The sequence below is a fragment of the Gigantopelta aegis genome, chromosome 9 (assembly GCF_016097555.1).
Source record: "Gigantopelta aegis isolate Gae_Host chromosome 9, Gae_host_genome, whole genome shotgun sequence".
Lineage (NCBI taxonomy): Eukaryota > Metazoa > Mollusca > Gastropoda > Neomphalida > Peltospiridae > Gigantopelta > Gigantopelta aegis.
This window is the reverse complement of record NC_054707.1, coordinates 28,560,021-28,704,199: the sequence shown is the minus strand read 5'-3', so window position 1 is coordinate 28,704,199 and position 144,179 is coordinate 28,560,021. Positions and strand designations below refer to the sequence as shown.

Genomic DNA, 144,179 nt, shown 5'->3' with positions numbered 1-144,179 from the left:
GACAGTGTGTCTGGGGACCGTCTAAATAGACACCTGCCAATCAGGAACCACAGGTACAGGCTACCGAAAGAAAAGACCAATTAACCAAGAAAACACTGATTATTATTTCAGTACGTGGGTTAATTTATGTACAAAACATAATACAGTTATTTCAACACTTTGACAATGGTGGTTTATTTTGTATTGAAAAATAATATATACTTGTTGTCGACTTACTGAGATGAATATTATTACAGAACATTGCGATGCATCCGCAAAAATCAGGTATGTTTTGTTTCTTCAGTTTGAAGACTAATTCCCGACGTTACACGTTAGTTATTACGTAACCACCAGCTCGCCAGAGGGCGTATTCACTGGGATGGTACAAAATGGCCGCGCCTGTTATATATAATAGTCGTCACATTTAACCATTTTATTAATTAACAATGCAATTATACTTGTTGATATTAAGCAATGTTTATTATATATCGTTGACTATGCATACCAGGCCAAATGCCTTAATTGTCCCTTTCTTTAAATTTTAAAACAATGTCTTCTCTTTTCATGTGCATCGTTATATGATTTTGTTAAAGTTTTAGCAAATATCCACCTATGTCTTTTCTTGTGATTTTTTTCTTTTACAGTGTGCAGATTTTGTACTCAGTGTCCCTCTGTGTGTGTGTGTTAATTAATCTCTTCTTGGACTTGCTTTCACATATGATTACCTTCATTACCACTGTTTTTTAATGTATTTATTATGCTCAGAAAATTTAGATTTTTTTTTAAAGAGAAACGTTCTGCAGGGCAGAAGAACAGAAAACGTGATCAAATACCAGGACTCCTGTGGAATTCATGAAGGTAGACAGCGTAAGTGTATAAGATGAGGGTATCAAGGAGGACAATTGCTCCTCCCCCACCTAGTGCTGTTATCCAAAATGCTGTTACAAAAATGCAGGGCATAAAATTTGAATTTTTTAGACAACCAATAAGTTGTTCATGTGGGTTCAGTAGTTAGATGCAAATGAAAAGGTTAATAGGCAAATATATTCAAACAAGAATCTAAGACGAGTGATTTTCATAGCTTTACTCCTATCATAAATACGAAAATATACTTTTTGTGTTCTAGGACTAACTTCAAAGCTACCAGGCAAAAAAAAAAATTAGGTTTGTTTGTCCTAACCTGACTGACACACAAAAATCGACTTGTATCAAAATCTTTGTTAACCTCTTTTGGGAAAAAATTTCTGCTTTTAAAAAAACATATTAAACCAATTTCAAGTATAATATTGATCTGTACATGATATTTGTCAAACATTTTAAAACCTCGATATAATTTAACAAAAACTTATTAGCGTCAGTTTGGATTCATTGGAAATTAGATATTCTGTAAAATGCTATTCATTGTAACAAGACAACGATTTTCCCGTGACAATGGCATGAGATCTCACGTACCGCGGTGCATGTTTGTAATACATAGTAACTGCACAGGTACCTTCGCGAGAGCTAGATGAGGCATGCATTGACAGTCACAAAGTTAATAGCGGTCATTCTGTCCAACACTAGGTACAGTCACTAGAATGCCATCACGTTTTCTATTAATAGACTCAAAGGAAGCTATACAAGAGTCGAATCCTGTAGGGTTGCATTTTATAACGAATGTAGACGGTTTGAATATTACCATCAAGCACACATGACATACAACTAGGTCAACGATTTCCCACAGCACGCAATTTTTCAAAACATTGATGATATTAGCCAACACAAGTTTGTTTGGATTTTCTGATGACTGATTACAGCTTTTGCAAGAACGATCTGTTTATGTTGATATTCAATTGGTTTTGCATAATCAAACAGACGAGCGGCAAAATCATACATGCAAAATTTTATTTACTGCTATTTATTTTTCTTCCACCCGCTAAACGAAAAATTTGAAATAATTAAGTCATAGGAAATCCCAAATGTTTTTATGCGTGTAGTATTTTACATTTAAAACATGTTTAAGATAAGCTATTGTTTAAAAAATAAAGAAAAAGTAGGATATGTGTATTTTGTCCCTTTAATTTCCAAACAGCACATGATTTTGTGCACATAGTGAAATGATCAAAGGGAACATACAACTATGTTACTAAACTTTTTTGAGTCTTCTAAATACAGCGCAGAAATTGTATTGACTGCGATGCTGATTTCAAACAGATACATTGTATTTTTCTCACACCGGCAATGTTGGCTTATACTCTTCCAACAGTAGTGATAAATTTCTTAAAACATTTTCTGACGAACGATTACAGCTTTTGTATGAACAATACACTGTTTATGTTGATATTGATTTTGCATAACCGACAGACGAATGACAAAATCATTTGGGCAAAATTTTATGCCCTGACAGATCTGTTGGTTCAATGCTGGTTGTTCTAGACAGGACACTAGATGCCAGTTGTGAAGAAGGGGAGAACCAGGACAAGTCCCATCAAGTGTGAACAATCCTATGGCCCACCACACCTCAGGCAAGCAACATACTTTAAAGTCCACTCATCATACAGTATCTTTTTATATCAGGAATACACCATTCAGGCCTGAAGTGAAGATCCTGCTTTTGTAGCTTTCAACTTAAGACCAGTTCCTGAAAATCCTGTTGCACCCTAAAGAGAGAAAAACAACATATTTATGCTCAGGTAGCCATATACAGTGAAAGCCCTCTAAACCCGATACCCATGAGACCAAGCAGTGTTCGAAATAAACACTTGTCCGTTTGTCCCGACAAGTGGAAATCTATTCAGACAAGCAAAATGTGCCAGTGGATAAGTAGAAATGTTCACTGCAATTTTATTTTTAGCAATCATCATCCTGGTACTTTAATAAAACAAACCATTTATTTGGACAAGTGAAAATATTGGTGGGCAAGTAATTTCTAGATGTATTTGTCCGGTGGACTAGTGAAAAATTATTCTTATTTCTATCACTGCCAAGTAAAATTATGCATAAGCCAAGGGCTATGTCTTTTATAGAGATTGTTCTGTACTAGGACTAAAAAATATTTGGTTTGGAGAGAATTTCTGTTCAGCTTTGAAGTTTCTCTCTCTGTGTGTGTATATATGGAGGAACTAAGCCACAAATTTTTCTTTTAAGTTAATTACTACCCTTTGTTTTGGTTGAATTAGTTAATACCCCCTTTAGGCCAAACTGATTACCATATGAAAGGAAGGGTAAACTCAAATACAAGAACACATACCGCCAGTTTAAAAAATAAAAAACAATTTTAGAATTCATTTTTAATCAAGAATTTTGCTACTAACAGTCGGACGGGAAGTGACGTCAGCTCCAACTGCAGTAAGAAAACGTGATACGAAACCTATAACCCGACCTTTTTTGAAGGAAATAAAATAAACAAATAGAAAAACAAAATAGTAATAATAATACAAAATTAATAATAATTATTGAAAAAAAAGAATAAATGAAAAATAAAAATGATAATGAAGATAAATAAATAAATACATAAATAATCCAAAGCGTTGTTGTCGGCCGATAGGTTTATCAAAAGTTAACTTTCACTTATGTATTGAGTTGGTTTTGTCATAACATAGCACCGTATTTTTGAAAGATCGTAAGTACTAACTATCTATATGGCCAGTATATCCCACTCGCTTGTGAAATGGTAATTATTTGCATAAATATACTTTTCAATATTTCTATTATATTTTATTATACTTATAGCTGAACATTTAGGATTTCGTTTGGCATATTTACAAATATATATATATATATTTGTTTTTTTATCTAAGACAATGAGTAAGATACTCTATAAAGAATTCCCAAGTAAAATGTCGATTATATTAAGATTTAAAATCAAACCATGTTTTGAATTGTTGCCAAAACATTTGAAAATGAGAGCAATGACACAGCTTCTTCACTGCAAAAAGTACATAAATCATCACTTTGTATACCACATTTCAGAAGGTAAGTATTTTGATTTGAACCTATCTTTAAGCCAAACCAAATAGCTACACTTTTATCTGTATTAAGCTTAAGTCCAAAGTCCAGAACAGGGCAAAACATTAAAGCATTTTCAATAGTTCTGATAACGTTCTTTCTGATCCATCGAAAGTTTGTATCGTCTGCGTACTGAAATATGGTGTACATTTGATTATTTATGCCTATGCCTTTAATATGTTCATTTCGTTTTACCACAAGAGACAATAATTCAACACATCTAACGAACAAAGAAGGAGAAATAGGGTCACCCTGTCTATACCCCATTCACATTTGAAGAAATCAGAAAAATAACCAAAATTAATATTTGCACCTATGACCTGACCTGATAAAAAGAAGCCACTAAACAATGATGGATTATGACAGTGAGCACGAAATGGTTAGCGAAGTTTTTTGAAGAGGCTGAACACAGGCAGGATTGTTTTACGACCGTTTCAGTTTGAACCAATCAAACCAATGTACACCGCTGCCAAAATATAGGCCTATTTCGTAGCAATGAAGTCCGTAGCAATCATAGTCACATTAAACAACTATTAATGATAATAAATAAATAAATAAAAATAATAAAATAAATTAATAGTAATAATAACAACATAATGATAATAATAATAAACCACAGACTTATAAGAACAGTCTGATAAAAAATAAATAATGGTTGTAATTTCCTCCCAAAACTTTGCATGTCCCGCCATCCTTTCGGATGTAAAATAAATTATTTTGACGAAGTCAGTCTTGCCATTGGATCGAAATGGTCATAGCTTACATACTATATGAAATTAAAAGGGTTTGTCACTATTAATATTGATTAATTAAATATGACACACAATAACGAGAAATAAATAAATAACGAGAAATCATAAACACAAAAGAAGAAAATACAAGATGGCAGCGATTTCACTAAAAATCGTAAATGGAAGAGTAATAAACACGATTCAAACAAATAATAATGTAAAGACATATTTATTAATTTGCTTTAGCCGTGTTATCTGGTGTTGTCGCAGAAAACGGTGGAACATGTTTGTTTGTTGACACCGCGGTGATGCCAAACCGGACTAACGGTTGGCACCAACTTGTAAGGCTGAGTGACAGCGATCTGCAGTAACAAGGCTCATGTGCTTTGAACAGCATTCCTGATGTGACGCCTTTTTCACCATGTGACTACATGCGCCCATTATATACAATAGCCCATACATTTTATTTTTTTGTATTAATTAAATATACCAATGTACTTGTTGATATTAAGCAATAATGTACATTAAATATTTTGTTGAATATGTCTACCAGGCCAAATGTCTTGCTTGACCTTTCTTTTAAGATGATTTGAATGTGGAAAGTATGAGCTACTCATTTAAGAACGGACTGCAATTAGTTTTTGTTCAAGTATGATTTAAAAATATAAAATTGTTTTTTGTTTTAATTCTATTGAAAGATTCTAGCCATTTGATTGGCTATTGGTATGTCCAGAACTAGGTGTGTTGGGAGTACCACAGGTCAGAGGTCAAGTTATTTATGAAAAGAACATTTTAAAATGAATGAAACCTCCATTACCCTTTGTAGCTGTATGATGTCTTTCTCCAGTAACTTTTTTCCATTTGTTGGATCTATCATGTCCTTCCTGATTATTTTGTCTACACATTCCATTGTGACAACATTACCTCTGAAAAACAAATAGATATAAAACATTACAACTACACTCTATTTGTGTTTTCTTAACTATTAAGGGTAGTGGGGAAAGATAGCAATGAGTGGAAAGCAGTAAACCACTTTTTTTTTTTTTTTTTTATTGCACACAGCATGGAAAAATCTGTATTTAGATGTCAACAATAACTACATGGCTATAATTATATATCTTTAAACTTGCCTGGGTTTTTTTTGTATGTACAGTGAAACCCCACCTAATGACCCCACCCCAGTATTAAAGACTGGAATATTTCCTTATTATTTTACATGTAAAACTACCCTGGTATTAAGACCACCTCGCTATTGCAGATTACAACCAGTAAAGTGAGACCCACTGGTCGTTTTTCGTGCATTTCAACCCCATCCAAAGTGACCATATTATTATAGCAAATTTTCAGCATTTTTCATTTACACAAGTATTAAAAAGTCACACATCTAATGGTTTCTTTGTTCTTGCTGATTGTTAACAATTGTTTGTTTTGTTTAACGACACTACTGGAGCACATTGATTAATGCATCATCGGCTATCGGATGTCAAACATTTGGTAATTCTGACTCAAGAGTCAGAGGAAATCTGCCAGATTTTTTTTTAATGCAACATGGGATCTTTTATATGCACTTTCCCACAGACAGGAAAGCACATACCATGGCTTTTGTCCAGTTGTGGTGCACTGGTTGGAACGATAAAAAACCTTAATCAGTTGAATGGATCCACTGAGGTGGTTCGATCCTGTGACGCAAGCACCTCAAGTGAGCACTCAACTGACGTGAGCTAAATCCCACCCTCAATTGTGAACAAATGACAGGTAGCATAGTCAAAGAGTAATCATGTTAGTTTAATCTGTGGAGCATAAAAAAAGGATACCGGAACTTTTAGTTTCTGGAAAACATTGTAACCTAGTTAATATTAATGAGTGATGTAACGTGCTGATTGGTTGTTTTCATACTGCAGTCAGTCAAGTGACCCACAAGCCTGCACACATTCTGATTACAGTTACATGCTAATTAAACACATTTATAAAAAATCACACTGACTATACAAATTATGTAACTTATTAAAGGGACATTCCTGAGTTTGCTGCAATTTTAAAAATGTTATCGACTAACAGAGACTTCTTGACGAAAGTAATTAAATATCAAATATATTTTTCTGCATAAAATATTAGTGGCCGTATATTAAATGTGTTTCTGATCGTTCTAATATTTGTAAAAGGTTAAATTTCATTTTATTTCCTAAAAAAGATTTTTTCTTATGTACGAAATTATTTTAAGACAAAATCCAATTTTGGCTTCTTACAAATATTAAGACGACCAGAAACACATTAAATATACAGACACTGATATTCTAAACAAGAAAATATATTTAATATGTAAGTTTAATCGTAGAAATATTTTATTAGTCGGAAACATCTGACAATGCAGCAAACTCGGGAATGTCCCTTTAAGAAGAGCATCACTGCAATTACTTTTAATGCCCAGCCCAAAACGAAATTGCCTCGACACGTATATATATTATTTAGTTGAAGATACATATTCAGTCATCCCAACGAGACAGGGTGGAGCTAATTGTTAACTCAAATATCGCTCCATCAAGGTGACCATCTAATTCAGTAGGTAACAAAACAAGTGTTATTTGGAGAGACAATATTGACAAAGCGAGTTTGTGTATTTTGAGCGAGTTGTGTCAAATTGCTGAAAACCAAACATAAATGTTGTAGTCATACTGTCACTATTTCGATATAATTTTATACACAACATCGTTATTAGAAATGTCAAATTCAACAATAGACAGGTTTATCCTATAATTCGCCTAATATGCAGTATTTATAAATTCATATCGACATTAGCTCTTAATTATATTTTAGTTCTCACTGTAAATAATTCAAATAAATGATATTTGCAATATATTTCTTATGTTATAATTGTATATAAATTATAATCAACTTAAAATGATAGTAACCCACTAATAAGACCACCCCGCTAATAAGACCATATTTATTAAGTCTCATTGGTGGTCTTAATAGCAGGGTTTCACTGTATATACACACAGGTACACACACATTTTTTGCATACTATACATACACAAAACCAATTTTAAGTAATCCAGCACCCACTCTTGCAAAATATGTTTATTGTAAATGTAATAATTGTAAATTTTGAAAAAAAAGAAAAAAATTGAGGCAAAATTTAATACTTTAGAGAAATCAAACATTTAATAGAAATAAACATGCAATATAAAATAACTCACGATGTTCGCAATATAGCACAAGGTACAGAGTTACCCAACACATCATTTGTAATTGCACATACATATCTGGCCTAAAAATAGAAGCCAAACAAATCGATCATAATATACATTTGAATTATAACATACTGCTCTGTGGCAACCATTTATAAATGTCAATTTGAAATGAAACATGTTAAACTTACAACAGTATGAGACAATTTGCACACTTGTGGTGTGTACACACAAATCACAACCATTTACAAACTTTACAGTTGGTTTGTGGTCATTTTATTTGGTGCACAGGAGCCTGTTTTCACGAGTATCCAGAGTGTGACAAATCCGCTAGCCCGACGTCCGTGGATAGTGGTTTTTAAGTGATAAACCCCCTCCTTATCACTCGATCGTGTTTTAGTTTTTTTCTTCTTTTTCTCTCTGCTGAAATTTCGTTTAATAAATTTGATTGCGATGTTTGTCATCGAATATTATATCAACAACGCAATCAGTATATAATAATAATCCACTTGAACTAGGTCTGCAAACTGCAGTAACGTGCTATCTCTACATCACCACAGTTACAGCATGCATTGTTTACTTTTCCCTTTCAAGTTTCTGGCACAGGAAATAAATCTAATGACATGCATGTTTTGATTGGTTGGACACGTCACGTGGTAGTTAATCTCGCACATATGTTTTAGGCTAAGAACTTGGAAATCACCAATCGCGACGACAGGTTAATCTCAATCAAGTAAACCCCAGTCATGCTTTGAATTTCAGTGTTTGTTTTATTTACCTACTGTTTTCTAATTTAACACTTCGCTGACATGTGCTTATCGGCAATCAGGAAAATAATTTACTTTAATGGTAACCGCACATGCAATGACTCTGCTTGGCCTATTATGTGTAGTGGTCTGGATAATGTGTCACAGCTGCCGATACAAGATGATACCTTTTTTGTTCATCAATTAACAAAGGATTAGATGTCGCCATTACATTCTTTTGATATCGGTCTGACACGGGATAATGCCCTGTATTTGAGCAATTGGCATCACCGTAGGGCCCTAAATGTATCACCCACTACCGAATACACTGAACCATCTATTACCGTGTGTCACACTGTCGTACCCTCATTTCAATTTAATTATTTTGATAGTGGGTTTAGATATCAACCATGAGTTTGCTCAATTATTTTTCCCCGGGGGGAGGGCAAAAGCGAAAACGGAACAATGACAATGGATCACACTTGACAAAAAACTGAAAGTTACAACATGATTTAAGTGTTTGTTTTATTTTACTGTTATACTCGTAAATGTGTAATGTTACAAAAATTATAAAAAAAATCCAGTTATAATTGATCAGGAATTTGGGCTAGTGCTTTATCTTGGTGGGCTAGTGGTATATCATACTCTGGTATCTCTGACATCTTCTTGAGATAAATATCAAATAGGTTAAATTATCAATATCGCAAACCTTAAGATGACGACAATGCATTCCTTAATACAGTTTTTGAATCTTTTAATCAACATTATTATTATTATAACAGCAAATGCTCCACATATAGCTAAGCAAATATCTCTAATATGTTAAATTTGCTATGGAGGATAATATAGTTCAAAAATAGCACTTACTGTTTTGGAGATGAGAGCCGTTTTATTATCTCCATCTTTTATTGGTGTAAACTTGACATCTGTGAAATCTTTCAATTTCAGTGGCTTTCCACTCATGGGGCACCTCACTTTTTCATCCTAATCCAAAAATTAGAAAACATAAAAGTTACCTTTTTATCAATAAGCTGGTAACTAATGACACATTCCCACTTCTCTTCAGAGATGAAGCTACACTTTACCGCTTGTGTTGTCAATCTCCCCCTCCCCCACCCTGGGGCTATGATCCAGACACTTGGAGAACTCGCCGAGTTCATTGTGTCCTATACTGGAGACTGGGCATATGTCACCTTGGTGTACGGTGCCCAACCACAACCGGCGGTCGAGTGGAAGAAGAGGCAATGGAGGAAGAGAGTACACCAGGAGAAGCACGGGGGGAGAGGGGGGACCAAAACCACCTACCCAAGGTTCACATAATGTCCGATACATTTTAAGCCTGATTAAAAAAAAATCAAGACAACTTTAACTTTTGGCCGAACCATTCATAATGCAAAAAAATTACTTTAACTTTATGGCTTTAACTCTCCCACGAGAAACTGCAAAATCCTCTGCCTCTGTCTCATTTACCTCAAACAACAAGAAGTCGTCTTACGTGCTACTTAAGTGCGCAAGTCATAAGCGAGAATCCCACCTTCCCCTCCCACCCACCACTTTCTTGCCATGGACGCAAGAACATGCGCCCACGACAGACGTGTACTACAACAGCAAACCAAAAAAGGTCTGGAAAAAAGTTAATTTCTCCTAAGTTCAAGGGCCATAACATGTCAAAAATTGGTAAATCATCATTAGAGTCCAACTTGATCTGTAATAGTACATTGTAAAGCCATACACAAAATTTAAGCTCAATATCTTGAGGCATTGGAGTAAAAAGTCTGGAAAACATATTTCTGTACCTCCTAAGTTCAAGGGCTATAACTCTGTCAAAAATCTATACTTGATCTGTAATAGCATATTGTAGCGTTCCTGGTTTTTCTGGCAATCTATTTTTTCATATTTCCTTGGTTATTATTTTTATTTAGTTCTTTTTCTGATTATTCTTCTTACTAATTATATTAATCACCAATACTAACCTTACTTATATGGGAATGTCAGGAACGTTACTGTAGTAAATGGAATAAGTGTGGTATGAGACCATATTTATTTTTACATTTCTATGGAAAGTTACTCGTGTCTTTCCGAGTTTTTACTGGTTTCGTCGGAATGCTCCTATTGTCTGACCAATCATATTTTAGAATTATGATTGACTGACCAATTAAAAAGGGTTCTGGAAATCTTGTGGAGTATGATTTTCCTTCAAGCCTACACTTGTAGTTTTAGCTTTGGCAGGTGGGTTTGATGGTTTTCACGTCTGTATTTTTTGTTACTTGTGCTTGCTTCCAAATGATTAAAACTTAATTAAATTTTAATATAGGGGTAAAGGTTTAAATATAGGGAATTAAACATTTATATTTGGTTAACTGTTGACAGGGTTGGGGAAGGTTCTTTCACAAATAGTGTCGCCTGCTTATTTCGGATGGGATGTGAAGTGTCTGCTTAGGTTATCGTGGTATTGGACAGACTTACCGAATTAGCAAACCGGAATTAATGAAAGGGTGCCGTTAGTCTATAATAGGGAGTAGGATCGTGGGTTTGTCACAAATTGTGTGAGGGAACATTTACCGAATTAGCAAACCGGAGCTAATGAAAAGGGTGTCGTTAGTCTATAATAGGAAGTTTTTTAGCCTCTGATTAGAAGTGAAGACCTAGCAGATAGGCCTAATCCAGCCTAATTAATATTGGTGTATGCTTTTGGTTGACGGATGTCTTAATTGAAAAGGACTAGGGATTAAGGTAGACAGAGGTAATATTGGAATTTAATTATTAAATTTTCTATTAATTATTATAAATGTTGAATTTCCTATATTAACTACCAGGAATAAATATATAACCTGTCATGTTGTTATTTAGTTTGTTCACATTTAGCATACAGTTGTGGTATACCCCTGTACCAAGGTTACCTATTTCAATTAGTCAGAATTTTCAGTTTGCAAGACTACAAGCGAAAGGGGTAGCTGGACCCAGGTAAAATTTGAAAATCCCTTCTGTCAAGTGAGTGGGATCTGTTTCATTTGGATGAAATTCGTTACAATATGATAAAGCTATACACAAAATTTCATTTCAATATCACAAGGCATTATGAAAAAAACCCACCCAGAAAACTGTAAGTGGGACAGATGGACGGACGGACGGACAGACAGACAGATGAAATCTATATAGTTCCCTCCTGTTGAACCGGTAGGAGACTGAACAAAATACTGATTAGCTAATAAAGTCAGTCTATTATAAACATAATTACAGGTTTGCTGATCCGAGATGGTCCAGCATCTGGAGTCAATGATGGAATCCAAAAACTTGGCAGTGCTTTAGCTTTTCCATGTTTCATATTGCTAATGCTGTTTTCTTCCTCCGTTTTCTCTCCTATACATTTTCTATTTTCAATCGGTTTGCTTTCTTGTTTAATAAATGCATTCAGTTTGCTTTCATCTTCTGCTTTTTTAAGTTGTAGAGATTCATCCTGAAAATAAATAAATCAAGATGAAAAAAAATATGGATGAATTACCGTAAGAGTAATATTCAATAATCTAAGGTAAAGATATGTATATGTAAAACTGAAACTGCGGAAAAGGGTTTTGGGAGCCTACACTGGCACATACTGTAACAGTGGTGGTCCTCCTATAGATGGAAATGGAACCCTGTATTGTGGTCAAGACCAGTTTTCCTACAGGTATGGCTGTATACCCTCATAACTTCTTTCCATGTCTATCTTGTGCAAAAAGACTGAATATGCTAATTGCAGATTCATAATCATCATAAATGTTACAGCTTCTATTACACTAAAAGGTTTTAAACTTTATACTGTCTATGTTTATTACATATTGTTGTCAATCGTCTAGGGGAATAAATACTTCTTTTGAAGGTGATGTCCCGTCAAGAATATGACTTTCCCATTCATAATAATATAACTGTGTAAGTATTTTATTTTATTTTATAATACAGTCAAACTTCGATCACTCCACCTTTGATCTATCGAAAACTTTGATCTCTCAATCTGAAGCGACAGTCCCGGCCAGATTGTTATACAAATTAGTAATAAAGACCTTCGAAAACTCAATAAACTTGATCTCTCAACCTAATTCTTTGGTCCCACCATAAAGATTTAATGAAGTATGTACCTCTAAAACTCGACGCGTGTGGATTGAGTGCATGTCCGAGTTGTGGGAGGCTGCCCAATAGATATTTTGTTATTTTCATGCATGTCAGAGTTGTGAATTACTGCATTCAGTACAACCTTGTTTATTTCCCCGTTTTAAATGTTAAAAACAGTTTGATGGATAGATATACCACAACTTCTTTTGTTTTATTCAGTTACAAACTGACAACTGTGTTAAAGAACAACTCTTATCAAGACAATAAACATATTAAACTTTATTAACTGTCACAGATTTGACATATATACAGGCAAACTTTGTCTTTCGTGTTAAATTTTTAAAGGTTCAAACAGTCATTAACACAAAGTAAAATAAAAGTGCATTATGATACCGGTATAAACGGTATACTGTCATTTTTTATTTTACCTACACGTGAAAACAAACCTAAATCCCAGCATATTTTATATCTAAAGTATAGTTATTTTTATTTTAAGCAATTTCCTATGTTTCCCTTTGCAATTTGTTTCAGTTGTATAACAAATCACTATAGAATGCTTAAATGTAGCTTTTCAGTTCCTTATGGATATGGACCTACAATGAAGAAATTAATCCATTATACTATTTGAACTCTACATTTATGTTTTTCCTATATTGTTCCCCAAAATATTCTACAAACCTAAAATTCACGTCTTATGTAAAAGATATCTGTTTTGGGAAATGTAAGAACATTTAAAAGACGATCATGATGATTAAATATATACATATACATGTATAATACATGAGAGGCCGTTAGATACCATTTATCTCACAACAAGTTGTTTTAAAATATATCTAACAAGCGAAAGTGAGTTTAATACATTTTTAAACAATGAGTTGTGAGATAAACGGTATCTAACGGACACGAATGTATTATTCAATTTCTTACATATCTAAGAAAAACAGGTTTTAAGCACATTTTAACATCTTTTTCGATTGAGTTATTTACAACCGTTGCACTTGTAGCTGACTTACACATCACAGACACATGAATGTCAGGTTAACTATACGTCATCGTGTAGTTTTTCATTGGTTGTATGGCACTGGTGACCTAGGAGCAGCCAGTTGTATGTCTTGAAATTGTTAATACATATACATGTGATAACAACCATGTGTAACCAATAATAAAGCATGGTGTTTGTTCTCACCAATGGGTGAGTAAGAAATATTTTTAAAACATATGCATAGTTTCTAATTTGTCCGATCCTCTCCAAGTTCCTATACATTCTTACAGATGATCCTCTCCAAGTTCCTATACATTCTAACAGATGATCCTCTCCAAGTTCCTATACATTCTAACAGATTGTATAATCGAAAGTTGATCGATTAGTGCTAACTGATTACAACCGATGATCGATGATGAAATTTCAACCGATTTCCAACAATAATATATACATACATGCAACTTGTTCTTCTGTTTTTCAAATTCTTTTAATTTTCTTGCAATACTTTTCTTTTGATGTAGAATATATTCTAGAATAGCTTCTTTGTCAAACAGGTATCCATCTGGACTGGAAAAAAAACCACATAACAAAATATTAATATTTTTTAATTTCTCTGGTCCCAAAGCCTTCTTAATTTTTCATGTCTAAAGATAAGACTACTGCTGTGCCATTCATTCCCTCTTGTTATTAATGTCCTTCAGTAAATCATGTTAGTTCAGGCCATAGGATTTCAAATTTCATGGGAAACACTTTTTCGGTCACGGAAACCCATTGGAAACTGTTTCTAAAATATAATTATATATTATATATATTACTTTTGTTGAATAGTCGTACTCTATATAATAATGAAGGGAAGCAAAATTCCGGTTCCATGGTTTTACACACATGCTACCAACACAGTACCGGAAACAATGGTTTCTGTGACCTGTAGTTGCCTGTTTAGGCACAATGATGACCATCTTGCATGTAGCCATGGATTTGTGGGCGGGACGTAGCCCAGTGGTAAAGCGTTCGCTTGATGTGCGGTCGGTCTAGGATCAATCCCCATCGGTGGACCCATTGGGCTATTTCTCGTTCCAGCCAGTGCTCCATAACTGGTGTAACAAAGGCCGTGGTATGTACTATCCTGTCTGTGGGATGGTGCATATAAAAGATCCCTTGCTGCTAATCAAAAAGAGTAGCCTATGAAGTGGCGACAGTGGGTTTCCTCTCTCAATATATGTGTGGCCCTTAACCATATGTCTGACGCCATATAAATGTAAATAAAATGTGTTGAGTGCGTTGTTAAATAAAACATTTCCTTCCTTCCATGGATCTGTGCACATTTTCTCCCCACTCAGGAATAATCCATGATAAATTTTAAAGAGGGGTGTTCTGAATTGATTTGGCAAAAGGTTGCACACCAACATCAATTTATGCATGCATTTCAATTCAATTTCTGTCAGAATTTAGTTTCCCACACATGCGCAGTTACAGCATCTCGCCACTTCCGGTGTGTGTTATAATCCGATACTTGGTGAAAAATGTCCGGCAACAGGTTTAAAATTTTAGCGAAAAATCAACAAAAAGTGTTTTCTGTTTAATAGTTTTTCCAGTGGATCTTAATTTTTAAATTTAAGGATGTTTTCGTAAAATTTAAGCACTTAGTCACAAAATTCAAGGACCTTTTAAGCATAAATTTAATATTTACGAAATTCAAGGACTTTTAAAGGACTACCCTAAAATTCAAGGACTTTTCAAGGTCTGTGCGAACCATGAGACTAATTGTCCAATAATCTAGCAACATGCCAGTGACGTGTGACAATCAGGGACTTTGGCCAACCTGTCAAAAGCCAACACGATTCATCGCGCGTTAATGGGTTTTAGTACGCTAATCCTGAGGTCAACCAGTTTTTTTTATTTTTTTTTATTTTTATTACCCCAGAAACCATTTGGTAATGTCAGGGTTGGGGGCCCTGAAGTCATTACTTACAGTATGAGTCTATAATATAACTACATATAGGCCTATTCTCAATTTGTCTTCATTGTTTATTTTGTTTTCCCAATTTCATCTGCTATGGGAACCTGGTGAAAAATCCTGGACAAATCCCTGCATGTACATATATAAATATGCATGTATACAGGTTATTCTCAACAAGGGATGCAAAATGATGTGACGTGAATAACCTCTATTAAAAATAACCAATATACAATACCTTTACATTACAGGTTTCATATGGGCAGATAAAAAAATAAGAGAGAATGTTCAAGTCAAGAAAGAGAGAAAAAAAAAAGAGTAAAGAAGACAGATTTCCAAACTATAACCATTAACCATTTGTTTCGAAGAAAATTTGCCAAGATCTCCAAATTTCTTCAAATTCACTGAACTGACATTTTTTTTATACAATATATATTTTTCAATTTGCAGTTTATCTTTTATTATATTTTGAAGTGCCTCAACATTTAGTCCGGACTTCTGAATTTTCATTCTATAAATGTAATATTTTACATTAATAATTAGCCAATTAATAAATCTGTATTTTTGATTTGTAAGTCCAAACAAAACTATATTTTTGTCCAATGAGATGTGTTCATCTTTAGCTTGTAACCAATATTCAACAGCTTTCCAGACTTCAGCAATTTTTGTACAATTATAAAACAAATGTTCCAATGTTGGAGATAACAAAAATGACAAATATCAGAATCTATATATTTTATTTTATGCAAAAAAGTATTTGTTGCTGTAGTTCTGTGTAAGATTTTATACTGGAACCACATTAAAGATGGGTCTTTTAAAACTGAAAACGGTAAACTGTAATAGTATCCCCATATTTGTGGAGAAAAGGTACAACCCAATTTACAATATTTTATTTGTGATGTAGGTATTACTTTATTCCTGTTCAATAATTGGTATTGTTTTACATCCCTATGCATCTTTTAGAAAAATTCTTAGATTGAAAGGGAAAATTGGATTGTTCAAAGGTACAAATATTTGGTTATCAGTTTTAATATTGCCAATAAATGTTCTGATTGCTCTTATTAAAGTGGCATATTCTAAAAAATTTGATTTTATATTGTATCTTGCTTTACAAACTTCATAATCCATAAACTGTCCTTTCTCATTAATAAATCTTGTATAAAAATTATGCCTTTTTCAATATAGTGTTTATACAATATAGGTTTATCATCTTTAATGATAAGACTATTATACCAAATATTTGTACTCATTAATTCATCATCAGTCTGTTTTTGTTGTATCTTTAACCAACTTTGTAATACATTTTTCCAAAACAGATTTTTAATTAGTTTTTGTTTTTTCTGAAGGAAATAATCACCGTAATTTAAAAAAAATTCTGTCTTTAGTCCTGTTATTGCCTGGAATAGAGTTTTCCATTTTGAATTTGAGGTAAAAAGTCTTCTTATCCAAGAGGCTTTTAACACAATCATAAAATTTGAAAAATGTAACATTGAAGTGAAGTGAAAGACTTTACGTGCACATTCAGAGCAAGCTGTTGTAGCGCACGCCTATACTGGGCACAGGAACCGGCCTTGGCCGGATCCCTCTGTCCAGGACAGGAAAGAGGTGGGGGAGGGTTAGAGAGGGACGCCTGCACTGGCAAGTGCAAGGGAGCACCAGCAGTCCAAATGTTGGTGACAGGCGGGGTGTAATTGGTGCTATGGAATTTTGAAAGTCTCGTAGGATTATATCAAAAGAGAAAGAGGTGCGCGTTTACATGAAGGAAATTTGGCGCAATTTTGATGGTTATTCTAATTGAAATAGTGAGAAGAGCCAATAGGTTTTGCTTTTAGTATTCCGAGAGTAGCTCTTTATTATGACCTTCTTGGTGCTGTAGGGTGTCTCCCTAGGTTGCCCGTAGGGCCCTTAAAAAGGGCCTAATCTCTTCTGATCGTGGCATGACAACCCAGGGGAGACTCGAGCAATTGTGTAGGTCGGACGAGGTAGAGGCGGTGATGGAGAGCTTGATGGTGGATGCTGTTGCCATGGCGGTGAAGTGAGTTCGTCCGTTTTGCCCCAGGTCCTGCCAGCGCCAAGGAAAGTTTTATTTTGGGTTTGGGTGAAGGGGCTGGTATTCTTTTGTCCAGTCCCTTCTGGGTGCAGTGCATTGGTGTACTCGAAGCCAGTTTCTTTTGTCCAACTCCAATAAGGTATTGGAGTACGTGCTGGGCCATTATTTTGGTTTTATGTATGGACGGGTGCATTGTTATCATTAGTCAATGCACCCTATGGTATGTTGAGAGTGCATGCCGTGTTTGTGTTAACCTATATTTTATGTTATGGTTGTTCCTACTGTATTGAGTCCTTATTCTATGTTTCCAACGGCTGATCAAAGCCACCCATATCCCCCCCCTCCTTGAATTGCATAGTGAATGCAAGGGGGTGGGGGGTTATTAGTTACTCTAGCTATCTAATTTGAAGGGGATTTCCCTTATAGTATGAGTGTAGTTTTAAAAAGCCTAGTGCTTTGCATATAATAATTTTTAGGTAGTAGGTACGATTCATCCATAACAGACACACGAGTATCGGTAGGTATGCCTCCCAGTCCCCCCTGGGGAATTATAGGTATCTAGTTACTTAGATAAACTGGTTAGCTAATCTTACTTGTATCTTCAGGGCTAGAAATGAAAACAAAAATCTACATGCACCAATATTTGTGTTTTGTATTAAGCAAGTTATCAACTTTTTTAACTCGATAATATCTGTTGGTATAATATAAATTAGCCTACGGAATTCGACAAGAAGTTGCGATTGAAATAATCACTGGCTGACTTCGAGTCAACTACGCGAGTAACGCACCTGCACGTTCACAATCATCTGATCAAGTGTCCATATCTGAGGTAGAAAATGTTCAAGGCAGTTACGGTACTTTGTATTGATCACAGATCTGGCGGAGTTCAATTTGTCAGTGACGACAACAACTGTGTTATGCGCGTGGATACCCCAAAGTCGGTCTCGACCACGTTCCCTAATACCGTTCACGGATATAACCAAAATACTGCCGGCAATTTTCACAAATATATTTCACTGAAATGACCGAAAGGGCGCCATTGTTATAAGTAGGATTATGGGATACAAAATGGATGCGCCCATAAGATAAAAGTTATCGTTTTCATGTGGCAACCAGATTACGAAATGCATATGCAAAATTCAACAACTTGAGTCTGAATCTGCTAGACAACAGGATACTAGTATACACAATACACAGTACTTGAAAAATATTAGCATGCACCGCGTGCACCCAGTTTTAAAAGTTACATGCACACGCAAAAATTAGCATGCACCGGTGCATGTACTAACACTGTATTTTGAGCCCTGATCTTGTTTTCCTTTAATGGCTATCGTCTGTTCTGTTGTAGTAACTATCACTCACCTTAGTCTGCGGTGGAAGGAATTGTATCTACTACCATACATACATACATATAAGTGCATAATAACATTTGAATATATTTTAATGAACAGTACTCAGTTTATGTACAGTTCCTGGTCGTTGATTGGTTAATCCGCTCATTTGATATTTCTGTAAAAGAGGTGGTATAATTGGCGAGTTCTATTCTGGTTAAGTGCTTTGGTGACCATGATTGGTTTTTTGGTTGAGGATATCAATTGCTATTTGGAACTTATTTACAGCATGCACATAAGAAAGAAAAAAACACACCAAAAAAACTCACACCAATATATAGCACAACAATCTGCCAACAGTTGAGTACGTGGGAGCCTAGGTTAACCTATTATAATTTTAGTACTATCGGTTACCTATCCTGCCACCAGAACCACCCTCCGAATCGGAGTGCTAATCAGGTCGAGTGCAACAGGGTGGCAACTTCTCTTCTGAGGGTGGGTGGTGGCAGTATGTTTATTTTGGTTAGTTGAGCGGCTAGTTTTTCCTTATTTATTTTCCCTATTTTAATTTATATATCCCGTTGTCTGGTGCTCAACCACTGGTTTGGATGCTAATCGTGGTCGAGTGCAACATGGTGGCAATTCCGTTCCCAGTGGCTGAAGGGGTGACAGTTGGTTTATAACTTTGGTTTGGTAGACTGTACGATCTGGTAGAGCGCGTGAAAGATTTTGTTTTTAATTTTTTTATCTGGTTGTAGTAGTTTATTAGGTATTATGGTGGCAGGGTTGCTAATGTTAAGTATTTTTAGTAGGTGCATTCTATGATTATTATGCAGTGGGCAGTCCAAGAGATAGTGTTTCATATCTTCTGGCGTGCTGCACTGACAATTAGGTGAACTTTTATTTACAATAGACAGACAGTTGTTAAGTGCCATTGAGTTTCCTATCCATAGTTTAATTATTGTTTTATCAATTTGAGTTTTTATGTTTAGGTCTAATAGAGTTAATAATGGGTTTAATATTATAGTGCCAGAAGTTTTTTGTTTGGTCCCAGCTTTCCTGCCATAAATTATTGTAATTTTAATGCCTCCATTTTTATAGTCTTGTACTAATAGACCGTACACTATAACCCCCCCCCCCCCCGGGATTTTTCAAGATGAGTATATCTTTGAAGCCTATCCATAGACATATTCAAATCAGCTTGTCTGCAGGCAATCTGTTGGTGGGTGTGCCTGTAGGGCGTGTTTGAGTGTAGGCACCCTATTTATTTTCAACAGGGCACATTTCTGATCAAGATGAATGTTCCACATAATTTTCAATAATTCTGGACTATATCACTGCTTTTACTTTAAAGCTGGGTTACTGGTGAATGTATTCCACCCAAAAATAATACATTTTTGGCATCTGACTAAGCATAGTGAGTCAATGAATTTGAAATGTCCTGAGTACTACAAACATAGTATATGAAAAAACTGCATGGCAATGTTCAAGTTAACATCCAGACATATTTTGAACAGGTTTAAGACCAAATTATGAATGCTATTCATGCTAAATTACATGTTCATAACAACAAACCACAAAGCAATGCAATATACGTGGTATGGATATAGTACCGGGGGTATACTCACCAGCAAAAGTTACACAGTTCCCGATATACGTAATTCTCTATGTACATACCGTACCTAAAACATTCTGATCCTTTTATTATTGTATTGTATTTAATATCTGAAGGCAGTATTACTTAAATATGGTGCAGTACATGCTGTCTAAACCATTTACATGGATATTTTGAATATTTTTATATTACACACAAGTCTTAAAACATAAAAAGTGAATTTACATACCATTCTAGGCAAGTCTGCATTACATATACACTTTATCTGTCTCACAACAGTTTATCTTACAATAGCTAGGTTTTTTGTTGCTTTTTGTAATATTTTAGAATTGCAGTTCTATTTATATTATGCTTAACTTATGTTTTGGTGTATATAATTGATATCTACATAGAATACTGTCATCAGGCAAATATCTAGCACTATAAAAATCTAACTTTCATTCCCAATTCTCAATCATTTTATGTGACCCAAATAGGATATATGCAGTGTTCTCGCTGGGTGAAAATTAAAGGAGGGCGGCCGGTTGGCACCACACCCTTCAAAAAAAAAAAAAAAATACCCACCAAAAAACGAAAAGCAAAAAAAAAAAAAAAAAAAGGGGGGGGGGGGGGGGGGGGGGGGGGGGGGGGGGGGTTTGGTTATCATATTGCTGTGTGTTGGTAGACTTTGAGAAAAGACATACTCCTTATTTTGTCTACAAAAAAAGTGCAAAGGGGTTTATAAAAAAAACTTGTCTTTTAATTGAACCGAAAATGATTCACGGGCAGTTCCGGTTTTGCTGGACCGATCAAAGTTTTAATATTATTATTTTAATAAAGATTTCAAGATATACGAAAAACAATAAAGATGTTTGTAAAGTGATCTCCTAATGTCAGATACATTTTTGTTATTTCAATCTTCATCGAATGAATCTGTGATAAAATATTATCGCCAGCTGATAAAAAGTAGTTTCTTTTTTGTAAAGGCGGTGTATATATTATTTGGCACTCAAGATAAATGATTTTAATGATAAACACTACCACTTCCGTTGTTTTTATAAGCGTTCATATCCCCTCAAAATTAAAAGTTTACAATATTTTATAAAGAACTGCTGAATAAACAGAATAACAGAAAGTAAAAATCATCAGTTTCAACCAATTATATCTGCAACTGAGGACAAAATATCAAACGATAGATAGTGGAAACAAAAGACTGAATGACCGTTCTGATCACGTGACAAATTTGGCGCCAAATAAGAGGGGTTTTTTTCAATCGGAGATTGCCGAATCCGTAAAAAATAAAATGTTTTCATTGCTTACATAAAATATAACTTTTATTGTGTCTATCAAACATAGAAATGGATACAGATATTGGACAAAATAGAGGCTGTTAAAAATACTGTTAAATTACGTTACGGTAACTGTCGTAAATGTTTCGTCAATTGCTTTTTCGTACACAACGCGGCACGCGGCTTGTTTCCTTTGATGTCCAGTGTGCAGACTGATCGTTTTTTGTGTGGAAAAAAGTGTGCATTTGGAAATAGCAGAGATAGGTGCTGGAAAATAAAGAGAGGCGCTCAAAAATAAAGGAAGGCGCTCAAAAATAAAGGTGGGCGGGGAACGTGAAAGGAGGGCGGCAAAATGCAATAGCGGGGCGGGGCGCCCCGCTTAAATGGAGCAGCGAGAACACTGATATGTGAAGTTTACAATTTTCTATTTCTACATCCTTCCTTTTATTCTATTAAGTAAATGTTAATAACAATTACAAAACAATATAATATGAGGTATGAATAATTATATACTTCTCAAAATAAGTTACTAGTAAGCAATGCCAGAAATGTATTAATTTCTATGTATACACATACTTAGGATTGCCTGAAGCTTTTATTAAAAAAAAACAAATTGACCTGGCTTCATTATTCAAATATGGTTAAGTATATGGAGTTTATATACTATGTTCACAAATTTATGAAGATGTCCCTCTGTTGTTAGTACCAACCAATTATAAGTACCTTTCCTCGGCATGTGTGTTAAAACATTTACAATTCATCTATCTCACAGAAGCTTGTACTATTTTTAAAAACATATTTGTATTTAAATTGTGTTTAATTTATGCTTAGGTTTATATAATTGCCATCAGATATAGTCATCAGGCATACCTAGTACTTGACTTTCTTTCCTATTTCAGTCTTATCATCTGACTCAAATATAATGTCTATTATGTTCACAATATCTGTAATTTCTTATTTTGTCCTCTGGGCCTTTGCTCTTGTTCCTCCCTCAGTATGTCAACAGCTCTTGTTATCAGATCACAAACCATCCAATTCAGCTTCAGTATTTCTTTGGACATTTGTCAGCCATTTCTATGTGGTTGAGGAATACCCTGGACTTTGTGATATGATTAATACCATATGAGACCATGGCAATTTGCTCTCTTCCAATTTGCTCTATTGGTACAGCATATTTTCAGGGAATATCTACTGGATGGAAGGTTTGCAACTAATCCACAGTAGCATAATAACAGCATTCATGGTTTGGCACTAAATTTCTCATGTGAAAGGGGTTCTTCCAAGCCACACTTGATCTAAGGAATCCCTACAAAGGTCTTAAGAGACTGGAAGACCATTTAAATGAAAAAAAGAAAACTCTGCCCTCAGCTTCTTGGGAAGAGGGTTTTATTTGTGAGACAAAGTACATGTTTCAAACGCAAACCATGTCTGAGGGTGTTGTAAAGTGCACAAGAAGATGCAGAAACAAAGATTATACTTCAATGTCTGTACATTGCTGCCAGTTCACCATCCCAGATACGGACATTTGTACACACTCAATTTGGCAACAAGGGGCATCTTATAGATGTGCACAGCATCATTAAGGATGCAGGGAAGACACCAACTAGCAATTCCAGCTGTGCTTGCCATTACTGGCTATGATACCAACAGTGCTTTTATGCAGAATGGAAATCTGGAGGTTTCGAATATTCTCAAGCAATGCCAAGACTTCCTTGAAATGTTGTTAGCTCATGGAAGTTCAGCAAAAATTGATGTTCATATATTTAAGAAGTAGATCATTTCATATACCTTCTCTATGGGAGTGCAGGTGTGAATAACATACAAAAAGATCATGACTTGAGAAATATCTGGAAATGTTTGTTGCCAAACCAAGGATGATAATATTGAACTACAGTAGAGTATAAATCAGCCTTCTCCACTCTACTCTACATGTATGTATTCACTGAGAATGCACATAAAGAGAACAAATTGCCAAGTTGTCATTTGGTATCAGTCATGTCATATGGCTGAGATTTTTTTTTAGAAGGCACACTAGAGATGAAATAGTGCTATGATACCATGAGAGCTGATGGGCATACTGATGGAGGAACCAGAGTAGAGTCTGGAAAAGGAGAATACCAGAAATTGTGAACATGACAGACATATTTTAATTGCATGAGAACATTTGATGTAGAAACTAATTACAGTCAAACTTCGTTAACTCGAAGTTGAAGGGGACGACGAAATAGTTCAAGTTTCAGGGAGTTTCAGGGAGTGTTCGAAATTCGTACAGCAGACCTCAAAGTGAAACTGCATTGCAGTATTATCATTTCGTTGATATCGGATGTTAGCACATTTCTTCTGTGTATATGATAAAACTAAGTAAATATTAACAGAAACGAGATAAATCCGATCAATTTGACGTACATCTCTATGTACTTTTATTGTATTAATTGACAATAAAGTAAAAAACAAAGAAAAGAAAACTGAAAGCACGTACTTACATATAACCGGAAGTAAGCGATAAATTAAAGTTGATATATTTTTCAAATGTCAAAACAAGGCGGAACGTAACGTTGTAATAAATTAAAATACTGAATGTCGATTAGCACTAAGTACGTTTGTTTACCAAATAAAAAATATACAATATAAATAGCAAAATTATTGTAAATCACAAAAATCATTTAAAAAACCCTCACTAACATAGCGAGACATAACATAACAAATCAAAACGCTGTATGCCAAATAGCACTAGGTTGTGTACTTTTTTGCACTCGTTTAAGAGAAAAAACAAACAGCGTTAATTGTTATTACAACAGTTCTTTGAAGATTACAAGACTATCCGTACTTTGTGTAATGAGGCCCGCTGCCGTGTACAAACACCGACAACCCAATGCAGGCATGTAGGATCATTTCGTTCCGCATAGTCGGCGATCTATTATTCTGTAATTACCGCGTGTATCATCAATAGCCGAGACCAGTCAGACACTCACACTTGGCTTGGGTGACAATTCATTTTTCTTTAAAGTATTACCGGTACAGTTAAAAGGCCCAGTCACTCCACAAACTTCGAGTTTTGGAAGTGCAATATCCCTTATTTTTTTATGGTGGGACCACAAAATTACTTTGAGAGATAGAGTTTTTCGAATGTTCGAAGTTTGAGTGTTCGAAGTCTGTTATTACTAGTTTGTATAGCAGTTCGGCCGGGACCGCCGTTTCACTTCGAGAGATCGACGTTTACGAAAGATCGAAGTTTGAGTTATCGAAGGTCGACTGTATATACACTTGAGCATAAGTTAAGCACAATGTAAATATAAAGGCAAATCTAAAAATATTACAAACACAGACTAGTATAAGATGAACTTCTGTGAGATAGATGACTTGTACATGTAATGCAAAAGAAATTAGGGTTAAGTACACAAAACTGATGCTTTAAATGTTTAACAATGGTGTTTAGTAAAGAGGGACATATTCATAATATTGATCCACATACATGTATACTCAACAAAATTAATTAAGGGCTAGTAAACTTTCTTATATTATAATATAATTCTTTGTTACTGTCATATTATTTTAGCATGTTTTGGTCACATATATGGCTTCTATACATTGTTTCAGTAAACTTTTACTGGTTATACACGCAAAAAACACTGGGTATTTCACATACTTATGAAAAATATTGAAATGAGCATTAGGCAAGTATTTGTTACACATTTGTTCAGAATGTTTTTTGTCATTGTGTTCCCTCAAAATTGTTATTTAAGTCATTAAATTTAAGAACATGCCACAATGCTGACAACTTTCAACGGAAGAAGTTGTATTTTCCCCCATATTTAAAGGAAAATGCTAAAATATTTATTGGATCTTAATTAATTTTGTTGAGTATAGTATAGGCAGATATACTGAACCATATTTGAATAATGCTGCCTCAATATATTAAATACAGTGCAATTTTTAATAGTAAAAGGTTCAAGCAGCCCAAAATATGTGTGAATATAGAAAATAATGCATTTCAGGCATTGCTTAACTTTTGCCGATGAGTATATCATTATTCATACCACATATTGCATTGTTATTTTGTTTGTTACTATTAACATCTAGTATAGGATGAATATCATTCATTTTGGCCTTATATCTGTTAAAAAAATGTATATGGATGATAAATTTATCACTACCGGGTATATTTAATTTTTCAATATAGTGTTTTTGGAACACAAAATGTGCAACAGTACTCCCATTCAAATGGCGATATTTTTTTAATCTACCAACATTTTTGCTGCAGACAAGCAGATATTAAATTCATATATAATGAGGTATCTAAAAATACTTGTCTCCAAAAATCCCTGGGGGGGGGGGGGGTTCGGTATCTGGCCCATGGACTGTAATACATTGTATTTATTTGTTTTGTTATTACTTCAGGTGGATTTGGTAAGGAAATAAGTAAATGAATTATTTGTGGTACTATTAAAGTTTTAACAACAACAATTCGACTCAAAACAGTCAACTTCCTTGATGACCATTTGAAGTACTTTTTGTTCGAAATTATTTATACTAATTTGTTCAATATTAACAGAAAATTGTACACCTAATAGATTAAAATTTTCCTCACCCCAAGTTAGTTTCCATTTTGAATGATGAAATATCTCTTTGGAAAACTTTCTACTACCAATCCAAATAATTTTAGTTTTTGAATAGTTAATTTTAAGGCCAGAAACATTAGCATACTGGTCTAATATTCTTAGAGTTGTGTCCAAAGATTTGGGAGATCCATCTAACATGAAGGTTGTATCATCTGCATACTATGTATTCTTCACCTTCTATGTTAATACCTTTAATTTCTTTAGAATTCCTTATTAATATTGCTAGTATCTCAGCACACATTATAAAAATATAGAGGGAGAGAGGATCGCCTTGTCTACAGCCTCGTTTTAATTTAAAGCTTTCAGACAAGAAACCATTTTGCATTACTCTAGATTCTGAATTTTTATAAAAAATTTGTATCCATTGTTTTATTGATATTTTAAAATTAAAAAGTTCCAAAGTTTGTTCAATAAATTTCCATGACAAAGAATCAATAGCTTTTTCAAAGTCAACTAAAAGCAACAAGCCAGGGATTTTATGTAATTCAGTATATTGCATAATATCATAGATTAGTCTAATATTTTCGCCTATGTATCTGCCTTTAATGAACCCTGTTTGGTCTTTTGCAATAAGTTTGTCCAACACCTTTTTAATCCTATTGCAATGCATCCAGAAGCAATTTTGTAAATACAATTTAATAATGTTATTGGCCTCCAAATTTTTAACAAAAGTCTTGATTTTTCTGGTTTTGGTATGCAAGTAATTATTCCCAGTTTTTGTGTGGCTGACATTTCTTTAATATCGTAACTGTAATTAATTGATCTAACAATAAAATGGACCAAATCTAACCAAAACATTTTTTAAAACTCAGCAGAAAATCCATCAGAGCCAGGGCTCTTTTCACTTTTCATCTCTTTTAAAAAGGCCAAAGCTTCCGAGTACATAATCTTTCGTTTTTGTTTAAAATTTTCTTTTAAAGTTGACTGGAATATAATTTTTTATAATTTTTTTTAGTTTCTTCTAAGATTTGTTTTTGATCAGTTATTATAGTACCATCATCAAGTTCTATTCTAGAGATAAGTTTACTGTGAAAATGTCTTGATTCCATGCTACAAAAATATTTAGTGGGCTTCTCTCCTCCTTCAATCATTTAGCTCTAGACCTAATAAACTGTCCTTTTAACTTTTTTTTCATAATTTCTATCAATTCATTTCTTTTTTCATCTAGTAATTTGAAATCAATCATATTTTCATCTTGTTCTAAAAAAAATATTTCATCACAAATACTTACTTCTTTAATGTCTTCAGTTTTCTTTTTAAATGAAGAATAAGATATAGTTTTCCCTCTTATTTCCATTAAAAGAACTTCTAGAAAAAGTTGATCATTAATTGTAAACTGAACATTTTCATCTGAAATTGTTTTGATATTTTCTAAGTTATAAACAGATACTGCATATTGACTCTTAACATCTAAAATGGTGTCTTTAATTGTTTCAATATATTTTTTATCTTTAAGTAACGAGTTGTTAAATTTCCAAAGTCCTTTACCCGTTTCCATATTAGATAAGTTTAATTGTAAAATGACTCCACAATGTTCAGACCTGTAACTACTCTCTATCCATACCTTTGCTACAAATGTCATTAGATTTTCGGATATAAGATAAAAGTCCAATCTAGCTTGTTTCACTGGGTTCTTTTTTGTCCAAGTATACTTTTTTAGGTCAGGGTAAAGTTCACGAAATGGATCCTTAAAACTAAATTTGTAAAAAATTTCTAAAACTCTTTCTCTAGCTTTAGGGTTATTAATATATATATAATTTCTTGTATCTAGATTTTGGTTAAGCACCAAATTAAAGTCACCACAAAGAATAAATTTTTCATTTTCAAATTCTTCAAGTAATTTCAAAATGCTCTCATAAAAATTTGGGCTATCCTCATTTGGACCATATATATTGACAAGTGTGATTCTCTCCCCTTCCATAGTTATATCAAGTACTATGTAATTTCCGTAAATATCTGTTTTCATTTTATGTAATTTGTATTCAAAATTGTTATTAAACATAATAGCTACACCCCACGAATTTCCTGAAAATGAACTAAATATACATTTAAATCCCCACTGAGTTTGTATATAAGGTTCTAACTCTGCTGTGAAATGTGTGTCTTGTAAACAATATATACTACATTTCTTTTGTTTTAAATAATTCAAAACATCCCTTCTTTTTTCGGGAACTCCCAATCCCTGGCAGTTAACAGTCATAATTTGTATGCAAGCCATCCTGCGACATATTCGAAAGATGCAAATATAAAGTTACTATCAAAGAAAGCTGTTCTTATTTGGTAAAAAAAAGTGTTTGCATATATTAAATCAAAACAAGTTATATTTAATGTCATTTGCATTGCAGTCAGAATAGTCTGTCTGTAAAAGAAAAGTAGAGAGAAAAGTAAAAAAAAGAAGTTTTTTCTCTTAAGACCCATTGGTGCATTAGCTCCGTTAAAACAAACTAAATATCAATGATGGGATAAGTTGAAACAACTGGGCATATAACTCAAATACTTGTGTACAGTAGTACGTGTATTTCATACATTACAAATATGTTTGTTCTAATATTTTTCAAATACTGCATTATGTAAAACTTAAAATATTTGTCTTTCATATGCATTTCAGCCGATGAACAACATTACTTTTTGTGTTCATTCGTAGGAGAAGAATAAAAAAAAAAGAGGCAAATGTTTCCTTTCACTATCTAGTCATATGTTATGTTAATTAAGACAAATATTCAACAGTATTTTCTTTGCCTATCATCACGGTCTATGTTAACCATATAATAATACTGAATTTTCACAATAACACCACATGATTAAATCATTCAGTTCTCACTTTTGGGGGACTTCTGCTGACAGGGTCTGTCTTATGTCTGCCAACTCATTCATTGTTTCTGTCAATTCTGACTTTTTTTACAGGCATGTTGGTTTGTTAATGTAAATATCAACACACAATTAATTGTCCTATATCACATATCACATACTTCGTTTCTGTCCGTCTTGCACAATCAATCCAAACAAACATCTAAATTAGACCATTACCATGTGTGCAGCACGTGCTGACCCTTGACCTGTATCAATCGTATGTGAACAAAATATATATCTTTCTCTCACCTTAATTAATATTTCTCACATGAAAATATCAGCGTAGATGGTGCAGAATATGTTTAACTTACACTCCCTAGAATGTTACGGTTTAAAACCCATCAGTACCAAGACGTTTGGAGTTTTTTGGCCGGAAAAAATTCTACATGTGCGCCCATGATACTTTCCAAGAGAACCGTCTGAGAGTTAAAGCTGTTACTAAAATAATAAATAATATACTTAAAATATCTAGGAGTGAGTAAAGTTCAGCTAATAAAACTGCAGAACAAATTACTTGTCAAAGATTATGTACAGTAGTACATGAATTTCATACATTACAAGTATGTTTGTTCTAACATTTCTCAAATATTGCATTATGTAAAACTTAAAGTATTTGTCTTTTATATGCATTTCGTATTTGTCTTTCATATGCAGTTCAGCCGATGAACAACATTACTTTTTGTGTTCATTCGTAGGAAAAACCCCCACAAAAAAAACGCTCAAATGTTTCCTTTCACTATCTAGTCATATGTTATGTTAAGACAATATTCAATAGTATTTTCTTTGCCTATCATCAATGTCCATGTTAACTGTATAGTAATATTGAATTTTCACGATAACACCACAGACACTGTCACACATACCGTATAACCGGAAATTTTCGAGGATTTTTATTTTCGTGGGTTTCGAGGGTAAGTAGTCAGCATCAAAAATATAAATCCTTGAAAAAATCAACAAATTCTAACTAAAATATTTATTGTGAAAACCATAACACACTGACAATTTACCGGAACATTTTATTTCCTGTCATGCGCAGTCCACCGGATACGACAAGAGAATAGTATAGTCAAAACAACAAGTTAGAATTTGTAAAAAGTTATTGCGTGAATCTCACTGTTTGTAGAATATAATAAAATATTTTTAAATTTCGTATATTGTTTTTGTCAATGTCCGCCTGCACTGCATCAGAGATTCTGGGGTGGATGAATGCAGATTTCAACATTTCCTGGCGTATTTTTAATTCTGCCATAACTTTCAGAATCCACCTTGCATGAATTGGTTTTATCGCCGAAGTACGCATTTCGATCTTGATGTCCATTACAACTTTGCTGTGTTTCATAGCCAGGGAAACCCGCTTTGAATACCATGTGGTAAAATTAGACTTCATGGCATCCTTAAGTGCTTTGTTCACACATACGTCGTAATTGGCTTTACACAAAATCAAAGACTGTGATCAGTTGTCTGTCGAATAGCATACAGGGTATCACAGTGGCCAGTTAGCTACAGGTGACTGTTCTATTGTTTAACTTTACACGTCAGTAGTATCAAACAGCTGGCAGCCAAAGTGAAACTTTAATCAACAATAGCCAGTATTCTCGCAACTAGACTTGCTAAAACTCGAAAATAAAATCACTTTCAATTTAGATTTGGCAAACAACGAAACTAAGAAACCTTGAAATGTTTTTATACCCCAAACCACGAAAGATTAAGACCACGAAAATTTCCGGTTATACGGTAGTCAGGAAAAATGAAACGATCAGGTAATGTTAGAATATCGGCTAAAATATAATACCACATTTGAAAATATTAACAAATCCACGCTTTGTCGCAAAAGATATAGTCCACCACAAATTCCACAACATTGTCCCACTGTAACAGTAGTCAGTTTTCAGAAATTCCGAGCACAGCCTCCACTCTATCCAAGGGAGAGAGAGAACTGAAACCGTTTTCCGTTTTTTGTCTCACCGTTTTTTTTTTTTGTACTGTTCAAGTTCGCTGTAATACTTTGCTGGCATACCACTTTGTGAATTGTTCTTTTGTTATGATTTTTTAATCACCGTTCACAGATAAGAAAGATACAGTTGTAATGGTACATGTATGGTAATGTTTAGCCAGATGTAGGTAATTATACTCGTCGTTACATAAATTATTGCAAAAATATTGACCTCACCAAAAACACTAGGGACTAAACAGGTTAACTGATGTGTACACAGACATGTTAGTGAGTTGATCTAATTGAAGACAACTGTAACTCGGATTTAACTGAAAAGTACACAGACATGTTGTTAGAAAAGTAACATTTCAAACAGAGACAACTCGCATTAATTTCATGTCGCATTTTAGTCTGCCCACCATCACTTGCATTAATTTAGGGACAAGTTATTTTCAGGATCTACAGTATTTAAATACAGAGGTCAACCTGCTTGCAATAAATCAAAGAATCATTTGAAAAGGCAGTTCAGTTATTTTATATTATTCTTTTAATCAAGACTTATTTCCTGAACCAGACTCATAAATTGTATGTTTGAAACCAATTAAAGTAAAGGTGTGCTAATTTATTAAAATTCAGAAAACAAAATGAGGCTGTCCAGGTGTGCTTAGGAATATACACATGCAGAAATGAAAGGAATCGCACTTGTTGTTAAATGAACTCTCCAAAATAAAAGTTTGTTTTCGTTTAACTAGAGCACACTGATTTATTAATCATTGGCTATTGGATGTCAGACATTTGGTAATTTTGACATATAGTCTTAGAGAGGAAACTTGCTACATTTGTCTATGTTTATATGCACCATCCCACAGACAAGGTAACACATACCACGACCGTTGATACTTTGCATTGGCTGGAACAAGAAATAGCTCAATGACTGCGCATCAAACAAGTGCTTTACCACTGGACTACGTCCTGCCCCTTCTTTCAAGTAAAGTACAATGAATCACCACTCGCTTATTTAAAAGCTTCAACTCTATATACTCTTATTAAGTTTACTTTCAAAGAAGTTTTAGTTTGGCATAGGGTCTAACATCTTGTTGTGTGCAATGATTTCTTAAATGAATAAGATTCACTTGGAAAAACATTTCATAATTGTTAAAGGTAAACATCTACAGTGACAGTCTTATAACTGGACAAAATATTTTGGTGAACCACAACTAATAAAATTGTCGTTATATCGATTTATTAATCATTGGCTATTGGGTGTCAATAGTAGCAAGTGATCATTTATAATGCACCATCCTACAGACAGGATAACACATACCAAAGCATGGCTGGAATTTGTTTTGAGATATTTTATTGGATCAAAAGGACTGCACAACAGGCAGAGCCTATATAAGTGCTCTTCTAACCAAGATGGACATCAGACAATATTCATAATCATATATATCTAAAGCATAATAACAATGTCTAATGGCATAAAATATTTAACATAATTAATATTTTTTAATATACGAGTAGTAAAAGGTAGAGAGTAAATAGAATAGAAATGGGATAGTCGAGAAAAAATATGATAGTAATGATCCTATTGCTGGAGCTAACCGTATATGGGGCAGTAAGATCAGAATATTAAGTTAGTTCAACTCGAATCTCTTACTTTCAGCTATATATTTATGTACTGTGTTAAAAATTAAACTGTTTTCTTCAATTGGTAGGTTTATTGACCCGGATAGTAGTAGATCAATGTCTAAGATATCAAGGTAATTCCGTAACGATGCAAATAAATCATATCTCTGTCTGATGAACAGAGGGCAGACATAAAAATAAGGAAAATTATCTTCACAGTTATCTCCACATGCACAGCTTGGGCTATGAGAAAGACAGAGCCCTCAAAAGTACCCGGTCTCCGGCGGCAAATCGCCGCCTGAAACAGCTTTTGCCGCCACCTACTTTTCGTTGATGGTAAAAAAAAAAGTGCTTTCTCTTCTTTAATAAAGTCTCCTACAAAAGGGATCCAAACAAGGTGCCAGAATAGTTGTTTATTTGTCTTGAAACGCGATTAGTTCACATCGAAATTTTATTTTTCAAATGTTTCTTGGGGAGGGCTCCCATACCCCCCGCTTTGCCCCTGCTATCATCACTGTTGTAGCCTGCTACTTCTTAAACTATTGAGGGCGCTGGAAAGATGGCTTAAAAATAAATGATAGTTTAAGTTGCTAGCATAGTTACGAAGCTGACAATGGATAATGTTACATTTACGATTTCCATAAAGATAGAGAGTAGATGAAGGATTGGGATTTCCCTTTTTTATTATTTTTTTTATTGGTACGCAGACATGGTTCATTATGAGTTAAACTGTCAAGATCATTCCATAACTCCAAAATATTAGGAATAAAGCTGTTTTTATATGAATTAGTATGGCATGTTGGTGGAGTGAATGGACATTGATTTCTGAGTGTAAAACGATTAGTGGGATTGGCAAGATTTCATCCAGTAGATATTGAGGTGTTTCGCCTTTAAGTGTTTTATGCATTAGAATTAATTTACTATTTTTGCGACGTTTATATAAAGGTTCCCATCCCAAGTTCATAATATAGTTTGTCTGGAGATGTTCCTTTCCTAAGTCCTGTAATTATACGGGCAGCTTCAAGTTGCACTGACTCAAATGTATTGGATTCTTCAGCTGTACAATTATCCCAAATTATATTACCATATTCTAAGATTGGTCTTATAAATGCAACATACAATTTAGTTAGGGAATATCTATTTAATTTATATTTTAACATACGTAGAATGTTAAGTCGTTTACAAGCTTTAGTATATATGTCATTAATATGATCTGTCCATCTACCACTGGAGTTTAAAGTAAGCCATAGATGTTTGTGGGAGGTTACATTATCAAGAGGAATTCCATTAAGATATTTCTTAGGAATATCAATATGTAGTTTTCTTGTGAATAACATTGATTTGGTTTTAGTTATACTAAATTCAACTCCCCAACTAGTTGACCACTTATGTATAGATTCTAAGTCTTCATTTAGCGTTTCGGCTGTAGAAGTGTGGTCATTGACAATGCAATAAAGAGAGGTGTCATCAGCAAATAATTTTATTTTATTAGATACATTGTCTACTAGATCATTTATGAATATTAAGAAAAGATATGGCCCAAGTATAGATCCCTGTGCGAGTAGCATGCACCTAATGTCTAAAATCACCTCTTTACAACGACATTACATAATCATAGATGCCATAGTATGTTGGCAGTACACACAGCCATTTGGCATCCTTGATCTTGTTGCGAGCCAACAGTCACATGATGTCTGAGTTACTGATGTCGGCTAACTCCATAAACATGTATAGTTTTTGAACATAAGCCTTTCGTTATTCCATTAAAGGATTAACTTCGAACAATCAAGTCTACTAGTTTTGTGACATTTTGTAAACGAAGTAGGTACCAATTGATTAGATTGACTGTGAATGCACTTTGATTAATAGAAATATACTTAGTATTTAATGATGGTCTGTGATCCATCCCCGTCGGTGGAACCATTGGGCTATTTCTCATTCCAGCCAGTCTGGTTTGGAAACGCTATTAGACCCAATTTTTATTAATAACATTGATCTTATTAGGAATAGTATGGTGCTGCCAAACTTTTGTAATGATCATTGTCCATCAATTATTGAAATACACTTCAGTTCACTTCGTGAAAAGTCCTACACAAAAACAACATTAGATTATGAAAATGCTAACTATGATTTAATTATAACCCATTTATTACAAATTGACTGGGACCAGAAACTTGATAAAATAAATGATATTAATGTATGTAGCGAAATTATCAATAACATACTAAATCACACAATCAATAAATATATTCCACAGAAGATTATTCGTGTACGTCCCAATGATAAACTCTGGGTAAATAAAGATATCAGGCAAGCCATTAGAAAACGCAACCGATGTCCTAAAAAAGCTAAACTTAAAAATAGTCCTGAGCAATGGAAAAAATTCAGAGAACATCGTAACACGGTAGTTAATATGATTAGAGAGACGAAACAAAACTATATTACAAAATACACTGATAGACAAAACAACCCCCATTAACCAATGGTGGAAACTGGCAAAATCCATTAACAAATTCGGAAATAAAAACAAAGTATCAAGCCAATTATTGATGGTAATCACGTTCACCTTCATCCAAGAGATAAAGCAAATGCACTAAATGATTATTTTGCCTCCATATCAAGAATCGAAAATGAACCAAATCTACCCAATATCTATCTACTGTCCCCATATAAATGATCTAATATTGTAGTCTCAGAACAAGATGTTCTCGATCAGATTAAAACCCTCAATGTCGACAAACCGCCGGGACCAGACAATATGTCACCTAAGTTAATAAAATCCATTTGTCAGTCCCTTGTAACACCACTAACCAAATTTGTTAACAAATCTCTCTCACTAGGTTGTGTGCCATGGGACTGGAAGTGTGCCAATGTTACAGCCATATATAAAGGTAAAGGTGATATTAAAAGTCCCTCAAATTATAGACCATTTTCTGTAACAAATTGCTTTGGCAAAATCTTAGAAAAAATTATATTTAAAAACCTTCATAATTATATCAATGATCATAATATTCTTACTAATAATCAATCAGGCTTCAGATCAAAAGATTCTACAACTAATCAGCTACTAATTATTTATGATACTATAATGAAAAACCTATATAATGGCAAGGACATAAGATTTGTATTCTGTGATATTACTAAAGCCTTTGATAGGGTATGGCATAAAGGTTTAATTTTTAAACTAATGAAATATGGTATCTGTAATAATCTTCTTAATTGGTTCAGCAGTTATTTGTCCGAAAGGAAACGAAGAATAAAACTTGATGGTTACTTCTCAAATTGGAGGAATATATATATACAGATATATAGGGTGGACAACTCTTAATACTAAGTTAGTAACTTAGTAATGTACAGTAACTAAGTACTTTATACACAAAAACAACTTCTCAGCTTTTCATGTAATCAATTATATATCACTATGGTAACAGACAAAATGTAATTGCTTGACACAGGTGGACAGGCCTCTCAGCCACTTGTACATGTTAAAATATAGGAATTTGCATACCAAAATATAGGAGTTTTATAGGAATTTTGAGGTCAAATATAGGAAATGTATAGGAAAAAGGAAAGTAAAAGTGCTTTGGAAATTACAAACATATACCATTTTTGGGTGCAATTAAAACAAATATTGGTTTGGAAATAAATAAAACTAATACATACCATAATAAAATTTTTTTTAAAGGAAAATGTTTACTCACGTAACAACAGGGTCTTTGCATGGCTGCAATGTCAAACAGCAGCAGTCAAACTCCTAAAACATATAACAAACATACATGTACAAACTACATGAGCTAGGCAGCCACACGTCAGCAGTCAATCTCCTAAAACATAACAAACATACAGTACAAACAACATTAGCCAGGCAGCCACACGTCAGCAGTCAATCTCCTAAAACATAACAACAAACATACAGTACAAACAACATTAGCCAGGCAGCCACATCTCAGCAGTCAATCTCCTAAAACATAACAAACATACAGTACAAACAACATTAGCCAGGCAGCCACATCTCATTAGTCAATCTCCTAAAACATAACAAACATACAGTACAAATAACATTAGCCAGGCACCACATCTCAGCAGTCAATCTGCTAAAACATAACAAACATACAGTACAAACAACATTAGCCAGGCAGCCACATCTCAGCAGTCAATCTCCTAAAACATAACAAACATACAGTACAAACAACATTAGCCAGGCAGCCACATCTCATTAGTCAATCTCCTAAAACATAACAAACATACAGTACAAATAACATTAGCCAGGCACCACATCTCAGCAGTCAATCTGCTAAAACATAACAAACATACAGTACAAACAACATTAGCCAGGCAGCCACATCTCAGCAGTCAATCTCCTAAAACATAACAACAAACATACAGTACAAACAACATTAGCCAGGCAGCCACATCTCAGCAGTCAATCTCCTAAAACATAACAAACATACAGTACAAACAACATTAGCCAGGCAGCCACATCTCATTAGTCAATCTCCTAAAACATAACAAACATACAGTACAAATAACATTAGCCAGGCACCACATCTCAGCAGTCAATCTGCTAAAACATAACAAACATACAGTACAAACAACATTAGCCAGGCAGCCACATCTCAGCAGTCAATCTCCTAAAACATAACAAACATACAGTACAAACAACATTAGCCAGGCAGCCACATCTCAGCAGTCAATCTCCTAAAACATAACAAACATACAGTACAAACAACATTAGCCAGGCAGCCACATCTCAGCAGTCTATCTTCTAAAACATAACAAACATACAGTACAAACAACATTAGCCAGGCAGCCACATCTCAGCAGTCAATCTCCTAAACCCTTTAGGAGATTGACTGCTGAGGTATGGTCTTTAGTAAAGGCCCTGCTACACGATACGAGTGACTCGGATTGCACCTCCAACAAACAAATCGTAAAGTGTGGCATGTCATACAATTGAATTAGCCAGAGTCACTCGTACAAGTCAAAATTTAAAACCTGTTCTATTTTCATACAATTGAATCAGGAGTTTGGTGACGTTGACCAATCAGATCATAATAGCACAGATAACCTCGACCTTCTGAGTGTAATGGCAGAAAATTCTGTTCGCTTGTTGTCGGCACAGACCTTGTATATGGGGCACAACTCTTAGTGGGATGATAGATAGATAGATATTCTTTATTTCCTCCATAAAATGAAGATTATTAAATAGTTTACAAATACAAATACAATAACTAATAGACAGGATATAATACAGCATCAAAATAAATAAATGTAAAAATACAAAAACGGTTACTAATCAATACTAAATAACTTTGTATAACTTTACTATTAGTGTTATAGAAGAATGTTCCACTTTCGTAGTGTATAGCTAACCAGTAGCATTACACTTTCCCACATATCGTAATCTAGCGACAATTGGCAATCTACAGGCAAACCGTCAACTAAAAATGACAAAAACAAATCTTCATCTTCCCATAACTTCACAAATAATTCAACATTAAGCAAGTCACATATCTTGTTAAACAGAACATCTCTTTCTTTAAGTTTATTTTAACAAGACATAAACACATGTTTAACTATATCATGAGCTACTGTGCAAATGTCAGTGTTTTTCTTATTTTAATAGTCAATTCGAAATTTGAAAATAAAGCAGATGTTTTTCAACGATGTCACGGTGAAGTACCATGTGGCAATATGTCCGATTCAATCGGTCCGACTGACTTGTGTGAGCGACTCGTACGAGTGACTTGCAGTGTCCTACACTCAGTTTTATAACTTACTCTTCTTTGGCTACTGGACAAAAAAACTTTACTCGCCAAGCTTAAAATGTTACTAGCCACACTACTCTTTTTGTATCATTTATGCATTTGATGTAACCTTCATAACATTATACATGACTTATGCTACTGGATTAAATAAATAATTTAAAACAATGAAATTGTTTAGTTTTCACTCAATCATGAATTTGAAATGAGGACCATTTCAGAATTGATCGCATGAGGGAGGTGGGAGGGACTGTAATTATAATTTTATGTCTCATATGACTGCTATTTTTTTTCCTACGTATCCTACAGTTTAAATAAAATATTTTGTGGGTGGTGGGTATACCAAAAAAAAAAACCCTGTCTCCCATCATTTGATTTATGCCAGCAACATGCTTACTAATTTTTCTACAATAGGTATAGTGCATTGTGTCAGTATTATCGCCATGCTGAAGCTACGGAAACTGCGAGAGCCAAGTTTCATTAAATTTTCTATGTTTTTTGGCTGGCTCCGTTTCGGTTTCGGTTTCAGCTGCAGATTTCTCAGATTGGCCTTCATTTGACTTTTCAGTATTTGTTTCACCTGTCTCATCTTCTTGATTTGCGTTTGAAGTTTTAGAATTTCGTTTTCCTAAAGAATTGTAATATTTTAAAATTTTGCCGCTTTGAAAGTTTTCGCCATGCTTCTACATGCTGGGAGGAAACAATGTATATATCTACACAGCAAAACCCCCAAAAACACAGTTAACTGGGGCTGCATTCAATTTGAACGAGTGTAGCAACATGCGTAATGAGTTAGCAGATCAAACGGAACACTTGTGTCCATTCAATAATTACATAGTGGAACTTTGGCAGGGTTTTTTTATAACCCTGCTCCACATAACATTTTGTAACATTAAGACCACCATCCCTTCTAAAATTATGTAACACCCGTCACCCCCTCCACTTTTCACTGCCACAGTTATGCAATTTAACCAACATTATTCAGTTTGCTTTTTTTTTCTTTTGGATTTATTTTAAATAAATAATTGATTAAAACATCATCTAATAGAAAATATGACCATGTATGGCTGCCCATATTTAGTTTATGCTTTAAAAAGAAATTGCATTGTTTTAAAGATGTTTCCAGTAAGTAAATCTTGACAAGCAACCCCTCCCAGTATTTCTGCCAAAAAGAAATTTTTTGGTATGGCGCTATAGAATTGAATGCAACCAGAGTCAACAGGGGCTATGGGGGGCCTCCTCCACAAAGAAAATGGGTTACATTTAGGGTTAGGCTTAAGAAAATCATACAATAATGATAAGAGTCATTTAATTTTGTCAAAATGTTAACTTAAAAAGATAAAAATGTGGGTATGGCGCCATACTCATTTTACCCTCTGGCAGAAACTCTGCAGGCTCCCCCCATAACGCATCTCATGGTGCATCAAAGAGCGTTACATAACTGTTGAAATGCTCATTGTTTACTAATCAGTCTCCATTTTGCATGTTTGATTACAATATGTATAGTATGAACAGTGAGTGAGCAAACTTTACTTGATTTTGTACTCGTGTTCTTTAATCGAATGCAACCACCAGTAAAGTACCATAGTGAATTGGTTATATATGTACAATACAGTATTTGGAACTTCTTACATACATGGTCCAGAAATCGATATCAATTGAGATATTCCAAATGGTTGTCTGCATTAAAATAACACACCAATCGAAATATCTTTATTGTTTTTGCCCAATCACTAAAATCAGTGATGAGTTCCGAACGATACTGAAAATTAATACGGAATTCACAAAGATCAATCGGAAAACTTTGTACATAACGAATTGTTCCGACCGCACAATGATGTCAACAAATTTCATTGGTTTTTGCTGTTAAGACTCTGAATGCACATGTCAAATAATTTAATACTTGGCATTTTTGGAGTCAGTCGCCAGATGGCGACGATAATAAATTCAATCAGTCGCCACGCCAACATTTTGGTCACAACGTAGAACTCTGACTTGGTCCAATTCTATCGTATCATATAGCAGGCCCTTGGGTCATACAATTGAACCTCTTCTGCAGATCCGTTCCAACCAGTACCCTACAACTGGTATATCATTATCACTATTATCAGAGGCTGTGGTATGTGTCTGGATCAAACTGTCCTAACAATGTTCGTTGTAATGACATTCAAGACAAGTTGATTCATACAAATGTGTAGTTGGGTATATCAAACCATCTTAATCATATTCATTGTAGGCCTAATAATGACACTGAAGTTATAATTGTGGGTATCACTATCACATTATTTGAATAGTACATAAAAAAAACAAAAACTTTCTGCATCAGAATATATCATAAAGTAGGCTAGTTTCATAATTATATTTCAACAGCAATGCCCCATGAAATGTTTGAATAAGTCAGACTACACTAATGAACCAAACTGAACATAAAATTAGAAGAAACTTTTGGGACTGGCGACAGACAGACTTCCTGGTGACAACAGGACTATAAGTCTGAGCATGGCTTTGGGATTGCAGAAGAAGAAACGAAAAAGGAATATTGGATTATTGGTAAATTTTTGTAACATGTCACTACATTTATCAATTACTTCATAAATTAATAATGCTTGGTTTTCACTCGCCGTAGCATTTTGATCTGTGATTTTTCACTTGCCTGTGTTTCAAGCTGTGCAATTTTTCAAAAATGAAAGCCTGAGACCACACAGACTGCTCTAAAATACCATCAAAGAAATACTTGTTAAGGAAAATAATATTTATTTTAATCGCATACAAAATTATTTTATGTAGTTATGCATTTTAAAAGAGGAAACTTTAGAAATTTAAAAGTTATGTCCCTTCCACCAGGTTAAAATAATATATAAATTCGTACCTGGACATAATATATTTGAAAATTATACACAGAGAGTTGGAAATGTAGAAAATATGTACATGACGTACCTTAATGGAATCTTTTCCAAGTCTGACAGACTTTGAGCCATATCCAGACTGAGTGGTGTCCTTCTTTCTCTCATGGTATGTGTAAACAGTGCCTGCTGTACAGTTTCTCGCATGTCGGGTCATGATGATTTAAATAAACTGAAACAAAACCACATATTTCTTCAATGTTGAGTTCTATAATTATCCTATAATACATGTAACCAGTGTATCCAGTATAATAAAAGTATGCAACATTTTTCATATTACATAACTTTGCAAATCAGGACACAGGACTACTATGCAGTCAATCACAAAAGAACATGCATTTTAAAGAGCACCAGTAATGAAAAACGCAGGTGTGTGAAAAAAACGTTGGGCATTGCAAAATCTTATCTTGAATCGCCAGCCTGGTAACCAAAATTTTGCACATATATATTACAGCATATTTTTTCGGAATGTTCAAAATGTAAAACATCGTAAAAGTGAAATTTTGAAAATAATTCAACTGACTGGTTCTCCGGTATATATAATATATCAATATTTGTCTTCTGGAGCTAACCAGTCTATTAAATGAATGAATGTTTAACGACACCCCAGCACGAAAAATACATCGGTTATTGGGTGTCAAACTATGGTAATGCAAACAAATAAAGTGATGATCAACATCAATATAAAAATTCAAGACTTAAACAAAAACAGTGTAAAGAACTGTGCAAAAACACAAATATCACAGAATTTTACGGATACTGAATTTCACTCAAAACTTCAATTTTGTGCTGTATTGGCCATTCTCAAAGAGAATGTTACACCTCTGCACCACGGTGAGGTTACAGCACACGCAGGGGAACCAGTCTATTAAAATACAAAACAATTGGACTAGTAATGCTGATTTTGTTTACCAGCATGCAGTTGGGAGTGCTCGATGCAAATGTCCTTTCCCACACTTTTTATGATGGAAAACCCTGAAATCAGGTTTATGTTATTAGAGCCATTGCATTACGTTAAAAGCTACCATGTACCATCGGCGTCCCAAACTGTGTTCATCTAACGACAAAACCACAAATACAATATTTATGGAAATACTATTCTACATTTTTCAGCTACGATACGTGAAACAAAATAGATTGCAATCAATTAACGTAAAACAGCAACAATGTTGACATAAAACAAATCCATTCTAGGTAAACAGGAAAGAGTGTGATGTTTCTTACTGCTTTCAGGCGCATGCGTTTGCAAAAAGTATTGTACAGCCCATATTCGGTTCGTCATTTTCCATTTTTAAGGCCACTATATGGAAAAAATATCTGTTTCTTAACTATACACAATTGACTAACACTTTGTTTAATATTTTTTTAAAGGAAAAATTCAATTTCTCAAGCGTTCTGGTCCGGTCTGCGTTTTACCAATATACATCGCTAACACTTGTTGTCAATACTGATAGGCATTACATTTATACCAGTGAATAGTTTGTAAAATATCATTTTTTAAATGAATTGATTCATAATTAACATAATTTATATACTCAAAATTATTTACAATTATTATGAATGAATTATGAATACTATTCACTACAATAGAGGCACAATAATGTAGCATATCTTTTGCAGATCGAATGTAATAATTGAAAACAAATTCTAACAACAGGGCTCTTAAAAATCATAAAAATTAAATGCTTTGGCCTTGTTGATCTGGCACGTGTGAGGTCATGTGACATGCACCGAATGTTAATTCATCTTTCTCCATTTTAAGTCAATTTCTACGAGTCATGTGGACCCGATATCGGTAATTTTAAGGAATAAACAAAAACGACTTACTGTCACTTAGTAAAATTATAGTTGAGTATTGTAAAATCGAGAGTATTGTAAGTTCGAGACTTGGCGATTTTCGTAAAAATCACCAGCACGCTCGCACTTCAACCGTTGTTTTTTTCTAATAAACCATCAGACGAGCAACCAAGACGTTACAAACAACTTTTCTGTGAAATAATACGATTCAAACAGGTATAACTAGAACAAAATGTTTGTTTACCTACTTTTTAACTGTTTTCACTGATTCCTGTTTTCACCCCGGAAACGAAACGCAGGCATTATAAAAAATACGGAAGTAGACAAAAATAGTTTGGGTTGGATGGCAAAAATGACAGCTTTCGGTCACGTGACACATTGGGACTCTGTAAGGCCATGATAAAGCAATTAAATGGGTAATAAAAGAGTTAGTCAAATTAAATGGGTAATAAAAGAGTTAGTCAAATAAACAGCAAATAAAGATTACTTGAGAGTGGGTTCTAATGCCAGAAATTACCTGTATTAACAGCCGCCAAACGATATAGTATTCCCCAAACTACACTCAGAGACAGGGTAGATGGCAGAATTCATATTGACTGTACTGTTATGGGCAGAACACCAATACTAACATTAGATGAAGAGGCAAAACTGGTACAGCATTTGCAGGATGTTGCGAAATATGGCTATGGTTATACCAGACAAGAAGTAGTAGACATTGCTTCAGACTATGCAGCTATTCTTCAAAAGAGGCCTCAAAACAAACCGCTTACATTAAACTGGTTTAATGGTTTTATAAAAAGGTGGCAAGAAATGTGTGTAGTAAAGCCAAGGGCTTTGGAATTTCAGAGAGCCAAAACCGCGTCTGTGTTTAAAATTGAGGCCTATTTTGATCAACTAGAAAAAGTCCTCACAAAATACAATCTGAATGATAAACCCCATTTGATTTTTAATGTAGATGAGAAAGGCATTTCCCAAAACCATACCCCTCCTTACATTGTTGGGGGAAGGGACTATTACCCACAGTGTGTCACCACTGGTAAATCCAAGATGACAACAATCATAGGATGTGGTAGTGCCAGTGGCATGGCCATTCCACCATACTTTGTATTTGCGGGTGTACGACTCATACCTGATCTGATGAAGAATGCTAGCTCATGTGTTTCTGGAGACATGTCACAAACCAGCTGGTCAAACGCACAGATATTTAGAAAATATCTACAGCAACATTTTATTAAATATATTCCTTGCAGAGAGCCTGGGCAACATCCGCTATTACTACTCAAAGGACATACAAGTTATGTGTCCATTGATCTTGTTAAATGGGCAAAAGAAAATGATATCATCATGTTCATTCTTCCTGCACACACATCTCACATACTGCAACCAATGGACGTGGCATGTTATGGTCCACTGCAAAAAATCTACAATAACGAATGCCATAAACTGATGAGAGAAACACCAGCAATGGTAACTCGATATGATATCTGTAGCTTGGCTTGTAAATCATATTCAAATGCACTGTCTGCAGAAAATCTTCAGTCGGCATTCCGGAAGACGGAAGTATACCCACTTGGTGAGTGATAATGTCATAGTCTGTTGCATCCTCATAGGTTTCTTCTTCAGACCAATATGCAATTTTGTAACAATGAATGTTTCCCATCCTTTTCTTCAGCTTTTCAACCTTTCCTGAATATACAGTCTTTGCACTCGTGTCCTCATCATACCAGGTGTGACAGATAGCACGACCTACAACAGTCCCTCTAAGATTCTCCACAAGAGCCGAATGAACGTCATCTGAAATATTTGGGAACACTGTCCTCACTTTACTGATATCAATGTCTTTTAACTGTTTTTCTAAATCCTTCCTTTCTTTTTCAGTTTTCTGCTGCCGTTTATTTTCTGCTCTCCTGGACATTTCCTTTTTCATCTCACTGTCCTTTTTTCTGTTCACCTTCCTCTTTTTCCTAGCTCTCCCAATTGCCCAGGTCACTATGCTTTCCCTTTTTTCTTGATACATGTCATCAAGCCATGGAACAACCTTGTTTTTCCGTGATCTCATTCGTGCTGCCAGAAAGTCAACATTGGCATTTTTTGCCCCTTCCTTGCCCGTGCTAAACATACCCATTATTTCTTCAGCATCAATGTTACGTGCCCTAGCTGAAAGTGTCTCTCTGCGCAACTCTTCTGTGATGTCAATTGTAAAATAGCGTTTATACTGGCGTTCCAGCACTGCTATGTTTGCGAACAAACAAGAAGAAATCATCTCTACAAACATGTTCTGTTCTCATCAGCTCTTTCAAGGTTTGATCTTTTGCACTAAGGTCCCTTTCAAAGAAATCAGTGGTTCGTCCAGAATATTCCTCGGATTAGCAGCCGTATCCCTCAGTGCAGACAGAACACCTTTCACTACTTTAATTCCATCAACATGGCTAAGGTTACTCTGTGCAGATGTGTAGAAAGGGCCTGTGAGCAATTTTCCTAACAGCCCAAGGACATGCATTTCTACGATCCCAGTCTTGCTTTCAAAGTCCTTTCTGATACTTGACACCAGGCCACCACATGACACAATCCCAGTCGTAAAGAAATTACAGGGGACAATATTTCGAAATCTGAGGTAACCGGAAGTCGGTTCACGTGGTTTTTACCTAGGTAACCACCCAATTGTTCGGTTACGTGAATTATATTTGCGTAACCCATGGGTTATCTGATCGGTTACCTCAAAATTACGTTGAAATTATATTTTAAATACATAGTTTTTAGCTGAAACAAAGTTAAAACAAATACAAAAGAAAACATTTTACAATAAAAAAGAAAATGTCTTTAATGCTTGCTAAAGTTTACAATATTATAAAAGAACTGAATATTAGCCCCAGTACTGAAACAAAATACAGGGGCGTAGCCAGAAATTTTCTTAGAATTACGCACGCCAAAGGCATGCCCGAGCGGGGGGATTCGGGGGGCCTCCCTCTGTGAAAATTTTGAAACTCAGGACGCCTGTAGATGCATTTTTAAATATCTTTTTTCGAATCAATTTTAAGAGGATATTTTATAGAACAATTACAGACAGCCTCGACCTATTCCCGGATTTTGTTTATGCATTACGCACATGCATACTGAGCGCTACGCCTTTGAAATAGATAAATACTCATTTGTAGGGATTCCTTTTTGCGATTTGCAGTGGCTTTGCTACTTTCACTTCATCGATGGTACTTATATACTACAGTGACGTTCCAAATGTGGGTTTTTTAAAAGCTCATTATGCAATGTTAGTATTGTTAAATTTTTGTGACACTTTTGGATCCCTGTTTACGTTAAAACTGTTTTTAACATACATAAAATTATAGCCAATCCAATAGTATGTCTACAAGCGGTCCGAGCACACTTCTTTAAAACTGTTTTAAAACTGTAGACTGGTCGCAAGTTACAGCTGTTGCTATATAACGTTGCTTACTGGTTTGCTGCGCATCAAGTATCTAAAAATCAGTCTAAAACATTTGTCGGAATACCAGTAGTATGTCTGCATGAATAAACTTCCTGTAATCGTGAAGTTTGCAAGTTTTAATTTCTGAACGTTTACAAATCATCGCGTAACCGACACACGAACAGAACGGCGGTTCGCGTGAAATATTGTGCCCTGAATTAAGGAACGTTTTGTAATGGTGAATGAATTTGCCAGATATGAAACAAAATGTGTAACCGGGTTTCCCCTGTATCGCTGAATATATATTCCCATCCTTGTAACGGAGTTTGTTAACTTGAACTACTAGATTTCCAGCAACGCAATCTTTTCCAAAGAGGTCACCCTTGGCGGTTTCCAAGGACTTCAAAGCGGTTCTACATGAACTTGCTATTGTATCAAGGGGTGGAGGTGACAGTTTAGTTCATTCAATGTCTTTCCTCAAGACTCATTCACTTTCCTTATTGTTGCGTGATTGACTGTCACCCTGTCATTCAGCGCTTTAGAAATATTTGAAATTATGTTCGAACGACAAAACTGATAATCCTCCTGGTGGAAATCAGAGTAGGTATCAGCAAGATAATCCACAGATGAGGTAATATGATTATGGTAATTCATGAGCGGTGCCCCCGGGTAACTCATCCACGGCAAGGACACCACAGTCGGTTTCTGTTGTCAGATGAATACTGTTTATGTGCACACCTTCTTGGGTGGTGGCATCGAACCCAAGGGTAAGATGTTTGGCCTTCATGGCCAATTCAGCACTTTTTAAGTCCGCAATACTTGCAAGTTCCCTTACGTTCGAACGACAAAACTGATAATCCTCCTGGTGGAAATCAGAGTAGGTATCAGCAAGATAATCCACAGATGAGGTAATATGATTATGGTAATTCATGAGCGGTGCCCCCGGGTAACTCATCCACGGCAAGGACACCACAGTCGGTTTCTGTTGTCAGATGAATACTGTTTATGTGCACACCTTCTTGGGTGGTGGCATCGAACCCAAGGGTAAGATGTTTGGCCTTCATGGCCAATTCAGCACTTTTTAAGTCCGCAATACTTGCAAGTTCCCTTACGTTCGAACGACAAAACTGATAATCCTCCTGGTGGAAATCAGAGTAGGTATCAGCAAGATAATCCACAGATGAGGTAATATGATTATGGTAATTCATGAGCGGTGCCCCCGGGTAACTCATCCACGGCAAGGACACCACAGTCGGTTTCTGTTGTCAGATGAATACTGTTTATGTGCACACCTTCTTGGGTGGTGGCATCGAACCCAAGGGTAAGATGTTTGGTCTTCATGGCCAATTCAGCACTTTTTAAGTCCGCAATACTTGCAAGTTCCCTTGCCATTTGCTCGAATGCCAGACAACTCGGACCCGTGGACAACTCGGCCCAGACAACTCGGCCCACGTCGAGACAGCTCGGCCCATAGTTCTGAGACAACTCGGCCCACCTCAAGACAACTCGGCCCGGAGTCCAGAGACCACTCGGCACATGCACAATATTGTATATTGTTGAACAAGTGTTGTTTTTTAAATTAAAGTATTCTCACAGAAATAAAAGAGTGTGTTTTTTGTTAGTTTTGAACATAAACGTCCCGAAACGAAGTGTCATGTCGGATTGATAAATTGCTGATCCATTTATCTTTGAAGATAGTTTCCGCTGTTCGAATAATTTGTTTTTGTTCTATAATCAGTGACCTAAACATTGGAGATGATCCCAGAAAAAACATGCAAAAGTTATTTATCGTTGTAACAACACTCGCGGATATAGCCTCCTGACTTCCTGCTTTTAAGAAGTAATTCCAATTGGTGAGCATGATGCCATTTTCAAATAATGTATATAACCGTCCGAATTATTGGACTTATCACTTTCTAATATCACTTTCCAACAAAATGCCGACATATCCGTGTTCCTTTTGTTCCAATGAAGTTCGACCCAGACAACATGCATTACGCTGCGACGTTTGTTCACGATGGCAATACCGCACCTGTAATACTGTCGTAATTTTACTGCTTTGGCATATGAATACTGTATTGATTGAGAAATACTAGGATAAATTGTTCAATTCTGCTACTTGAAAATCTGATTTCGACATATAGCCGCTTTCCGCAAGTATCAATGAACCCGTATCAATAACTCGGGGCCGAGTTGTCTCGGACAGCTCTGCCCCGAGGCCGAGTTGTCTGGGCCGAGTTGTCCATGGGTCCGAGTTGTCTGGTCCCCATTTGCTCTACTGTAGTCCTGTTATTCAAACAGTGGAAACTATCTTCAAAGATAAATGGATCAGAAATTTATCAATCCGACATGACACTTCGTTTCGGGACGTTTAGGTTAAGGGGGGACTAATTCAATACTAACAAAAACACATTCTTTTATTTCGATGAGAATACTTTAATTTAAAAAACAACACTTGTCCAACAATAGACAAAATTGTCCCTGTGCGGAGTTGTCTCTGGACTCCGGGCCGAGTTGTCTCGCGGTGGGCCGAGTTGTCTGGGCCGAGTTGTCCTCCGGACCGAGTTGTCTGGCATTCGAATTTACAATACTCAATTTTAATGGTTGTAGAGGTTTGTAAAGTTTTGTATTTAGATACTTACTTTTCTGAATTTTATTGTTTATGAAAATGTTCCTGAACTGTGAAGAAAAACCTCATAAATGAATGACATGCCGATGACAACAAATCGGATGTTGATTGCGCGAACTGTTCACGAGAAAACAAAATGAACGGAATTTGAAGCATAACGCAGTTAGGGACGTTGACGATATATGGGTTTTTCAATTATTTATCTATCATTATGATTATATGTATGAAGCCTATAAACTATGATTGAATGGAAGTGGGGGTGAAAAGTTTCGCCATAAGACAAGTTCTGTGAATGTCAATGTTTTGTGCATGATTATAAATGATAACTTACAACTTACTGTCTACAGAAATCAATCGCAACAACTTCCTTCTATATTGTGACGCATGCGCGGACTTGGCAACAAAAATATGGTCTCACTACACAGATGTCATGAAACCTATGTTAAATTGCCCAACTTTAAATGAACATTGCCAATAGAACCATTGCTATTTTCACTCCAAAATTGAGAACATTTCCGTGTCAGTGTTTTGCTATATAACCGCATCTGACTGTAGTACCGGTCCTAACAAGTGGTTCATTAAGTTATTAACCGATTCACTCCGACTGTTATTACGCTATACACCCATACACAAAAGGTCAATGCACAATATTACAAAATACCATGGGCAAAAAACAACCAAAATACTTACCATTAAATATACATGTTTTAATTCATCACCTTTTCCTAGAAGTGAATATGTGAACCATAACATGTGTCACAATTAGGAACTATAGTGGACCGTGAAGTGAACACCTGCCCCAAGTTCAGCCAGTCGTTGTTCGCTAACGTTTGCGAACTATTTCGACTGGTTCCCAAAGTGATCATTCGGTTTACTGTTTAGCGTAAAAAATAGTTTAGCAAACGTTAGCGACAAGTGGTTGACTGAATTTACCCCTGCCCTACGTTTCGCACAATGCTTTGGAATTGGGCCCGTGCTTATAAAACTTAAAGTCTAGACTTTAATAAAGTCCAGACTTTAACGTAATGCTATTTGAATGGCGTTGCCATGACGTTAAAGTCTGGACTTTATTAAAGTCGAGACATTAAGATTTATAAGCACGGGGTCTGGTATGTATATGAATTCAACGATATATAATGCACATTGTTGTTTAATATCAACAAGTATATTATTATATTTAATTACACCCCCCCCCCCCCCCCCCCCGCCTGATACCTACCTGGTCGGGCTGCTGGTGCTCCCTTGCACCTGCCAGTGCAAGCGGTCCTCCCCCCCCCCCCCCCCCCCCCCCTCCCCCCCCCCCCCCCCCCACCAACCCCAGGCAGGCAAAATGTATGCAGAACAGATGTACTAGTACTAGGCGACTCCAATGTACGATTCATTTACCCCAATAACCTTGTTCCAGAAAAACGGCAAAGAAACATGTCATTCTAAGTGTTGTATTCCACCAAAACATCACAAAGCAATAAAAAAACTGGATTGACAAGAACATCATTGATATCTGCAAAGACAGCAATATAACATACAACAGCCTGCTGAACATTTGTCACTCTGAAAATTCCACACCAATGACCAGAAACACCTTTAGAAACATGACTGGCTTTAGTAAAGTGGTCAGAAAGCTACTGTAAGAATATCCTATATCCACTTTTTGGAATGAACTACCTCTACCATCAGAATATACCAACCCAAAGACCAGGCAACTAGAGTGCACATGTACATCAAAACTGGAACACCAGCACCTATGATACATTCTACCAGAAACCAAACATCTCTACAGGAAACAGATACATGCCCTTAAGATATATACATGAAACACTGGTTTAGAGTACATTGACAAACGAACTAAAGCCACTAAATACCGCCTACTTATAAACTACCCTATAATTGAACTGCCACTACAGGTAATCTACTTTCTTACACACACGTTGGTGAGAACATCGTGTGTAATGTTTGATAACACACGGTTGTTAACACATCTACGTATGTTAGCAATTTCAAGATTGGACCGGCCTCGGTGGCGTCGTGGTTAGGTCATCGGTCTACAGGCTGGTAGGTACTGGGTTCGGATCCCAGTCGAGGCATGGGATTTCTAATCCAGATACCAACTCCAAACCCTGGGTGAGTGCTCCGCAAGGCTCAATAGGTAGGTGTAACCACTTGCACCGACCAGTAATCCATAACTGGTTCAACAAAGGCCATGGTTTGTGCTATCCTGCCTGTGGGAAGCGCAAATAAAAGATCCCTTGCTGCTAATCGGAAAGAGTAGCCCATGAAGTGGCGACAGCGGGTTTCCTCTCAAAATCTGTGTGGTCCTTAACCATATAACCGTAAATAAAATGTGTTGAGTGCGTCGTTAAATAAAAACTTTTTTTTCTTTTTTTTCTTTCAATTTCAAGACATACAACTGGCTGCTCCTAGGTGATTAACAGGTCACCAATGTCATACGTCCAAAAAAAATACCCCAAAAACCCCACCCAACGCGATGGAAATCGATTACACTGTGACGTATAGTTAATGCCTCAGTCACAAATGCATCGTACATGGGTGAGATGCCCGTACGATGTGTGTTTTTGATGATATCCTACGAATATCATACGCACATTTTGAGTTTTTGGCCGATTTGGGGGCATCGTAGGGTCATCGAAAACTTTTAATGCGATTTTTGAAATCAGAAACCCACTGCAGACATATCGTAGGGGCACCTTGCGGCATTGAGGTGACCTTGCGGCGGCCTTGAGGTGACCTTGCGGTATTTTGACCCATCGAACGGAGGCCACACGATGCCCTTACGATGTCGGTGGCCGTAAGGTCAACAAATGCCTTGGTCACATATGATGCTGCCGCCGCACGATTCTGCAGTCTGCGGTTTATAGATGGGATTTTTACAAATCGTAGGCTTTGCGGGCTGCGGAAGCAGTGTTCACAAATGTTACGGGGTCCGCACGACAATCGTAAAAGTCATGAAATCAAAATATGATAAACAAGTGTTCAGTAGTCAGGCCAGGTCAGGTCATAGGGCTTTACGTGCACGTTCAGAGCAAGCTGTTGTAGCGCACGCCTGTCCTGGGCACAAGAGCAGGAAAGGTGGGGTGGGAGGAGGAGGGACCGGCTGCACTGGCAGGTGCAAGGAAGTACCAGCAGTCCAACCGTAGTCGGTAACAGGCGGAAGGGGAGGGGGGATAATGGTGCTATGGAATTTTGAAGTAGCAAAGTAAATGCCGAATGGAAAAGGTGTGCAATTTTGATTTAAGGAAGTTTGGCGCAATTTTGAACGGTTGGTCGAAAAGAAAAATCGAGAGCTAACATAAGTTTTGATTTTAGTGAGTCGAGAGTAGCTCGTTAATTAGACCTATATGATGCTGGGGTGTCTCCCTAGGTTGCTCATAGGGCCCTTAGAAAGGGCCTGTCGCTTCTGGTCGTGGCATGACAACCCAGAGGAGACTTGTGTAATTTTGTAATACACCGGTAGGTAAGGCGCCGTTGTTGTTGTCCCGGGGGTTTGCTGGTCCTGTCGTCTTGAATGCGTCCTCCTCTTCAGTGTCACCAAGTGCCCAAATAGTCCACCAGCAGCAAGTATTTGGGATTGGGGTAGGGGAGGCCGGTATTCTTTTGTCCAGCTTCCCACGGGGCAACTTTCAAGGTAACGCCCCATCACTGTATATGGTACATAGTATAACTACACCACACTCGTTTACAGTCACACAGCTCTGAAACTAAACAAAGAAAGTTTATGAAATTCTACAGATACATCTTTTGGTGCATGTTCTATGGAAATGTGAAGATTCTAGGGTGGGTCAAGACACTATATATACTTGACGCCCCGTTATAGGTTCAGCTCAATATTCAGATTAGACCCGCAATTCTGAAACTATACATAGAATATTTATTATATGATAAACAAGTGTTCAGTAGTGCACATCCAACCCATAAATAACAAACACAGGGTGGCTCAGGGTCAACTTCCCACGTATCGCCCCATTCATACATAAGGTACACAGTGTAAAATCAATCAACCCAAAATTCTGAAACTAAACATAGAATGTTTATCACAGAATGTTTAGCATACTGTGTTTACACGCATGTATCAAGCATACACTACATACGCTAATTATACACTATAAACATACACTACACACTTACAATCTAATTAAAATTAGCTCCACTATTACATGTGGATCTAAAGACAGCCAGTTGGAGCTCATGTCCACCAATCAAAACCTTACTTGCAGAATCCTGCCAGTGATTTAAAAATAATTTGAAAACATTCCGAATTATCCTGAGGGTATACGACATGTTTCGTGTGAATTACGAATGCCTTAAAACATGTTTTATTTTATAAAATAAATAATTTGTAATGTAAAATTGAAGACTGATAACCCACCCCGTACGTATTGGTATGGTTCGCTGTACTGCGGCCACTAAAACAGACTCGCCCGATATTTTTAGAATTTGTATGCTCCCAAATAACGTTATAAAAGGCGAAGTGTGATTGGTCAATATTTAAATTATTATTTACAGACGAAATGTTACCTGGACATTGGGGACTACGCAGTGTTGTTAGTTTTAAATCACTGGCAGGATTCTGCAAGTAAGGTTTTGATTGGTGGACATGAGCTCCAACTGGCTGTCTTTAGATCCACATGTAATAGTGGAGCTAATTTTAATTAGATTGTACACACTTACAAGTATATATCACGTACAAGTATACACTAAGTATATGTAGTAAACATGAATAGTTTTTTTTTTAAATGTTTTTTAACGACACCACTAGATCACATTGATTAATTAATCATCGGCTATTGGATATCAAACATTTGATACTTCTGACTCGTAGTCATCAGGGGAAACTCGCTACATTTGTCTTAATGCAGCTAAGGATCTTTTATATGCACTTTCCCACAGGAAAGCACATACCACGGCCTTTGACCAGTTATGGTGCACTGGTTGGAACGAGAAAAAACACAATCAGCTGAATGGATCCATCAAGGTTGTTCGATCCTGTGACGCAAGCACCTCAATCGAGTACTACACCGACTGAGTTAAATCCCGGCCGTAAACATGTACAGAAAGAAAGAAATGTTTTATTTAACGACGCACTCAACACATTTTATTTACGGTTATATGGCGTCAAACATATGGTTAAGGACCACACAGATTTTGAGGGGAAACGAGCTGTCGCCACTTCATGGGCTACTCTTTCCGATTAGCAGCAAGGGATCTTTTATTTGCGCTTCCCACAGGCAGGATAGCACAAACCAAGGCTTTTGTTGGTTTGGGGTCGGTATCTGGATTAAAAATCCCATGCCTCGACTGGGATCCGAACCCAGTACCTACCAGCCTGTTGACCGATGGCCTAACCACGACGCCACCGAGGCCGGTCCTAAACATGTATAGAGTATGTTCTACGTACATCAAGTAAACACTACGCAAATACGAGACACACCACGTGTATAAGATATACATGAAATACACATAGTACAAATCACGCACATGTATAAAGGTTATACCACATGTATTACGTGTTCACTAAGTAGGTAGATGAAGGATACCCTATGTACATAACATGTACTGTACTTATGTCAAGTATACACTATGTACATCAAGTATTCACTACTAAACCAAGTATATACACTACGTACGCAATGTATACCTGGAGTGCGTAGTGTTTACTTCAGAAATAGTGTTAAATTAAAGGGACAGACCCGTTTTTTTAAACACTAAGGCATATATTTCACTTAGACCCTAGTTTCAATCCGTAAAAATGGACACTAAGTTTAGTTAATTTACAAACCGGTAACAAATTTGGATACAACAGAGTGAAACAAGAGTCTGTGACACTGAAATACCCTTTAAAATAGACTAAAACGCGACTCCATAACCTTTATTTCTCAGACGCACAGCGTTTTTTAAAATATGAAAAATGCATGTATTAGAAACACCAGGATGACCAGAAACACTTCGGTTGTACGGAAATGGATAATCTAAACAATAAAATGTAAGTAATGTTTGATTTCAGTGATCATAAACGGCTCTTATAGCGAAAAATATGACTTAGTGTTTAAAAACTAGAGTCTGTCTCTTTAATGTGATTAATGTATATATCGAGTACGTATTACATATGGCAGGTAGCTAATGTTCAACTCTTGTTTAGCGTATACTGTATATTGATAGTCTATAATGTACGTTAGTATTTTGTACTTGATATACGTAGTGTATATATGACGTGTTTAGTGTGCATTTGATATATGAAGTGTATAATATTATTTCAATACATGATACCGGCCTCGGTGGCGTCGTGGCAGGCCATCGGTCTACAGGCTGGTAGGTACTGGGTTCGGATCCCAGTCGAGGCATGGGATTTTTAATCCAGATACCGACTCCAAACCGCGAGTGAGTGCTCCGCAAGGCTCAATGGGTAGGTGTAAACTACTTGCACTGACCAGTGATCCATAACTGGTTCAACAAAGGCCATGGTTTGTGCTATCCTGCCTGTGGGAAGCGCAAATAAAAGATCCCTTGCTGCTAATCGGAAGAGTAGCCCATGTAGTGGCGACAGCGGGTTTCCTCTCAAAATCTGTGTGGTCCTTAACCATATGTCTGACGCCATATAACCGTAAATAAAATGTGTTGAGTGCGTCGTTAAATAAAACATTTCTTTCTTTCTTTTTTTCTTTCAATACATGATGTGCAGTTGATATATGAGTTCTATCCGGAAAGTATCCAGCCATTGTGAATATCTTGAGAACTGGTATCGCGGATTTCATGTAACGTGGCAGGCACTGAAGGGGGGTTGTACTGCACATGCATGGTCAGCCACACTCGTGGGACTATTCGTTTGGCTGGTAGACTTCGCCGAGTGAAAGTGGGTGCTGTGTGACCGCCGCATTCACAATGGCCGAGCGAATAGATCAGCGAATCTGCATCAAGTTTTACTAACAACTTGGACATTCGTCCGCGGAAACTATTCTCTACTCTCTCGCTTTATGTCAGTATGTGTCTGTGTCTTTCAGTGTCTGTAACACTCTCTCTCTCTCTCTCTCTCTCTCTCTCTCTCTCTCTCTCTCTCTCTCTCTCTCTCTCTCTCTCTCTCTCTCTCGGTCATAGATTGATTCTCGACGTAAACCATTGGGCTATTTCTCCTTCGAACCAGTCTTCATCATATAGTGTAACAAATTCCGTGGTATATATTAACCTGTCTGTGGGAGGGGCGGGACGTAGCCCAGTGGTATGATAAACATTCCATGTTTAGGTTCAGAATTGTGGGTCTAATCTGAATATTGAGCTGATCTCCGAATTTCGACCTTTAACATGGCGTCACGTCCAGATAGAGTCTTGAGCCACCCTAGACTCTTCACATTACCAAATAACATGCACTATAGGATGGATCTGTAGAATTTGATAAACTTTTTATGTTCAGTTTCAGAACTGCGTGACTGTAAACGAGTGTGGTGTAGTTGTACTGTGTACCATATACAGTGATGGGGCGTTACCTTGAAAGTTGCCCATGATCCACCCCGTGTTTGTTATATATGGGTTTAATATGCACTGCTGAACACCTGTTTAACATTTTGTTTTACACTGTGTACCGTATATAGTGATGGGGCATTATTTGGGAACTTGCCCCTGAGCCACCCCGTGTTTGTTATTTATTTGTTGGATGTGCACTACTGAACACTTGTTTATCATATGATAAACAATCTATGTTTAATTTCAGAATTGTGGGTAGCTTGATTTTACACTGTGTAATATATATATATATATATATATATATATATATATATATATATATATATATACTACTCAAAAGAATTTAAGGGTCAGACGATATTTTCGACATTATTTTCTGAATGTCAATTATATTAGCTAGACCATAATGTCACGCATGGTATTGTTCCATTTTGACGAAAGTGGGTCTAAGCAACCCATAAATGAATTAAAATCCACTGTCATTGACACTGTCGACTAGTTCTAATGGCGAAAACATGCTTACATTTGCACGTAAATTAGGACGAAAGCGAAAGGTCTGCTAAGTGCCCATAACCTGCTTTTTCACAAAGCGCTTCATTTGCACGCTTTGCATGTGTATTCCATGTTCCCAATGCTGAATTTCCGTATAATTGGAGCTTGCGTTCGTGTACGGTGCACACTCCAAATTCGACAATGGTACGACGTCAACTGACTATCGAAGATCGAGGAAGGGCTATTGCTTGGCTTCAGGATGGCAATACGCAAAGAAATGTTGCTCTGAGACTTGGTGTCAGTCAGAGTGTCGTTGGCCGACTGTGGCAACGGTACCAAGCAACGAATTCTGTTCGAAATCTTCCACGTTCGGGAAGACCCCGAAGCACTACAAATAGAGAGGACCGCTACATCACCAATATGGCTCTACGTCAGCGCACAACCACTGCACGCCGATTACGTGACAATCTGCGGACTGCGACTGGAACTCGAGTGTCTGATCAAACCATACGCAATCGTCTGAGAGCCAATAATCTACGCTGCCGTCGCCAGGCTGTTTGACCACCACTCCTACCACGTCACAGAACGGCCAGACGTCACTGGTGCACACTTTATCTGCGGTGGCAACGTGTTCAGTGGGGTCGAGTGATGTTCACTGATGAGTCCAGGTTTAGTCTCCAGTTCAACGACGGTCGGGTTCGTGTCTACAGACGTCCTGGGGAGCGCTTCGCTGACGTTAACGTTAGACAACGTCACCGGTTCGGTGGTGGCAGCGTCATGGTGTGGGGCGGCATCTCTATCCACCACAGGACCCCCCCTCTATGGGGTGGATGGCAATCTGAATGGAATCCGCTATCTGAATGAGATTATCCGGCCGTTGGTTCTCCCAGGCCTTCAGCGGATTGGCGGCGGGGCAGTTCTGCAGGATGACAATGCCAGACCCCACCGCGACACGGTGGTAACGGACTTTCTCAGACAACAAGGTATCGCCAGGATGGATTGGCCAGCATATTCGCCTGACTTGGCCCCAACAGAGCACGCCTGGAACGAATTAGGCAGGAGAGTTCGGGATAACCATGCCCCTCCGGCCAACCTTCATGATCTGGGTCAACTTCTTATGGCAGAGTGGCAGGCCATTCCCCAAGAGTTCTTCAGACGTCTGATCAACAGCATGAGGCAACGATGTGTCGAGTGTATTCGCGCTAGGGGTGGATTCACACACTATTAAACGAATGTTCTAATGTGTAAAATCCATGTTTGACAACCTTCAACTTTGACAGCATGTCATGTGACTTTCTTGTATACAGTGACGTTTATTTGTGGGTTTTTGTAAATATGGAACAATAAATAAAAAATTTGGTGTAGTTTATATCATCAATCTAATTCACTCTGAAACTATTTGATTATAAATTTTTGACCCTTAAATTCTTTTGAGTAGTATATATATATATATATATATATATATATATATATATTGATGAGGCGTACCTAGATCCACCCTGCTTTTACTATGCATTGGTGGGATGGACACTACTGAACAAATCTTTATCAAATGATAAAACATTTATGTTTACTTTCTTTTTCATTACCTTTACAGTGTCAGTAAATTGTTTGCGTGGATTACCACTTAGCTTTGTTTCTGAGCCATCCCATATTATAGTTTACTACTAAGTCACTCTAAATTGGTTCGTTTTCATAGACAAACACTTGTATTTGAATTGAAATTTTTAAAGAATGTTAATTGCATCTTGCAGAAAAATATTCTAAATGTTGAATGTTGTTCTGTCAGAGCAATATTCAGTATTGAATGTTGAATGTTGAATATCGAACCAAGTTCCGCTTCCCTAACCACACTAATGGAAAGGCAGCCTTAATGTCTGTTCATCTAATGGGGAAAGGACCAATCTAATTAAAATTAGCTCCACTATTACATGTGGATCTAAAGACAGCCAGTTGGAGCTCATGTCCACCAATCAAAACCTTACTTGCAGAATCCTGCCAGTGATTTAAAAATAATTTGAAAACATTCCGAATTATCCTGAATAAAATAAAGCATGTTTTAAGGCATTCGTAATTCACACGAAACATGTTTATTATTATTTACAGACGAAATGTTACCTGGACATTGGGGACTACGCAGTGTTGTTAGTTTTAAATCACTGGCAGGATTCTGCAAGTAAGGTTTTGATTGGTGGACATGAGCTCCAACTGGCTGTCTTTAGATCCACATGTAATAGTGGAGCTAATTTTAATTAGATTCGGAAAGGACATGACTATAATATTACTCTAAGAAATTAAGTTTGCAGAAGTTATGCACGATGTCATGTTTGACAAACTTTAGTTGGTGACCATCTTGGATTTCGTTAACTAAGCAACATCTAAAACGTTTTTGACACCACCGCTGTGTCGGGCGTACCAGAAAAACCAATAATAGACATCAAAAACATCCTTTTACACATTTTTTTTCAAAAGTTATAAACGTTTTCCTATTTGATGGACTTTGGATGGTGGCCATCTTGGATTTCGTAAATAAGAAACATCTCAAATGTTTTTTTGACACCGCCACAGTGTCGGGCGTACCGGAAAACCCAATAATAAACATCAAAAACATCCTTCTACTATATTTCTTTCGAAAGTTATAAACATTTTCATATCCTAAAAGGCAAAATTTATTGTGACACACAAAAGACAAAGATAATTGATGATAAGTTTTTACTGCCGTGTATGAAACGCTATAACATGGAAAGAGAAATGTCCGAAAGTATGGAAACGAGCAATAGGTCATGAAAAGGGCGCACCTACCATATGCAAATGAGCCACACCACTAGAGGGGGTCCAGAGCGAAGTTCACACAGCCAGTAGCGAGTGTGTCCACCTTGAGCATTGAGACAGGCCTGGCACCGTCGTCTCATTGAAGCTACTAAACGTTGGAGAAAATTCCAGACCTGTTTCGCAGATGCGTGGTTCGGATCCATGTGTCTTGGCGAGGGGTTGTCACGGGTGGTCAGCCGCTACGGGGACGGTCCCTGACCTGGTTGTTTTGTTGATATTGTTGCCATAAGTGCCATATGGTGTTTCTGTGGACGTTGAATTGACATGCAACGTCACGCTGCGAGGTCCCAGATTCAAGTATCCCTATGACTCGCCATCTGTCATTTTCACCGAGGCATGGCATGACGAAATTGTATCAAACAGTTCACTAATGGTGTTTTTCTGATTTCTGGACTTCTGAAGGCTGCACAGAGTGGCAATGATTTGCGACTGAATGTCTGGCCTTTTATGGTGAACACTGGACAGGATTTCTCCCGAATATTCCATGTTTCTTGCACAAAGCATGCAATCCCTGCAACAACTGCTTGGTTGCATTTCTTCGAGCTGTTTCATGCACATTTTCTCTGGTTTACATCCATAAATCCATTCACAAATTTATTACTCCAAACAATCCATGTCACAATAACGTTTGCCTTTTATTATATTTGACGGACTTGGGTGGTGGCCATCTTGGATTTCCTTAACTAAGCAACATTTAAAATGTTTTTTGACACCACCACTGTGTCGGACATACCAGAAAACCCAATAATATACACCAAAATTATATTTCTACTACATTGCTGTCAAGAGTCACATGGGATAACCACATGCGTATCGGCACTTGGTTTAGTAATGAATCATGGAGGGGCCTTCTTTAAAATAAACGAATGTGTCAAATATGCGGGCATGGCACAATACTCATCTTTCCTGCACCGCCTGAAGAAGGACTGCCACTCTCCTAGGCATGGCTTGACAGAATGAAGCTTGTTCGCGACCGCACCGTCCCAATCATATTGCCAAGTCAAAAATATATATTGGTGTATATATGATATTTAAAATCACTGTACATGATACCAACACTGTCACGTGGCAAATTCAAAGCAGACTTGGCAGCAAAATCTGCCTTTTCATTGCCCTTAATGCCAACATGGCTGGGTACCCATCAAAATATAACATCTTTATTGGCAACGGATAAAACGAACATGTCTGAGCCTAATAAGTGAATGCAGAAAACAACCCTTGATGTCTATATTTGTGGCACCAATGGTCATGATGAAATGAACAAAAAAAATACGCGAAAATACCCCATTTTGTATCGAATACACCCAGCAATATCATTTGTGTAGGTGGTTAATTTTGCTAAACCTGAAATGCACGTGCAATTGTTGATGCATATGCGTAATTTTTACTCAAAAGACTGGTAACTGGTATGCATTTATAACCATGTCTCACTATAGACCCCATATTTACAGCTATGTCAAGTTGAAAACAATATCTGTACTACAGATATGGATACTGTTCTGGTGTTGTTACACTTTCTCTATCCTCTGTCCCCACGCACACATTGCATGTTACAGGTAGTATTTGGCATCCCACTGAATACATGTATTCGTGTTGAAAGTACCCTAAAAGATAACTTTTACGAGTGTAAACCTAAACGTTTAGTGAAATTACATTATGTAATGTAAAAACAAAATGCTATGTGAGACTCCATCCATCAAGGTATCCCAGCATTGCTCCCATTTTTAAATGTATATTCCATCCTCCTCCATTTCAATTATTTTTGCCATGTCGATACTGATATTTTATCCACTAAAATATTGCTGTTGAGGAAATGTGTGTGTGTGTGTGTGTGTGTGTGTAAGGTTATAAAACGGGTAGTTAACAGAAACGTGCAAGAAAACTCTGTTCATAGGATACTCACGTCCAAACACTTTCGTTGCAATAAGAACGTTCAAAGTAAATATTTGAGGTTGTGAGTTGAAACTGTATATGAATTGTTGCCATTCTAAAATGTATTATCTTTCAACTCTCTCCAGTTTCTATCATCCTACTTGTCTTGATAAATGTTTTGTATGGGTTTTATTGTAGTCGAACCATTAACAATTCCATATAAATTCAGCTGTTGTTAAATATTGTTAAGTGTTCATAAACCATGCAAGCTCATACTTTATTAGTGAAAATCCGGCCTCGGTGGCGTCGTGGTTAGGCCATCGGTCTACAGGCTGGTAGGTACTGAGTTCGGATCCCAGTCGAGGCATGGGATTTTTAATCCAGATACCGACTTCAAACCCTGAGTGAGTGCTCCGCAAGGCTCAATGGGTAGGTGTAAACCACTTGCACTGACCAGTGATCCATAACTGGTTCAACTAAGGCCATGGTTTGTGCTATCCTGCCTGTGGGAAGCGCAAATAAAAGATCCCTTGCTGCCTATCATAAAAGAGTAGCCTATGTGGCGACAGCGGGTTTCCTCTAAAAAACAGTGTCAGAATGACCATGTTTGACATCCAATAGCCGATAAGATAAAAAATCAATGTGCTCTAGTGGCGTCGTTAAATAAAACAAACCATTTTTCACTAATAAAAAAAAGAACTAAAGTTTATCAACAAAGTTGAAACCTCTATTTTTGGGCCATCTGCTAAGAGAAAAAGTGAGTTTTACCACCAAACTGATCATCAGCTACTAGACCCTTAACTACAAGTCTGCTGCAATCACTATTCCTTAAAACAAGTACATGCTTGTTTATTTGGTTTAACGACACCACTAGAGCACATTGATTTATTAATCATCGGCTATTGGATGTCAAACATTTGGTAATTTTGACATATAGTCTTAGAGGAAAGATGATACATTTTTCCATTAGTAGCAAGGGATCTTAAGTACCATCCTACAGACAGGATAGCACATACTACAGCCTTTGATATAACAGTCGTGGTATACTGGCTGGAACGAGAAATAGCACCGATGGGAATCGATCCCAAACCAACCATGTACTAGTATCAAGCGAGTGCTTTACCACTGGGCTACATCCTGTCCCTACAAGTACCTGCATGCCTGAAGGAATTACATCTGGAGGGGGGAGGGCACAATCTCTAAGAACGGGTTGCACAAGCCAGGTCAGGTCATAGGGCTTAACGTGCACATTCAGAGCAAGCTGTTGTAGCACCCGATTATCATGGGTGCAGGTGTCGATTTACAACAGCTCCTTTATCCAGGACAGGATGCACAAGCCAGAATTTTGTCTTTATTTATACAGAGTAGGACATAGGAACATATCCCCCCCCCTTCCCTCTCTCTCTCTCTCCCCCCCCCCCCCTCCCCCCCCCCCCCCCCCCCCCCCCCCCCCCTTCCTGTCATGGATGAAGGAGCTACAACAGCTTGTTCTGAATGTGCACGTAAAACCCTATGACCTGACCTGACCAGGAACATACATTTTTATCCTCAAGTGATTTTACTGGGGGGTGGCGTACAGGAATCAAGTACTTCAAGGTATGATCTGAAACTGGCAAATTACTGCTGATAACAAGTGGACTCAACTTTGGTGCTCTATGTTTCAGTATAGATCTAATATTTACAGCTGTGTTGAGTTGGTAACCAGTATCTGTACTACAGTTATAGATGCTGTTCTGAACTTGTAACATTTTCTCTACCTTCGGTCCATGCCTATCATACTGTGTATTTAAATAACTTGATCTCTTACAATAACAACAAAGTCTGTAACTGGTTAAATGCTGTTATTTCAACTCCAACATTGATAGTTACACACATATAAATGTAATACTCTCTTAGGTATATCTGACCTAAAGGCCTGATTCCACCTAACTGCGTCATGCTGCACTGTCACAATGCGTGAAATATGTTGGTAAATTGCTTTGTTTGCTGTAATGGTTAAAAATGTTTGTTTTGTTGAACGACACCACTAGAGCACATTGATTTATTAATCATTGGCTATTGGATGTCAAACATTTGGTAATTTCAGAGTCTTGGAGAAAAAACCTGCTACATTTTTCAATTAGTAGCAAGGGATCTTTTATATGCACCATCTCACAGATAGAATAGCACATACCATGGCCTTTGATATACCAGTTGTGGTGCACTGGCTAGAACGAGAAATAGTCCAACGACAGGGATCGATCCTAGATCGACCGCGCATCAAGCAAGCGCTTTACCACTGGGCTACATCCTGTCTCTTGCTGTAATGGAGTTACCATGAAAAGGTTTGCACCTTAGGATTGTGTTTTAAACAAATACACTGTCAATGCAGGAGGAAATGCCCCTGATGTAAAAGGAGCATGTCATACTTTTTGGTTTTAAACAATGGATTCCAATATTTTAGATCAGGTCATCAAGTGAATGCTATCTGCCAGAGTGTACCGCCACATGGAAACTCTTGATCAAAAGGCTGAATGTATGAAAATGTGGCATAAAACGCTTACATGGAATGAAGCCTTAAGTCTTCCATTGAGTGCTATATTCCAAAACAGAACAACAAGTACTAAAATACATTCTATTACAATAACAAAGTACACATTTGCTTAGAACTATAGATATATGTGAAATGGTGTTCACTCTTAAAGGTTCTTTACAATTAAACAAAATGGATATTTCTTTAAAACGACAAGTATATGTGACCGGCCTCGGTGGTGTAGTGGTTAAGCCATTGGACATAAGGCTGGTACATGTAGGTACGGAGTTCAACTTCCTGTACAGACTCAATAGGTAGGTTTAAGGCCACTACACTAAGTTCTCTCTCACTAACCATTAACCCTCAGTCCTCAACAGACAGTCCAGACAGCTGAGGTGTGTGCCCAAGACAGTGTGCATGAACCTTAATTGGATATAAGTACGGAAATTACTAGAAATGAATGAATAAATGAGTATATGTCAACTAGATTTCAATCCTAAAAGGTTATTCTACAATTACTAAAGATTCTACCATAGTTTGACACTCAATAGCCGATGTATTTTTCAAGCTGTGGTGTCATTAAACATTTATTCATTCCTAAAGATTCTCCCATTTAATAACAAATCAAACATTTAGTAAATAACTAATAATAATACTCTAAATGATAATATTTTAGCATTCTTAAAACTTAGCGAAATCCAAATAAATGACATATTAGTGACATAAAACTTAACCAAGCCTTAAGTTGTAGAGACGACTGAATATTATACTTTTTATCAATTTTGTAGTTATGCAGCTTACAGACAACTCAAATTTAATAGAAAATTGCAGCAATGTGAATGCTAACTACCTACATGTATTGTTATTATATGGTATAACCAATAGCACATGTAATCATTATTGTGTATTAAATTAATCACCAACAAAACAATTGCACAAATTTTCAGATACAGTCTAGTGTATGTACATAACTTTATATGTAGCGTCATGAAATATTAGTGTCTTGTATGGTTTCGCTAAATTCGCAAAAAGTTTATGTTCACTAGCATTTTCTGATTTTTAGTAATGCAACAAAGGGAAGTCATAGTGACAATAATTATACAACTTAGCTTTTCTTGCTCACAGTGACAATGTCAAATGAAGAATCAACTTAGCTTTTCTTGCTCACAGTGACAATGTCAAATGAAGAATCAACATTAAGTTTGTCCCTTTGTTGCTTGAGGTAATCATTGAACTGGGAACGACAATCTGACTTATGATAATTACACTGTCAATTATTGTAATCTTGATATTAAAATATTAAAACAATAACATGTTATGGAAACAATTTCCATATACTGACATTACTAAAGATAAATATTGTCTATATACAAACAAAATGGTTGTTGTGAGATTTGTGAGTAATAACAAAAGTATACATGTAATTCTGAGCAATCATATTTTGTCAGCTTTGGTCCAATTCCGGAAATATATATACATGTAATGCATTAAAATCTTGAGGCAAGATATATGAAAAATAAACATGGCATGTTGTACTATATATCACAATTGATACCGGGTTGCATACCACCATTAATTTTTGCATGCATGTCAATGCAATTTCTATGTCAGAAAATATTTGGTGAAAAATATTAAGACTAACGGTATATCATAAATTACAGGGTTTTTTTTTCACAAAGTCAAAACTATTGCTTTTGCTGACTTAAAACTTGACACTGAAAAGCACCACACCATCATTTCATTAATATTGGTAACATAGTCCGGTTCAGAAAATGAATCGGTAAATAAGTAAGATAAAAAGCTGAAAAATCTTTTCTAATCTTGCTTTGATGATATCAAACAGGTTGAGTAATATTTAAATAATCCATTAGTTTGAATGAAGTTATTTTAATTATACATACATACTGTGCATTTGGCACAAATGTATGCTCAGGCTCATGGGTGGATGACTCCAGATTTTTGTGGTCAACCTACATCGATTTTTTGCATGTCAGTTGCAGTCTGAATTTCATACGATTCACTTTTTTTTCTTTTTTTTTTTTAAACATGATCATAGATGTTTAAAATATGCATGCAATACCTGAATGTATAACAATGGTTGATGACAAAAACCGGTTATAGACTTAATCAGGTTGTAATTAAATTTCTGTTGCATTCATTACAATATGACATCATCCCACTGGTCCAGAAGTAGCAACATGAGTTTGTTAATTTCTCAATTAACGTAAAAATTACATTGTCAGGCAACATCATATCTGATGATGTCATTTTATATGAGCAAGTTGTCCTATTGAGCGTTATTGTTTATGGACCATAAATAATTAAAAATAAAGTATGAACTTTTAACGTTATTATTACTAAGTATGTTTTAAATTTAATTATAAGGATTATCTGTTATTTCTTTTACATTCATCTGGGTATGAACAAAAATCATCAGCAAACTTATGTGAGAATGGCTTCACCGATTCACAGAATTTGTGGACTGTTTTTTTTGCTATGTTCATACCCCAATGAATGTAAAAGAAATAACAGACAATCCTTAAATGTTACAATAATTATACATTTATGTTTGTCATGAAAGTTAAAGTTTGTTTTGTTTAACAAAACCACTAGAACACATTGATTAATTAATCATTAGCTATTGGATGTCAAACATTTGGTAATTCTGACACAATCATCAGAGAAAACCCGCTACATTTTTCCTAATGCAGCATGGGATCTTTTATATGCACTTTCCCACAGACAAGAATGCACATACCACGACCTTTGACCATTTGTGGTACACTCATGCAAGCACTCCACCGATTGTGCTAAATCCCACCCCACATGTCTGTCATGAAGTTATCACACCAGAGAAACTTGGGAGACTATCCTTAAAGTGTCTTAAAACATTTAGCTTGGCATCATTTACTTCCAGGTTGGGTCTAATTTAGACTTCGTGTCTGGATTATTATATTTATCATGTACAGGGTAAACACTACACTTATGTTGCAGGACTGACCTGTTGATGACCTAACACGAGCGTAGGAAGGTACCAAAAAGTGTGTGTGTGTGTGTGGGGGGGGGGGGGGGGGGGCACAAACATATATGTAAGAAAGGAAATATTTTATTTAACAATGCACTCAACAAATTTTATTTACAGTTATATGGCGTCAGACATATGGTATGGTTAAGGACCACACAGATATTGAGGGAGAACACCTTCTGTCGCCACTTCATGGGCTACTCGTTTCGATTAGCAGCAAGGGATCTTTTATATGCACCAGGCCTTTGATAAACCAGTCGTGGTGCACTGGCTGGAACGAGCAAACACGTATGTGTGTGTGTGTGTGTGTGTGTGTGTGTGTGTGTGTGTGTGTATATACATATATATACATATACACACATATAAATATATAAAAACCATTGCTGCTGATACAGAAGGGGTGGGGATACTTCCTACGGCAGTGTCTTAAATTAAATTCATGTCATACAAACTTAAAGAGTGGTTTAATGATTCTAAAATCATTCTCAATAAATGCAAAACCTAAAAGAACTCTTAAAACTGTTTTTAGAAATAAATGCAATATGGCTAAGCAAGACTGTTCCACAATTGATTATGTTGTGTTTTATGGCTGGTACACTGTTCCATAGTTTCTGACTATTCTTTCTGACTATTCTGTTAATAATTCAAATCAGCTGATTTCAGAAGTGATAATTCTCATGTACTCTCCCATATTTTCCTGTCATGGTCATATGGCCTAAACAAAACAAACATATTTGTTCAATAAAACATTTTATCTGGAATTGAATTTGGGGATTTGTTTTTAGGATTCCGCCAGTATCACAAAAATTATTTAATATAAATATTTTGGGATTTCAACTCACAATCTAAATTTCACAATCTAAATTCACAGCCTGATTATATATAGATTTAATGCCCACTTTTGTACCATTGTAATTTTGGCATTATATTTACAGTAAAGTACTTTTAGAACGAACACGCTTATAACAAACTACCGGTTAGAACAAACTAATTGTAGAGTCCCGGTTTTTCCCCCTATATAGTATTAATAAATTTTAATGTATAGAACGAACTATGTATAGCGAATTAACTGTTAAAACGAACCCATTTTTTGGTCAAAATTGTGAATTTCAGTGTAAATTAGTGCATATACAGTGAACTTATTTGCATCTTATCACTCAGTAGCATCAACGGCAATGCATCAAAAACGACTGTACTAATAAGATTAGTCAGATAATGTCCGCGTGTATTTACGTAGTCGATTGGCAACAATTAAGAGATTACAATTAAGAGAGAACAATTAACGGCATGTTCTCACTTCACTGCTATTGTTCGCTTGTTTAGGTCCCCATTGCTTCCTTGACAGTCACTTGCAAATTACCAGTCAGTAGCAATAGCGACAATGCATCCAAAAACGATTGCAGATAACGTCCGCTTGTCATTACGTAGAAGATTGGTATCAATTAAGGGATTAATGTATGGAGCAATTAACTGTCTGTTCTCACTTCACTGCTATTGTGTGCTTGTTTAGGTGCCGGCTTCCAACAATAAGACTGACACATGAAACTCACTATACAGGCATTGTAATTAGCGTTAAATGTTTTGAAGGTAGGTAATAAAAATATTATGAAATGTTGAACAGTATTCGGTAGATGCGCAATCATGACGGACACGATAACACTGTAAAGTTGATGTAGCTATGCTTGTTTCATTTGATTGCCGACATGACGCTCACTAAGCAGACGATAACACTATAAAGTTGATGTAGCTATGCCTGTTTCATTTGATTGCCGACATGATGTTCACTAAGCAGACAAAAATAAGCAACTTTGTTTCAAAACGTGACGGACTGAATTTGATTCAACATGTTGTATTTATTTGCATATTTTGCTTCTATTGGTGATAATAAATGAAATATTAAAAAAACCCAGGACTAATTCTTGTGTTTATAGTGTTTAAATTGTAAAAATCCAAAATGGCCAACTTCCTGAATGAAAATGGCTAACTTCTGTAAATGTTTACAACGAACTACTGCTATAACAAACCGATGGTCCTGGTCCCTTGCAGTTCATTATAAGAGTACTTTACTGTAATTGGTATTGCAGTCAAATCCGCTTAATTGCATAGCCTCAGTGTGTGTCAAATTTATACTAATAACCGGTATAACCAATTACCCGACAGAGCCCCATTTCCAGATTATAACCAACAGTAAACTTTACAAATGCCTTGTGGACAGTCTATCTTACTCTAACTGTAGAACACTGTCTGAATGCCGATACATGTATGCATTTCATTTGAATTGTTTATACATGTATTTTAAAATAATAATAAATAAAAATAACAGTATAAATGTTGTAAGATAAAATATTTTTAATTTTGTATATAGTAAGAGTGCCTCAGGTTTAGTGCCAAACATATTTTTATGATCAAGCTGCTGAATGTTAACAAACTGACCTACATATTTTAAATATAATAAACATTAGAAACAAAACAACTACCAGATCACAAGTTATCTATTTATAAATCAATACCCGGAATCTGGATTTGATACAATATATTTGTTGTTGACTGTAATGAAACATCATCAGATTAATTACGGAATGAGGATTAGCTTGATCAATGGTCACAATATCAAGAGTATTATAATAATGGCTAAAATGAATTTTGTTTAAAAATGGCAGATGGCGAGGGATAGTAAATCAAGGGAAATAAAACAAATGTTCATCACCTATTGGATGTCAGACATTTGGTAAATCTGAGTCTGCAGAGGAAATGCACTAAATTGTTCCATAGCAGCAGGTGATTTTTTTTATATTCACTTTCCCACAGACAGTACATCACATGCCATGGCCTTTAATATACCAGTTGTGAGGCACTAGTTGGAACTGGGGGAAATCCAGTCAGAGAATGGGCCCATCAAGGAGGTTTAATATTCCGTCCCAAGCTTTTTAGGCAAGCACTCTACCGAATGAGCTACATGTAAATCCTGCCTCTTGGCTACTGGATGTCAAACGTTTTATAATTCAGACATATAGTCTTAAGACTAAACCCGGTACATTTTTCCATTAGCAGCAAGGGATCTTTTGTATTCACTTTCCTACATACATATACCATGGCCTTTGATATGTCAGTTGTCGAACACACGTTAGGATGGAAAATACCCTAACAGAGAATGAGCCCACCGACAGGATTCAACCTTACGACCAAAGCACCTCAGGTGACTGCTCTACTGACTGAACTTATGACAGGATGTTGGTGACATGTGGGATTGGCATTAAATTGGCATCGAATGCGAGTATAGTAAATCGAGGTGACACTGTATACTAGATCCATTTTGACACAAGTTGGTTTGTACCTTTCTAAGAATATCATTAAATCATCATCTAACTTTCACTTGTTAGTGTCTTAAACCTGCCTCGGACCTCTTGTAAATGTTTACCATAATTTAAAATAATAGTAAGCTACATCTCATCATAGAATGGGCTGGCAATCATAGTTAAAAGTTATAGTCACGATAATAGATATTTAGAGCAATAGAGTGCCAAGACATATTTTATGGCATGAGTACCCGAATCAAATGAAAACCAGCTCAAATGCGATACACTGAAACCATAATGTCTTTCTTTCAATTCTGCAGCAATCAGAGAAGGAACTTTCTGTTTCTGAGGTAGCAGAATAATACAATAGCCGCAACCATACCCAGAATCTAAAAAAAAAAACAGAAAGTAGAAAGACTTGAAAGTTTTTATAAGTACAGGTCTTAAATTTAAAAATATTTTGTTACAAACTGGAGGAACTCATTACTGCACTAAATAAATAGTATGGGGTTTTTTCTGGGTTTTTACTATAGTCGAGCATTGATGTGTCACACTTGCTTGATATATCGCTTGTATCAATATGACTGGCCGGTCGAGGCCAAAAGATGCATTAACTATCACGTTTTTATCTTGGTTGAGTCGATATTGTTTGTGTCGATATATTTTTGGATCCCAACATAGACTTTTATATGGAAAAATGTGTCTATGTGTAAAATGTTTCTGACCAATAGAGCCTTTTCGATGATTTAACATACAAATTAAATACATTTTCTTATTTAAAATATCAGTGTCTGTATTTACAAGGTGTTTGTTTTGGTCCTAATGCTTGTAGTAGCCCAAACAGGATTTTACCTCCCAATAATTTTGTACGTACAAAAAAATATACATCGCGAATTAAAGTAAAACATTAGTGCTACAAATATTAGTATACGACCGCAAACACATTCGATATACAGACACTGGTATTCTAAACAAGAAAATGTATTTAGTACAGTGTTTAATTTCCTTTCATATAAAAGCAGATCTAATCACAATTGCGGCTGCCATCTTGATTTTTAAAATCCATATGCCAATATTTTGGCTTCCATGGCAGGATACATAAATACTTGATTTACGTTGCTAATTCCATAATTTTAGACCTAAGGAATTTAATAAACATACTAACAACAATTTATATATATATATTTTTTTATACTTAAAGATCATATATGGGACCCGTTAAGATAGAAAACCTCTATAGGGTAACACAATCCTGCACAATTACATATGTCAGTGCATGAAAACAATGCTTTTAAACATTTGCAAGGTTTGTATGCCTTCTTGCAGCCACATCTAATGAGATCCATACTTGATTTGGCTGACTCTAGAGGTGCTGTCAAGAAAGGAATCAATTGATCATTGGAGTCCTTGGTCTACTCCCAACCACAAACGTTTGGTAGCTGTTGTTTGGTTACCAATGATTGGCCCCAAATATGGCCTGTTTGGTATGTAGCCCTCTTAGTACGTCTAGTATGTATACGATCTAGCTGCCTCACTTTGACAAAGAGTACTTTCTCTGCCTGATCCATCTGGGTGTTTTCGTTTATAATGTCATAAAGAAACTGATACACCTTTAAAGCTGATCTGTGATGCAAGCGGACATTTGGGACAGACACAAAACCTTTTTTGTAATATCACGAAACGCTGTGTTCTGTGCTGTTTCTCCCCAATACTATGGAACAACTTTTGTTCTCCTAATTTGGTTGCAGTGTCATGAGCTGATATCATCATATAGTTTCTTCTCATGCCATAGACAATCATGAAGAGAAAAAAGTATATAAATTGGCAATTGTAAGGACCGTTGTGGTCCTTACAATTGCCAATCTGATCAGCACTTTCTTATGTTATGGCCATTCTGTGCACAATGGAGAGCATGTAACAGTAGTCTTGTGTTGGCTTATCATGATCACATGGTGCCAGGTCAAGTCACACGGTACACCCATTTGAACACACAACAATTGATATATTGTGTGCTGTGCATCTTCTTGCCTTTAGTGGATAGTGTTGCAATGCAGTGTGACTATTGTCTGAACCAAATTGTTAACAACTACGAAAAATTACTCTCCTACCTTTAATTGCCATTAGATTTCCTCCAAAGTTTGTTCAGACAGAAATCTTGAAAAAACCATTACAATGACACAGATTCCACATACCAGATGATAACTATGTCACCTATATCGACTTCGCTGAGAGCGCATAGGGCAAAAAGCATGTAATTTTGTGCCAGCTGCCATTTTGACTTTTTATGGAATATTCTTCAAGAGATGTGAAAGGATCTAACAACATCATAACATGTTATGATATAAAAGCAAACGTGATGACGTCATATTATTATTATTTTTTTTTTATTATTATTATTATTTTTTTAATGATACCACTAGAGATCATTGGTTTCATATTAATTGTGTCACATACTTTGGAGGCTTTCACCCCTCTTGAAGAGTATTCCATAAACAAGCAACATGGCAGACGGCAGAAAACTGCATGTATTTTTCCCTATGCAATCTCAGCAAAGACGATAATCGGCAATGCAGTCTCGTGTGTGGAATCTGTATATTTGTAGTGGTTTTTTTTGCGATTTGTGTCTGCACAAACTTTGGAGAAAATCTAACGGCAATTAAAGGTAGGAGAGTAATTTTTTGTAGTTGTTAATAATTTGGTTAGGACAATAGCACTGATATAGCTTAATTTTATTTTCATCTTTCCTGCATCACTGATTTCTTTAGGCTGTTGTTGATGTTGTCAACAAATTGACTGTAACATAACCATTTATACCTTTTGCATCTGCTTGTGACATGTGATAATCAACATGTCAACTTATCAAAGTAGTCAATGAGACTGTTATAGTCTCCTATGTCTGAAAGTGCAAACTGGTTTCAATTTCTGAAAATGTGTTTCATGTCTCTATTTCTGGATTGACACGAAATGTACATCCTGCCGAATAATTCACAGTGGTGTTTGATGCTTTTAACTGATATGAAATCTTTGACTGCTTTGAATGTGATGTCTTTTGAAAGAGAATCATGTTGTTCTTGGAATTAAAAAGTGAGTTTGTTTTATTTAACGACACCGGCCTTGGTGGCGCAGTGGTTAAGCCACTGGACTACAGGTTGGTAGGTATAGGGTTCGCAGCCCCGTACCGGCTACAACCCAAAGTGAGTTCTTAAAGGCTCAATGGGTAGGTGTAAGGCCACTACACCCTCTTCTCTCTCACTAACCACTAACCAACTAACAACTAACCCACTGTCCTGGACAGACAGCCCAGATAGCTGAGGTGTGTGCCCAGGGCAGCGTGGTTGAATCTTAATTAGATATAAGCACGAAAATAAGTTGAAATGAATGAATAACGACACCACTAAAACACACTGATTTATTAATATTCGGCTATTGGATGTCAAACATTTGTGTTTTTGAGATGAAGTCTCATACTCGGTTGTCACCTAAAGTAGTGTCGGAAATAGAATAAAAATTATTTTCGTCGATTATTTCTTACATATTAAATTGACAAGTAAATATTTTCTATTTAATGATAGTCTACCTAATTTAGCATTTACTTGTTTGGACTCTCATTGATGTACAAGGTGGTGTTTACTCTTATAATTGAAAGAGATGTCAGTAAATAGGTGATTTGTGTACTTTATTGGAACAGACTATAACAAATTGTGGTCAAGGTGTCATTTTCATTGCCTGTTACATTATGTGAGGGTTCTCCAAAACAAAATATTTGTAGTCATTTATAAGTAACTTTTAAGCAAAACTGTCAACAACCATTCTGAGTTTGTGATCTTTTATATCAGTATTAAAGGTGCTATCTCAGTGTTGCACAATTACAGCTATTGCAAATAATTTTTTAAATAAAATTTTGATTTAACATTTAAAGAAGACACCTTTACCTTTATGCCCATAAATGATTATAGGAAATAATTTTATCTACTAGTAGAAAATACATTTTTATTGGAGAATCTTTATCACAAACAGATGCTCACATATAACTATGATATAGCACCTTTAAGTGGTTGCAAGATTGTGTAAATTTCTAATGTACTTATATTGAATTTATGCTTGTCATAATTATTATTTATGCTGCAATTCAAAATAATCAGTTAACTTGCAGTTTTAAATTAAGTTTATTTAAGGGTAAATGAAATTGACACATATCATCAAAATGTGTTACAGTCTGTTCCAATAAAGGTCACAAATCACCTGTTTACTAACATCTTTATGTTAATTTCAAGAGTAAACACCACCTTGTACATCAATGAGAGCCCAAACAAGTAAATGCTAAATTAGGTAGAGTATCTTTAAATAGGTATTTACAAAATATTTACTTGTCAGTTTAACATGAAAGAAATAATCGACGAAAATCATTTTTATTCTATTTCCGACAGTACTTTAGACTGCTTGTTTTTCAGAGCTGAACCGAGCTTCCCTGCTTGTGGTATTGTGTAGACTGATTTATTTGTTTGTTTTTTTGTGTGTTTTTTGTTGTTTTGTTCTTGTTTCTTTCTTCTTCTTTTTGTTGGAGGTGGGGGAGGGGCTCAAAGTATGGATTTTGCTGCCAGAACAAATTAACAGTAAAATATATGGTCCTCATTCCTAGGCCAATCTTTTGAATGGTTAGGAAGCTAATATGTGATTTTCTTTTCTTTTTTCTGATGAAGATCGTGTTTAATTTTGACAAATACAAGAAGTGATTGTAGTGTATTTCAGTCAGTTCTGTTGAATTCCTTGAATCAAGTATTTATGTTTCCTGGGTGCCAAGATATTGGCAATTTTTCTTTCTATGGTGGCCATTTTGAAAACCAAGATGGCGGGCACAATTATGAATGCACAAGCATAGGAAGGTGCAAGAAAGTTTAAGAGTATTACAAATTGTACAAGTATTCAAAATTTCATGGTTTTGTTTATATTTTGAATTTTTTTTTACCTATCTATTAGACTATAGTGGGGTGTGTGCACGAGGACCCTATGTAACCCATAACCTAACACCAAAAGGACTAAGTACTAAGTCCGGTACTGAGAGGTATCCGGTTTTACACAGATTTTATAACTCAGGCAAAGGCTATTGTGATATAATTCTGATCTGTACAAATATGACAAAACTGTCAAAAAAATATCATCAGTCAAATGTTCCGTCATTTTGAAAATGATCTGGAAATGACATGCTATTCCTGAACTTTTCAATAAGCTGAGTCAAAGAACTGAATCCTTGCTTACTCTTTATTTGGTTAAATAAACACTGCAAAAATAAAATCTTAATTCAAACAATGGAAACACAAATAATTAGTTCCATGGGTGGTTGTAGAGAAGTGTGGTAAAATCAACCAACATATGTGAAGGGACTGCGAGCTTACTCAACTTACACCAAGTTCTTAATATATACAAATGTAGGTTTACTGTGGCTTGTTAAACATCAATGCTACCAACTGGACTTTAATTTCATCTGAGTTACTGTTACCTGTATAACCCCTACTGTGATGCCGACGACTCCCAGCACATACATATTTCGAACGAACCAGTACTCTATTTCTCCAAGACATCCCTACAACAGAAAACAGTTATTACTATTTCTGTAATCAAAAGTTAGTTTGTTTTGTTTAACAAAACCATTAGAGCACATTGATTAATTAATCATCGGCTATTAGTCTAATATTTAGTCTTTAGAGGAAACACACTACCTTTTCCGTTATCAACAAGGGACCTTTTAAATGGACTTCCAACAGACAAGACAGCACATACCACAGCCTTTGATATTCCAGTTGTGGGTCACTGGCTGAGATAGGAAAAGACCCAATCAGAGAATGGGTTCACCGAGGGGGTTCAACCCTTTGACCAAAGCACCTCAGGTGAGCACTTACAGACTGAGTTAGATCCCACCCCTACAACTGGATCAATTATATACTAAATATTATTATTTTGGGAACACAGATACAAAATCAAAACTTTAAAAGTTAAAGTTTGCTTTGTTTAACGACACCACTAGAGCACATTGATTTATTAATCATCCGCTATTGGATGTCAAACATTTGGTAATTTTGGCTAATTTTTACATGTAGTTATCAGATGAAATCTGCTACATTATTACATTAGTAGCAAGGGATCTTTTATATGCACTTTCCCACAGACAGGAAATCACATATTACCAGTTTGACCAATTGTGGTGCACTGGTTGGAACGAGAAAAAACTCAATCAGTTGAATGGATCCACTGAGGTGGTTCGTTCCTGTGAAGCCAAATGAGCTCAATTCCACCCAAGTTTCAAAGTTTAAATTGATGGATGAGAAAGCTATGGTAGCTTGCATCCAGGTGCTGAATAGGCAAGACTTGTTTGTTAATCATAAATTAACACGTCAGTATAAAGTGTAATCAGAAGCCATTAGAAAAGAAACTCACTTCCACCACACAAATTATTCTGATTAGCAATACACACATGACCTCAGTTATAACATTGTGGCATTTAAACATGCACTTTATTTGTGCCCCATATTTTACTGGCCCACATATTTATAAATTTACTATATTTTTGTGAAAAATAAGTGGTTTAAAGGGACATACCCTAGTTTCAACCTGTGAAAATTAAAACTAAGTTTAGTTAATCTACAAACCTGAAACACATTTGGATAAAGTTACAATTGAGTCTGTGACTTTGAAATGGTGAAATATGCTCTAAAAACGGACTAAAACTCGACTCCATAACTGTTTCTTCTCAGACGCACATGCGTTTTTAAAAATATGAGAAATGTAATTTGTGATATTAAAAACACAAGGATGACCAAAAACACTTCAAATGTATGGAAATTGATAATCTAAACCATAAAATCTAAGTAAAGTATGATTTTAGTTGTCAAAAAATGGCTATAATAGTCAAACATATACCTTAATGTTTAAAAAGTTTTAAATTCTAATTCAATCTGCATATGATGCAAAATTTGAGTGGCTAATTAAATCCATTTATTGAATTAGTATGGAGTAACTATGTTAATTTAGGGGATGTTTTATTTGACTATTTGCGGATGTTCATGCTTGTTTTAGTCATAAATATCCATTCTACCGTCTCCGTCTCAATTTGCAATGGTAAAACCAGCATTAACATCCGCAATGGTCAAATACAACATAGTTATCCCCTAAATTATCATCAGTGTTGTGCATCAACAAATTATATTTTTACTTTATTTCTGTAGTCCCCATGTACTGGCTGACACCCATCCATATCAGGAGAGTATTTAAGAGACTAGAAGTCGGCTAATACAATGCAATACATAGCAAAAATGTCAATTAGATATTATTACTTACAGCACAAATGAATGGAAAAATGTTTGTGCACACCGTAACACCAATTTCAGTTCAAACTGCTAAATGTTAAATAACGATTATGATATGATTTTGGTTGATATGTATGTTACATTGTTTATGTTTAGATGCTCCATTATAAAACATTTACATAAACCAACCCTGTCAAACCAAAATGATTTATCGAGTTGTCCACAAGATGTGGCTGGTTCCACACAACAAGAGTCTGGTACCCGGGCTTCGTCTGGCCAGGCTTGAATGTTATACCAGTCAGTATAGTTATTAACACCACAGCACTGCAGCTGAAATAGAAAATTATTCAGGTGGGTTTTTTTAAACAGCATTTCAATTTGGGTGTTGAATGAAAAATATCTCATGGTCTACTGGACCAATACCAACCCAAATTTACTACTCATCCAGAACGTCTACCAGTCAATCAACCAGTAGCACAATATAGTAGGTACATTTTTGCATGCTTATATGCCACTAGAGCTTCAAGCATAAGGATAGCACAATATAGCTATAATACAAACTTATTGGCATTTTGCCTGTTGGCCAATCCCCAATCAGCATTATAATTGGGAATAAATATTGTTAAAACATACAAACTTCACTTCAAATGATTGTCCACTGAAGTCAAAACATGTTGAGTGAACTTGAGTCTTTTTTTTTTATATATGTCCCAATTTTGTTTTTCACTGATTCTAATTTAAAATGGTGAAAAAAAAGAGTAAAGAGTAAAGAGAAAAGAATGAAAGTTTAAAAATAAAGCTAGATGTCTGAGATACATATAGGATTGGGTTTTGGTAAATAAAATTAGCAGCAAGATTTTTTTTTAAATTCACATTCCCCTGGACAGGACAGCACAAACCATGACTTAAACATGGGGCACTGGTACAGCGATAGAAATAAGCAAAAGTACATCAAGAAATCTACTTGTCTAGCAATATTTTCACTTGTTCAAATAAATGTTTTGTTTTATTAAACTTTAAAGTAGAAGGAACATATTTTTGATTGCTCAAAATAAAACTGCATTGAAAATTTTTACTTGTCCACTGGACAAATATTGAGGTACATTTTGTTTGTCCGAGCAGATTTTCACTTGTCAGGACAAATGGACAAGTGCTTATTTCGAACACTGTGGTATGGATGGGAAAAATGCAATGGGTCTGCTAAGGAGGTTCAATCATTTGACCTGAAACACCTCAGGCAAGCACTCTACTCACTGAGCTGAATGCCCCCACCCCTCGCAAATCTTATTGTAAGTGTTTGACATATATATATTACATGTATCAGTGTTCGAGATTAACGGTATCCCGATATCCTGGGGATACCAGAATTTAATTTTAGATACCAGACTTCAATAACCCAGTATCGCATATAATGTTGTTAGTTTTTTTAATCCTGCATTTTTATTTTTCGCTGAAACAATGAAAGTCGTCATATACTGGTGAAGTTTTGAGCTCAAACCCAGTCTAATGCTATGCCATAACAATATCTCCCCAATTCATACCCAGTCTAATGCTACACTTGAGCAATAGCGGCATTGCAATAGACTGGGAACCGCTAAGTCGCTATTATTTTTGTTGGATGTTCCTCCCTTCAAATTTTATTTGAAATATTGATTCCACATCTACAGAAAATTGATACAGGTAGGTTTATCATTAGTAATGTCAGAAACACTTATAGATTACTGCTAAATATCAATTTATGTCAATATTACTCAAAAATAGATGCAGCAAATCTTTTTGTGGATTTTGTTTAATTGTGAATTTCGCTATTTCGATTGCGGTGTAGCAATTGACTGCAAACGAGAAGAATGTTGTCCAAGTTTGTTATGTTATTTGTGAATTTCATTTAAGTGGGATACTAAATTCTCAGGTGGGATACCAGATTTTGAAATGTTAGTATCCAACTGGGATACTGCCCAAACTGTTTAATCTCGAACACTGCTGTATGCTACATATACAATAAATAACTGAACTTCTTATTTTTGTTTCATATACATGTATATACATGTCAATGATAGGATACACTAGGTTATTTATTTATTTTTTAAAACCTATTATTAAAACTTATTATTTTGTTTGGGTCGGGTCGTAGCCCTGATGGTAAAGCACTCACTTGGTGCGAGGTCGGTGTGGGATCAATCCCTGTCATTGGGCCCATTGGACTATTTCTCATCCCAGCCAGTGCACCACAACTGGTATATCAAAGGCCGTGGTATGTGTCATCCTGTCTGTAGAATAGTGCATATAAAAGATCCCTTGCTACTACAACAATGTAATAGAAAAATACTATATGTCAAAATGTTTGACATCCAATAGCTGATGATTCTCTAGTGGTGTCGTTAAACAAAACAAACTTTATTATTTTGTTTGGTCCTGCCTGTACAGGTCGCACGCCACCATTAATTACTCCATGCAATTCAATACAATTTCTTTGTCACTATATGTTAATTTGTGAGTCAGAATATATTCTGTGAAAAAATATAATATCGAGAGGGCTACATAACTGCTAGACACAGCTAGGTTGACTACCAAAAGGTTCAGTTAGCCACCCTTATGCCAGAGCACTACCTGATCTTGCTGTTAATATAAGTGGCAGTATACCACTTCTGGGTCCAGGTCATTTGCACACCCGCTCCCACCGGACATTTGCCCCTAGGACATTTGTCCCTTAGGTCATTTGCCTCCCTCCAAGGTGGTGTTTACTCTTGAAATTAAAATAAAGATGTCAGTAAACAGGTGATTTGTGACCTTTATTGGAACAGACTATAACACATTTTGATGATGTGTGTCAATTTCATTTACCCTTAAAGGGACATTCCCGAGTTTGCAGGATTGTAAGATGCTTCCAACTAATAAAATATTTCTACTATTAAACTTACATATTAAATATATCTTCTTGTTTATAATATCAGAGTCTGTATATTCAATGTGTTTCTGGTTTCTGGTCGCCTTAATATTTGTAAGAAGCCCAAACTGGATTTTGTCTTCATTTCGTACGTACAAAATTTTTTTTTTTTAGGAAATAAAATGAAATTTAACATAGTACGTTTAATACACAGCCACTAACATTTTATGCAGAAAAATATATTTGAATTGAAATTACAGTCGTCAAAAAAGTCTCTGTTAGTCGATAACATCTTAAAAATTGCAGCAAACTCAGGAATGTCCCTTTAAACTTTTAATTTAAAACTGCCAGTTAACCGATTATTTTGAATTGCAGCATAAATTATTAATTATGACAAGCATATTTATTAAATATAAATTCAATATAAGTACACATGTACATTAGAAAATTACACAATCTTGCAACTACTTAAAGGTGCTATATCATAGTTATATGTGAGCATCTGTTTGTGATAAAGATTCTCCAGTAAAAACCTATTTTCTACTAGTAGATGAAATTATTTCTTATAATCATTTATGGACATACAGTTAAACGTGTCTTCTTTAAATGTTAAATAATTTTTTTGTAAAACATGATTTGCAATAGCTGTCATTATGCAACACTGAGATAGCACCTTTAATTCCGGTATAATAGATCACAAACTCAGAACTGTCACTGACCATTTTGCTCAAAAGTTACTTATAAATAACTACAAATATTTTGTTTTGGAAAGGGATAGGGGTAAACCATTATCAGAAACAGTCCCTCACATATTGTAACAGCAATGAAATTGGCACATGTTGACCAAAATTTGTTACAGTCTGTTCCAATAAAGTGCACAAATCACCTGTTTACTGACATCTTTCTTTTAATTTCAAGAAAAAAACACCACCTTGTACATCAATGAGAGCCCAAACAAGTAAAGGCTAAATTAGGTAGAGTATTATTAAATAGATATTTACAAAACATTTACTTGTCAGTTTAAAATGCAAGAAATAATCCACTAAGATAATTGTTATTCTAATTCCAACAGTACTTTAGTGATAATTTCCCATGTTGAAAAGATTAATGATTTTTTTTTTTTTTTTTTTTAAATTTATTGTCCCCAGAAACAAGAGCAATGTCAAGGTTGAGGGACCTTGAATCATTACTGTACAATTGTATGCTGTATACAATTTAGTGATTTTCTTAATATCTGACTGGAACCCCATGTTATATAGGGAATTTTGTCATCCTAGATTAATCAGATGTGAGACTATTAATTGCATCCTGTGAGACCGGCCTCGGTGGCGTCATGGTAGGCCATCAGTCTACAGGCTGGTAGGTACTGGGTTCGGATCCCAGTCGAGGCATGGGATTTTTAATCCAGATACCGATTCCAAACCCTGAGTGAGTGCTCCGCAAGGCTCAATGGGTAGGTGTAAACCAGTTGCACCGACCAGTGATCCATAACTGGTTCAACAAAGGCCATGGTTTGTGCTATCCTGCCTGTGGGAAGCGCAAATAAAAGATCCCTTGCTGCTAATCGGAAGAGTAGCCCATGTAGTGGCGACAGCGGGTTTCCTCTCAAAATCTGTGTGATCCGTAACCATATGTCTGACGCCATATAACCGTAAATAAAATGTGTTGAGTGCGTCGTTAAATAAAACATTTCTTTCTTGCATCCTGTGATGCTTATTAATCACACCTAATCCTATTCCATATATATATACACAATGCCACATTTAGTCTTACCGGCTTTTGATCAAAGCCGTGGTTTTGGAGACCATCACTACCAAGTAGATTAAATGATTTTCACCGGTTAGAACAGTTAATTAACATCAGTGGTAATAAAGAAAACAGATATTTGATGTTATTATAAACATAGCTCACTGGCAATGATGTGTGTGTGTGTGTGTGTGTGTGTGTGTGTGTGTGTGAAATAGTTCTCGTAATTCGTTAATTTCTTCCAGAATAAATAAAAGGAAGCCAGATATTTATAGCTTCATGTATCTCAATTGCAATAATTAAGAAAAATATTTAAAAATTAACACATGCATACATGTTTTTAAAAACAAATTGAAAAATATTGAGCAGGGGGGGGAATGACCGGATTCTCAGTAAGCAAAGGGGCAAAAATGTCCTAGGGGTGAATGTCCTAGGGCAGCGCTCAAAGTTCTCGACCAACTGGTCACATATGCGATTGGATTTTTCACGAATGCGACCAACTGGTCGCATATGCAATTGGATTTTTCACGAATGTGACCAAAAATTACTACCAAGTCGCATGTATGCGACCAAACAAAATAACTAGTTTTGCTGGTTGGAAAGTGGCCACTGCATTGACACATACTATGAAATTCGTAGTCTTAAGTTATAGCCAAGTGACCTGTTTTGTTAATCTGCACGTGACACAGGAACTCGATCGACACAAATTAGTATACATGAATAAAATTCAAAATTTGTTGTATATCGGTAAATTCGATGTATTTCTGCAATATTTTGCTCACTCTCTCTTCATACATGACAGATTTATTGCCACTTAATGTCTATTTACATATACCAAACATTTCGCTCCCTACTATATACAAGATACAAGGCTAGACCACATATATATATATATATATATATATATATATATATATATATATATATATCCATATATATATCTCCCCTGCGCGTGCTGTAACCTCACCGTGGTGCAGGGGTGTAACATTCTCTTTGAGAATGGCCAATACAGCACAAACTGAAGTTTAGAGTAAAATTCAGTATCCGTAAAATTCTGTGATATTTGTATTTGTATTTATGCACAGTTCTTTACACTGTTTTTGTTTAAACCTTGAATTTTTATATTGATGTTGATTATCACTTTATTTATTTGCATTACCATAGTTTGACACCCAATAGCCGATGTATTTTTCGTGCTGGGGTGTTGTTAAAAATTCATTCATTCATTCATTCCATATATATATCTATGAATTTTCTTCATGTCAAGTGCCTGTGCGCTGAACATATTTTTCAAGCGGTAAGTTTAAAATTTGAGATGCACCTTAAATAGGATATCAACTCAGTTTGAACAAAACTATAATTATGTATACCGATTTAATCGGTTTTATTAGGATTCTCGTCTGATAACAGTTAATAATAACTGAAAACGACTTCAAAATCACGTTAACGCGGTTCAAGAAGTTTCTTACAAATATGCCGTATTTTCTACGTGGCTCCATTTGGAAGTCAACTTTTAAACACGTTAACGATTTTAAAGACCTTTATAGTTTAAAAGCAAGTGTAAAACAATGCACGTGGCATTGTTACATTCACTTTAATTTTAACGCAAAGCCTGAACCGTAATGTCTACCTACGTTCTGATCATCACATCAATGTCTGGAAAGTTCTGACCCAGATACATGTACTTTTCATCGACTGGCGACTGACGATTGGCCAATATTTATAATTCAGCATCATGTGACCGTCATAGAAGGTGAAGGAGAGAACTGTTAGTTCCCGTCATTTTGATTGTCATGGAATCTTTGTTGTTAATAAACTTGTATTTACTCAGGTTTATATTGTGATGTTTTATATCACTAATATCAAATAATAAATTGGCTATTAAGAAGTACTGACAGTATTGTTCTGCCTCCCCCCCCCCCCCACTTTGTTTATAAATATTATTATTTTTTTACCTTTATTATGGAAACACTCCTCCCTGTATGCATTTTGTACCCCCCCCCCCCCCCCCCCCCCCCGTTCCAGGAACATAAAAACTATGTACTTTATGGATGTCCCTATGAATATTCCCCAGTGCTCCAAACATATTCCCAAGTGCTCCTAAAATATGTAACTGTGCGCCTAAAATTTGAATGTTAGGAGCACAGTGCTCCTAATGAAAATTTCAAACTTTAAGCCCTGTAAGGGCAAATGATCGTAGGCCACAACTTCCACAGTTGTTATCAGTTAGCAGAGGTCAACAAATCTGCTAGCCCAATGCCCGCGGCTAATGCTTTTTAACACAAGGCTAATGATAAATGCAAATCCAGTAGCCCAATGGACTAGTGGGTTTAAAAAAAAAAAAAAAAAAAAAAAAAAAAAAAAAAAAAAAAAAAAAAAAAAAAAAAAAAAAAAAAAAAATTAACACCCCCCCCCCCAGCTCACAATATTGTTTTCCTCCACTGACGTTTGTTTGATAAATGTTATTCTGACATTGGTCATCACATAATATCAACAATTCAATAAGTATATATTAATATTCAATTTGAACTAGCTTTTTGCAAAATGCAATAACAAGAAGTCTTTATATCGGGTATGCTTGTGTTTGATTTGAATGCCGACATTCCTCAGCCCTGCAGGACTCACTAAGCAGACAAAAATAAGCAATAGTTACTTTGATGGGGCGGGACATAGCCCAGTGCATGGTACAGCATTCGCTCGATGCGTGGTCGGTGTGGGATCGATCCCTGTCGGTGGGCCCATTGGGCTATTTCTCGTCCCAGCCAGTGCACCATGACTGGTACATCAAAGGCCGTGGTATGTACTACTCTGTCTGTAGGATGGTGCATATAAAAGATCCCTTGCTGCTAATCAGAAAGAGTAGCCCATGAAGTGGCGACAGCCGGTTTCCTCTCTTAATATCTGTGTGGTCCGTAACCATATGTCTGACGCCATATAACCATAAATAAAATGTGTTGAGTGCGTCGTTAAATAAAACATGTCGTTCTTTTTTCTTTCAGTTACTTTGTTTCAAAACGTGACTGACTGAACACTCATTTGATTCAACATGCTGTATTTATGTATATTTGCTTCTATTGGTGATAATAAATGAAATATAAAAAAACCCACACTAATTCTTGTGTTTATAGTGTTTAAATTGTAAAAATCCAAAATGGCCGACTTCCTGAATGAAAATGGCTAACTTCCACAAATGTGTACAACGACCTACTGCTATAACAAACCATGCTCCTGGTCCCTTGCAGTTCGTTATAAGAGTACTTTACTGTACTGTGTTTGTCTTATTTATTTATTGTTTTCTAATTTAATGCCTCGCTTACTGGTGATAGGGATGTTGGCAATCGGGAAAGACAACATATTTTCATGAAAACAGCTCAGAGCCGGCTTGACCTATTTAATGTAAGTGGATAATGGTTGACATAGATCTGTACACTGTGTACAGGATATCTAATACTTTTTTGTCTATCAATTAATGAGTTACATCTTGCCAATATATTAGTTGATATCAGGCCTCTACGTTAACTTTACCACCTAGGAGCCAAATGGTGCCTACTTGTATTTTTTATATAGATAATATGAAATGTTTTAGTCGCTAAATGAAACAAATGGTCACATATGTGAGCAAATTGGTCACAATGTAGAGGGCTGGATATCTGACATGGGATATATTGCTCTGTAGGTGACAATTAACTACCGAATACACTGAACACAAGGAAACAAGACCATGCATTACTGTGTGCATTTAATTATTTTGTTTCGGGGTGGTTAGAGAGATGAGGTGGGGAGGTGGAGCAAAAGCAAAAATGGGACAATAGTTTAGGATCAATTTTAGGAAAATTACATAAGGTAGGTCAGTTTTAAAAGAAATGTTTTTTTTCTTCTAATATATATATATATATACTCTTCAAAAGAAGAAACACAAAACCACATTGTCGTAACATTTGGAGAATTGATTTAATTATTGAATGGTGAGTCCGATAATTACCAAATGTTGGAGGATTGTTCACAATTCACTCTAGTCCATTGTGAGTAAGTGATAGGACACACCACCAAGGTCAAGGTCATCTGGAGTCAATACCGGGTGTGGCCTCCGCGTGTGTTGACAACTGCCTGGCACCGCCTGCCCATTGAAGCAACCAGAGTACGGATGACGTCCTGGGGGATGGTGGCCCACTCGGCCTGCAAGGCTGCTGCCAGCTCGGGCAGGGTCTGGGGCTGTGGTTGTCGCTGTCGGAGGCGTCGGTCCAACTCGTCCCATAGATTCTCAATTGGGTTCAAATCCGGTGATATCGATGGCCAAGGAAGGACATTAATGTTGTTGTTCTGTAGTAAAGCCGTTGTGAGACGTGCTGTGTGAGGCCTGGCGTTGTCATGTTGGAACACTGCGTTGGCGTTGGCCATAACTGGAACGATGTGTGGCCGGAGGATCTGGTCAATGTAGCCCTGTGCATTCAGGTTGCCCTGCACGTGGACCAGGTCAGTTCTGCCAGTGTGTGAGATGGCTGCCCACACCATGACACTACCCCCGCCGAATCTGTCCACTTCCTGCACGCAGTTTGCCGCATAACGTTCACCACGACGCCTATACACGCGACATCTTCCATCATGACGTCGGAGCAGAAATCGGGACTCATCACTGAACCACACCTGTCTCCATCGCAGTTGAGGCCATTGTCGATGAATCTGGCACCACTGCAGTCGGAGTCGACGGTGTTGTGGTGTTAAGATGACACCTCAAACTGGACGTCTGGCACGAATTCCTACCTCACGTAGGCGGTTCCGTACGGTCTGGTCGGATATCCTGCGCAAACCTGGTATTGCTGCGGCTGTGGAGGTGGCAGTAGTCAATCGTTCCCAAAGGTGGCGTACCCGGATGTAGCGGTCCTGCCCGGGGGTAGTGACCCGTGGTCGACCGGATCTAGGGAGGTCACGTGTTGATCCATGTTGCTGGTAACGGTCCCACAGTCTGGAGATGGTGCTTGAGGACACATGGAATGCCCTGGCAACGGCCGTTCTGGATTCGCCTGCGTCTAGTCGGCCGATGGCATTGTTTCTCTGCGGTTCACTGAGACGTGGCATGTCCTGGATTGTCAACTGTCGGCCAGATACAGAGGCCAGGCAAGCGAACACCCTGCACTTTTATACTGTCGGTGTTCATGTTGCACGTGCAGACAACGCACGTGCAGTGGTGACATGGTTGGCACGTGGCTGCGTTTTTGCGAATATTCACATTTTGAAACTTTATTTTACAGTAGCTGCGTTTTATCGAATGTAACCATGGGAATGTGTTTGGGACATGCAATGAACTTATATTCACAAAGCATGAACCGGTAGGAAACATAAAATCGGAGTTATAACCCATTTGTACCCTTTTGCGTTTCTTTTTTTGAAGAGTATATATTAATTTATTTTTGAAACTTTATTTACCTCTACAGGTCAAAATAAATTTTCACCTACATACTTATAATACTACTAAAAAAAATACTTAATTTTGTTTTATATACACATGTAGTAGTATGTACATCGAAAAAATAAATAAAAAATCAGTCCTTTTTTTTTAAGGTACTTTAAGGATTGGGTTCCTGAAAACACAATTTTTCAGGCTTATATAAACTTGGACTACCGGTAGTGCTTTATTTTGGTGGACAAGTGGAATTTACAAACCCACTGTCTCTGTGGCTATTAATTTTAAAATATTGTTATACCGTGCAGTTGGTACTAAAACCACAAGTAACTTCAAATCAATAGGGTATTTAAATACTACAGAGGTCAGCCTCCTTATAATCAGCAAAGAAAGATTTCAAAAGGCATATCAGATTTTTTTTAATGAAAAATTATTTTTAAAACTATATGAACCCTTTTGTAACGTGACAACGCACCACTAATGTATGGATGTGAAGGCACGCTGCTATTACTATACTTATTATAGCTGCCCTTGTCTGTTGCGTAAACATGCCCAATAGTATAATATTCATACCCCATGACAAAATCAATTTATGTATGACATATTTATAGATGTACTCCTGTTATAAGTGAGGAATTTACCACAAACAATAGCAATGGAAGTCTTTTCCATTTTCACAAGTTCGCTGACCAAGGTGTTGGTAAGTACTGTGTCTAAAATACACACAGTATCCTAACTCTAATGCAATATACCTTTAGTTGGATCACTTTTTAATGCATTTATGAGATTAAACTTACATGTCAAGAAACCCGATACCCTTATTCAAAAGTAGGTCAGTCTTTCAGATAGGCACATTGTGTTTCTTCCTGTAGTATTTGTACTAGTCAACATCATATATATGTTTTATACCATAAGTGAATTAAAACATGATCCAACTAATGATCTGAGCCATCAGATATATATGAAACTGTGTATACAGTAGACTTACATGTCTACCCCTTGTTCGGCGAAATTAACAGTTTCAACATAAAACAGGTGAGGCCTGAAAATCGTCCTCACTATGAAATATACCCAATGAATTTATATATTACTCATGAGCTCTTAATTTATTAAAACACAACTTTAGATACATAATTTCAATATCTTTTAGTTTATGAGCTACATGTATGAAGAAGTTAGATAATACAGTGCCATATAACAACGTAAATATAGTAACTATGCTTCATGACATCATAAGACTCAGTCCGTGATTTCATTAGTGTACAGACATGAAAAGGATAAGCTGCTACAAGTTAAAAACACAAGAGCACATTGATTTATTAATCATGTCATGGATGTCAAACATTTGGTAATTCTGACATATAGTCTTATAGAGGAAACCTGCTAAAATGTTTCATTAGTAGCAAGGGATCTTTTATATACACCATCCCAAAGACAGGATAGCACATACCACAGCCTTAAATATACCAGTCGTGGTGCACTGGCTAGAATGAGAAATAGTCCAGTGGGCCCACCGATGAAGATATATCCCAGACAGACCGCTCGTCAGGTGAGCACTTTACCACTGGGCCACCTCCTGCCCTGTTCCAACAAGTTATTAGTAATGACAAGACAAATGGCGATGTAGTGCCTACATGCTTTAAACCTAAACTTATGGTGAAGTAAGAACAAAAATAAATAAAATAATTATTTTGTGCCCAATGAAATGGAAATACTAATTTTGCTGAGACTGGAAGAGACAGCATTTCACTGTATTAAAAAACCCCACTGTTCTTACCTCAAGCTGTAGTGAGTCAAAGATTTCCCGCCATCCCTCAATATCCGGATTCTGCACTCGAGGTGCATACTCTGTTTTTATGCTAGACAATAGTTCTTTCTTTATAAGCATTTGAACCTGGAAATATAAAATTATTTTCAAGATAAAAAAAACGAAAATAGATATTAATAACATTAACTCTTTAAAGGAAACATGACACGTGACCTATATTTGGCACCAACCATGTACAATTAATTATAAATTGAATCACCTAAAAATAAAAAAAATAAAAAATTAATTACTTAAAATATCTCCATAAAAAACCCTGAGATATGAACTCTTAGCGGAAATTGCTGATCTTTAGTGAGCAGGGCAATCACGAGGTCCGTGACGTCAGAGACGCGTCGCTTGATCTGAAGCCTTACACTTAAAAGCATTAGTCCGTACCATTCATAAAGAATCTAAGACTTGCACAGTGTTCGTTCGCAAAAGTTTTGCCGTATCAATTTGAGCTGTTAGTAAATGAAGAAAGACACACATTTACTTACAACAGTGATACTTAAGAAAAAACAGATAGCGAGTCGGAGGGTGGAGAAACCGATGGTGCCAGACCAGACAGGTCGACCAATTTACAGCCCGGATCCCGAAAGTAACCCGGAGACAAAACTAAAACCCGGATGCTAATGCCGAAATGTATACTGTTCATATTTAGCATAAAGATACACCTTGGTATGATGTATTTAAATATGTAAAAAATATAAATGTAGGACAAACATTTTTTTTTTTTTTTTAATAGAAAATATCACATTTTTCATGTTCGGGCTGTACATAATTAAATCTATATGCACAGTGTAAACAAACACTCTAATTTACGACAAGGCGCTTCACCTACATTAACCTGACTTGTAAAACAACATAAATGACTTGAGAGTATAATCAACTTTTAAACTAAATATATTTCAATTTGCATCAATAGAACGAAATGGGGTTATAGTATTTTTCTCTCATAAAAAAAGTAGCATATTATTAGGCCTATTGGTAGGGTGCCTTAGAGTAAAAACGACCACTCACGATACCCAAGTGATAATTTTCTTTTCTTTGGTACTACGTAATTGGTCAGTTTTGTAATTTTAGATGGGAAAGGCTACTTAATCAAGGGTTTTACAGCATTATTTACAGTAATGAAGCAGGGCGGCTGATAATGTCCATTAACATTGTACTATAGTCGCAACAGGTTACGCCACAATACCCTGTGATCTTATTTTGTACGTATGTCTAGACCGTGGTAATCACTTACCTGGTCGATACCCTGCAGGGTGTATACTACCAAATCAAATCCCATAGACAACAATAGTAACATATGTGGCTAAAACTCCTACCTGCAACGTATCAACTGACATAAACGCCACGGATATAAATACTACCACCCCTTACACTTAAAGTGAATCAGAAAAAAATGGGGGTCAAGCTGCTCATTTCTGAGATAACGGGTAGTGTCTATGACTACCCTAGTTTCGCACAAAATTCGAGTACTTTTTTTTACAGGTACCCCATACATGTTTCAAGCACAAGGCTACTTGACACATTGGTACTAGATGAAATCAAATTGCACATTTTTTTTACCCAGATGAAACTATTATTTTTTACAACCAACACACTCACATTTATAACCAATCACAGGACTTGTGGTGTTCACTTCTCTATCAAAAGTTCGGTGCACCTCGAACTTTGACCCAGCCGGAAGTTATTTGGTTTAGTACTACCTGCAATATACACCTGCCAATCAGGAATCACATGTGCAGGCCACGGAAAGAAAGGACCAATTAACTAAAACAACACTCAGATTCTCAAGTCAGCCCGTGGATGAAACATAATAGTTATTTCGACACCGACAGTAGTGGTTTATTTTGTATTGAACTTCGTGTTACTTTGGTGCTTCGGGCGATGAGGAACGTTTTTGTGACATATTCCGCCCGAAGATTAAAAACATTATTTAAAATTATTATTGTTTTCTACACGTTTTTTAAAAAACATATTTACATACATCGTACTGAGATGTATCCTCATGCCAAATCCCATGTTTGTATATGCCATATTTAATTACTTATTGACGTTTCCTTCTTCGGACGGTGAATACAGATTTTGTTATGTAGGCCTACAGCCCTAACATGAAAATTATCTTTTTTTTTCAAAAAAATAAATAAATAAAAATTTCTACATTTTTGTTTTGACATATATAAATACATCATGCTGAGGTGTATCTTTGTGCCAAATATGTACAATGTACACCTCGGCATTCGCAACCGAGTACTGTTTTTGTCTCCGGGTAACGTTCGGGCTCCGGGCTGTAAATAGGCTGACACCAAAGTACTATGCAGTGTTGGTGTCCAATCTTTTCTTTTGCGATAAAATACACGCGTCTTTCTTCGGATACAATCCTTTGGAAAACCATAAAAAGACAATCCGGATCGTTTAAACTGTTTATTTTTACACCCAAAGGCCGCGCAGTACGGCACTGTTGGACTGAAAAGATCGTACGCCCCTTACTCCATATATAAACAGTTAACAACAATGGAAGAGTACAGCGGCTCTGACGTCACTTACCTTTTTTCCCGAACGCTCATGAATAAATATGCATAAATCGTACTTTGATACTGATTAGCGTAATTTCTTCATTTTAAGTTAACTACACATATTTTATTGTTATAAAGTTATTTGTATATTATTTTTATATCATTTTGCTTTTAAAATGAGCTATAATATGGTCTCGTGTCATATTTCCTTTAATTATGCTGAAATTTATCATCATGATTGTTCATTGGGTCATATACTTAAGATGAGAATCACTAATTACTAAAAATGGAAATTAGATTTTTGGTATATTGTAGTCAAAATTCGAAATTCTAGCACAGAATTGTAAGGCCTTTTAAAAAGTTTCTGATCTTTCTGACCACTTCTCTTTTGATCTGCACTGCTGACCATTACCTTTGTATTTACCCTATGCCGCATAACACAAGGATCTTTTTGTGTTCATGTCCACTGGACTACCATATACACATAGTACTAAATATTGAGTACAAAGATGAGTTCCATCACCAAAACTGACATGCATGGGCACTGCCATCTTTGTTATCGGATGACTTGACACAAAAGTGGCTATATATGTTACAGGCAATGAGTAAAATCAGGCAATCTGTAGAATGCATGAATATTTCAGGCAATCTGTAAATTGACTGATTCACTAAATATTTCAGGCAATCTACACATTGCGTGACTTTTCAAGGTAATTTCTCAACACATTGCCTTAAATGAAAGAACCATCATTCATTGACAGCAATTGTTGTAATGGTAAACACAACTAATGACAAGATACAATATTATTTAATTTGGAAATTTATTTCAAAGAAAAATCTCCACAAAAACATTCTTCAAAAACAAAAAAACTAACAAAATGTTTGACATCAAAGTAATTAAGATTCCAAAAATTACTTTTAATCTCACACTGTCAAAATCTGTTAATTCTATACTTTGACAGGATAATCTTAACGGTTAATTATCTTCTTTTTTTTCTCTCAATAGATTAGAAGCCAGGTGAACATGTGTGCATGATGATGATGATGATGATGATAACTAGTTTAACGTGCCCATATACCACTAGGGTTTCGAACACGCCCATCCCGAGTCCGACCTCCGATAAGATCAGTGGCCTGACTCGGGATGGATGTGTGTGTGTGTGTTGAAAATGGGCAGAATTTTGAAAATAGCTATTAGTAAAAAAGTTAATAGAATAAATAAAAAAAATAAAAAGGTTACAAGCCAAAAAAAAAAAGAATTGACTGCTCGGCCGAATATTTATATAATTTGGAGCATTTTAGAAGGACAGTCCAAAATTAAATAAGAGAAAGAAGAGAGGATCGGACTATTTAACAATATTTAAAAAAAAAAAAAAGTAATTTCGACATAACATTTTGAACGCAGATCTAAAAGTTTAAAGTCTGATCAATATGTCCACACGAGTGGCCTCGTTAAGGCCGTTTGGGCGCACAGCTTAAAGGGAAGAGATGGGTTGCATCCCGTCAAGAAAACCCCTAGATTGACAGTCGATAGACGTTGAAGGTGTAGTGCTGTGCTGAAATACAGATCTTGAGAAGCCGGATCCGTCTGAACGAGAGAGAGTATCATACTAGGGTATAGTCCAGTCGTCATGGGTTGGTATAGTGGTGCGGACGGGCCCGACTCCGGAGGATACGAGATGGTATCACTATAAAGCAAGGTAAAGTCTAGAAAAAGAGTAGTAGGGGCCGACCCCACTTCCTATTTCTTCCAGTGCTGCTAGGACAGGCTCGGACATGTAGAGACTAAACACTAACAACCGTGGCGTTCTGCAGAATGGCTGTCATACGAGTCACGGAAAAAACAAGTCCGACAGTCAGACGGAGAAATGACGTGGAGGCAAGGAATCTCGCGAAAAAAGAATCCAACCTGGTGGTGCAGGCTGTTCCAGCGTTCAATCAGTTCCAATGGCTGCATACATCCCAGTAGAAAACTTCATTTCGCCGACAAAAACAACGAAATGAAGGACCCCCAAGTCGAGCACACAAAAGCACATGCAGTGTGCACAAGCGAAACAAACACGTCTTACCGCGTCGAGCTCCAGACTGGGAATGATAACTTTTGATGTTAATCTATCTTAATATGGTATCTGAATGTTTTTGTAACGGATTAGAAGCCAGGGTAAAGGTGTTTGTCCATAAATACAGTATGGATAGGCAGGAATATCATTGCTGAGCAATGGCAGAGTTAATGAATAATCGTTTTAAGGAATTGCTTCTAGCAAAGAAGGCCAGTGATGCAAAGTGATGCAAAGTCGGTGTTGATGTTGAAAGAGGAATATTTCCAATTGATATTTGAGTTGAAGGAAGCTTGTTCGGCCAAGTTAAAATCTGGTAGACAGTACTACATTCTAGGATGGTACGAAATATTCCAATGTGGTGATGTGGAGAAGTTAATTCGTAAATGTGCCAAATTGACAGAGGAACCAATATGCTTTGTCAACATGGTGGTCGTGACAAAATGGTTACGCTTTTGTCTAGACATGCGAACATTATGAGGGAAAGCATTGAACTCTTCAAGTCTCAGCGACCATGTATATAGCCGTGGCTAATGAGGACTGGCTACACAATACACTGCGGTTGTATTATTCTGGGTGTGTGTGTCTGGGTGGACTGAGTCCAGTGTAAGGCCACCACACTCCATCTACACTTTTCCATGCTAAGCTTGGGTTACGCTTGTAAATTCTATAAACAGATTGCGTTGGGTTGAAAATAATTTAACGTGCATGATCTGAGCAAGCTGTTGTAGGACACTGCGGCATGGGCTAGTTCTTTCGTCCAAGCCAGGATATAAACAGACACACTACAATATGTAATGGACTGTAATAGTTGTAATCTATTTCCAAATGCACTTCATTATTCAGTTACCAGGTATGTGCACTTGTGTGTTACATGTAATACTTGCAGATAGCCATGGCAGCATGTCACATCATTTCGAAACGGTGATATTAACTTGTAATTAGAACAAAGGAGAATCTGTTTTCAAGCCTAATTCTACCCATCATCATTCAGCAGGGGTTTCATGAGATGTGCACACAAGATGCTTTTTATTCTCTCTCTCTCTCTCTAATATTACTAATTAGTGAATGGGAGTGTATCCTGTATGGGCATTATCTGTAATACATTATAAAAATTTGGTGGAATAAAATTCCATGTACACATAAATAAATATTACATATTAATTTATACAGTTAAATACTAAGTGACAAAGCATGCAACCATAATCTTAAATTCTAGAACCCCTGCATGAAAATTATTATTAACATTTCTTTGAGTAGATAAATTAAAAGCTAGGGCTGGGGGAGGGGATGGGGATAATGTCAGCATATGCTTTTAGAACAAAAACTAAAATTATTATCAAAATATTCTTATAAAATCAGCCTTTGTTGTTGTTGTTTTGTTTTTATTAATTTTGTGCTCATTTACACAGTTAATAACAGACAGACTTTTGTTGAATAATGATCATAAACTCTGACCTTGACTTTTTTTTATATTATCATTTTGTTTTATCCAAATTAAGGAGCATGGAACACCATTTATATTTATCTCATTTGCATGATCAAAATTTCCTGAAACAGACTATAACAGGAAGTGTTTGTTGTCTAGTACTTACAAAAAGTCGGATCCATTATCTGTTGTTGTTTCTGTGAAAATTAGCGACAAAAGTGGTTGTTTTAATGTTTGCTGCGCAGACTTAAGTGCCGTCATGCAGGCCAGTAAAAACAAGGGGGTGTGCCACTACAAATGTGCTCATTACTTCAGTTTAAAAAATAATTAAATTAAAATAACTTTCAGTAGTAACACGTTTATTGTTCCATTGTACTGTGGCGGTGAAACAAATATTTTTAAAGAAATATTTTAACTTTAAAATATAACGCAAATGCTTAGGTGCACAGACTTAGGTGCCATCAGTGTACCTGAACAGTTCCTTATTCTTGGGTCTGCATGGTGTAAATACAGCTACATGTACACGTACTTGTACAAACCTTTTTTTCCTTTTAGAAGTTACAACATGAAAGATTAGTAACTAACCTCATCTTTCTTGACAAAGCCCAATGTTCCAGCTGTAATCTCCAGTGCAAAGATAAGAAGTACCATAACAAAATACTGAAATGTAGAGATAAACCATGTTGTAAATACATCAACATTTATATGTACAGTGGACCATATCTAGACCAGATTCAGGTGGGTCTGACAAAATGTACTGGCATAGGTTTACGGGCTCCCATTTTTGTAGGGCCAAAGGCTGGTTTATGTCTGAATTACATGAAAATGCATGAATCTGGATAACAGCATTTATTCATGTTAACATTACTGACAAACAGCTGAATACCGTATTGTTCCTATTTGTAGCGCCCCCTCTAATATAAGCGCCCCCTATGATCATGAGAAATGTATCATGAAACGGTACCCGTAAAACAGTAAAACTGGCTTACCTGACTGCCGACTTGCAATGATTATAATCGGTAAACAAATAAAATCCAAACAGGTGAAGCACTACGACACTAGTATGGGCGAACAGTATGTCACACGTGTCGTTTATCAAATGCATGTCGCTGTTATCTCCACACAGAATGAACGCACGACACTCCGTTAACGCTGTTCAAAACCGGAAGTACAAACATACCGGTAGGTATTTACACCGACACCGTAACACCGTTTAAAAAACGGGTAAATGATAACTTTAACTAAACTGCAAACTGCAAACTGGAGTCAAATGTCAACAATTTAACTTTAACTAAACTTAAAACTGGAGTCAAATGACAATAATTTGTGTACACAGTGACAATCGAAACGTGTCAGTTACAAACTACCAGCCAGAGCTATCGTAGTCTGTGCTGTCTGACTGATGATCCTTGTCGTCTGTGGGATCGTCGTCGGATAGAACAGCTGGCGCGTGACAAAATGAAGTGGGCGAGTATGAGGGGTCTCAATCACACACCCCTCCCCCACCCCACTTTCAAATACACTCCGCAGGCCCTATATGCCTACGTGCACAGTACCATGTATTTCGAAAAATCAGCTGACGATGTACGGTACGCTACGTCATTTCAACAAGAAAACGTCACTGGTGGAGTGACTCGGCGGCAAAGCTTTTGATGTCTCAGCGAGCCAGACGCATTGACAGTTTGATACGAGGATTTTTCACACGTATTACGAAACATGTTCTAGTACTCTAATTAGCGCACCCCCTTTGTGTTTTGCATCGCGCCCGGGCGCTACAAATAGGAACAATACGGTATGTAGTTGTAAACAAATCACTACACATCTTTACATGGATTACAACTAATTTTCGGGTACAATGATTGAAACCGGCCTTGATGGCGTCGTGGTTAGGCCATCGGTCTACAGGCTGGTAGGTACTTGGTTCGGATCCCAGTCGAAGCATGGGATTTTTAATCCAGATAATTCTCTTGTTTCACTCTGTTGTAATTTTATACAGATGTATTACAGGTTTGTAGATTAACCAAACTTACTGTCCATTTTTACGGTTTTGAAACCAAGATCGGCATTATAGACTTGGTCTGTATAATGCAACCTTACTTCTAGATAATTTAAAAGTGGATTGATGCACCCCTAAGACCAGCTTAAGAATTATTATTGTTACTTTAGATTGTGCTTCAGATTACTTTACTTGTAGATATTTTTAATGGATTGGACACCGTCAAAACTTAGCACTTGGTTTCAAAATGATTATTGGAGGTGATGCATATAAAGTGGACATTCCATGTTTTGGATACTATAGTGGTGGCCATCTTGAATTTAAATGATGAGACAATGTCTTGATTAGCTTGTAGTGGTTCAAAATCAACTCCCTGACCCCTAAAGCACCATCAAAGAAATCAACAGTTTTGCCATAGCTAATAAATTATCTGAGATATTGCCAGTTATGTGGTTATGTCAGCCATCTTGGATGCCATGTTGAATATTTAAAAAATGCTCAAGGGTGCCAAGTTTGCACCCCTCGGATTCTCAATCAACACCTTCCAAATATATAAAAACCACAGAAAACAATTGTGGGTACCATACAAGACTACCCAGCACTAGGGGGGCAGGTCCCCCCATCCCCACCAATGCCTCACTTATGTGTACTAGTATACACAGAGTACCAGATTACACTGTCTTCAATCAACTTCTCTTCCTCTGAATTATAAAAACAGTTTTTCAGGAAAATGTATTTTTTAGACATTGTTTTAAAACAATGTCTAAAAAATAAATTTTCCTGAAAATACCACTAAACTAAAGTTAAAGATTGTTTTGTTTAATGACACCACTAGAGCACATTGATTTATTAATCATCAGCTACTGGATGTCAAACATTTGGTAATTTTCACATATAGTCTTATAGACAGGAAACCGACTAAATTTTTCATTAGTAGCAAGGGATCTTTTATATGCACCATCCCACAGACAGGATAGCACATACTTTGATATGGTGCACACCACTAAACTAAGATTAAAGATAAATAAATAAAACTAATTTTACTTTATTCTTAACTTGGAATTTTTAGTTTAGTTAAACTATCTTTTTATGCATGCCAGATGTATTAACCCACCAACAGTAGTTAAGTAAACAAAGGTTAAGCTAAGATTCCATTAACGCAGTAAGCGGATGCGGCATGCATGATGCGTTATGCCTGAAGTATTGTTGGAACTTCACCCCATCAAATTGTAACTCCTTCACCAGATTATGGTATGCTCCTTGTTGAATCCATTTCCTGATTATGTCATGTACCCACCAGCGGTGTTTTCTTTTGCTATTATTACGCTTTTTCAATTGCATAAATTTACATGCCACAGCAATTATTAACAAGTTATGTTGCTCTATTTCCAAAAGAGAACGCTGCTATTCTGACTGATAACCATATTCTTGGCAAGCAAATCTTCAACAAAAGAGACTGAAAACGCATGGGGAAACGTTTATATTACAAATTGCATACACATACCGCATCTGCATAACGCATCCGCTTACCGCGTTAATGGAATCTAAGCATTAGCCTAAACTATAGTTTACTTAAATACCAGTCCACCATTAGTTGTACAGAGCTACCGGCCTCTGTGGCGTCGTGTTAGGCCATCGGTCTACAGGCTGGTAGGCACTGGGTTCGGATCCCAGTCGAGGCATGGGATTTTTAATCCAGATACAGACTCCAAACCCTGAGTGAGTGCTCCGCAAGGCTCAATGGGTAGGTGTAAACCACTTGCACCGACCAATGATCCACAACTGGTTCAACAAAGGCCATGGTTTGTGCTATCCTGCCTGTGGGAAGCGCAAATAAAAGATCCCTTGCTGCTAATCGGAAGAGTAGCCCATGTAGTGGCGAAAGCGGGTTTCCTCTCAAAATCTGTGTGGTCCTTAACCATATGTCTGACGCCATATAACCGTAAATAAAATGTGCTGAGTGCGTCGTTAAATAAAACATTTCTTTCTTTGTACAGAGCTAAGTATAATGGGGTGCCTATCAAAGGATTCTGTTTATAATGCAGTCTAATACTCACCCCAATAAGCATACACTGATTTTCTAGGAAAGCTCCGCAACAGCCGAGAAAACCTACAACAAGGATTATTGCACCTGCAGTAATACACAGTGCAGATGCACTCAAGAAGCTATACGCTGGCAGGAGGGAAACAAATGGACCACGGTTAACTTGTAGCCAGATTCCTAGAGCAAGCACTCCACATCCTAGCAACTGGAAGTAAAATAAATCAATGAATAGAATGAATGAATGAATGAATGAATGAATGAATGAATGAATGAATGAATGAATGAATGAATGAATAGAATTAATAGAACAAAATTGATATGCATGTGCAAGTTTGCTATTAGTTGCTAATGCCCGGCGCAGACGAGTGTTTTTTAACGCATGTGTCTTGCGTTAAAAACGCATCCGTACAAACGCAGTAAAAACGCATCGTGTGCAACCCCTCTGAGTTGCGTTTTTTCGCGCTGCATCAATTTTTCAAATATCAAACATGTTTGATTTTAGACGCACAAACGCATCTGTCTCCTGCCGCATACATTTAAAAACGCACGTGTGCACCTACTTGTGTCTGCATTGCGTTCACATTTTTATACTGACCAATCATCAGTCTATTCAGTAACATGCCTTTCGAAATGGCCTCTCCAACTGACAGTTTAACAAATTAACAATTATTGGTTTCAGTGATGAACAGAACTGTGAAAACAGACCTGACCATTAAAAATGACTAACATGTAAACGTTTCCACACAAATAGTTTCCAACTGCTCATCTTTGAAACAAAGACTAGGCATGTGTAATTAATGACATTTCTAAATAGATGAAATTAAAAAATATAAATGATTGCATTCATTGTACTATGCCTAATAATAATAATTAAAACAAACAATTGTGAAATAAGAAAGATTTATATCGTAATAGTATATTGTACATAATGTTTTAAATAAAGTTTATTATGTTTTAAAATGTATTAATAAATTACATTTAATCTTTGTTATTTTTCCTAGAGTAAAGTATAAATAAATTAATTAATAAAAGAAATTGTCAGTGGATCACAGGAACGCATTGCACACGAGACGCATCTGTCTGCATTGAGTCTGTGTTTTTTAACGCAGATGCATGCGTTAAGAAACGCTCGTCTGCGCCGGGCATAATTGGTAATACAAATTGTCATGTTTTATATCATATTACATCTAAACTTGAATGTTTGTAAAATATGAATTTATGAATTAGAAAGGTTGCTCGTTTGTTGTTTGTTTTTTGTTTTTGTTTTTGTGTTGTTGTTTTTTTTTGGGGGGGGGGGGGGGGGGAGGTTGAGGGAGGAGCTTTTTAATATTTATTTCTATTAAACTGATTCATTCCTTGTTGCATGTATGTGTTTATAGTCAAACCCTCACAATAGGTGTTTTCAATTACTGGCATTATGATTCACTAACACACATTTGTAAGACACCGAGGCATTCCAAATAAAAGTACATTGTGAGCCAAAATGCTTGTTCCTTACATAATGGTAAGTCAAGAAAAATCCCAAGTGCTGTGCAATAACTGTAATAAACAACCATACCAGTGGTTGATACAGGGCCAGAGCAAGTGGGTGACATATATTATGGTATAATCACTAACAGTCCATTTTAAAAAATATTTTGACATCTATTAGCCCACAAGAAACATCATAATAATAAATAAATTCAAGGCCCAAATCATTTATCTTGATGAACTAGTAAAATAGCCTGTTCCCATCTAGGGATTTTGAGCTTTGCATATTAAGGAAATCTGCTTATCATTCCCATTACCTTAATACAAAAAAACTTTTCAATTTCTCCTACGATTTCCATCTGTTTCGACCCTGTCTTTCAGTTTCCTCTGGCTCAGTCTTCTGAGCTATCCACACCATCACCTACCTGTCTCAGCTTCCTCCATGGGTGCAGTCTCTACGTATCTTCTAGCACCCACCTGGCATCCTCACCCTTGCCCTTAATAAAGTTGGTCTGACCCATAGCACTAACTAATTGCTCCTGGTAGTAGGGAAGTATAGTGGGTGGTTACAAATGCCTCTTAAAGGGAGGGTAAACTCAAATAAGAGCCTTGTGTTGGAAAGATGCATATCCGAACCACCAACACATACTGACGCTTTAACAAATGAAAAACGTGTAATTTTAGAATTAATAAAAAACCATGATTATTCCTTCTAACTGGGGGCAGCCATTTTGTTTCATTTTTGTGACATCCGGTGGTATAGCTTGGGGTGAAGTGAACTCCAACCCCTCTTAAGCACAGTGTAAACAAATGCTCTAATTTACGACAAGGCGCTTCACTTTTATCAACCTGACTTGTAAAATAACATAAATGACTTGATAGTATAATAAACTATTTAACTAAATATATTTCAATTTGCATCAATAGAACGAAATGGAGTTGTAGTATTTATCTTTTTTAAAAAAATCCAAAGAGAAAATGCATATTATTAGGCCTATTGGTAGGGTACGTTCGAGCAAAAACGACCACTCACGATACCCAAGTGATAATTTTTTCTTTCTTTGGGACTACGTAATTGGTCAGTTTTGTGATTTTAGCTGGGAAAGTTTACTTAATCAATGGTTTTACAGAATTACTTACAGTAATAAAGTGATAATGTCCATTATGATTTGAGGGACGTCCACGCGGCTAACAGACAATACCTTGTGATCTTAATAAAAGAGGCATGTCTTTTTATTGTGTCTAGACACAGTGTCTGGGGACCGTCTAAATATACACCTGCCAAACAGGAACCACAGGTACAGGCTACGGAAGAAAAGACCAATTAACCAAGAACACACTCCGATTATTATTTCAGTATGTGGGTTAATTTATGTACAAAACAAGTATATATTATTTTTCAATACAAAATAAGCCACCAAAATTGTCAAAGTGTTGAAATAACTGTATTATGTTGCAGGCTTACTGGGATGGATAATATTACAGAACATTGCGATGCATCTGCAAAAAATCAGGTGTGTTCTGTTTCTTCAGTTCGAAGACTAATTCCTGACGTGACACGTTAGGTATTACGTAACCACCAGCTCGCCAGAGGGCGTATTTACTGGGATGGTACAAAATGGCTGCACATGTTATATATAATAGCCGTCACATTTAAGCGTTTTATTAATTAACTATACGATTATACTTGTTGATATTAAACAATAATGTGCATTATATATCGTTGAATATGCATACCAGGCCAAATGCCTTAATTGTCCCTTCCTTTAACAAGTAACTACTGAACACACTCCAAAGTGGTCAGACTAAGCCCATAACTAAAGCTGATGGGAAATAGCAGGTATGTGGTACGAAGAGCTACAACCAGGGTTTCTGCCAGAGGTGATGCAAGGTAAATTTATGTATCTTAAAATCTTGGAAATTAATGGATACATTTTTGATTTTTTTTTAGTAGATTATAATAAGAGAACTGCTGTCTTCAAATTTGTCAAAGTACCTGAAATGCAATGTCCAATTTCAAGATTTCAAACCTATGAGCACCTATTAGGGGCACTTATGATCTGTTTTGTTTTTAATACATATCCTTGATTATTTTCTGGCAGAAAGCCTGTCACAGTTGGAGGACTGGGATGTGAAGGTGGACAGCAAAAGAAGTGGAACGATAGGAGTTGCCGGATCAGGAAGAAAATGAGATGAACGGAGAGAAAGGAAAGGGGGCAGTGGGATAAAAATAGAAGATGATTATTAAGTGTGATAGTAGTTCATAATAAATGACTTAAAAAGTATACAACACAACATGATTCTTACCCAGATGAAAACATTGAAAGCAAAGAAGACATATTTCACAATACAGAAACTTGTCTTCTCACTTGCCATGGTAGCTTGCCGAAGCTTCTGGCTGGTCAACCTTAAAGCAAAAAATACTGATGTCAATACAAAATGAGATACTGATATGGGGTAAATGAAGACAATTAACAATTACAGTGAGTTCCTAAACATGTAGATAGTAGTACTTCAAACACATGTAGCATATCAATAGTTCAAACCATGAATTAAATAGGGTAAGTTGGGTTCTTTACATAATGTACCTGTACATGTTTCAAAAAGACCAATCACCCAACAAAATTTCAATAAAATTGGTGATGATGTTTCAAAGTGTGGAACTGACTCTCAACAACTTTTTTTACTGATTATCACTGATGCTTATCATATCTCACGATTAATGCGAATAAAAACACCTGTTAAATAGAGGATAATAAACGAGTTACCAGTTACAATGTATTATGAAATTTATGTCCCGAGCTTTAGTGAGCAACAAGTGAAAATTATTTCACGAGGGACATTTGATAATAACTGGTACCGAGTTTGTTATTCTGTGTATTACCCCTGCTATTTGGAAGTGGGTTTTTTTAAAGCCTTTATTTTTTATATAGCCTACATCGGCTACACATACATGTATATAGAAACATGTAAACTACTTTACTGTTCTGGGTATTACTTTAACTTTGTATTTTATTCACGGTTCACAGACAATTTTCAAAAACCAAAGTTCTATATATTCTGTAAAAAGAAAAAAATCTATAATGAATTGCATTAAAAAGTTTTATTACAACACTGACACCAGAAAGACGTAAACGCAAATGCTTTAAACTACGTGTAGTCATTATGTGTGCTTTGCCAAATTGTGATGATGTCATATTTAGTACTGACAATGTGATTGATTTGTTGGCGTCAAATCGTCCAATAGTAGTGTATGTTAAACCAATGCATGATAATTTCCCATTATGAGTGCCTCCTGGGGTAATAATATCAAATATAGCACGCATTACTCATGTATATAGGTCTACTGATTGCCACAATTACTCATATTCATGCAAATGGCATGATATTTGTCAACTTTTTTCTAATGCCATAAAAAATGTATATTTCTTATGTTCTTCAATAAACCCTACCTGCTTTCCCCATCATTTTGACGTAATTTGATCAGTACACATATTATCAGATTTTCTTTTAACATTTATGTTGGTTTGGTTCAGACATGTAATAAACTGTAAAAAACACTAGAGAGAAAATCATTTGTCAAAGAACAACTCCCCCAAAAGGTTTCGTAACACATCTTTTGACAACCCCCTTCACCCTTAGAGTGTATGTAATTGTTGAATAGTCCCTATGCTGTTCAAGAATGGCCTAAACATAATACATTCTTGTTGCCTTAAATTAATTCAACATTAACAGTCAGAAGATTAAAGGATTGCTGACTTATCAGATTCAAAACTAATCAAGAACAAGTTAAAAGTTTGTGTTGTTTAACGACCACTAAATAATCAAGAACAATTCATTTTAACAAAAAACTAAATTTAATATGCTTCTTTATGCATCAAACATAAACTATAACAAAAGTGGCCAACATGAGATAAATGATATTTATAAAAGTGCACATGGTTGCTGACTTGCCAGTTAAAATGAGAATTTGTCACAATTGTTATGGCCCTATTTCCGATGATACTTTGTGGCTGCAACAGCAGGTTCATTGTTGCCCTTGAGTAAAAACATAGTGACCACTGGCCATATGATTGCCATACAGAGTGAACATATAAAGTGAAACACATTGGAGGAACTTCAAGCGGCTGTCTTACATGGTTGGCTGCTTACTCATCATCATATATATAATATTTAATAATACACAAAATCTTGAACCTGTACAATAAAGTTTTAATCATAAACTTACCTCTGTGATGGTCGCATCATAATGCAAGAAACACTGATAACAAGACAACAAATAAAATAAAACTTCCTTGAATATTGCAAAAAATGCACATTGACTATTGTATCACACAGACATTTTGTGCTGCATCATTGAGGTAGGTTCAGGAACCAACATATAGGAAATGCAGTGCATAACGTCTTGCAAGTTATGTTGTGCATCAAACCAAAACAAAACGTTTTCCCTTACTTTGTGGACATATCCTTTGGCATGTAGACACAATGGGGTTACTGGATTCTTTCCCCTGGTCTTTGAATTCACATGTTTGGGTAAGGCAATTAAAGGCAAATAACTCATTTCCTTGTAAAGATAGCTATATAAACTTGCACTGCTTAAAGAGTGTGAGACTAAACATACTGTTGACCCATTTTGTTTACACACAAATTAATCGTGTCTTATACAAATGATGTGGTTTCATCAGAAAGACAAAGCAATCAAGTTACATGCAATAGGTTTGTGTCAGCAGTTAGCATCTGTTTAAGTAAATTGTAATGTTGTCTCTGACAATTGATAGTGTTTGAATTCATCATTACATTTAGGACATCTGTCTATATACCTCACAAAAAGCTAAGACGACCGATGGCCGCCATTTTAATAAGTGAAATGTGAAAACCACCATACCCTTTGAATAAAAAGAGAAACAAAATGAAATAGGTAAAATATCATCATTATATAGAAACATGTTTTGAATGTCTGTTTTAGTTGCTTTTAGGGTGAAAATTATGATATCAGATGAATTTAAACATTTTACGGCCATGGTCATTTGCAAAATTAAGATGGCCGAAACCAAATGTAGCGAAATGTCATAAAATTTAAGCCAATAAAAGCACAAAAAGGTGTGAACCAGGATGATGTTGCCCAACCTATGGGAGTTTGCAAGGCCACCACAAGCAGACTTTGGATATGTTACACCTACATGTACGCAGGAAGCACTTGTGACTGCCCAAGATCGATACATCTGGCTACACCTTTGGGATTGATTTAGGACAACAACCTCCACAACTAGCAAAATGTCTGCACTAAGACAAATTTGCAGTCAAACCATCTTCAAACTTTGACCAGTTATGATACTACTTGTATATGTATTTGGTAAACTGGTACCTACAATGTCACTTCATAATAAAAAAATGTAACATTTAAAGGAAATAAATGATGAATTAGAGTATATACAAAATTTATTATTATAATATACATGTACTTGCATATACATGTAATCTATCATTCTAGCACTGAATCTAGGGAAAAAAGTCAGAGAAAAAACCCACAGAAAAAAAAGTCACAACTTTTAATTTAAAAATATATTAGGCAATGAAAGACAGATCAAACATATTTTATCACTGAGAGTTTTTGTCAATGTTCTTTGTTTTCAATGTTGGTAGTTTAAGTGGATGTTCCATCCGATTCCACAGAGAAATTCTGCCACAGTCTTGCGGTCCTCAAGACGATGGACACACAGGTTGCGACGAACCTCTTGCAGCTGCACATAGCGTCGACGAACCTGTCGTCGAGGTGCGTTGCCAACCACACCCTGCTGGATGATGGTGCTCACTGTTGCCTGCTCACGTTGAAATCATTCAATAACCCGCCAGGTTGAGGGGTGGTAGTAGCCCATAAGGTCGAAGAACATGTTGTTCGAACCTTCACAAAAGTTATTCGTACGAGCACAATATGAAGCTACTTTCTTTAATCTAGCCTAATTGACCCCAATCAATAAGTGTAACAAGCCCCCCTGCATACTATACGATGCCACTTTCTTTTATTTTAGCCGCATTCAATACTCTGCAAACCCATACATTTTGTTATATAAAAATTGTGACTTTTTTTCCTGTGATTTTTTTTCCAATACTAAATTGTGACTTTTTTCTCTGACGTTTTTTCTTGTGACTTTTTTCCAGCCACCCTAGCACCATTATAAATATATGTATAAACACTTTAACATGTAAAATCTTAATTTTTATTACAAATTAAGCTACCATTTTATACATGAATACCAACAGATCTATAAAAAAAAAAAAATTAAACAAGGGATTTATTGAGGATTTTTTGCCAGAGTCGAATGGCTGATCAGATGATTAACATGATTTTAGTCACAATTGGGAATTTTTGGTGCCACTGAATTTATGCATCTGTAATATCACTTAAAACATATAATTAATTATATTAATTTTGTTTTAATATTGTTTTTAATTAAATAAATAAATAATAAAACAAAATTCACCTATTTTTATTGTTCTGATTTTCAGTTATATGATGAAGACCACTGTTCTTAAATTTCTTTGATTCAACTCCCACATAACTGCTGTTAAAAGTTATATTTATTCACTTATAATGATATGAAGAGAAACTGAAGTTTTTAGTTTGAACTACATTTAATATCAATCTCACAGTTCTGTACATGCAGATACTAATTTAAAGTTTTAACTTATTAAATAACTGTTAATAACATTTCAATACCAAATAGTGGCAATTGCATGTACTTGTGTACAGTGTTGACTGACATGCCAAACACCTACAAAATGATATATTAAAAAGATTATCTAAAGTCTAAAAATGTAATACTGGTATGTGAAAAGTATTTATTATACAGAATAATATTAAAAATAAATTAATATCCAATTTATATAGATCCATGATAAAAAAAACACCTTTGTTAGCACAAAATGCATCACAGTTAAAAGGCTTGTAGTATTATACTCCCACCCAAAAATTTGTAATAAAGTGAGAAATAAAATAGGAACCATTCCTTTGGCTTTGTGTGTGTGTACATGTATGTACGTACGTACGTACGTACGTACGTACGTACGTACGTATGTACATGTGTGTGTATATATATATATATATATATATATTTGTGTGTGTATAGCATTTTTGCTACATTTGTGTTATTTGATCATGTAATGAACTTGAAAAATATGTCTTGCAAGTCTTACAATTTTAATTATGTAATGTTTGAAAAAACACACAAATAAAACAACACTTTAAAAGGTTCGCAAACATAAATAGTGACGTGCGACCTTAAAGACTGGTCATGGTTTGCATTATTACACCTGCACAGTGTTACAGTAACAGCTGTTTGGAAGCCAGTGCAGGGCTTCTACAATTTTCTAAAATACCACTACACATGGGATCAGTGACTTTCAAATTCCACTAGCCATGGTTAAAAATCCACTACACATGGGATCAGTGACTTTCAAATTCCACTAGCCATGGTTAAAAATCCACTACACATGGGATCAGTGACTTTCAAATTCCACTAGCCATGGTTAAAAATCTAATAACCCTACTTCTGTATGTTCTGTAAACTTGTACCAAAAATACTAGTAAATAAAAAAAAACCCCACCAATACGTCCATAGCACTTTATAATCACTATTAATAATTATTAACATGTAATTTGTAATATGCTTATTTACAAATACAAGTGTAAATACCATTAACTACTAGTATTCTAAATAAATTAATATACCAGTATATTATTTAGTGTACTCAGAGCAAGCTGTTGTAGAGCACGTCTGTCCTGGGCACAAGTACCGGCCTCAGCCGGTTCCTCTGTCCAGGACAGGACATGTTGGGGTGGGTGGAGGAGGGACTGCCTGCATTGGCAGGTGCAAGGAAGCACTTGCAGTCCAACCGTAGTTGGTAACAGGCGGGGAGTATGGTGCAATGTAATTTGGAATGTCCCGTAGGATTAAGCCAAAGGGAAATGAGTGCACATTTTGATGAAGAAAGTTTGGTGCAATTTTGATGGTCGTTCTAAAAATGCATGTAAGTTTTATTATAAAGACAACTTGAATAAGTTTTTATTCTATCGTTCAACATTGTAATGCGAAGTCATCCATTCATGTTTACCGAGTCACGTGGCATACACATTCTAACATGGTTCACTAACGAATTTGTTGTGTTGTACATTCTACGATATCAAAAAAGTATTAGTAGCAAGATTATTTCATAGGTGTACATCGTTACGACAGAGTTTCGATGTTGATTACAAACACCTCCCACGATAACAGTGTTACACTTTACACAAAGGAAATGGTGGGAAATCTTGTTTTGTAAGTCCAATACATGGAACAGCGTAAAGCAGTTACGTACAAATTTAGCTATCGAAATAGGAATATAATTAAAATTGTGACATATCTGCTTCACACCGCCAAAGTGTGCCAAAGCCTCTTCTTAATACGTGTCAGTTCTGGCCGTTGTTTTGGCGAATAGTGGTAAAATTTAAAGATAGACTTGATGTTGACATTAATTATTCTGCTGTTTCACATTGTTGAATTTATATTAACCCAACTAACTGGAACAAATATGGCGACAAATTGAAAGTAGCAATTCGTTTGGATTTTTTGGGGGGTTTTGTTTGGGTTTTTTTGTTGTTTTCTTATTTTATTTTTAAATTTCTGTCTTTTTATTACTTGCCATCGGAAACAGGTAAACACATTTTTTTGTGGCCTGAGTGTAAAAATCACTGGCCTCGGGCATCGGGAAACCGTATTCTAGAAGGCCTATAATAGTCAAAATTATGACTATTATGACTTAGTGTTTAAAAACTAGGGTATGTCCCTTTAAAAAAAGCAAACTGGGGTTTGCTAACATACATATTTAAAATAATAATTAAAATATTTTTTTTTAAATTAATTATCTTAAAGAAAGAAATGTTTTATTTAACGATGCACTCAACACATTTGATTTACGGTTATATGGCGTCAGACATGATTAAGGACCACACAGATTTTGAGAGGAAACCCGCTGTCGCCACTACATGGGCTACTCTTTCCGATTAGCAGCAAGGGAACTTTTATTTGCGCTTGCCACAGGCAGGATAGCACAAACCATGGCCTTTGTTGAAGTGGTTTACACCTACCCATTGAGCCTTGATCCGAACCCAGTACCTACCAGCCTGTAGACCGATGGTCTAACCATGACGCCACCGAGGCCGGTTTAATTATCTTAAATGCCAATTGCTATCCTATTTTTTGCAGGTAAATAAAATATAAGGAACAACATTTTTTGTATGTACTGCCCAAGAAGATCGATAATTTTTTTAGATCAGTTTTGTTACATAATGTTAACATTATCAGCAATGGAAACTAATTTGATGTACAATACACGACTGGTTTCCATTTGCATTACGCCTACATTGTGTTCAGCAGCCCATACAAGATCAATTTAATTGACAATAATATTGATACAATATTACTGATGAATATTTATTGGCCACCAACAACACAATTATTTACACAATATTTTAAGGCATGTGTCCTCTAGCCATTGCTCAAAGCTATTGCCTTTGCTTTTGATAAGCGAAAACATAAAAAAAGAATTACATGGTCCAAACAATGGTTTCTGCAGAGAAAAAGGTTTGGCCATGTTGAACTGCTAACAAATGAGCAGGTGTATTGTTGAAATTTTCTTCGCATGGATGAAATAGCAAATCATTATTAAATAATTAACATTTTATTCATAAAATACTAATTTGTCTAATTTTGCATTAATGATGACATCAATAGGTAAGTATGAGAAAATGCTTTTGTCAATATATTGTGTCAATCAAAAACTTGCTTCAATTTCACACACTAATAATGATCAATAATATTGTCAATTTTTATAATATTATTGTCAATAAAATTCATTGTGTATGGGCTGCTTTACTTAGAATAGCAAATGATTGAGTACTAGTATAAACAGTGTTAACAGCATGAAATCGTTTTTGTTTGTTCAGCTTAGATGTGAATAAAATTAAATTGGTGAGTAGATTAATTTTTAGATGGTTAGATTTTGAAATGAGATTGGTGAATAATTGGGAATTTATAGCCAAGACACTTTTGGGAAGGTGCCGATGTTTGGTACCGTACAATGTCTGGATAAATCCCTGAAAATCCCAAGTTATTGTGAATTAATGTATTCATGTACATGTATGTATGTATCTTTAGTATATATATATATACTGAACAAAAAAAGAAACTTCCGATTTGTACATACAGTATTTGTTGTGTTAAAGAATTCATTGTGTAATGAAATTATATAGGTAGTATTAGCCTTGAGCTGTATTATCAGGATTCATGAATTGTATTGATTATTTTTGCACTGTTAATTGTCGACAACGTGAAATTCAATTTGCACGTGCATGCATGGTTCGACATGTCCCGTGTAGTATTCGGTCAATTTGTTTTACTTGTCTTACTGACATTGTTGTCAAGTGAACGAAAACGCTTCAAAATTTGTAAAAAAAAGTAACGTTTTTTAACATTGTAGCATTTTTAGTATGCCAAGAATACCCAATAATTTACGCGAACGGGCGATTGGCATGCTTGATGCTGGCATGTCGACAGAAGATGTTGCAAGGCATGTTGGGAGTTCTAGTCGAGCAATACGAAATCTTCGTGTAAGATTTCGAACGACAGGAAGCACCAACGACTTGCCACGTCGTCGACGTCCGCGTGTTACAACGCGTGGTCAAGACCGCTATATCATGAACACGCATTTGCGCAATCGATTCCAAATTGCCACTGCTTCTAACACACCTGGGCTTCATAATAACCGAATCAGTGGGCAAACTGTTCCCAGTTTATTCTGTCTGCGGGAGAACGGTTTACATGCACAATGTCCTTACGTCGGATGCGTTTTAACACAACGTCATCATCTAAATCGTCTTAATTGGGCACGTGTACACACTCGTTGGATACGGCGACGCTGGAATACCGTTCTTTTTTCGGATGAATCCAGATTTTGTTTACAACGTGGTGATGGCAGGGTGCACGTCTATCATGAACGCTATGCAGACTTGTGTTCTTGAACGAGATCTGTTGTGTTCTTGAATGAGGTGGGGGTTGTGTCATGGTCTGGGCAGCCATTGCCCATGGTTATCGTTCACCACTAGTCGTCATTGATGGCAATTTAAATGCTCAACGTTACCGTGATGACATTCTCGCTCAGCACATCATTCCTCTGTTCCATAACAATGCCAACATCTCGATTTTTCAGCATGATAATGCCACCTCTCATACAGCTAGAGACACTGTAAATTTTCTTAGGACAAATAACATTGATTTCATTGATGACTGGCCCGCTAAAAGTCCTGATCTCAACCCCACCGAGCATGTCTGGGATAGTCTGGACAGACGATTGAGGCGTCGTCCCAACCCACCCGCTAACGTCAACGAACTTCATCAAGCGCTCATTCAGGAATGGAACAATATTCCACAGGCAGAAATCAACACTTTAGTCAATTCTATGCGCCTACGATGCACTGCAGTGGTCAATTCAAGAGGTCATACCCGTTATTAAGTGGGTTTTTTTTTTTTTAACCCCTACCACACTTGGTCAAAATTTCTCCCAGTTTCTGTTAACCTATGGCCACGATTTTTGCACCAAACGATGCATCATGGAATACTCTTTAAATGCATATATAACAATTATTCCCCCAGTTTGTTTTCATCAAGTTATGTTCAAGCAAAGTTAGTGGAAGTTTCTTATTTTGTTCAGTATATATATATATATATATATATATATATATATATATATATATATATATATATATATATATATATATATATATATACTATGGAATGCTTAATGGTTGTGCATAATATTAATAATTGCAGGTAGATAGTCGATCATAACTATTAAATTGCATATGAAATTATGTCCGTTACACTATGTCCATTACACCTTGTCTGACGATGATACTGGACTCGCTGTTCCGATTTGTTTGCGTATTTTCACCAATAATGCATTTATTTTCGTCAGTATTCAATTAAATTTAATATATGTTATGATGTATGATTTGTTACCTGTGTTTATTCCACTAAACAATATGTACATGTCTGCTCCGAAAACTGTCTTCATTACCTAGTCTGACAGTAAAAACCTTATTTTTAGGCAAGGAAGTGAATTTCTGTGCCGTCAGTTTCATTATTAACTACTGCTTAGGTTGTTTTTAATAATGCAGCTAGCGGTACAGAAAATCGCAACCAGTCAGTTAGTCAAATTAATGTACACTTCCGTTTGTACACAGTGATATATACACAAACACATGCATATTAATTGCAAATATTAAAACTTTATTAAGATGCCATTTTATCGAGTCAATAATCAATGAGAGCACAAAAAATATTGTACATTTTCTTTTCTGTAAAGAAGGAGATTGCACACAATCTGACAAACAATAATAGTAATAGAAAATAAAAGAACAAGTTGACAACTACTCCACAATTCAGTAGTAACAAAGGGCCTTTGTTGCAAGCAACTGGAGCGTGAATGCGCTGGAAGTAATTTAGTGGCTGATTGGGGACGCTTAGCGCTATGCAAATCAAGGCTAGGTAAGTATGTTTCTAATAGAGGCTATTGTCTATGTGATGCCCACAAATGATTGAGAAAAAACACCACTATGACAAAAATTCCACATATATATCAACTTTGATAAGATTTCCTAGAACAAAAAGCATGTAATTTTTTGCCAGTTATCACTTCATGTCATCACTACATATAACAATAATATAATTATGACATACACTGATGCAGACAATTTGATTTTATAATTGCAATATGTAGTATAATGTACTATTTAGATAATTTGATGCACACAGTTATACATACATTTTCAGTGTCAGATGGTTTGGTGATCTTGCAGCTAAACATGTGTAGGAATAAACTTATCTTGAATTTCATTATTATGTACAACAAACATAATTAGGATAGTTTGGATGAAAAAAAACCATGAATACTGAGGAGATGGTTCAGTTAGAACTATGACCCATGTATCTCTGGTGTGCACTACTGACTGAATTAGATCCCTTATATTTTTTTATTTTTTTATTATTATTTAAAAAAAATTAATAACTCGGTAAACGTAGGCCTACAATTAGTTCAATTTATAGTGTTGGTTGGGCCATTGGCATTGGCATTGAAGCAGCATTTTTAATTCAACGATTATGCAACCAGTCTCCCTCCCTCAAAATCTTTTAACACGTCATTTGAACTACCACTACAAGTTACGAACAGCTCTGACATATATGTCAAGTCAGCGTTACGTTATTAATCTAGAACGGTCCCAATGTTGTTGATAAAAAATGTAAAGACTGCGACAAAATTCATCATTACAAAGAATTTTATTCTAAATGTGAGATACTATAATAAAGATAATCTAAAAACAAACATAATTTTAGACACCATCATATATGTGAAACAAGTTGTCAAGTAGACCAGCATGTGCATGCAACCTGAGTTCCAAGAGTAAAAATAATCTGACCCTGATATCTCCGACTGGTCAGTATGCTACAGAGTACTGCGCATCAAATCATATTCCAGTCACATGGTCTGTGACGTTCTAACAAGCGTATTGAAACAAAAAATAAATAGTTGGCTATGATTCTTGATTACTGTTACTTTATTTTGTACTAACTTTACTTTAAGTTTGGTTCTTTTTATTTATAAGTTTGTGCTCTGTTATCAGTATTAAAGGTATAATATAAATTAATGTCAATATGTTTTGGCTTTTGTGGATAATCATATGAAGTAAAGTGTACATAGGAAGTGACGTGTATATTATATTATCAAAAATTATTATAGTGTCCTACAGGCTGGTGCACTAGTAGAAATTCCGATGGGCTAGTAATTTGAATTGTTACTGGTCCAGCGGGCTAATGAAGTATTTTCCATTTCTGCACCCCTGTATTACCTTACAAAAGTAGACTGTTTCTAATTAATAATAAATGAAACAGGCAAAGGAGTTTTGATCGGATTGGTACATCTTCGAAGATGTCTATTAAACCTGTGTTTTCCTATTTGTATAGTAAAGATAAGTACCAGTCATATATAATTAAAAGCTTACATGGATACTACCATTTACGTCACTTTTTTCTTCTTCTGGTCTTTCACAAGGTAAATAGTGGCAATAAGGTAAATAGTGGCAATAAGGTAAATAGTGGCAATCAATATACACAATTATTTTACATGCGATGTTTGTTAAGTGTAACATGCATTATTTTTCACTCGCGCCAAATTGAAATTACGTGCACTGTACAAGCGCGATCACACTCGCGCAAGGTCTGAGTTATAGTCCACAACATCCTTCTACAAAAACGTTTTTTTGTAAATAATTTCAGTTTTGTTTGACATAAAAAGAAAAGTAAAACTATTTTGGAAATAACAAAAAATATATATATATTATTTTTGTGTCCAATTTAGAAAACAACTGGCTCAGAAATAAATAACCTGTAGTTAATTCCATAGCATGAAAAAAAAAAAAAAGACTATAGTATAGTCGGGCTCGCAGTCTTAGCAGGCTTGGCTATATTTGGAATAAACATTTGGAAGCGCCATCTAGCGTTTGTTGACATATGCAAACAGACAGAAGGAAGTATGTTTTTGACAAATGTGAACAAATCAGTGTGATATATTCCGTTCTCTTGTAAGTTAAAAAACAAATATAAATCATGTGTCATTTTCACAAACCTTGAAACAGTCATTGATCCCACCTCTTGCAAAAGTGTTTATTATTTCCTTCCAATTCACTTTCCAAATTTCCACGTTTCCCCAGACCTGTCGTCTGGTATTTGGGTTTGTCAGCTGACCAGCTGAAATTTTTTGTAATGGGGGCGCATAAATGCCACATAATATGAATACAAATCTGTAACGTCACACATTGTTGGATGACTGAATCACTTAGAGAATGAGCAAGAGCATCAACATATTTGTTACAAAATATAAACTGAACACAAATATAAATAATAAGGGGTACTGATAATAATATTTAAAAAATAAATAAATTAAATTAAATTAAAATAAACAAAGCACTGAAAAGATGATGATTGGAAAGAACACAAAAAATTACCTTCATGACCCTAGGTAATGGACCATCCACCTCAATGAAAGCAATTCAATTTCCCATCAGGAAAGTTAAGGGTCTGATTTAGAGCAATCGAAATGCTGTATAATTTGTAAACAGTTTTCTCTTCTAGCACACAGAGAATGTGTAAATCTTGTGAGTGTCAGACCTTGCTTTTTAAGGTGTGCGGGTGCGAGCGCACGTAATTCCAATCTGGCGAGTGTGAAAAACAACGCATGATACACTTAACAAACAGTGCACGTAAAATAATTTTGTATATTGATTGCCACTATTTACCGTATGTACCTGATAGAAAGATCCGTTTAATAATACCAGAAAAGAAAAGTTACGAGAACGGTAGCGTCCATGCAAGATTTTAATATATGACTGGTACTTACATCTTTGCTATACAAATAAAAAAATACTGGTTTAATAGACATCTTCGAAGACATACCAATCCGATCAAAACTTTGCCTACATAATTTATTATTAATTAGAAACAGTCGACTTTTGTAAGGTAATAGATCACAATGTCTGATAAGGATAACTCATTTATACTGTTCATATAGTTATGACAAAAAGAGAAAAGGGATTGAATTAAATAGTGGCTTCTGTAGCCTACACATATGAAATCGTTATGGAAATCAGCGTCTGTAAAATTGTCTCAATTAGTTCATAACTGTTAGCCTACAAAGCTTACATGCGGTCCCGAAAATGGCAATCGTGTAATTTTATACTTTCTATAAAAAAAAACGAGAAAGAAATGAAATTTAAATGGAATAGTAAAAAGACGGAAAAGAAATGATAATAGGTATGTAGGAATAAGCCTAGGTATTTTTTTTTACATCTATTATTTTTCTTTTTTATCTTTAAAAAAAAATCAAATAAAACTTCATTTAAAGGTAGGGTCAACTCAAACAAGAGCCTTATGTGTTAAAAAGATGCATAACTGGACCACCAACACATACTGACACTTTAACAAATGAAAAACGCGTAATTTTAGAGTTAATAAAAACCCATCATTATTCCTGCTAACTGGGGGCAGCCATTTTGCTTAATTTTTGAGACGTCCGGTGGTATAGCTTGGGGCGAAGTGACGTCAGCTCCGTCCATCTTCTCTATATGCACAGTGTAAACAAACGTCCTAATTTACGATAAGGCACTTCTTTTTCATCAACCTGACTTGTAAAACAACATAAATGACATGATAGTATAATAAACTATTTAACTAAATATATTTCAGGTTACATCAATAGAACGAAATGGAGTTATAGTATTTTTCTTTTTTTAAAATCCAAAGACAAAATGCATACTATTAGGCCTATTGGTAGGGCACGTTTGAGCAAAAACTACCACTCACGATACCAAAGTGATACTTTTCTTTTCTTTGGGACGACGTAATTGGTCAAATTTGTGATTTTAGATGGGAAAGTCTACTTAATCAAGGGTTTTACAGAATTACTTACAGTAATAAAGCAGGGCGGTTGGTAATGTCCATTACGATTTGAGGTGTATCCGTGCTGTTATCACACAATACCCTGTGATCTTCATAAAAGAGGCACGTCTTTTTAGTGTGTCTAGACACAGTGTCTGGGGACCATATGAATATACACCTGCCAATCAGGAACCACAGAAAGGCCATGGAAAGAAAAGACCAATTAACCAAAAATCACTCCGATTATTGTTTCAGTACCTGGGTTAATTTATGTATGAAATATAATACAGTTATTTCAACACTTTGACAATGGTGGTTTATTTTGTATTGAAAAATAATATATATAATTGGTGCTGGCTTACTAGGATGGATATAATTACAGAACATTGCGATGCATCTGCAAAAATCAGGTATGTTTTGTTTCTTCAGTTCGAAGACTAATTCCTGATGTGACACGTTAAGTATTACATAACCACCAGTTCGCTAGAGGGCGTATTCACTGGGATGGTACAAAATGGCTGCACACGTTATATATAATAGCCGTCACATTTAAGCGTTTTATTAATTAACTATACGATTATACTTGTTGATATTAAGCAATAATGTGCATTATATATCGTTGAATATGCATACCAGGCCAAATGCCTTAATTGTCCCCTCCTTTAAAACTACATTCCCTGGAATATTTTTATTATTTAAGCATATAGAACAGAAAATCCAATTACATTTGGTGCATATATGATGCCGCACTCCACATTGGTTTCACTATGCTAGCTTATTCAGGTCAAAAACAAAGCCATAAATTTGAAAGTGGAAAACTTTTGACGGGCTCGTACCGATCTCGGTTTTCATTGGCTTATCACAAGTATAGAATTCTCCAACGAGATCACGTGAGATTTTGCAATTTTGGAACAAATTTAACTGTCTTGATTGAGGGGTCGTTTCATATCTCCAAAACATATTTATATCAATAGAGGTATGGTACAACACCTTTCCAGGGGTCGGTGAGTGGGGGATTTGCCTTGAAATTTTGACAGTGACCAGCTGTTGGCATACGCGTTACATGTAAGGGGGTGTTACTAATTACATAACGCTCTAGGGGTAGAAGAAGAGGGTACTGTGTTCGATTTACGTAACATTTTTCAAGACTATATGTTATTTTTATTCATTACTTAGACCTAAAAAGGTGTTTTTTGGAAATGCACGGTCAGTCTAGGATCGATCCCCATCGGCGAGTATACAAAAAGACCATATGTGATATCCTGTCTGTGGGATGGTACATATAAACGATCCCTTGCTAAAAACAAATGTAGCGAGTTTCCAAGGCGCGTGTGCAGGGATTTCAGCGGGGTTGGGGTTATACACTGTGTTAAGCGAAGTTTATATGGGGCCATGCTCCTCCCAAAAATACATTTCAATTTTTTTTAAGCTTGGGCAAGTAAGGTTTTCGACCTCCAATACCCTCCCCCTGCACATGCACCCGATTCCTCTCTAAGATTATATGTCAAAATGACCAAATGTTAGACATGCAACAGCAGATGGAAGGAAGGATAGGATATGTTTTATTTAACGACGCACTCAACACATTTTATTTACGGTTGTATGAGTCGGATGATTATTAAATCAATATGCTTTATCTTTGATGTTGTTAAACAACCACCCCCCACCCCACCCCAACTTTACCCTTTCCAAACAAAATAATATTTATTTGAATTTGTCGATTTTAACACGTAAAATTAAGAAGTTCATTGTCTACTTTAGTATATTTTATTTTTAAAATATATACATGATTAAAATGTTACTAGTATACAAACTAAACTTTGAAAGTTCTACTAACACTTTATAAAATATCAATTCTGAAATAGGAAGGTACGACTATCGATAATACATAATACATCAAACCGGTTTTAACTACAGCGCAAGATTTCTCTTTTAATTTTTTGAGATGAACCCTACAATTTGAAATCGACAAACGCACGTGTTAACTGAAACTGACAACAGGCAGTCGTTTGTGCTTTGCTGAGTTATGGTGGCACAGGCGACGAATCAAGCGTATACGTTTGACGATATCCGTTCATAGCGAACACACGCAACTTTTTTAAAAGTGCATTTGAGCTTGTATTTCCCATTTGTACATGATGTTATAATATGGTAACCAGATAATGTAACTTTAAATATCTGTATTTCAGCCAGATGTTAATGAATGTGCATATGTTATTTATACATGTATATATGTACACACTATAGTAACAGTAATCAATGATCATTGCCGACTATTAAATTTTTGTTTCGTTTGTTAGAAAGTCACAGACCATGTGACTGGAACATGATTTGATGCGCAGTACTCTGTGGTATACTGACCAATCACAGCTATTGGGGTCAGATTATTTTTACTCTTGAAATTCTGCATGCACACGCTGGTCTACTTGACAACTTATTACGCATTGATGATGGGTGACTAAAATTATGGGATTTTTTTATGTTTATTATGCAGAGTATGACAAATATTTTGAAAAGTCACTAGCCACTAGTGGGTTTGTGAAAACCACTAGCTCAAATTCCTGATCAATTATAACCGGATTTTTATATAATTTTTGTAACATTACACATTTACGAGTATAACAGTAAAATAAAACAAACACTTAAATCGTGTTGTAACTTTCAGTTTTTTGTCGTATTGTACGTTTGGTTTTTTGTCAAGTGTGATCCATCGTCATTGTTCCGTTTTCGCTTTTGCCCTCCCCCGGGGAAAAATAATTGAGCAAACTCATGGTTGATATCTAAACCCACTATCAAAATAATTAAATTGAAATGAGGGTACGACAGTGTGACACACGGTAATAGATGGTTCAGTGTATTCGGTAGTGGGTGATACATTTAGGGCCCTACGGTGATGCCAATTGCTCAAATACAGGGCATTATCCCGTGTCAGACCGATATTAAAAGAATATAATGGCGACATCTAATCCGTTGTTAATTGATGAACAAAAAAAGTATCATCTTGTATCGGCAGCTGTGATGCATTATCCAGACCACTACACGTAATAGGCCAAGCAGAGTCATTGCATGTGCGGTTACCATTAAAGTAAATTATTTTTCTGATTGCCGATAACCACGTCAGCGAAGTGTTAAATTAGAAAACAATAGGTAAATAAAACAAACACTAAAATTCAAAGCATGACTCGGGTTTACTTGATTGATATTAACCTGTCGTCGCGATTGATGCTTTCCAAGTTCTTAGCCTAAAACATATGTGCGAGATTAACTACCATGTAACATGTCCAACCAATCAAAACATGCATGTCATTAGACTTATTTCCTGTGCCAGGAACTTGAAAGGGAAAAGTAAACAATGCATGCTGTAACTGTGGCGATGTAGAGATAGCATGTTACTGCAGTTTGCAGACCTAGTTCAAGTGGATTATTATTATATACTGATTGCGTTGCTAATATTATTCGATGACAAACATCACAATCAAATTTATTAAACGAAATTTCAGCCGAGAGAAAAACAAAACAAAAAAATAAACATGATCGAGCGATAAGGAGGGGGTTTATCACTAGCCCAAACTTAAAAACCACTAACGGGCGTCAGGCTAGCGGATTTGTCGAACTCTGTATTATGGCATCCCATGTTTGTAATAAAATCCTTTGTAATGACAGATTTTGTATATTTTTTTTATCAACACTGGGGCCATTCTATATCAATGACATAATGCTGTCAGAGCCGTTCGTCACTTGTAGCGGTAGGTCAAATGACGTGTTACAAAATGTTGTGGGAGGGAGACTGGTTGTGTAATTGTTGAATTAAAAATGCCAAGTGAATGTCAATGTCCCAACCAACACTATCAATTGAAGTAATTGTAGGCCTATGTTTCACAAGGTTTTTTTTTTTTTTAAATGTAATAATATGAGTTGGTAATGCACACCTGAGATGCTTGGGTTGTAGTTCATGAACCACCACCTCGGTACCAGTGGGGTTTTCCCATCCCAGCTATATTAATCAGATTCATGTTCGCTGTACATAATAATGAAATTCAAGACAAGTTGATTCCTATATTACATATAGGTTTAGCTGCACGTTCATCAAACCATCTAACACTGAAAAGGTATATATATAATTGTGTGCATCAAATTATCTGAATAGTACATATTGTAATTAAAAAAGCTAATTGCAGGGTTGAAAATTAGCGGTCGCGACCTTTATTGGCTAAGGGCGACTAAGAATTTTACAAAGGTAGTCTGTTGGGCGACCATCGATTTTAGTGTCTGGCGAGTATGGTACTAGTTAAAAAAGAAACACACTGATACTGAACTGAATGTGACAAAACACACTGTGTCTATGTTGGTGCGAACTACAGATCTGGCAGCAGAAGACCTAGAATATGTTCTATATTTTGACAGCGCCAACATAATGAATAAAGATAAAATTCACATAAAAACATATTAATTTATTAAGTTTTAAACCCATACCGTCTCCAATAACATTTACTGGGGGTAAAAGTGCAGTGTAAATTAAAACAGAAATTCTTAACAAATTACCATCAAATTACATAGGTTAACTTTTTTGTGATACAAGTTTTAAGGCAACTGATGGAACATCCAAGGTAATCTGAATGACACAACCGTAATACATGATCAGGGCCATATCTCTGCACAAAGCAGAGTCAAATGGGCATTTCGCAAAACAGTGGATGATTCCATGGATCTCTATCTAGGAGAACAGCCACTCCCAAGAAAATCATTTGCTGGGAATTTCACCCTTCTTGTATCACTACAAAGTTTATTCCATCCCTCTTGCATTGCCACAAAGAGGACTGCCATTCCCAGACAGGTTTACTAAAGCACGCGCAGTTCTACATTTAGTCTGTTTCTACTGCATTATCTGGAAAATGATATTTAATATGTTTAATTTAATGGTACTTTGTAAAGAAACATGTTTATTTATACTGGATTTCTTTTACAATTTGTTTTTTTTTATTGGAGTTGGTATAATTTTAAAACTTAACATGTTTTTATATTAATTTTTACTTTATTCATTATGAAGTTAAACGTCAATTCATCGGTTTTCTTTAACGCAAACGGTTATTATTCAACCAAAAAACATTATAGTTTTAATTTTACCTGTTTAGTTAAATTCCAATGTGATAATTGGGGGGCTAGTTGAATTTGAGAAGGACCAGTAACATTTTTCTTCAACTGGCCATGCTGGCGACCTTGGGTTTTCATGTTAATTTTCAACCCTGTAATTGTCTCCATCAGTGTATACATGTCATAATTATATTTCTATAGTACTACTCCTGAAACTTTTTAATAAATTATAACTCCATTCTTGAAAGGGAAAAGAAGTTGGACTGCACTAATGAACCAAACAACATAAAATTAGAAGAAAACATTATTGGTTTATTAGTTAATTTTTGCAACATATGTCTCTGCATTTACATGTACCAATTACTTCATAAATTAATAATGCTTGGTTTTCAATCGGTCTTAGCATTTTGATGAGAGTGAATTTTCACTCGCCTAAGCGTTTTGAGGTGTGCATTTTTCGCTTTCCAGTCGATTCGTCCACTGGACAATTCGTCCGCATACGATTCGTCCACTCACCTCGGACAATTCGTCCACTCGATGACTGCATTCCCCCCCCCCCCCCCCCGTCATGTTCTCCTTCAATGGCGTAAATTCTATCCACTGTACCCTCCCTCGTCACGTTATGCCTAATAACCTCGAAATAAAATAAAAACGTGTTGTCTTCAATTCCAATTTAATTAAATGTACATTAACCTTCTGCATGCAGGCGAGATATCTCCCCCGTCCGTCCCCACCAGTGCATTCCCCAATTCATATTTCCCGCCGTTTTCACGACACTGGCGTAGATTTTTTTTTCTATCCCTTGAAATTTTAGTTCAAAAAGTGGTTTTCGGCTCGCCCAATGGCGGCACATCGCACGTTAGCCTGATTGTAACAGCTAATTTGATAATAAAATCGTTTTACCAACAACGAAAATTACCAATATTGCAATATGAATCGTAGTTCGGGTTTTTAAAAAAATTCTGGTCAGAAAAACCACTGTTATCGGGAATAATGGACATAAATACTGGACAGCTGGCCACAAATGCCCGTAAGTAAACGCAACTTTTTCGATTTTTTTGCCTAAATTTAATCACCATTACATTAAAAAAAAAAAATTCGAAAATAACCTTACCGACATATATGAACATTTCATGTATTTATGAAAACATTTAAGTGAATATATGTGAGTAAAAATTATAAATTGTACCCACTCAACGTGGTTTTTGTTAAAAATTAATGTAGTCTTTTCGTTTGACACCCAATAGCCGATGTATTTTTCGTGCTGGGGTGTCGTTAAACATTCATTCATTCATTCATTCATTCATTCATTCATTCATTCATTCATTCATTCATTCATTCCATCCATACAGGTAGTTAGCGGTGCAGCTCTGAAATAAGACGTGTTGTTTTAGACGCTACTGGATCCAACTTAGTGAAACAAGCTTAAGCAGTAATGAGCCTGCATTGCTAATTACTTCACAATATCACAATAGAGGACACCTGTACACTTACCACGTTGAAAGGGAAGGACTAAAGATTATCTTTACTGGGCACATTGTACTAAAAACATCCTACGACATGTAGCGTGAAAGGCGTACATTATAGAAACAAACAATAACCTAATAAATAGAAACGCCAAAGAATTATGTCTGCAGAGCATTGTTACAAAAACATCAACCAAGTGTAATCTAATGCAATATAATTTATTTTCACCTTTGTAAATTTATGACACAGCAAAAAAAATATGGGGTAATAATGGACGAAATAAAAACCCAGTGGACGAATCGTCCAGTACTGATTTTTTGTAGTGGACGAATCGTCTCGAGTTCCTCTGTGGACTAATTTTCAGTGGACGAATCGTCCGTGGACGAATTGTCCAGTGGATGAATCGACTGCATCCCCATTTTTCACTCACCTTTGTTTTTCAAAAGCCAAGGACTGGAGTGTCAAATGGTTATGATGTGATAAAGGTGATCACTGGAAATATCTTATATTCTCCAGTGATACCAAGGTTGTAAAGACAGACAGCACGTTTCAGCAAATTTCTACAGTGTTACTGTTTTGTATATTGAAGTATATGGTTTGTTCCAGTTTAAAATATCTTGCATTCCAGGATTTGTGTTCAGATTATTTGCAATGAGAATGTTTAAGTTATTGGTTTTAGGTACCTTTAACGGGACGTTAAACAGACAAATCCTGGTGATATTCACGCCAGGACTTGCTTGATGATCACACTCACTAGTAAAGTAACATTTATTAACATTTTGTCCATAACAGGCCTCCATACTAAACAATCGGAACACCCGCGGTAACTGAGAGTTCCTTCACTTTGTGTATACATGTACGTCACTCCATCAAAACTAGTACGTTTCTTACTGTAAATTAATAACTTGGGTAGGAATTTTTTATTTCACTATATGCATGAAAGCTTGAATAACAAAACAGCACCAAAAAAATCGTTAGGTTAGACAAATGTTTTTATTCAGAATCCCATTTTCCAATAAGGATTATAAGCCCCGCGGTAATAGGGCGTGCTATGCTATAGAGACGTTGACGATGGTACTTATTATTTGTTTACTAACCAAATTCTGTCCATAAATTAAATAATTTGCTCCCAATTCGTTTTACTTTAGGTACACAATACGCCTAGGTTAGAATGTTAACTCTGAGCCCTGCTAAATCAGTAAATAACAAAATACCTTTCAATGCATCTTAACTCACGCCATACTCGATCTTCTGTTAGCGAATCCAAGCCAAACGCAAAACAGCACCATCTTTCTTTGTGATTCTAGAATCTAGTACATAATAATAATAATCATAATAATCTTTATTTAAAGAAACGTACACAAATAGTAGTGCACTAATCTCACTTGTGATATATTACTCTGCATATAATGAAATAAACAATGTAATAAAACACAACACAATTACCCTTCATTAAATGCATCGAAACTATAAGGTAAATACCCATGATGCATCTATAATTAATAAAACAAATTTACATATACAAATAAATGTTATCACAACTTGATATAATTATAAATAAATAGAATTTAAACGTACAGACTCCTGAGTAGGCCTAAAGATTTAACTAAACATTTTTAAGAGTCAGTGTTGTTATGAATTTTTTATATTGTCTTTTAAATGAAGGTGAAGATGTACATTTTAAAAATAGAATCTGGGATTGTATTTCAGGTTTCAACACCGGAATATCTGATCTGAAGGAGAGTTTATAATACAATTCAGTGTTGGGACTTGGCAATACAAGATTAATTATTATGCGTTGCTGATCTCAGGTTATATGTATTTGAGCCTGATGATGGTATGAAATAACCACTTATATATGCAGCTGTCAGATGATTCAGCACCTTATATACATCACTGCCGTACCATGACAACACTATTAGTGCATAAATAAGAGTTACGACTGGCATATCAAAGGCTCTCCTGTCTGCGGTATAGTACCTATAAAAGATCCCTTACTAATAATGGGACAATTTAGCGGTTTTCCTCTCTAAGACGCTGTCAGAATTACCAAATGTTTGAATATCAAAAATCAATGTGCTCTAGTGGTGTAGTTATAAGAAAGAAAAAACCTTTTAACTTTTAACTATATAGCCAATACGCCCCCGCCCCATCCAAATCACATCTACGCCAGTGATTGACACATATACGTAAACATATAATTATACAGAAGCCCAAGCAAATATATTAGAAACACTTCAGTTGGACACCCTCAGTGTGGTAATGGTGCTATGGAATTGTGAATGGAGCAAGAATTATGCCAAAAGAGAAAAGGTGCGCAAGTTTGATTGAGGATAATAATAAAATTTTAAAAAATCCTTAATCATTTGTTAATGATGGAATGGATGTAAATATGCTGGGCTTTGTGTTTGTGTTTTCATCCATTATATAGAGGGCGGTACGTAGCCCAGTGGTAAAGTTCTTGCTTGATGCACGGTCGGTCTAGGATCAGTTAGATGGGCCAATTGGAGTTATTTCTAGTTCTAGCCAGTGCACCACGACTGGTATATCAAAGGCTGTGGTATGTGCTATCCCGTCTGTGGGATGACACATATAAAATATCCCTTGCTACTAATACTAATTGGAAAAATGTAGCGGATTTCTTCTCTAAGACTATATGTCAGAATTATCAAATGTTGGACATCCAATAGCCGATGATTAATAAATCAATGTTCTTTACTTTACCTTTTTCAGGCTTTAGATAAGACAAAATAGCATTGATTGGCCATGTTTCTACCAATTATTTCACCTTATTTATTTAATAGGGGTTTTGTATACTCTAGAAGCACCATATTAGCTGAAGAAGTAATGTTTTTGACGTTAATATGGACAGCCCAATTATCAAATGTTTGATATTCATGAGCTGTATATAAATACAAAATTGTTACACTAGTTTCAAACCGAGTGTTTGACAGTACGAGTTCTTAACAACCGGTTAAAGTGTTTCTATTTTTGTAGAAGTAACGTCGGCCGACTGGACCAATTGACACTTTGTAGAAGTAACGTCGGCCGACTGGACCAATTGACACTTTGTGTTTCTAAAAATAAAGTTTGTTTTGTTTAACACCACCACTAGGGCACATTGATTTATTAAGCATCGGCTATTGGATGTCAAACATTTGGTAATTTTGACATAGTCTTAGAGAGAAAACACGCTACAATTTTCTATTAGTAGCAATGGACCTTTTATATGCACCATCCCACAGACAGGATAGCACATACCACAGCCTTTGATATACCAGTCGTGGTGCACTGGCTTGAAAGAGAAATAGTCCAATGGGCCCACCGACGGGATTGATCGCAAACCGACCGCGCATCAATCGAGCACTTTATCACTGTCCTATATCCCGTACCTTGACTAATAATAACAATGCATCCGAAACCAAATAATGGCCTAGCAATTAATATATAAATTAATGATTAGGGCCGTGGCGCTTCCGACGCCTCTTCATTATAAGTAAACACAAAGGCAGCTGGTAACCAAATGACAACACTCATCAAACATAGGATACATTGACTAATGATAACAATGCGTCCCAAACCCAATAATGCTCCAGCAACTGATGTGTAAATATGTCAAGCAGTTCAAAGTCTGATGAATGACGAATTAAACCTCCCCCATATATATACAATTGCACACCACAAACCACCATGAGTGGACTGTACAAAAGAAAACCGATCGACTCTAGACACACAATTGCATCCCTGCCGCCAACCACCCACTTCCACCCGTAGGTGAACAAGACAAAAGAAAATCCGTCCACCTACCACAAACACAATTTTGTCGGAAAATTTACTTTTCTCCACTGACGGATGACAAACAACCATAACCACCAAGATGGCTGACAAGACAAAAATAAGCACGAAGTGGTCACAACACCCACAACTTCTGAGGATACCAACCAAGCCAGAGACAAGACGGATTGCACAAGCAAACATGCCAACTACAAGTCCTCTAGGTAGTCGTGCACCAAATAGTATGTGAGTGGGTCAAAGTTGGAGGTGCACCCCAACTTTTCATCCCACAGTTAATGCTACCAGTCTTGCTATTGGTTACAAATGTGAGTGTTTCTTGTGATAAAATGTTCTTTTATCTGGCCAGTAAATTCCGCGAAAAATGTGGCTTACTTGAAAAAAACTACAAGAACACGATAGTGTATCGGCAGCATGGACCAAAGACACGAACGTTTACGTCAAACTAAAATCCAATGAACAGGTAACTCGTGTCGATCCACCCGTGTTCTTAAAAGACACTGTGTACGACTCGGACACAGAGGAAGAAGAAACATATTAAAAACTTTTGGATACGTTTTGTTTCTCAGATATTATCCGTTCTTCTGCACATATATCTATGCATAGTTTTATTTTAATAACAAATACATCACTGTACGGCAGCAGGTGCACCATACAAGTACATGTAATTTGAAACCCGTGTGTGTTTGTGTGTGTGTGTGTGTGTGTGTGTGTGTGTGTTTGTTTGTTTGTTTGTGTTGATGGTGAGAGGTAATTAACAATAATGTGTGTGTTTGTTTGTTTGTTTGTTTGTGTTGGTTGTGAGATGTAATTAACAATAATGTGTAATGTTGTGTAAACCCATTAAGTTATAAATTTTATATATCCATTCGATAGAGTAACTATTTCTATATACTTATAGTAATTGATATGAAATGTATGTAGGTATGCACGTCAGATGATGTACACGAAAGGTATATATATTAATATATGTATACAAGTCTATCTGCATAACTGTATGCATGTGTGACGCATGGCGTGCATTGATTTTGTGCGTGCGTGAGCTTGCATACATATATGTATGTCTGTGTGCGCGTGTGTGCGTGTGTGTAATGTGTGGATGGTTTGTGGGGGCTAGTGTGCGTGCGTGCGTGTGTGTGTGTATGTATATTGTTAATAAGTATATTTAATTTGTATTTATAGTGTAAGTATATATATACGCGGGGTGTCATATTTAGATGTTCATCAGATAACTGTTACAATATATTATGGAAATATCAAAAAATCAAACTACCTGGTTGTTCTACACTTTTCAAATTTATATTAGTAGTAATAATGTAATTTGATATGATTGGTAAAAATTTAAAATATAATGCAAATCATACTGGCGTAAATTATTACTATTTTATACTTGAAAAGGTATACTTCAAAAATCATCATTAACTATGGATACGGTCAACTGAATACTACTCACCAAATAAGCGACCGGATGGTTTGACAACTTGTTACTATTTTAGAAACGGCATTCAAACGTTTATATGTGCTTGTTTGATTCACGAGTTTATATTTGCTTATATATTCCAATATATACATATGTACCCTAGATATATTTAGCAGTTAAAACATATAGTCTGAAAATACGATCAGCAATACCTATAGTTCCATATACCAATATACTGACACTATCAGGATCTTAGTTTCAATACATCTTAAATGTTGGAGAAGGGACAACGTGACCCTTGATTAATAGGTTTCTTTTTTTGTTTGTTTTTCAATTTTTTATTTTCCTTTCCTCTGGGTAGAAATGAATATTTTTAGTGTAATTTTTCTATCCTTGTTGTATACATTTTTACATCAAGAACTAACGATATTTCCTTTTAATCTATGAAATCTATTTTTCCTTTTGGGGGAAAAAACTTAAGGATAGTTTTGCTCAAATTAAAGACCTGCTTTTTCCTAACAAGTTAAAAATACAAATCCATAATAAAAAGACTAATAACCACTATAACAGTATTAGGTCAATACATGTGTGTACATATTTCAAACATATTCTTGAAAAGAACAAATCATGGCTTGTCTAAAAATAATAACCCTTAACTGTCAGGGGCTCGGAGACAAGGAAAAGAGAAGAGATATATTACATTACCTCAAAGGCAAAGCATTTAGCATTTACTGTTTACAAAACACACACTTCACATTAGAATTAGAACCATTCATAGAGGCACAGTGGGGGTATAAATGCATATTTAGTTCTTATACTGGAAACGCACGAGGAGTAACTATAATGTTCAATAACAATTTTGAATATAAAATATATAATATAAAAAAAGATAACTTAGGAAACTATATTGTAATCGATATAACAATAGAGGGAGAGAGAATTACTTTGGTGAACATATATAGACCGAATGCAGATAACGATATTTTCTATCAATATATTTTAGACTGTATTGAAGAATTCCAAAATGAAAAATATATACTTTGTGGAGATTTCAATTTAGTGTTAAACCAGGATCTCGATACCAAAAACTATAAACACATAAACCATCCAAAATGTCGGAAAAAAATTAACGAAAACATGGAAACATTTGATTTAATAGATCCTTTCAGAGAATTATACCCTAATCTCCGAAGATACACATGGAAGAAAAAAACTCCATTAAAACAAGCTAGATTAGATTTTTTCTTAATATCTAATAACCTGATGTCTATGGTGGAAAAGGTTATAATCGAAAATAGCTATCGTTCAGACCATTCAGGAGTAGTTTTAAATATAAAAATTAGTCATATAGAAAAAGGCAAAGGCTTGTGGAAATTCAATAACTCTTTGTTACGTGATAAAGAATATGTTAACTTAGTCATGGAAACTATTACTAAAATAACACGGCAATATGCTTTACCAGTTTATGATTTAGATAATATCGATGCAATACCGAAAGATGAAATCAATTTTTCAATAAATAGTCAACTCTTTCTAGAAACATTACTCATGGAAATAAGGGGGAAAAGTATATCTTTTTTCGTGCATAAGAAAAAATTAAACACCGAATTAGAACAAACTATATGTGATGAAATAAAAGCTTTAGAGGAAAACGAACATGTAGTTGACTGGAAAAGAATCGAAAGCAAAAAGTCAGAATTATTAGAATTACGTAAAGAAAAACTCAAAGGTCATTATATTAGGTCAAGGTCACAATGGATAGAAGAAGGCGAAAAACCAACTAAGTATTTTTAGCAATTTAGAATCTCGTAATTATTTCAGTAAATTAATATCAAAAATTCAGTTAGATAATGGAATAGAAATTAAGGATCAGAAGCAAATTTTAAAAGAAACAAAGAAATTTTACCAAAATCTTTATTCTGCACCATCGTGGCAAAATGATGATGATATTATTAAAAAACTATCTCACTTTAGTTTTAATAAATTAACTGATAAAGAAGCTGAAGAATCAGAGGGTGAAATAAAATATACGGAGGTATTAACATTTCTTAAAGCTATGAAAAATGACAAGAGCCCGGGGTCTGATGGATTTACGGCTGAATTCTTTAAAATGTTTTGGATGGATTTAGGACACTATATAATTAGATCTATCAACTGTAGTTACACTATTAAAGAAATGTCTCATGTACAAAAGCTAGGTATTATAACATGTATCCCAAAACCTAATAAATCAAAAGAATTCTTAAAAAATTGGCGACCTTTAACCCTTTTAAACTGTACTTATAAAATGGCGTCAGGATGTATCGCGAATAGAATTAAAACCGTTTTGGATAAATTAATAGACAAAGACCAAACTGGTTTCGTTAAAGGAAGATACATTGCGGAAAATGTTAGATTAACCTATGACATTATGTTATACACAGAAGAACATGATATTCCTGGATTACTGCTACTAATTGATTTTGAAAAAGCATTCGATTCTTTATCTTGGTCGTTTATATATAAAGTGTCAGATATATTTAACTTTAAAACATCCATTAAAAACTGGATAAAAACGTTTTACAATAATTCTTTATCTAGTGTAATACAGAATGGATTTTTATCTGAAGCTTTCAAATTAAAAAGGGGTTGTAGACAAGGAGATCCTCTGTCTCCTTATATATTTATTCTGTGTGCTGAAGTACTTGCAATTATAATAAGAAACTCTAGCAATATTAAGGGAATCAGTATTGATGGCGAAGAATATTTAATTTCGCAATATGCAGATGACACAAGTTTCATTCTTGATGGTTCTCCCGAGTCTCTGTACAATACATTGAAGGTTTTAGATTATTATGCATATATATCAGGCCTAAAAATTAATTTTTCTAAATCAAAAGCTATATGGATCGGAAAGAAAAAGTTTTCTAAGGATGTGTTCCATCGTACGCGGTGGAAGTTAGAATGGGGCGCAACACAATTTAATTTGCTCGGTATCAACTTCGCAGTTAACATGGAACAAATAATTGCACTGAACTATGATTCTAAAATAATAGAAATGCAAAAATTAATGAGGTTATGGTCTGTTTGAAGATTAACAGTTTTAGGAAGAATAACAGTACTGAAAACTTTAATAATGCCAAAGCTAACCCATCTATTAATAGCGCTACCAAATCCAAATGACAAATTAATAAAAAAATGTAAATACATAATTTTTTTAATTTATCTGGCAGAGCAATACTGAAAAACTGAAACGGAATCTAATAATACAAAATTACAAAACAGGTGGTATTAAAATGATAAACATATCAACTTTTATAACAGCCTTAAAATGCACGTGGATTCGAAGAATGTTTTTAAATAACTCAAAGTGGATAACTTTGTTTAAATCGGTTACAAACATATCTTTAAAAGACTTGATTATACAAGGCGATTATTTCCTAATGCGAAATATTGAACACGTCCGAAATACGTTTTGGACAGACACCTTGTTCAGCTGGCTAGAGATACACAAATATCAAAAACCACAAAATGTTGAGGATATTTTAAGCATTAATATTTGGTATAATAGCAAAATATGTATAGGTAACAAACCATTTATATACAAAATTTATATAGATAACGGTATTATATTTATAAATGATTTATTAAATGAACAAGGTGATTTTTAAACATACGAACAGTTTGCAACAAAATATCATATAAATACAAACTTCTTAGAATATGCTTCACTTACAAGTGCTATTAAATCATTTATAAACAAGCTTGGAACAATAAGGGATGACACGTTCACAACTCAAAAAAATCCGGTTTTTCCGTTTAAACTAAAATGTTTATTAAAAGACAAAAAAGGTTGTAAAGATATTTATGATATGATAACTTCACAAACTATAACCCCCAAAGCACAATTAAAATATGCGAACGAAGGATTTATGTACGATACCAGGCAATGGGAAAAGTATTATGCTATTCCTTTTCGATGTGTAAAAGATTCAACCTTATCATGGTTTCAATACAGAATACTGCATAGAATCTTAACTACAAATACATTTTTACACATGATATATTATGTTGATTCAAATGCTTGTGACTTCTGTCAAAATTCTCCAGAAACGATACCACATCTATTTTTTGACTGCAATAAGGTTAACCACATTTGGGGAGCTACAAAACATTGGATACAGACTGAAACTGGAAATGATATTTGTTTTAACCGAGATATTGTTATGTTTGGTATGGTTAATAATGAACACAGCAACTTTGTAAATTGGTTAATTATCAATATTAAATATTATATTTATAGTATGAAAATACAGAAAAAAGTATTAAATATAAATGGAGTTAAAAATATATTGCGAAACAAATTTGAAATCGAAAGATTTATTTCATACAAAAATTGTGAACATGAAATTTTCAATAATCAATGGCTTAATCTTTTTAACTGAAACTTCTTATAAATAGCTTGTTTCGAATTACAGGTCTTTTCATTTGTAATTGCAGGTTTTTTCGTTTCGAAATATAAGTCTCTTTTCGTAGCATAGATTTTAAGTCTCTCTCCCCTCCCCCCATTATTTATTTATTTATCTATCTATCTATCTATCTATCTATCTATCTATCTATCTATCTATCTATCTATCTATCTATCTATCTATCTATCCATTCATTAATTTCTTTCTATTCTATTGTATTTTCTTTCTTTCCTTCTACTTTTCTCAACTCTTTCCAAGATATGAATCATAGCATCTTGGCTTTCTTTGCCAATCCCCAACCATATGGGAACACTATAAATATATTTATATGTTAAATTACTATAATATTATGCATTTTCACTTATATAGCAACTCTATTGTAAGGCCATGAAATCAAGGCTCCCCAACCTTGACATGGTCAAACTTGGCTGGGGATAATAAATGATTAAAAATAAATTTAAAAAAAAATAAAAAAACATTTAAAACAAATTCGTGCAATTTAATTTGAACTAGTGCCAATCTACCGACTACCATTGTACTTGAAACATGTGCGGGATCCTATCAAAATTAGAATGACTATTTTTGTGCGGAACTAGGGTAGTCATAGAAAGAAAGAAAGAAATGTGTTATTTAACGACGCACTCAACACATTTTATTTACGGTTATATGGCGTCAGACATATGGTTAAGGAACATACAGATATTGAGAGAGGAAACCCGCTGTCACCACTTCATGGGCTACTCTTTTCGATTAGCAGCAAGGGATCTTTTATATGCACCATCCCACAGACAGAGTATCACATACCACCGCCTTTGATATACCAGTCGTGGTGCACTGGTTTGGAACGAGAAATAGCGCAATGGGGCCACCGACGGGGATCGATCTCACACCGACCGCGCATCGAGCGAGCGCTGTACCACTGTGCTACGTCTCGCCCCAGGGTAATCATAGATGCTGAAAGTCTGAAACGAGCAGCTTAATGCGAAATTTCTTCGTTTCATATATAATGTATGGGTGTGTATGACTCGAACCCCCTAGAGACTTCGCTCACCAGTCTTAGACCACCCCCGTCCCCACCTTCCCACCTGCATAAGTCTCTGTTGGTACAAACAATATACCTAAAGACGAACTTAAATAAAATAGTATTGTATAATTTTTTTTATTCTTCCACGTTTTCTTACAAGCGCGTAGCATGATCTGGACCTGGAGTGTGTGTGTGGGGGGGGGGGGGGGAGAGGGGGGTCGAATATGAACGAAACTGACCCTTTTGTCTACATTTTCCCCGGACCCGCACCCTATTCCCCTATCTTAAGGCGACCTCTTTGTTTTTTTCTTGTTTGGCTGGCTTTCCACGGAAGTGTCTTGATTTCAACCAGACTAACGGCCTCGGTGGCGTCGTGGTTAGGCCACCGGTCACAGGCTGGTAGGTACTGGGTTCGGATCCCAGTCGAGGCATGGGATTTTTAATCCAGATACCGACTCCAAACCCTGAGTGAGTGCTCCGCGAGGCTCAATGGTTAGGTGTAAACCACTTGCAGCGACCAGTGATCCATAACTGGTTCAACAAAGGTCATGGTTTGTGCTATCCTGCCTGTGGGAAGCGCAAATAAAAGATCCCTTGCTGCTAATCGGAAAGCGTAGCCCATGTAGTGGCGACAGCGGGTTTCCTCTCAAAATCTGTGTGGTCCTTAACCACATGTCTGACGCCATATAACCGTTGATAAAATGTGTTGAGTGCGTCGTTACATAAAACATTTCTTTCTTTCAACCAGTCTGGTTGTTTCATGACACGGAAGAAACAACAACCACGTCCACGACTACTACTACTAATCTAAACAAGAAAAAAGGCCAATATAAATTATAATGGGAAAAACAAGAACCCCAATACCAAATACTTTGATTAAGAAACAACATTGTTGTGTTTATTACAGCAATATTATTATGCAACAGAAATGTGTGTGTGTGTGTGTGTGTGTGTGTAAAAATTTCAGGCAATATTCGGGTGCACACCATCCTTTGACTGTCAATGTTGAATGTTTTTTTTGTGTGCGCACCCATCCTTTGATTATTAAAACTGGATGATTTATTTGGGTGCGCACCATTCTTTGATTGTTGATATTGAATATATTTTGAGGGTGCGCACCTTCCATTGATGTTGAACATGTTTGGGTGCGCACCATTCTTTGATTGTTCATGTTGAATGTTTATGGGGTTTGTACTCGTCCTTTGTTTTTTATTTTGTTGTTTTTAGTGGGTGCGCACCTTCCTTTGATTGTTAATGTTGAATGTTTTTGGGATGCGCACCCATTATTTGATTGTTTATGTTGAATGTTTTTGGAGGTGCGCACCCGTCCTTTGATTTTTGATATTGAATGTTTTTTTAGGGTGCGCACCATCCATTGATTGTTAATGTTGAATATGTTTGTGGTGCGCACCCATTCTTTGATTTTCGATGTTGAATTGTTTTATTGTTCACAACCGTCCTTTGATTGTTGATATTGAATATATTTTGTAGGTGCCTACCTTTTTTTTTTAAATGTTGAATATATTTGGGGTGCACACCGATTCTTTGATTGTTGATGTTGAAAGTGTTTTCGGTACGTACCCATTCTTTGATTGTTGATGTTGAATGTTTTTGCGGTGCGCACTTGTCCTTTAATTGTTGATATGGAATATTTGTTTAGGGTGCGCACCATACATTGATGTTGAATATGTTTGTGGTGTGCACACATTCTTTGATTATTGATGTTGAATATTTTTAGGGGTGCGCACCAATCTTTGATTGATGATGTTGGATATTTTGCTGCACACCGTCCTTTTGTTGATGTTGAACGTTCCCCTTCGTTTGCTTATTGGTACTGAATATTTGTAAGGGTATGCACCATCCCTTGATTGTTAATGATGAATGTCTTTGGGGTGCGCAGCCTTCGTTTGCTTTTTGATATTGAATATGTTTTTGAGTGCGCACCATTCCTTTTTAATTAATTGAAATTGTACATATTTGTTGGTACACACATCTATTGGTTGTTGATGTTGAATGTTTCTTGGGTTCGCACTATCCTTTGATTGTCGATATTGATTGTTGTTTTTTGGGGGTGCGCACCATCCTTTGTTTGTTGATGTTTTGGCGCGCACACAATCCTTTCTTTGTAATTGTTTTTAGTAGTTTTGAGTATACACAGTCTGTTGACTTCTTTTGCTGAATGATACATCAAAACGTTTTCCTGTCTCTGAAACACAAAAAGAATGAACTATTTTAAACAGTAATTTGAAACACTATAAAAAGAAGAAAAACGATAATAACTATATAGTTTAATACTAAGGTCTCACTACACAGATCACTTCCACTATAGTTCCTAATTGTGACACATGTTATGGTTCACACATTCACTTCTAGGAAATGGTGTAGAATTAAAACAATACGTATGTTTAATGGTAAGCCTTCTGGCTGTATTTTGCCCATGTTATTTTGTAATATTGTAATATTGTGCATCGACCTTTTGGGACATGGGTATATAGCGCAAGGGACAGCCAGAGTGAATCGGTTAATGAACCACCTGTTCGGACCGGTGTAGCATTTAATTTACACTCCCCAAGAATATGCACTCCCCAGACATTATTATATGTATAATTTGCATTCCCGCAGTTATTGTTATACGTATAATACGCACTCCCCTTGAATTAACTGCACTCCCCTAGTTATTATTATACATATAATATGCACTCTCCACGACTATATTTAAATATTAATAGGGACTAATTCCTAATATTACAAATAAACCCCAATTTGCGACGGCCGGTCAAAAAAAAAAAGAGGAAAATTTAATCTTAATATTTAAATTTATATTTTTAGCCCCAGAAGAATTAAGCGGAGAGAGTTTGGCCTTGAACCACAAAAAGATTTTAAAATTATTTATATGGGGGTAAAGACTTTGGTGTAGAGGATGGGAGGGGGAGAGGGGGGAGGCAAGATGACCTCTATTGCCAGTCTGTTCAGTTTCCGGTAACCCCTGAATATTTATTTTATTAATATTATTAAATATAAAATTTTCCCTTCTAAAATAAAATAAAAAATCTTATAATTATTGAATCGGTAAATTTAATGGGGGATTGGGGTTAAAGACGGTCAAATTGAAGACTTCAGTGTAGATGATGGGGAGGGGTTGGAGGGGAAGGCTAGTCGCTCTTAGCTATCCTACAGCTAACGCCCCCTATTTCCAGGCTCTCCACACACCCCGCCACCCTCCCAACCGTTGTCCGCTCCGTTTCCGGTAACCATACAATATTTATCGTATTATTATTAAATATAAGTCCCCTCCTTTTAAAATAAATATCTTTCCGGAATAGAAAGAAAGAAAGAAGTGTTTTATTTAACGACGCACTCAACACATTTTATTTACGGATATATGGCGTCGGACATATGGTTCAGGACCACACAGATTTTGAGAGGGAAACCCGCTGTCGCCACTACATGGGCTACTCTTCCGAATGGCAGCAAGGGATCTTTTATTTGCGCTTCCCACAGGCAGGATAGCACAAACCATGGCCTTTGTTGAACCAGTTATGGATCACTGGTCGGTGCAAGTGGTTTACACCTACCCATTGAGCCTTGCGGAGCACTCACTCAGGGTTTGGAGTCGGTATCTGGATTAAAAATCCCATGCCTCGACTGGGATCCGAACCCAGTACCTACCAGCCTGTAGACCGATGACCTGCCACGACGCCACCGAGGCCGGTCTTTCCCGGAATAGTTACATTTAATAGGAAACCAAATAAATTAAACACATGTATAATAAACAATGTAAACAATATTAAAGGAGCATGCCGTAACATAACATCTAAAATATAATGTTTATTAATGATGAAAATGAATTTATAAAAGAAGCTCCAGTCGGGTGAAGAAGAGGAGCCACTGCCAGATACCCCCCCCCCCCCCCCGAATACATTAGTTGTCTCTTAAAAGAACTTTGGATTGATAATACTTTAAGTGCTCCCCTGCGCGTGCTGTAACCTCACCGTGGTGCAGGGGTGTAACATTTTGTTTGAGAATGGCCAATACAGCACAAAATTGAAGTTTTGAGTAAAATTCAGTATTTATCTGTGATATTTGTGTTTTTTCACAGTTCTTTACACTGTTTTTGTTTAAATCTTGAATTTTTATATTGATGTTGATCATCACTTTATTTATTTGCATTACCATAGTTTGACACCTAATAGCCGATGTATTTTTCGTGCTGGGGTGTCGTTAAACATTCATTCATTCATTCATTCTTTAAGTGCTATTCAATTAATATAATCCACATTCAATATTAGTCCCCTATCGGTAACATCCAACCGGAGGAGGTTATAGGTATAATCTCCGTCCTTCTGTCGGTCCATCTATACACCCGTCTGTCCTACATAAAGTTTGTATGTAATTTCATCATATACCATTACAGATCAAGTTTGACTTTCATGTCCATTTACATATTTTGACCAAATTATGGCCCTTGAACATAGGGGATACGGAAATTCGTTTTCGGACTTTTTTTTAACCCAATACCTCAAGGTACTGAGCTGAAGTTTTGCGTATAGCCTTATAGTGTACCATTACAGATCAAGTTTGACTTTCTTGACGATTTACTTATTTTTGATAGACATGCGGCTTTTGCATTTAGGAGATACGGAAATTTGTTTTCCGGACTTTGTTTTCACAATGCCTCAAGATATTGAGCTGAAAGTTTCTATATAGCTTTATTATATTACAGATCAAGTTTGACTTTTATAACGATTTACCCATTTTTGACAGAATTTTTGCCCTTGAACTTAGGAGATGCGAACATTAGTTGTTCGGACTCTTTGGGTTGTTTTTGTTGTTTTTTTGCAATGCCTCAACATATTCAGCTGAATTTTTTCCATAGGTTTACACATGAAGTTTGACTTTCAGGACGATTTACCTATTTTTGACAGAGATATAGTGCTTGAATTTTGGCGAAACTAAAATTAGTTTTTCCGGACTTATTTTTACAAAGCCTGAATATATTGAGCTGAAATGTGTCTAGATTTATCATGTACTACTACAGATCAAGTTTGACTTTTATGAAATGTTGTATATAGCTTTGACATACACTGTTACAGATCAAGTTTAACTTTCATTGCGATTTACTAATTTTAACAGAGTTATGGCACGTGAACTTAGGAGATACAAAACATTGTTGGGCACTGTAGTGGACATGCATTGCTTTAGTACTCCCAGAATGTTTGTTATAGATATAATATACACTCCACATTCATTACTATTCATTATTATAATAATTATGCATTCCACATTCATTAGTATACATGTACATATAATGTACACTGCCTATTTATTATTATACATATAATCTACACGCCACGTCAGAGGCGGATCTAGGGAGGGGCAGGGGCCCGGGCCCCCCATAAAGTTTGCGATAGTTATAATTTTATTATGTATTAAATTTCTTTTTTTTTACGACCCCCCCCCCTCCAAACCTCCCCCAAAGTTCCCTTGGCATTCCACCTCATATCACTCCCCCCCCCCCCCCCCCCCAATGGATTTTCTGGATCCGCCACTGCAGGATTACCATACACTTCAGATATATTTTTATACATATAATCCACATTCCACATGCTTTATTATACACACGCTTTACACACTTTTCTTTTATTATACATACAACCTAAATGTATATAAATGTATTCTGCATTCCACAATTATGACTATATATATGATCTACACTGCACATTCATTATATTACATATAAAACGGAATGTGTTGTCTAGATTATGTGTATAACAGTGAATGGGGAGTGTAAATTATACGTATAATAATGAATGTGGAGTGCATATTACATATAATAATGAATGGCGAGTGTAGATTATATGAATAATAATGAACGGGAAGTGCAGATTATGTGTATATCAATAAATGTAAGATGTAGATTATAAGTATAATAGTGTACATTAATGTGTACTAATTTATGGGTAGTATATAATATTTGTCTAATATTGAACGTAGTGTATAGCATGTGTATAATAATGAATGGGGAGTGTATATTATACGTACAATAATTAATTGATAGTGTTGTGGTGTGTATAGTAATGCATAAGTAGTGTAAGCTATATGTATAATAATGAATCAATCTGATTAAAATTAGCTCTACTGGTCTACCAGTAGATCTAACAGCACTGCGTGGACTCCCATGTCCAGGAATGGAAAATTGTTTAACGTGCACATTCAAAGCAAGCTATTGTAGCGCACGCCTGTCCTGGGCACACGTGCCGGCCTCAACCGGCTCCTCCGTCCAGGACAGGAAAGGGTTGGGGTGGTTGGAGAATGGACCGGGAGCACCAGCAGTCCGACCGTAGTCGGTAACAGGGGGGGGGGGGGGGGGGGGGGGGGTATGGTGCTATGGAATTTGGGATGTCCCGTAGGATTAAGCCAAAGAGAAACGGTGCGCATTTTGATGACGGAATTTCGGCGCAATTTTGATGGTCGTTCTAAAATAAAAGGTAGGGAGCTACGTATAGGTTTAGATTTTAGTTGGCCGAGAGTAGCTCGTTAATTAGGACCTGCGGATGATGAGGTGTCTCCCTAGGTTGCCCGTAGGGCCCTTAGAAGGCCTTATCTGTTGAGATCGTGGCATGACAACCCTGGGGAGACTCGACGCAATTGTGTATGTATACTCTTCAAAAGAAGAAACGCAAAACCACATTGTCGTAACATTTGGAGAATTGATTTAATTATTGAATGGTGAGTCCGATAATTACCAAATGTTGCAGGATTGTTCACAATTCACTCTAGTCCATTGTGAGTAAGTGATAGGACACACCACCAAGGTCAAGGTCATCTGGAGTCAATACCGGGTGTGGCCTCCGCGTGTGTTGACAACTGCCTGGCACCGCCTGCCCATTGAAGCAACCAGAGTACGGATGACGTCCCGGGGGATGGTGGCCCACTCGGCCTGCAAGGCTGCTGCCAGCTCGGGCAGGGTCTGGGGCTGTGGTTGTCGCTGTCGGAGGCGTCGGTCCAACTCGTCCCATAGATGCTCAATTGGGTTCAAATCCGGTGATATCGATGGCCAAGGAAGGACATTAATGTTGTTGTTCTGTTGGAAAGCCGTTGTGAGACGTGCTGTGTGAGGCCTGGCGTTGTCATGTTGGAACACTGCGTTGGCGTTGGCCATAACTGGAACGATGTGTGGCCGGAGGATCTGGTCAATGTAGCCCTGTGCATTCAGGTTGCCCTGCACGTGGACCAGGTCAGTTCTGCCAGTGTGTGAGATGGCTGCCCACACCATGACACTACCCCCGCCGAATCTGTCCACTTCCTGCACGCAGTTTGCCGCATAACGTTCACCACGACGCCTATACACGCGACATCTTCCATCATGACGTCGGAGCAGAAATCGGGACTCGTCACTGAATCACACCTGTCTCCATCGCAGTTGAGGCCATTGTCGATGAATCTGGCACCACTGCAGTCGGAGTCGACGGTGTTGTGGTGTTAAGATGACACCTCGAACTGGACGTCTGGCACGAATTCCTACCTCACGTAGGCGGTTCCGTACGGTCTGGTCGGATATCCTGCGCAAACCTGGTATTGCTGCGGCTGTGGAGGTGGCAGTAGTCAATCGTTCCCGAAGGTGGCGTACCCGGATGTAGCGGTCCTGCCCGGGGGTAGTGACCCGTGGTCGACCGGATCTAGGGAGGTCACGTGTTGATCCATGTTGCTGGTAACGGTCCCACAGTCTGGAGATGGTGCTTGGGGACACATGGAATGCCCTGGCAACGGCCGTTCTGGATTCGCCTGCGTCTAGTCGGCCGATGGCATTGTTTCTCTGCGGTTCACTGAGACGTGGCATGTCCTGGATTGTCAACTGTCGGCCAGATACAGAGGCCAGGCAAGCGAACACCCTGCACTTTTATACTGTCGGTGTTCATGTTGCACGTGCAGACAACGCACGTGCAGTGGTGACATGGTTTGCACGTGGCTGCGTTTTTGCGAATATTCACATTTTGGAACTTTATTGTACAGTAGCTGCGTTTTATCGAATGTAACCGTGGGAATGTGTTTGGTACATGCAATGACCTTATATTCACAAAGCATGAACCGGTAGGAAACATAAAATCGGAGTTATAACCCATTTGTACCCTTTTGCGTTTCTTTTTTTGAAGAGTATATATTGTAATTGTGTATGACGGAGAGGTAAGGTCTGCGAGTCCTGATGTTTTTCTTCCCATGTCCACGTGACATTTCATCCATAAATAACAATTTAAATATCGACCAATTACACTTCGCCTTTTATAGCGTTATTCGGGAACATACAAATTCTAAAAATATCAGGCGAGACTATTTATGCAATAGGCGAACTTGTTGGTCTATTTCAACATTAAAAAACAGTAATAAACTCTTGAATGTATACTAGTATAAACAGATTTTATGGATATACCGTCACAGTTTATTTTTTTTCGTCTTGATGATGATGATAACTAGTTTAACGTGCGGGGGGGGGGGGGGGGGATGAAAATGGGCAGAATTTTGAAAATAGCAATTAGTAAAAAAGTTAACAGAATAAATAAAAAAAATAAAAAGGTTACAAGCCAAAAATAAAAAAGAATTAACTGCTCGGCCGAATATTTATATAATTTGGAGCATTTTAGAAGGGCAGTCCAAAATTAAATAAGAGAAAGAAGAGAGGATCGGACTATTTAATAACATTTTAAAAAAAGAAGTAATTTCGACATAAAATTTTGAACGCAGATCTAAAAGTTTAAAGTCCGATCGATATGTCCACGCGAGTGGCCTCGTTAAGG

At 36.0% G+C, this 144,179-nt stretch overlaps 3 protein-coding genes across 5 annotated transcripts; 1 reads left to right on the top strand and 2 right to left on the bottom strand.

The window, feature by feature from the left end:
* Positions 1–2,021: 2,021 nt before the first annotated feature.
* Positions 2,022–50,175, bottom strand: LOC121380890 (nitric oxide synthase-interacting protein-like). Of its 3 annotated transcripts, none has more exons than XM_041509907.1 (9): positions 50,157–50,175; positions 41,654–41,791; positions 36,653–36,705; positions 14,158–14,269; positions 11,870–12,088; positions 9,499–9,615; positions 7,895–7,965; positions 5,515–5,623; positions 2,022–2,618 (listed from the first exon to the last, which is right to left on the bottom strand). In XM_041509907.1, the coding sequence occupies exons 2-9, from the start codon at positions 41,774–41,776 to the stop codon at positions 2,547–2,549; spliced, it is 876 nt and encodes a 291-aa protein (XP_041365841.1). In that variant the 5' UTR covers positions 41,777–41,791; positions 50,157–50,175; the 3' UTR covers positions 2,022–2,546. The 3 variants fall into 3 exon arrangements, with proteins under 3 accessions (XP_041365841.1, XP_041365840.1, XP_041365839.1); XM_041509906.1 differs by lacking the exon at positions 50,157–50,175 and adding an exon at positions 49,805–49,847; XM_041509905.1 differs by lacking the exon at positions 50,157–50,175 and adding an exon at positions 49,798–49,840.
* Positions 43,769–44,997, top strand: LOC121381522. The gene is made up of 2 exons (XM_041510849.1): positions 43,769–43,804; positions 43,927–44,997. Exons 1-2 carry the CDS (start codon positions 43,769–43,771, stop codon positions 44,995–44,997), a joined length of 1,107 nt encoding a protein of 368 aa, XP_041366783.1.
* A 19,828-nt stretch (positions 50,176–70,003) lies between the features above and the next one.
* On the bottom strand, positions 70,004–125,981 carry LOC121380774 (tetraspanin-9-like). Its single transcript, XM_041509742.1, has 8 exons — positions 125,918–125,981; positions 103,930–104,029; positions 100,166–100,357; positions 96,698–96,772; positions 90,075–90,191; positions 78,456–78,596; positions 76,463–76,546; positions 70,004–71,354 (listed from the first exon to the last, which is right to left on the bottom strand). Exons 2-8 carry the CDS (start codon positions 103,996–103,998, stop codon positions 71,289–71,291), a joined length of 744 nt encoding a protein of 247 aa, XP_041365676.1. The 5' UTR covers positions 103,999–104,029; positions 125,918–125,981; the 3' UTR covers positions 70,004–71,288.
* Positions 125,982–144,179: the final 18,198 nt, after the last annotated feature.

Bases quoted from the DNA above. Each gene is read 5' to 3' on its own strand.
- LOC121380890 (XM_041509907.1), bottom strand. From the start codon at position 41,776: ATGACCCGACATGCGAGAAACTGTACAGCAGGCACTGTTTACACATAC. The intron at 36,706-41,653 runs GTACGTCATGTA...TATATGTTTTAG, and splicing joins TTGGAAAAGATTCCATTAAG to GAGTTTGACTGCTGCTGTTT. The intron at 7,966-9,498 runs GTAAGTGCTATT...TTCTATTTTTAG, and splicing joins CGGCTCTCATCTCCAAAACA to GCCAGATATGTATGTGCAAT.
- LOC121380774 (XM_041509742.1), bottom strand. From the start codon at position 103,998: ATGGCAAGTGAGAAGACAAGTTTCTGTATTGTGAAATATGTCTTCTTT. The intron at 100,358-103,929 runs GTAAGAATCATG...TTTTACTTCCAG, and splicing joins CTTTCAATGTTTTCATCTGG to TTGCTAGGATGTGGAGTGCT. The intron at 71,355-76,462 runs GTAACAGTAACT...TTTTTTTTTTAG, and splicing joins TCACAGTAGGGGTTATACAG to ATTCTGGGTATGGTTGCGGC.
- LOC121381522 (XM_041510849.1), top strand. From the start codon at position 43,769: ATGACAGCTTTCGGTCACGTGACACATTGGGACTCT. The intron at 43,805-43,926 runs GTAAGGCCATGA...TTCTAATGCCAG, and splicing joins ACGTGACACATTGGGACTCT to AAATTACCTGTATTAACAGC.